Raw genomic sequence first — 144,179 nt, 5'->3', positions numbered from 1 at the left:
GTTCTTTCATGATTGTACTTGTGTTTCAGGTTCAACTATCAAGATATGATCTTCTTCCTTGATTTATTTGGTTTTCAGCAAATGCTAAGCTTTGATCAATATATTCGTATGTTTGTGTTTCTCTGATGAATTTATGTGCTCACTTCATCGGGATATGGAGTTTGTACTCAAGGTATTTATTAAGTCTTAATTAACTTCAGTTGTGATAAGCAATTTTCATTTTTTCTCTTAATAAAATCACACAATGCAAGATCCTTTGAATCTTCATACTTACAAACTTGGAAGGGCTTTGAAATATGTAACTTCTGTTCTTAAATCAGTCACCCATCTACTTAACAAGTGAAAAATGGGTAGGGAAGTAAGAAAGGAAAAAAAGAGAATAAAGGGAAAAGAAAATGAATAGGTCAAGAAAAAAGTTAGGAAATGAATCATGTAATTTGATGCAATGAACTTGAGAAAATGGACGATTCACTTTTGCTTTCTTACTTAACCTTTCATTTTGTGTTGTAGTAATTATTTTATCTTGTATATACATAAAAGTAAAACATTTTTATCTAGCTATAGTGCCACCAAGATACTCATTTATTTGTACAAATTCATGAACAAAAGAAATAACTAAAAAAATCTCCGTCCAATTCCATTTAAGTAGCGGGCTAAGTTGGCTTGGGGGTTCGGGTCATTTGCACTTTTGCTCCTACTTTGTGTTGGTCTTTAATTTTTGTCCTTCATAACAAATAAATTTTTCGTGGGACATAAGTTTATATTTTCACATTATAACATTCCACAAGTTATGTCCTATGCTCTTAAAAATTTATACCCCACTGAACATAAGTTTGATTTTGAAGGGCAAAAGTTTAAGACTAGCCCATTTGAAGGGAAAACCGCGCAATTTCTTCCATAGGATCTCTATATTTAACTTGAACTTTGACGGGCAATTTGCACGATTGCCCATTCATATACACTGGTCTTTGATTTTTTCCCCTCAATTCGCTGGTCTTTAATTTTTTTTTCCCTTCGCTTAAGAAGGTGGTCGAAAATATCCCGAGGTTTTGGGTTTTACAACATTCCAACTGAGTAAAAACAAATTGCCTTAATGCAAACCTCTACCTTAAGATAGAGTTTTGTTTTATGCCTGAAGGCAAAACTCTGCCTTAAGGGAGAGTTTGGCTTACACCTAAAGGCAAAACTCTGTCTTAAGTAGAGTTTGGAGTCAAACTTTACCTAATCAGGCAAAGTTTGTTGCCTTAAGGGAGAGTTTGGCTGCAGAGTTTGCTGCCTTAAGGGAGAATTTGGCTTACGCCTAAAGGCAAAACTCTGTCTTAAGTAGAGTTTGGAGTCAAACTTTACCTAATCAGGCAGAGTTTGCAGTCAAACTCTGCTTGATCAGGTAGCAAAACCCTGCCTGAAGCAAATCGAAACTCTACCTTGCAAAATTTTTTTAAATTTTTAACTGAGCGAGGTTTCGAACCCGAAACCAAAAAGTTTTAGCGAAGGGCAAAAATTAAAGACCACTCATTTGAGGGGAATAAATAAAAGACCACCCCCAATAAGGACAATCGTGCAAAACAATTTCATAAGCCCAAACATTTGGGGTTATATGAGCACAGGGCCGTGAGATAAGCCCAATTGATGACTCAGTATGTAATCTCAAAATTCTCATAAAATCTCCTATAAAGGAAAACAACAAGACGGAATAAGATTATGTTCTTATTAAGTCAACTAAAGCTTAATTACGTTTTCAATGTAAAAAACTATCTATAAATATCAAAAACTCACTGCACAATTCTCACAACCTACAAATGGCTCTCAAAATACACATCTTATTCCTTCTACTTGTATCATTTTTATATGCAATTATTTCAATCAACGCCTTCACTGGTGAAAACTATGAAAATTCGATAATTTTCCGACCATTATCGCCTATAGATCCTAAGGCGATAAAATTTGCAAAATTAGCCGTAGATGAATATAACAAGAGGACCAAAGCCCATGTCACATTTGAAAAAGTAATTAAGGCTGCAATAACAAATGGGACTAAGATAAATGTTGCTCTTGTTATTGAAGGAGATAGCAAGATTAAATTGTATGCTTATATTTTGCAAAAGGGAAGTAATATAGAAGTACTTGCTGTTAGAGAGGTCCCTAGCTATTAGTGTGATCTTGTTCATTTTGTAACATTATAATCATGAGACCTTCTCTCTCTTAATTTTCAAAAAATGAAAACTTCTCTTATTGTTGTATCTACTGTCTTAGATTTTTTCTTTTTGTATAATGGTGGTTGTTTGGGCTTACTTATGTGCGCCTCAATTGATTATACGGGTTACTTGCTAGCTATTGTGGGTGTGTTTGCTATGACGAAAAACGTTTTCCAAGAAAATATTATCTCAGAAAATAAGTGATTTTCCTAGTCCTTTTCTTGTGTTTGGTACGCAAGTTAGAAAATGTAATTTTAAGAGTATTTGCATATGTTCAAATCAAAACACTATGAGATTTTTGAATTCGGACTATAACTTTTGGTAGTGGGGTTAGGCGGGGGTTTGGGTGGGGTGGGGGATAAAGGGGGTTAGGGGGAGGTGGTAGGTGGATGGTGGAGGGGGTGGGTGGTGGTGGGGGTAGGGCTGTGGGAAGTGGGGGTGGGTGGTTAGGGTGGGGATGAGGTTGGGATGGGGTTGAGGTGTGAGGTGGGGAGGGTGGTTAGTGTGGAAATGCGTTGAGGATGCTATGACATGTTTTTATTGATCCGAAAAATGTTATTCCTCAAATTTTTAAGGAAAATATTTTGTTCTATTTTAAGAAAAACATATTTCAAGAAATTTAGTGCAACCAAATAAGGGAAAGCGCAATTCCGACTAGCACATATATTGAGTAACTTTATCCATCAATGCCTAGACAAATGAAAAGAATGAACTAATGTTTTGCCACTGCTTGGTTTTGAACCTAAAATCTCATTATTCCCAATGCACTTTATTAATCACTCAGCCAAGTCATTGGATGAATCTTGAGTCACTTATATTATAGCTTCCGTAACAATGAACTCATGGGAAATGCTAAATATTAATGTATTTTTCCTGTCGAAAGAAAAATATTAGTGAATTTTAGTGGTATTAATGTATTTAATGTATTTTCTTCCGATGAGGATCCCCCAAAAGTGAATGGTATTGCAAAACAATGAAAAATACAATCAGTTTTGCAGCATTGTTACAATCTTATTAAATATCTGATAAGGATTATGGACATCAAGTTACAGAAAGCATTCACTACTGTTAAGGAAAACTATGTTATCTTTGTTTCTTTAAAGGCGAAATACATAAATGAGCCCTTTAAGTTGTTCACAACAATCAGTTAGACACCTCATATTTTAAGTGCCTAAAATAAACACCTGCCCATCTCAGTCTTATTGAGGGTTACAAAATCGCCGATGAACAAATAAACTGCTGACACGTGTAACCTTTTTTTTATATGACCTGCAATTTAAAACGTAAAATATTCACTCCTCTTCTTCGTGAACAATTTTTTTTTTTTATCTAGGTATTGTACTGACATTTTATTCTTCTGTGGAGTTCATATTTGTTACCTTAAAGTATGTTGGAATTAAGCCCCCTCCCTCGAAATTGTAAGGTAAATCATGAGCAGATATTAATGTTAGCAGTGGCGTACAAACCACTTGAAAAGTGCTAAGAATATATATTTTCGGTTCTTAAAGAAAATCTTTTCTAATTTTCCACTTAATCTTTCAAACTATATATATATTTTGGTTGAGTTTTTAGTTTGTTTTTTCAAGTTTGATCCTTTTTATTTGGATTTTTTTCTCATTATTATTGTTTGGATTCATTAACCTAAAAAAAAATGTGAGTGGGGGACGTGGTATTTTCCTGGCTATTATAGAAGAATCTTTTATTTTTTTCTTAAATTATAGAAGAATCTGATTTTTGCGTCCACACTCCTTTACCCCGATTTAGTTTTTTTGGTTTTGCTCAAAACTACAAACAAAATTCGTGATGCTAATTTCCAACCTAAATTGGCAAACTTTGTAATTTGGAAAACTTGTTAGCTGCATTAGTATAGTTGGAGTGTCTTAACTGATTGTTGTAGACAACTTAAAGGGACTACCTATGTATTTTGCCGTTTTTCAATAAATGTTTTTACTTTGAGGGTGTGAAAGAGGACACAAGCATTATAGTCCACTCCTTTGAGGGCCTTTACTATATTATTTTTGGGCATTTTACATAAATAGCAAACATTTGGGGTTTAATCAAGATGCATAGTTAATGTTTCACTATTTACGTTCTGTAGCAAATCAGCTCAGTTCCCACATGTGTATTCAATTTTTTTTTTAGTTGTATTCATGAATACAACAATTTTTTCCGGCCCGCTATATTTTTGAAATAACTATCTGTATTCATAAATTAGTTTGTTGTATTCATGAATACAACGAGTAAAAATTGAATACATATACACCAATAATTACACAAATACATCATATTTCCGGTATTTATACAACAGATACAGGCGAAAAATACAATTTAAAACATTCATACACCAAAAAAATAACAAATATGTCGTATTTTCCGGTATGTATACAACAAATACAGGCGAAAAATATTGTATACAACATAGATACACTAAAAAATTAACAAATACGCCATATTTTCTAATATGTATACAACAAATACAAGCGAAAAACATTGTATACACGGTAAATATACAACAAATACAACGAAAATCTGGACTTTTTCCAGATCTGACCGGAAAAAAATTCCGGCGAATACAACGACGACATTTTTTTTCCGACGTAGATATGAGGTTTTTTCTTCTTCTCCGGCATAGATCTGAGTTTTTTTTTCTTTTCCGGCGTGCCCTCGTCGGCATTTTGAATTCTTCGTGGTGGCGACGGCGGAGATTGGAGGGACTTCGTTGGAGCTTCGCCGACCAGCTGAACCAGCTATAAAAAATTTGTTTGGTTCGTCGGAGCTTCGTCGGAGAAGAAAGGGAAAACGGGAAAGGGCTGGCAGTGACAGTGGTGAAGGGGCACGGCATTTCGCCGGAGTTCCGGCGGTCAGTGGTGGCCGGCGGCGGAGCAGTGGGGAGAAGAGGGGGGAGAGAGATGGGAGGGTTGGGTTGGAAGTGAATAGTGTGATGGGTATTCTATTTGGTGTGTGTATATATATAGTTACTAAATGTCATTAATACACAAATGTTTGCTATGAGAAGTAATTAAGTTAAACTATAGCTACTAAATGTCAATACCCACTATATGTTTGTTATGTCATGTAGTTATCCCATTATTTTTTGCTAATGAAATGCGATTTTAAAATTAAAACGAGAAATTAAGGAGTTTCATTGCAGCAGGGAACTAATCTCAATGATTAAGTCTCATAAAAGTTTTTGTGGAATTTAAATTAAACACGTAAAGGGGAATACCTTAAAAAACAGTCTCTAGTTCAATTAGGTTATGTAAAATTCAAGATTTCGAAAGTTAGATGGTAAATCTGCCACCATGAATGTTTGTCTCCCTGGAAATGTGTTGCAAGGGAGGATAGTCCATTGCTTCAAGAAGGAATCTACTATTATTCAGCAAATGTGAATAAAGTGCATTTTGTACGGATGTTAAAATTAACATGACTATGCAACTCTAACATCATTGATGAAATTGATAATGAATTGATATGAAGATATTGGATTACTTTCAAATATCTTTTGAGATGCGACTTAAAAGAAATGTTAAGATCATCACAATATCATTTTTTTAAATCTTTTTGTTTAGAATTTTTTTGATATTTTTTAACAATAGGTAGACATAAACTCAAGGTAAGAAGAATTTATTTTTCTCCATGTAGTCCTAGTGGCTTTTTATAGTTAGAAAATATGATAATGTTAACTTGGTTTATGCAATAATGTCAATTCAAATGAAATAGAAGAATAATTATTAGCATTGCAACAAATCTTCCTTAACTGGTAAAAATATAATTATTTCCACATCATATGTTATACAGTCAGACCTCTCTATAACAACATCCGCATATAACACCACCTCTTTATAACAACTAAAAATTTTCAGAATCGGTTTCTTATGTTATATTTTACTTCTCTACAACATCATTTTACCTATAACAACAGCTGTCAACTCTATAATAGTATGCTCTTTGTAAAATACCCTCATATAACAACTATTTTTTTTTCTTTTTCTGGTAATATAATAGTTAACCATCTTTATAAAAATTGAATATCTATGAATATCAATAAAATTACCCTCCATATATGAATACCTATTGTAATCTAAAAATATCATTGTCTTCTATTTTTATTTATAAATAATTTTCAAAATGGAAAACAAGTGCTATATCACTACTAAGAGATTGGAATCTACAAAACAAGTTACAGTTATAAATTTCTCCCATCAATCTTGAAAGAATTTAATTTTCAATTAGATTTAAAATGTGTGTCTTAGATCTTAAAACTCTAGACATTCAGTTGTGAATTTATTAAAATTGAATTAACTTTCTTTAATGTGTAGTTAGTGACATATGTTGTATGCATATCTTTGAGATTTAAACTTTAAAAAAAATTGTTATTTTTTATAATATTAAAAAATGAAAAAATTGATTTTATGTATTTTTTTTTTGGTTGCCTATAACAGCCAACTATTATTTCAATGTCAAATGTTGTTTTAGCTGTATAACAGCAATTCTCTACAACAACCAAAAAATTTGGACCCAACGATGTTGTTATAGAGAGGTTTGACTGTAGTTATACTTAAAACAATTCTTTTTTTTTTTGTTTCCTAAACCACTTATAGCAGCTAATTTTTTTCGGAACCGGTTTCTTATGTTATATTTTACTTCTCTACAACAGTGTTTTACCTATAACAGCATCTGCCAACTTTATAATAGTACGCTCTTTGTAAAATACCCCTCATATAATAGCTATCTTTTTTTTTCCCGATAATATAATAGTTAATCATCTTTATAAAAATAGAATATCTATGAATACCAATAAAATTACCCCCCCCCCCCCCAATATATGAATACATATGTTGTAATCTAAAAATATCATTGTCTTCTATTTTTATTTATAAATAATTTTCAAAATGGAAAACAAGTGTTATATCACTACTAAGAGATTGGAATCTACAAAACAAGTTACAGTTATAAATTTCTCCCATCAATATTGAAAGAATTTAATTTTCAATTACATTTAAAATGTGTGCCTTAGATCTTAAAACTCTAGACATTCAGTTGTGAATTTATTAAAATTGAATTAACTTTCTTTAATGTGTAGTTAGTGACGTATGTTGTATGCATATCTTTGAGATTTAAACTTTAAATAATTTTGTTATTTTTTATAATATTAAAAAATGAAAAAATTGATTTTATGCATCTCTTTTTGCCTATAACAACCAACTATTATTTCAATAACTCCGAATGAGAATGCTAGCACACTGGATGCCAGGGCGGGGCAGTGCACCTACGGTATTTCAACACCCACCGGAAACCTCGCCAATGGCCCCAACCACCGAAGAAATTAACATGGCGGCAGTAGCAGCTCGAAAACTTACATACTCTGCAGGGTCGAATAAAGCAATTATAGAAGAGGAAAATGTGCAAATTGAAGAGGAAAACGCAGCGCCTACTGAAACCCTAGCGGAAATTGTAAGAGGGAATCGGATTAGACAAAAAGGTATACAACTAAGCTTCTATCCACCAGAAATCAAGGATGGAGTGAAGGTTGTGAAATTGAACCACGAAGAACTCGAGAAACAGTGTGACAAATGGAAGACGGCACTAATTGGATATGTGATGGGGGGAAACCCGAGTTTCAAGGATATGCTGAAATTTGTCTATGGTGTATGGAATTCAGTGGCTACACCGAGAGTTTATTATCATGACGATGATTACTTTGTCTTCAAATTCGCATCTGAGGGAGATAAGGAAGAAATGCTTGAAAATGGGCCATATACATTTCAAAACAGACCGCTGATAATTCGAGAGTGGACTTCTGATTTTGAAGTTAGCAAGGAACCACAGAGGATTGTACCAATTTGGGTAAATTTGCCAAGGTTACCAGTTCAGTGCTGGGCTGAGGAAAACCTTGGGAGAATTCAGATCGACTAACTGCAGAATGTGAACGACTCTCTTATGCAAGGGTACTAATAGAGATGGATATTACTCAACCGATGCCTAACGAGATGGTAATTGAGAAGCCTGATGGATCTACTTGGGAACAGGCTATAGAGTATGAGTGGCAACCAAAATTTTGTGTTGATTGCAACTCCTTTGGGCACCTAGCAGGGGAATGCAAAGTAGAAAAGGTGGCTCCAAAGAAATAAAATAGGCGGAGGAAAAGAGAATATCCAACATGGCAAGCTAAAGATGTACCCCCAAATAAATCCACCACACCAGGACCTAGTACTGTAATGCAAAACACATCTGGGGAGCCGGTGGCAGAGGTAAATCTACAAGTGAATGCAAGGGGAAAACAGGCTGTAGTGACTCATAAAGCACCACATATAGATCCTGATGTTATGGCCCAGAAGAACAACAATGCTGCTCTGCAGATAGGGGCAAAACCTCTTGATATTCAACAACAAGATGGTATGCAACAGGACCACTCGCAAAGGCTGTCCAAAGGGGGTGTTCCTACTACTATTCCTCCTATATGATACTGTGCTCATGGAACATTAGAGGACTGAATAAGTTCTTTAAAAAGAAAGAGTTTAGGAGTTTTCTCTATAAGAATAAGCTGGACCTAGTTGCCTGTTTGGAAACTAGAGTTAAGCAGAATAATAGTAGTAAAATACAAAAGTTTATGGGACCTGAATGGAGCTTTATATCAAACTATACTCATGCACCCAATGGAAGGATGTGGCTAGGGTGGAAGGCAACCACTGTTGAAGTGATTGCTCTATTTACTTCAGCTCAAATAATACACTGTCGAGTGAAAGACAAAATGTCTGATTTCAGTAGTTATGTCACCTTTGTTTATGGAATGCACACTGTGGCTGATCGAAGACCATTATGGCAAGATTTAAGACTACTGACTACTAGTGTTAGTGAAGCATGGCTCATAATGGGAGATTTCAACACTCCATTACATGCTGATGATAGACTGAATGGAGCCCCTGTGCATTATAGTGAAACAAAAGATTTCCAGGAATGTCTAGATGATATAGGGGTGGGCCAACTCACTAGAAGGGGAAATCAATACTCATGGACTAATAAAAGGGATGCAGAGTCAAGAATATATAGCCATATAGACTGGGCTTTTGGGAACACTGACTGGTTCACTAAATACACTCACATAGAGGCAATATATATGTTACCTGGCTGTTCAGATCATTCTCCAGTAATGATCAATACAACTGCCTCCAGAGGGCCACCAGTCAAACAACCATATAGACTGCTTAATGTGCTACTACCTCAAGAAAGATATAAGGAAGCAGTCCAAGCAGCATGGAGTCAAGAAGTACAGGGATATCCAATGTATGTTATCTGTAGGAAACTGGCAAAACTGAAACAACTGACCCAGGGTATGCAAAAAGAGATGTTTGCAACTGATGTCAAACTACAACATATGAAAGATGAGTTGTGCAGAGTACAGACTAGGCTAAATGATGACCACCTTACCCCAGAGTTGATCCAAGAAGAAAGAGGACTACATGGGCTAATAGAGAAATGGAGTAATATTCAGGAGCAGATACTGAGGCAGAAATCCAGAGCTACCTGGATTATACATGGAGACCAGAACACTAAATATTTCCATGCCCAGCTAAAAGCCAGACAGGCCAGAAATAAGATTACATCCATCTACACTGAACAAGGTATACACCTTACTGATCCTAAACTAATACAGAAAGAATTCATTGAGTTCTTTCAAAAGTTACTAGGAGAATCAGCACCTGTCATGCCTAGTATAGACATCAACATAGTGAGAGATGGACCTTGTTTAACAATAGCCCAGCAACAACAATTGTTAAAACCAGTCACTGAAGAGGAGGTAACTAATGCGGTGAAAACTTTACCATCTGATAAGGCTCCTGGCATTGATGGGTATCCTGCTGAGTTTTTTAAACATTACTGGTCAATAGTTGGTGCTGATGTCCAGAAAGCTGTTATGCAATTCTTTGATAATGGTAAAATGCTGAGAGAAATAAACTGTGCCACAATGACTTTAATCCCAAAAGTTACTAATCCAACATATGTCAAGGAATTTAGACCTATATCATGTTGTACGACTCTCTACAAGATTATAGCTAAGATCCTTACCAACAGACTAAAGACTGTTGTAGATTTCTTAGTCGGCCCTGCACAATTTCAGGCAAAAAAAAAAAAAAGACTCAGACAAGGTGATCCTATGTCACCTTACCTGTTTGTGTTAGTAATGGAATATATGAGCAGGTCTCTGAAACAGTTAAGTCTAAATCCAGACTTTAACTTCCACCCCAGATGCTCTAGGCTACTTATTACACATATTTGTTTTGTGGATGACCTTTTACTTTGCTGCAGAGCAGATGAGAGTTCACTACAACTAATGATGCAAGCCTTTAGCCATTTCTCAGAAGTATCGGGACTTAAGGCCAATATGGAGAAAAGCTGCATTTATATGGCAAGAGTGACTAATGAATTTAGAGATCAGATACTACATTAGTTGAGCTTTACTGCTGGTTCATTGCCTTTCAAGTATTTGGGTGTACCTCTATCCTCAAGGAAACTGAGTGTTAATCAGTGTATGCCACTCATAGATAAGATAGTTGCCAAAATCAAGTGCTGGACAACCAGATTTCTGTCATACTCTGGAAGGTTGCAACTTATCAAGAGTGTACTGTTTGAAGTCCAAACTTACTGGGCCCAGGTGTTCTTAATTCCCAAGAAAGTCCATCAACAGATCACAACAATATGCAGAACTTTTCTTTGGAAGGGAACAACTAAAAGTAGCAAAAAAGCCCCTGTGGCTTGGGAAACACTATGCAAACCTAAATCATCAGGAGGCTTGGACATCATAGACTCTATCATATGGAATAAAGCAGCTCTCCTTAAGCTCCTATGGGCACTGGCAAAAAAAAAAAAAGATAGACTCTGGGTAGTTTGGGTACACAGTGTGTATATCAAGAGACAAAACCTGTAGGAAATGGAGACTCCCAAACAAGCAAGTTGGATTATGAGAAAAATATTTGAGGCCAGGAAGATGTTGATCACGGGACTTGAAGACTTAAACTCACATGAGGTCCAGGAGAAATTTAAAATAAGCAAAGCTTACAGAGCCCTTCAGCCATCCTGGCCAAAGGTACATTGGAAGAAATTGGTACTGTTGAAGGGATTGGTACCAAAACACCAATTCATTCTATGGTTAGCCATACAAAGAAAGATGGAAACAGTCGATAGACTTAAAAAATGGGGCATACAAGTGGAAAAGAACTGTGTTTTATGTGAAATAGATCTGGAGGAGAACTTGGATCATTTATTCTTCCAATGCTCATACTCTCAATTCATATGGAAAACTCTTATGACATGGATTGGGATCAACAGGCAGATTGGCACTTGGGAATCAGAGATTACTTGGCTAGCACAACGGACTACAGGTAGAAATTCAACATGCATAGTCCTTGGAATTGTATTTGCAGCAGTAGTCTACCACATCTGGCAGGAAAGAAACAACAGAAGATTCCAACGACAACGAAAAGAGAAGACAGCAAGGGTCAGAGAAATAGTATTACTACTACATATAATTGGCCAAAACTGTAAATGGAAAGGAGTCCTAAATACTCTAAATAGTTATCCATGCTAGACATATGATGTACACACTGAGGGAAATTGTCCAGGAACAATTCTTGTGCCTGAGATAATGGACAGTGGGTAGAGTATATTAGAGATTATGTTTATGGACAAACCTGACTCAATAGTCCAAAGAGTAGGTCGTGTAACTATTTCCAATTGGTTGAAATAAAAATTCCTTTTCGACCAAAAAAAATGTCAAATGTTGTTATAGCTGTGTATAATAGCAATTCTCTACAACAGCCAAAAAATTTTAAACCTAACGATGCTGTTATAGAGAGGTTTGACTGTAGTTATACTTAATACAATTCCTTTTTTTTGTTTCCTAAACCACTTATAACAGCTAATTTTTTTTGGAACAGGTTTCTTATGTTATATTTTACTTCTCTACAACAGCATTTTACCTATAACAACAGCTGCCAACTTTATAATAGTACGCTCTTTGTAAAATACCCCTCGTATAACAGCTATCTTTTTTTTTTTTGGTAATATAATAGTGAACCATCTTTATAAAAATAGAATATCTATAAATACCAATAAAATTACCCACCATATATGAATACATATTGTAATTTAAAAATATCATTGTCTTCTATTTTTATTTATAAATAATTTTCAAAATGGAAAACAAAAACAAAGTGTTATATCACTACTAAGAGATTGGAATCTACAAAATAAGTTACAGTTATAAATTTCTTCCATCAATCTTGAAAGAATTTAATTTTCAATTAGATTTAAAATGTGTGTCTTAGATCTTAAAACTCTATAGTCTATACATTCAGTTATGAATTTATTAAAATTGAATTAACTTTATTTAATGTGTAGTTAGTGACGTATGTTGTATGCATATCTTTGAGATTTAAATTTTAAATAATTTTATTATTTTTATAATATTAAAAAATAAAAAAAATTGATTTTATGCATCTTTTTTTTTTTGCCTATAACAGCCAACTATTATTTCAATATCAAATGTTGTTATAGCTGTATAACAGCAATTCTGTGTAACAACCAAAAAATTTTGAACCCAACGATGTTGTTATGGAGAGGTTTGATTGTAGTAATACTTAAAACAATTCCTTTTTTTTGTTTCCTAAACCACTTAGGTAGCTAATTTTGTTGGCGACCATATTAAGACAGCATAATCTAACTACCTCTAAAGTAAGTAACTTATTATCTTACCTAATTTGCCTATGCTTCTAATCAAATTAGCTTTCAAATTTTCCTATATATAATCCCCTCACTAATTAGTGCTAAGCAGTACTACACAAACAAATTCTTCTTGAAAGAAAAATGACATTCAATTTCAATTCTTTACTTCTTGTGACTCTTTCAACTGTAGTAGTTGCTTCAATCTTGGGCCATGTCTTTGCAACAAATGATGATCGAAAGTTACTGGATTCGTTCGAACATGTATTGAATAGTTTAGCTCCTTCCCCGTCACGTGGTGGTTGGCAGCCCATTGATGATACAGAAGATCCTAAAGTGGTGGATGTTGCAGAATTTACAGTTAGTGCTGAAAACAGCATAGTAAAACACCGAGAAATTGAATTTCTAAGAGTGGAGGATGGAAAATCTCGAGTTGATAATAATGGCATCACTTATCAATTAGATATTCTCGCTACAAAATTTTCTGAATTAAATGAATATTCAGTGGTTGTTTTCGAAAATTCTAAGGACCATGTTAGAAAACTCATTTCTTGGGATTAATCTTTTGCTTAAAACTTGAGTGTATGAGCATTTAGAAGTGCCTATTATTTGCCTGATATATTTTTGCATAAAAAAATTAAATTTTGATAAGTTATGCCATTTTGTGTTCTGATCATTTGACAAACACTCGAGGGACCAGGTACTCGATCAGGTCCCCTGAGTGTCGTGCAATCAACGCACCACAGCTGTAAAGCTGTGGTACTGTCACTGTGCCGACTGGCAGAACCGCAGCAGCACAGCTGCAGTCTGTTAGAGACCAAACCTATAGCTAAAGGCCAATATCAAAAAATGAAATGTCCTTATCCATGGTCACATGCTCTCTAATATATATACAACATGTTACAAGGTTTAACCTATCACTTAAAAAATCATAAATTTATATTCTCTCAAGTGTAGCCGCCACTGCTGTCTAGGTGCTCTCAAGAACAAAGCTTCAACAAATCCAAGGACCACGTCCTGACAACTGAAGATGTCTTAAGTTTTAGGTTTGTTAAGTCTTTGTCATTTTATTCTTCACTTGTAATCCTACTCTACTTTCGAGAAGTGTTATTGTAGGAAGGTTTCAACCTTTGTTTATTTTGGTTTCTTAGCAAGAGTTAGTCAAAGTGTGTTTGGGAGCTTGGCTAGAGTTAGTCAAGGTTAGTTTGGATGCTTGGCTAGAGTTAGTCAAGGGTTGTAGCTTACAATAGACTTATTGTAAGGGGTGAGGGATTAACAATTTAATTCCTAGGTTGCAAAAAGTTGTAATATGAAAGTTGTTCAGTTTAGTGAAGTTGAAATCCTACTCCGATGGGTCGTGGTTTTTAATACCTTGAATAAGGATTTTTTCCAGTAAATATCTTGTCTTATTTACTTTTTGTTTTTACTTGAGGGAACAGATCATAGAGAACCTGGTTCTCTATGCCGTTTGGTGGACTCTTAGTTTCTATCAAATTTAGCATTTCATTTTATGTTACTTACTTTTTGTCTATATTAATTATGCGTAAATGAACTTTCTTTGTTCATGATATTCATAAATCATCTTAACATATGTATGTATTGACATTTTATATTGTTCAACTTCAGAATTAGAGGAAAGATGTCTCAATTACAGTATTTTGAAAGCCTTTACTATATTTATTTATTTTTCCTAGTGAAATGTGATTTTAATTCAAAACAAAATATTAAAGTGATTCATGATAGAAGGGAACTAATCCTAACAATTCAGTCTTACAAAAGTCTTTGAGGAATTTAAATAAAGCATGTAAAGGGGAATAGCTCCAAGAAATAGTCTTTGATTTAGCTAAGCTATGTGAAGTCCAAAATTTTCAAAGTTTGCTGGCGAATCTGCCACCATGTAGGCCTCCATGTAAATATGTTGCAAGGGAGGATAGTCCATTATATTGTTTCAATGCGACTTTGAAAAATCAAGAAAATCATCACAATATCATTCTTTTATCTTTATTATTTGGATTTTTAAAATTTTTATCTTTAACAATAGGTAGAGTTGTTGTTAGAAAGGTCTCAATGTAAGTTGTCTTCGTGCGACTTATATGTCATGGGTTCTAGCCGTGGAAGCAGCCTTTAATGCTTGCATTAAGGTAGGCTATTTACATTACATCCCTTGAGGTGCGGCTCTTCCTTGAATCCTGCTAACACAGGATGTTTTGTGTACCGGACTGTCTTTTAATGGGTAGACATAAACTAGTAATTAAGAGGATTTTTTTTATTTTTTTTGCTCCGTGTAGTCCGAGACTCCCGGTGACTTTTTATGATTAGAAACTATGATAACGTTAATTTGAATAATATGCGATACTTTCAATTCATAATTTCAATTCAAATAAAATAGAAAACTATATTGGATGCTTGTATTTGGCAAAAGGAAACTCTATAAAAGTACTTGCTCAGAAAGGTCCGGGGCTTTTAGTGTCTTGTTCATTTTGTAACATTATAATAATGAGATTTTCTCTCTTAAATTTCAAAATTATAAGTTTATCTTAATAGTTGAATCTAAAGTCTCTTTTTATTTAGCTTCCCACAGTGTTAGGAATCCACATCGGAGTCCTAATTAATCCAGACCCATTTAGGGGGAAGCTCTCTCCAATAGAATTTTTTCATACTCAGGAGCGTGCACTTGAATCCGAGACCTTAAAGGCGGAGAGATTTTATCTATCGCAACGCAACCTTTGCTGGTAATCTAAAGTCTCTGGCTTCGAACAATAATTATCTTATGAAAAAAAAAAATGTCAATGTATTTTTCCTGTCTATTGGAAAATAGGAGTGAATTTCGAAAATTTCAGGTGGAGTAGTAATGTATTTTCTTCGCTTGATGACCCAGTGGAGGTAAGACACGACTTAAGTGAAAATCGAGAAAGTTACCATAATAGGATTCTTTACATCTTTTTATTTTGTTTTTTCTATTTAATTATAGGTAGACATAAATTCAAGGCAAGATAAAAAAAAAAATCTCCATCTAGGACGTACTACCCCAGTGATGTTAGATTTAAACGTGAGGCCCATGACAGAAGAGGGGACGATGAAGCTGGTTAAAGAGAAGGATTGACATATATCTCGACTAACAAGTTTTGAAAAAGGAGTGCATATTATACTTTAGACAAATCTCACATCAAATTGAGAGAAGAAAGTGAAGAGGTTTATTATAAGACATAACGCAATGTCACATGATACGTGTGTTTTTGGGCTCGAAGATGGTGTAGCTCGAAGGACAAATCGATGAGGTCTATTAGACCAAAACAGACAACACGTGTCATGAGCTTGGATCGTGACATTATTTAGTCAGCCTCATCACTTTTACATTTCTTGGTTTTCGTGTTTAAAAGAAATCTAGCCACCTTTGTGGGTTTTAATAAGTTAACAAAAAATATGACAATGTTAACTAGAATTTTTGCAATAATGTCAATTCAAATGAAAATATAATTTTTTTATTAGCAGCGTCGCGTATCTTCCAGGCCTTAATTAGTAAACTTGTAAATTTTTCCAAATCACGTGTATTTCTTAAAAACAATCCGTCTTTTCCCTGACTATTAGGGATTCCCTGACTGTTAGATGATTTATTGCCAATCATAAAGATAACATAATTTCAATTACCTCTATAAGTAATAACTTATCATCTTTCCTAATTTTGCTTATTACTAATCTGGCTTTCAAGTTTTCCAATAAATAACCCTTTCGCCAATTAGTGTTAAGCACTCCATTATCAAATTCTTCTTAAAAGAAAAATGGCTTTTAAATCTAATTTCCTCCTGTTTGTGATTCTTTCAATGGTAGTAGTTGCTTCCACCTTCTGCCATGTTTTTGCAGTAAATGATGATCAAAAGTTACTAGATTCGTTCGAACATGTACATGATTCTCTAGCTCCGTCCCCCTCACATGGTGATTGGCACCCCATAGAAGATACAAGTGATCCTAAAGTGGTGGACGTTGCAAAATTTGCAGTAAGTACAGAAAACAGCAGAGCAGAAGGTAGAGAATTGATATTCGAGAGTGTGTCCAATGGAAAATTTCAAGTCGATAATAAGGGCATCACTTATCGGCTGGCAATTGTCACCACAGAATTTGATGTCACAGATGAATATTTAGCGGTTGTTTTCGAAAATTCTAAGGACAATGTCAGAAAACTCATTTCGTTCACTTAATATTTTGCTTTAAACTTAAGTGTATGAGCATTTAGAAGTACCAATTATTTAATGAATATATTTTTTAAAAACAACTCAATTTTTAGCATTTCATTTATGCATGGACATTATAAATTGTTCAACTTCAAAATGCGAAAAACGTCTCAATTGCAGTATTTTGAGAGTCTGAATTTCACATCTTCTATACAAGCTGCCATTAAAGTTGCATAAATAAGAGCTTCAACATTATTTGTAAACAATTGAAGGAGTATGTAAAGTATTCGGTCTTATATATTAAGGTACTAAAGGAACTAAAGAATTACTAATTCATCAGTTACAATATTCGGGAAGAGTAAAAAACTACTGATTAAAGTTTTATGAAATATTTTAAGATGTAAATGAGTATTGTACATGATCCAAAAACTAATTCTCCGATAAATAGTTCCCTCAGCAATTAGTGTTAAGCTCTGCACTAAACAAAGTCTTCTTAAAAGAAAAATGGCTTTTAAATTCAATTCTCTCATTTTTGTGACTTTCAATTGTAGTGGTTGCTTCAACGTTGGGCCATGTTTTTGCAATAAATGATGGGCCACAATCAAGCCCACTTGGCGGTTGGCAGCCCATGAAGGACCCAAAGAACCCAAAAGTGGTGAAAATTGGAGAATTTGCAGTAAATTCATTGAATTTTGAGTGAGTTGGGGGGTAAATTTCAAGTTGTTAGTGGCATCATTTATCAAATTAGTTATCTCCCCCAAGCAAAGTGATTACCACGGTTAATGATTTAATGGATAATGTCAGAACACTCATTTCCTTCAAAAGTTTGTAATCCATTATTTATTCAAAGTATATATATGAATAAAAATCTCATATTTACCTTCCGTTTTATGTTACTTAGTCTTTTGGCTATATTAGTTATGTTAAATCTCAAATTTAGGTTCTGTATTATATTAGTCTAAAGTTATTTTAAAATTTTAATATAAGCTACAGTAAAATTACAACACTCTTTTATTATATATAATGAAAAAGAAAAAAAAGGGAAAGAGAAGCAAAGTATCGGGAGACAAAAACAAGCAAGGAGTGTGATGAGACAGACATAATCCTCCGCTCTTAATAAAAGGTTTCAAGTTTGAATCACGCATAAATAATCTGATATGTATGGACATTATAACTTGTTCAGCTTTAAAATGACACGGAAAATGTTCCAAATCAAATATTTTAAAAGTCCGAATTTCACATCTATATTTTCTATATGCAAGAGGACTGTGATGTTGATTGTCAGGAAGGAAAAAAAAAACAACTATACAAAGTTGCTTCCTAAACAATCTAGTATCCAACTTTTCTCCATTTCCTCACAATGTACGTATTTGGATGAAGGACACTTGTCCATTTTAAAAATTTTGATCGTTGATTAAATGAACTTATTAACATATTAACTACAATTAAGGAAATAGTTAATGGACACTTCAAAGATTCACTATAAGTTATGAAAATGATTATATCTTTGATTCTTTAAATAATACTCCATCTGTTTCAATTTGTTTGTCTTACTTCTTTTTAGTCAGTTTAAAAAAGAATACATCTTTAATTTTTTGTCAACTCTTTAATTTTAACTTCCCATATAACATGTTTAAGACCACAAGATTAAAGCATATTTTGGTACATTTTGCATATCTTTAATTTATGACCACAAGATTCAAAAATTTCTTTTTACTTTCTGAAACTTCGTGTCAAGTCAAAACCAGACAAACAAATTGACACAGAGAGAATATGATTTTATTTTGAGGGTGTGACTGAGGAACCTGAAGTACAATCTAGCATCATAGTCCCACTTCGTTGAGGGCCTTTACTATATTTATCTTATTTTATTCCCTAATGAAATGCGATTTTAAATCAAAACATGAAATTAAGGAGGTTCATTATAGAAGGGAACTGAGTTTACCAACTCAATCTCATGAAGGTCTTTGCGAAATTTAAATAAAGCATGTAAAGAGGGATAGCTCCAAAATAACAGTCTTCAATTTAGCTATAGATTTAACAAATGTAAATAAAGTAAAGGTGTTAAAATTAACATGACTATGCAACCTAAAAACGATTGATGAAATCCGTAATTAACTAATTATGAAGATATTGAATTATGTTCCAGTATCATTTAAGATGCGACTTAAAAAAAAGTCAAGAAAATTATCACAATTGACAATACCATTCTTTTTATTTTATTTTAATGTTTTTCTTAACAATAGGTAGACATAAACTCAAGGTAAGAGGATTTTCTTTTTATCCATGTAGTCCTAGTGGCTTTTTATGATTGGAAAGTATGATAATGTTAACTTGAATTTATGCAATAATGTCAATTCAAATGAAATAGAAAAATATTTACTAGCATAGCAGCAAATCTTCCTTAATTGGAAAAATTATAATTATTTCCATATCATATGTCATACTTATATTTAAAACATTTCCTTTTTTGTTTCCTAAACAACTTAGGTAACTAACTTATTGCCAACCATATTAAGAAAACATAATTTAATTAACCTCTAAAGTAATAAACTTATTATCCTACCTAATTTGCCTATGCTTCTAACCAAATTAACTTATTTTCCTATAAATAATCCCCTCACCAATTAGCGTTAAGCACTACACAAACAAATTCCTCTTAAAAGAAAAATGGCTTTCAATTTCAATTCTTTCATTTTTGTGACTCTTTCAATTGTAGTAGTTGCTTCACCATTTGCCCATGTTTGTGCAACAAATGATGGCCCAAAACCAAGCCCAGTTGGTGGTTGGCAGCCCATTAAGGACCCAAAGGACCCCAAATTGGTGAAAATTGGAGAATTTGCAGTAGATTCATACAACAACATATCAAAACACTCTCCATTGAAGTTTGACAGAGTATTGGGGGGTAAAATTCAAGTTGTCAGTGGCATCAATTATAAATTAGTTATCGCCGCCAGGCAAAAATTTATCACCGGTAATTATTTAGCAGTTGTTCACGAGCGTTCTGGAGGTAAAGTTAGAACACTCATTTCCTTCAAAAGGTTGTAATCGATTTAATTAAAACATATATATGAATAAAAATTTCAAATTTAGCGTTTCGTTTTATGTTACTTATTCTTTTGGCTATTTTAATTTTTGTAAACTTTCGTTTGGATGAACATCATAAGCCATCTTAAATAAAATTTATATGAACACTTCATCTTGTTCAACGTTGAAATGAGATGACGTATATGTTCCCATTGCTATAAATTGAGACTGATGAATTTCAAATCTATTACATTAGATATATATTGTTAAGTTGCAAATATAAGAGCTTGCATGTTTTGAGAATGCTGAAGTTAAATCTTTTATATACACAATAGTTAAGTTGCAAAAATAAGAGCTTAATTATAGACTCGTTTGACATATACAAAAAGAATTAAAATTAAAATAAGAGGAATGAGAAGTCAAGTGTAGAAGAAGAAAAAACGCCAAGGGATTTGGTATAATGGAGGGGAGGTAAAACTTTACTTGTATCGGTGTATACACCAAACTAATGAATACATGACATATGTTTTATGTGAACTTTTATGATTAAACTACAGTCAATTAATATGTATCTTACTTTAGTTATGATTTAACCATGGTGAATTTGTATGATTTGGTGTAACCACCACCAGGTAAATTTTTACCTGGATGGAATCACTTTACGCTCGATGAGAGATTTCGAATTCAAGCTCCATGAATGAAAACCCTCGTGTGGGGAACCATATTTACACGTTCCGAGCCTAATTAATCAGACTGGTATGTTTCGAGAATCATATGATAATATATATATAAAAAAAAAAAACACTTCAATGACAATAATTTAGAACTTTCGTGAAAGTGAAATTCCAATACTCCCTTCGTTTACTTTTACTGGTCACGTTTAGCTTCTCGAGAGTTAATTTTACTAATTTTTGGAGCTAAATTAAAATAGATTAATTTAACATTATAACTTGTTCAACTTCGAATTGCAGTATTTTGAGAGTCTGAAGTTCACATCTTCAATACAACCTACCGTTAAAGTTGCATAAATAAGAGCCTCAACATTATTTGTAAACAGTTGAAGGAGTATGTAAAGTATTCAATCTTATATATTAAAGTACTGAAAGAACTAAAGAATTACGAATTCATCAGCTACAATATTTGCAAAGAGTAAAAACTAAGTGATTAAAGTTTTAAGATTTTAATGAGTATTGTACATGATCCAAAAACTAATTCTCCTACAAATAATTCCCTCAGCAATTAGTGTTAAGCTCTGCAATAAACAAATTATTCGTAAAAGAAAAATGGCTTTTAAATTCAATTCTCTCATTTTTGTGAGACTTTCAATTGTGGTAGTTGCTTCAACGTTGGGCCATGTTTTTTGCAACACATGATGGGCCAAAACCAACTCCACTTGGTGGTTGGCAGCCCATTAAGGACCCAAAGAACCCAAAAGTGGTGAAAATTGGAGAATTTGCAGTAAATTCATTGAATTTCGAGAGTGTGTTGGGGGGTAAATTTCAAGTTGCTAGTGGCATCACTTATCAATTATTTATCTCCGCCAAGTAAAATGATTACCGCAGTTAATTATTTAATGGATAATGTTAGTAACACTCATTTCCTTCCGAAGTTCGTAATCCATTATTCATTTGAAGTATATATATTATATGAATAAATATCTCAAATTTACCTTCTGTTATATGTTACTTACTCTTTATCTCAAATTTACGTTCCGCTTTTATATTAGTCTTAAATTATTTTAAATTTATATAAGCTACAATAAGTTACAACACTCGTTAATATGTTTTTTTTTAACCTCCATGAAAACCCACAGCCGTCAGTGGCGGAGCCAGAATTTTCATTAAGGGGTGTCAAAATATAAAGAAGTAAATTCACGAAGAAGCCAAGGAGTGTCAAGGAGATGTAGCTCTCCAACTCACTAATCAATTCAGGCCAATTAGAAGACAATCTTTTCATCTTAGGAAACATGTACATATGTAATGTATATACATAAAAATAAAATTTTTACCTAGCTACACAGTGTAATTTTTCGACGAAGGGATGTCACTACATGTGGCTCCGCCACTGACAGACGCTTCCCTTTAGATGTGCATTGGGTAACCTGATCACTGTGCAATAGCTCGCAAACCACACACGAGATGTAAATCGCACCAGGCTTAACTGAGAAGGCTTATATATATATATATATATATATATATAATGTAAAAAATAAAAGGAAAGAGAAGCCATGTGACCTTGAAAAAGGGAAGAAGTGCGATGGGATAGAGGTAATCCTTCACTCTCAATAAAAGGTTTCAAGTTTGAATTCTAGAATTATAAAACTCCAGGCAGGGGAAGATATACTTTGCTTTAAGCGTTTTCCAGTAACACCGATTTTGTCAATTTTTTTACTAGATAAAAACTAAATTAAAATACTGAGTATAAACATAAGAGATAATATCGCTCATTATTATAATGACTTATTAAGTTGTTCACTTCTTTGAATTTTAACCCCAATCATGAAAAAGTCGCGTATGCCACCGACCTATGAGCAGGAAGTACTTCATCTTAAATGAGTCATACATTTCGGGTGCACCTAATCTAGGTAAATGGTTTTTAATTCTCTGTCTTTTCATTTTTACTTATCATGTATTGATTTGAAATACCTATTAAATAGTCAAAAATAAAATAATAATTTTACTATATTATCTCTAATTATTTTTAGGTAACCTAATGGTTGAAATCAATACAATATACTTTAAAAGTTGTCCAGTCATTAAGGAATTCTTAAACTTTTCAACCCAATTAATTAATAATAAGGGTAAAATAGGTATGAAATGATAAATGATCTCTTAGTTTTCTAAACTAAACAAGTAAAAACGGATAACTATTTTTAATATACAGGATAAGTAAAAATGACGGAGGAGTATTAAAAAAAAAAGTCATACGTGTACCAAATCTAAATTAATCGGGACAACATGTTCCATATAGAACTTTCGTGAAACTGCAACTACAAGTCTACAACTAGGGGTGTACATGGACCGGGTTGGTTCGGATTTTTAAAATACTAAATCAAACCAATTGCGTCGGGTTTTTAAATTTATACACCAAACCAAACCAATAAAATTCGGGTTTTTCAACCTCGGGTTATTCGGTTTTCTCTGATTTTTCGGGGTTTTTCCCGGAAAAGTCTTCATACAAAACATATAACTTTTACTTCAAATATTTCTGTAATCCTAGTAAGATACAACTATATAATTAAGGTGTTTCTTAAGAAAATAACACAAAATGTGAGATGAGTGATAACATTGTATTAAAATATTCAACAAAAAAGATAATAAAATTGGTTAAAATAAATATTGCTAATTAATAAGCCATAAAGAAAATGACTATAATCTAAAAATACTAAGTCATGCTAAAATAAGTACGGCTAATAAGTTTTAATTACAAGACAAAGAAAAAAATTAAGTTATGTATTTTCATTTTTTAAACCAATTATGCAACACTAAATAATAGATATCCAACATTATTGTCATTCCTAGTCGTAAAATTGAATTTCTTTTGTTAGTTTTGATTTGGACTTTCTATGAGTTACTAACATCCATGGGATATAAAACTTATTAACATTCAAAATTCTAAGTTCAAGCTTGAAATAATATGATAACAGATAAAAAAATACGAAAAAATTTTAAGAAATGTATAAATTACATTAAAAATAAATATTTGTATGTATAAAATATTTTAAAAATTGAATAATTGAATAAATGTAATGTCGGGTTGATTTGGTTCGGTTTGACTTTTTTTAGCTAAAATAAACCAAACCAATTATGATCGGTTTTTTTTCAACACCAAACCAAGTCAAACCAAACCACTAGTCAGATTTTTTTCTCGATTTGATTCGATTTATCGATTTACTTTGTACACCCCTATCTACAACGGTCGGTTCTCTCACACCTAACATTTCCTTTAAATAAGTCCACCCACTGAAACTCTTTATAAGTTAAAAAAAAAAAAAAAAAAAAACCCACACACATTGACAAGAAAAAAAAATGACCTCTATTTTCTCCATGACTCTCTCAATCTTCTTAATTTCTTCAATTTTCTTCCATTTCTCCACAGCGTTGGGTGGTGGAGTTGGTGGTTGGACACGTTAAATAACGTTAATGCCCCTGATGTGGTTATGATTGGTAAGTTTGCTGTGAATGAACATAACAAAGAAGCAGGGACAAAGTTGGAATTTCAAAGTATAGCCAAAGGAGAAACTCAAGTTGTTGCTGGCACAAATTATCGACTAGTAATTAACGCTAAGGATGGTGGTTTTGTTCGTAACTATTTGGTAGTTGTCTGGGATAAGCCATGGGAGAAATTTAAGAAACTTACTTCTTTTAAAGAAATGTAAGTGTTGGTTGGTTATAATTTAATGCGAATTCAGGATTTCGAGTCTCGAGTCAGTGAATTCAGAATAAACGTGATCAATATGATGTTATGATGTAGACGTTTTTACATTTGACCTGAAAAGAATACACAATTGAAGTAAACATTCATTAATTATATCTAAAAAAGAAATATAAGTATATAATTTTAACTCCGTTTTTTGGATATACCTTTTTATTTGGCTAAACATAATAACGCTTTAACCTTATTTAGTGATTTGGCCGATTGAAATAAATAGTCATTGCATCTAAAGAAAAAATAACAAAAAATATACATTTGGTACTCCATTATTCTAGCTAATCTTTTTATTTAGCAAAAATGGAGTTCCAAGCAAGTCTAATTTTAATACAAGTTTGGCCCAAAAAACAAATATACACAATTGAAACAAATAGCCATAGTATCAATGAAAGAAATTTGAAAAATAGAAAGTTCGGATAAAATATGCACCGTATATTAAGATGAAATAGAAAAAATGCACAATCAAAATAATATATTATTGTATATGCCTGTGGCAATTAATGGTTGAAAAATACCTCACCTGAAAGTTGATTTTATCTTCAACTTTTATAAAAGAAGTTTTGAAAAACTAAGTAGGAATTTGGCTATAGATTTTAAATATTTTTCACTTTATTTGAAATTTATGGAGTTGGAGTTGAAGATGGAGTTGTATTCGGTTATATTTTTTGCAAAGATTATTTAGAATAATAAATACAACTTCAAAAGTGAAAAATGACCTATTTTATAACTTGTTTTTTAAATTTTGAATACAATTTCAAGTTGAATTTGAAATTTTCGTATAAAAACCCAATTGTCAAATAAAGTGAAAAATTATACCAAAAAAAAGTGAATACTTTTTTAGGGAAAAGGACACTACCAAAAAGTCTGATTTTCTTTCGTATAATACGTATATAATTATTATGTATACATTGATTGAGCCTCCAAGAAATATCCTAAAACATGTATAATATGTGTATAATTAGTAAGTATACGCTGATTATACATTTATTAAACAGAAATTATATAACAACGATACATTTTCAAAACACATACTGTAGGGATACATATTCTATACGACAATGATACAGTTTCCATACATATGATAAGTTTTCTATACAATAATTTCTATACAACACTGAGAAAATTTCTATACATATGCTGAAATTAGTTGAAAAGGGGCTAAAATGAAATTATTTTTAAAAGACTAAAAATGTCTTATAATCTTCTTGGGTCATCCGGTTGTCAATAGTTTGGGTCGGATGACCATTTGTGTCCTTTTCCCAAAATTAAAGAAAGGACACAAATGGTCATCCGATCCAAACTATTGACAATCGGATGATCCAAAAAGCTTAAAAGACACTTTTTAGCCTTTTTAAAATAATTTCATTTGTTAGCCTTTTCAATTAATTTCAGCATATGTATAGAAATTGTATCCATTATTGTATAGAAAAAATCTATCATATGTATAGAAATTGTATCATTATTGTATAAAATATGTATACTAAATTAAAGCAAAAACACGTATATCTCTTAACTGTGCTTAAGTAAGAGGTGTGTCAGAAATGCATTTCACTTACTGTTATACTAATATTGATATAAATATAAATACTGTGTGTAACAGAGGAAAAATCAAACTTACCTGTTGGTCTGGTAGCCCAATTAATAGTAGGCATTTAACTTAATACGACATGTGTCATGTGTGTACACGCATCCTTAATCAATATGAGAGAAGATAGACAATATGGATGCGATAGCATTGAAGGAATCAATTAAAATTGCGAGCTCACAAATGTTGTTACTAAAACGAACCACACAAAAATCATAAAATAATGAGAAATAAATTTTTTGTTGAAAGTTCAGTTAGTAAATCTTCTATATATATTGGTCCATCAGTACATGTGTGCATGAATCCATATCAATAACAAGTAGCACTTTCATTTTTATATTTTTATTTGCCTGAATTTAGAAAGAAACTTACCTGCCCGTTGCTCTGCTCAATGGAATCACGTACAATACAGCAATTCCTCCAAGGCAAGACTCTTCTCATTACGGGTGCCACCGGTTTCCTCGCAAAGCGTACTCACACACACTCTCTCTTCTGCATTTTCATATATACTCTTCCTAATTGTCACGTTTCGCTTCCCGGAAGTGAATTTGATTATTTTTTATAATTCTAGTGTTCGGATCAGTTTGCATGTCAATTTGATTAGTCTTCGAAGCTAAATTGTAGATTAATTTTTAAATTAATATATGTTCAAAACTATTCGAAATGTTTTGTAAATTGTACTTCTTCTCATATCAATAAAGTGGAAAAATACATTTTAAAATAATGATCAAAGTTTATATAGTTTAGCTATCAGGAAAACGGGTCATGACAAGTATTTTGGAACGGAGGAGTACCAAATTATATTAGATCCTAATCCCGGTAGCTCTAGTTCCTTGGTAAACAATTTGACAAATTTGCATTTGTTTTTATAATGTATGTAGTTCTTGTAGAGAAGATACTTCGTGTTCAACCAAATGTGAAAAAGCTCTACCTTCTCATAAGATCTTCGGACAACAACTCCGCTAGAGAACGCTTCACTGATGAGGTAAGGACCAGATTCCTTAATTTAAATGTGTTTTGGAAGTCAATGTCATTAAATTTGAAAAGAATTCTAACTGAGCTTAAGGTTGTGTTGCCATTAGAGTTTGAGCAAACTAAAAACGGATTACTCCCATATATTGTGATGGAATGGACAAAATTCCTTCATTCTTAATCATAGAGTCTCGGGTTCAACCCTGTGAATATATTATGTAAATAATTTTTAAATAGAGAAAAGTGCCAACTTTTTTAGTTGGGTATTTTATATATAACCTAAAAAGAGAAAAAAGCTTTATTAGCTTGGTTTACTAAGGAAACAAAATACTACTATAAGATTACTAATTAACCAAGATTAAAACTGGGTTTGGGACGGATTGGGTTATGACCTATTATTTAGCTCATTTTGATCCAATTCATCATCTCAACTCACGTAACCCACATATTTATTAACTCATTTTGATCCGCCATATATATTCAACCCAACTAGCTCATTTGACTCTCCTAATTCACATAGGTCATACTCATTTGACACTCCTAATTCACACAGGTCATGATGTCTGAATTATTCAAAGTTATAAGGGAAAAGATGAGTGTAAACCTTTGCTCTCTCGTGGAGGAGAAGGTGTTTGCAATTTCAGGTGACATTTCACACGAAAATATGGGAATTAGAAACTCCGAGTTAAGAGAGGAAATGTGCAAAGAAATAGATATAATAATAAACTCAGCTGCCACGACCAACTTTTATGAGAGGTACTGATATGAAATTGGATATATATTCTTGGAATTTCTCTTTTTTTCCCTCTAATTACACAGTTACATTCTCTTTGAATAGATATGATGTTGCAATGAATGTAAACGCGGTTGGTGCCATGAATGTCCTCAAGTTTGCCAAGAGTTGTACAAAATTGACAATGCTTCTTCATGTATCTACCGGTGAGTTGATAGTTATCAATTTGCTTATTATTTTTAATATGCTAATCACGGCGGCTTAACAAAATAGGTGTTTAAAAGTAAAAAAAATAAAAATAAAATGAGTTTAAATATATTTAATAGAATCATTATATATTTTATTTAAAGTTTATTTGTGTTATTATAACTTCTTAATATGTATTATTAATCACATTTTTATAATCAATTTATTATTCAATTACTTGGTCACAAAGAAATAAAAGAAATAACAAAATAGAAAAAATATTTACAATGAAATACCATATTCCTTTTAAAAAAAATCACTTATACATACTAGTTTGGTTGAGATCAAACTCCTCCTCGGGAGAAAAATGGGCCGATTCGGGTGTGATACAACGTAGATCCAACATTTGATGAGGTTGTTTCAAAGGTGGATTGTGTTTTCCCTTTTTAGATTTGAGGTATTTATATGTCACTATAAAGATTTTTTGTCTAATAGTGTACTTTGTAGGTTAATTACTAATTTTAGTTAAGTTAATAATCGATACTTATTATCATTATTTGCATATAATTATTTTATAAGTGATTTGGTTATTTACATATTTCTTATATTGTCGGTGTATAAAACTTAAACTCTTCTTTCTATAGCTTATGTTTGCGGCAAAGCAACAGGAGTTTTATCAGAAAAATCGTTCCTTATGGGTGAGACACTCAACAAAATCTCTTATTTGGATATGGATGTGGAAAGAGATGTGATAGCAAACAAATTTAAGGAACTTGAAGCTCTAAATGCGACATCAAAGGAAGTAACAACAGCCATGAAAGAACTTGGCATTCAAAGGTTATTACAAGATGCTCATGATGTCATATAGATAGCATATGAGATAAATTTACTTCCTATCCCTTGGTGAAACAAATTCTAAAGTTTATTATTCTCGTCAATTCACAACGTCGGTATAAAATTTAATTGAAATATTTGGTCCTTAACTAGGGCAAGATTACATGGGTGGCAAAACACATATACCTTCACAAAAGCAATGGGAGAGATGCTTTTGGGACATTTGAAGGAAAATCTACAGGTTGTTATCATACGTCCAACAATTATAACTAGTACCTACAAAGAGCCGTTTCCTGGATGGATTGAAAGAGTGAGGTAACTGAATACCGGTAGACATAGTATTAATGTTTGTTTTAGCTTATTGATTACATAATTACGCAAATTAATTTGTGCTCTTATCATCTTAAGTTTTCAAATGAGAATATGAGATAGTCACACACTTTAACATAGTAAAAGAGCAAATATAGGTCCTAGATTCGAGACATGTCGCCATCGTTTATCAAGAAAGTCTCATGAAAAACAAATAAGTTCGGGCATGAGGGTTAGAGTCATCAAAACGTGTTGGTTCAGCGCAACCCAATTCAATAGCTAGCTCGGCTCGGCTCGGCTCAGCCAACCAACTGACCAAGCCCGTCGAAAGGGTTTCCAAAAAGCTAAGTCCTTCACTTGTCAAGAAACCATCTTTAGTTTTCCTTCATATTTTTTTATTTATATACTTTTCGTTTGAAATTAATTAATTAATTATTACTATAATTTTTGCCCTAAAGAGCCAACCCAATCCAGAACTCAAAAGGAGTGACTGGGGTTGAATTTAACTAATAGCCTCAGGTCTAAAATGGGTTAAAAATTCTTGGTCCAACTCACCCATCTAGCGGACTAGGTTGGTGAGCATAGATCATGTTGAAAGCATATTTATGAAACTTAAAGTACGTTCTCTTTAACAGTTTTGTCTTTCATATATATGATATTACCGGTCACTGACTAAGTCTATAGGTCAATATTTTTTTGTTACACAAATTTGACTTTCATATTTAAGCCTCAAAATTCTCTATTACTTACTAGACGGCCTATGCCCGTGCTGCGCACGGGCCTAACCCTTTAGATTATAGTGCATCTATGTGTATGTAGTTGTCTTTGAATAGTGATTATATATATATATATAGAGAGAGAGAGAGAGAGTATATTATGTTTAAAACATGATTAATATAACATTGTAGTTTGTGTTTCGTATCTAGAATTTTATTATATTAATGTTTGCTACGAATACAAAATCGGCAAATTTATTAATATTTTTTAAAAGAGAAGACTTGTTTAAAAAGAAACTATTTTCCTCTCTTTGAGATAAAACAATAGAAATATTTAAGCATACTTTCAATTTTAATTCGATTAATTTAAAGGTGTAAAATACTTATTATTTTTTATCAAATTTTGATTTGGATAATTCTAATTCAAATTATTAAATTAATTTTACATGTTTAAAACGAAACAAAGTATAAATTGATTTTCTATTTAAACGAAGAAATACTATTTTTTAATTTTTGGTAAATATTCTCGGTTTAGCTCATTTTACTTGTCATGTTGTCTTTTGCATTAAATTCTATCTTATTTTAAAATATAAATATTTTAAGTATATTTATTTTGGTGAACATAACAACTTGATTTTGTCAATATGAAATTCTATGTTCAAAACACTATTAATATAACATTGTAGTTTGTGTTCCGTATTTAAAACTTTATTAAATTAGTGTTTGCTACGAATACACATGGTGTTTAATATGGGGCCCATATTTTTTTTTAACATTGTTTGTTTTTTAAATATGGGATTCACTTTTTTTTTCAATATTGCTTGATTTTGTTAATATGGGGTCCACTTTTTTTTCCCGTGAGTTTAGATGTGGTGGGTTCCAATTTTTTTTTTAAATAGTGGATGGTGTTTAATATTGGGCCCACAATTTGGGATTCATTTTTTTTATATATATATTGCTTGATTTTGTCAATATGGGATACTATGTTCAAAACACGATTAATATAACATTGTAGTTTGTGCTCCGTATTTAAAACTTTATTATATTAGTGTTTTCTACGAATATGCACGGTGTTTAATATGGGGCCCACAATTTTTTTTTTTTAATATTGCTTGATTTTGTTAATATGGGGTTTACTTTTTTTTCCCATGAGTTTGGATGTGGTGGGTTCCACTTTTTTTTTTTTAATACTGGATGGTGTTTAGTATGGGGCCCACATTTTTTTTAAATATTAGTTGTTGTTTAATATATATGGGGTCCACAATATTTTTTTTACAATTTTTTTTAATGGGCCTGTTTAATATGCCCGGGCCTAATTGTTTTTTTTAATATATATACTATGTTTAAAACACGATTGATATAACATTGTAATTTGTGCTCCGTATCTAAAACTTTATTATATTAGTGTTTGCTAAGAATACAAAGTCTACACTTTTTTTTTTGACATTGTTTATTTTTTTAATATGGGATTCATTTTTTTTATATATATTGCTTGATTTTGTCAATATGAGATACTATGTTCAAAACACGATTAATATAACATTGTAGTTTGTGCTCCGTATTTAAAACTTTATTATATTAGTGTTTGCTACGAATACGCATGGTGTTTAATATGGGGCCCACATTTTTTTTTTAACATTGTTTGTTTTTTAAATGTGGGATTCACTTTTGTTTTTTCAATATTGCTTGATTTTGTTAATATGGGGTCCACTTTTTTTTCCCGTGAGTTTAGATGTGGTGGGTTCAGTTTTTTTTTTTTTTTAATATTGGATGGTGTTTAATATGGAGCCCACAATTTGGGATTCATTTTTTTTTTTTTATATATATATTGTTTGATTTTGTCAATATGGGATACTATGTTCAAAACACGATTAATATAACATTGTAGTTTGTGCTCCGTATTTAAAACTTTATTATATTAGTGTTTGCTACGAATATGCACGGTGTTTAATATGGGGCCCACAATTTTTTTTTAACATTGTTTGTTTTTTTAATATGGGATTCACTTTTTTTTTCAAATATTACTTGATTTTGTTAATGTAGGGTTCACTTTTTTTTTTCCCGTGAGTTTAGATGTGGTGGGTTCCACCTTTTTTTTTAATACTGAATGGTGTTTAATATGGGGCCCACATTTTTTTTAATATTAGTTGTTGTTTAATATATATGGGGCCCACAATTGTTTTTTACATAATTTTGTTTTTTTTATGGGCCTGTTTAATATGGGGCCCAATTTTATTTTATTTTTATATATACTATGTTCAAAATACGATGGATATAACATAGTAATTTGTGCTCCGTATCTAAAACTTTATTATATTAGTGTTTGCTAAGAATTCAAAGTCTGCACTTTTTTATTTTTTTTTATTTTTTATATATTGCTTGATTTTGTCAATATGAGATACTATGTTCAAAACACGATTAATATAACATTGTAGTTTGTGCTCCGTATTTAAAACTTTGTTATATTAGTGTTTGCTACGAATACGCATGGTGTTTAATATGGGGCCCACATTTTTTTTTAACATTGTTTGTTTTTTAAATATAGGATTCACTTTTTTTTTTCAATATTGCTTGATTTTATTAATATGAGGTCCACTTTTTTTTTCCGTGAGTTTGGATGTGGTGGTTTCACTTTTTTTTTTAATACTGGATGGTGTTTAATATGGGGCCCACAATTCCCAGACCTCACGTTGTGGGATCCAACTGGGTTTGTTGTTGTTGTTGTTTAATATATATGGGGCCCACATTTTTTTTTTTACAATTTTTTTTATGGGCCTGTTTAATATGGGGCCCAATTTGTTTTTTTCAAAACACGATTGATATAACATTGTAATTGTTGCTCCGTCTCTAAAACTTTATTATATTAGTGTTTGCTAAGAATACAAAGTCTGCACTTTTTTTTTTATATATATATTGCTTTATTTTGTCAATATGGGATATTATGTTCAAAACACGATTAATATAACATTGTAGTTTGTACTCCGTATTTAAAACTTTATTATATTAGTGTTTGCTACGAATACGTATAGTGTTTAAAATGGGGCCCACATTTTTTTTAACATTGTTTGTTTTTTAAATATGGAATTCACTTTTTTTTTTCAACATTGCTTGATTTTGTTAATATGGGGTCCACTTTTTTTTTCCATGAGTTTGGATGTGGTGGGTCCACTTTTTTTTTTAATTAATACTGAATGGTGTTTAATATGGGCCCACAATTTTTTTTAATATTAGTTGTTGTTTAATATATATGGGGCCCACAATTTTTTTTATGGGCCTATTTGATATGGAGCCCAAATGTTTTTTTATTGGGGCGTGGAGGGGGGGTCCACAACGGACGACGAAAAAGAAGCACCAACCGGTGCACCGGTGCTTCTAATATAGTAGTAAAGTAAAATGTATATAAAAAGTATTATTACAAACACAAAAATTATGTAACATTTTGAATTTTCTGTTACGATTTTCGTTATCGTGGAAATGTAAGTTCGTTCACTTCAGGGGATTAAAGTTTCCTTTCTTGGCTAATAAACACTAACCAATGACTGTCGTAATAAATTGCCATTATATAATTGTTAGGTAATGTATCATTGTATCTTCGTCTCTTACTCATATTATTTTCTAATAACAGAACGGTGGATTCATTTATTTTGGCTTATGGAAAAGGTATACTGAATTTCTTCTATGGTGATCCTGACTCAAAACTTGATCTGGTAAGTGATTTTCCTGATTCTATAATTTAAACTTTACTAGCACGATGCTATTATTCTCAACTTGATGACTAGATACTTGAAATTTGTCATATCTATTCCCACAGCATTATCACAAAATTATACAATTAAAAAAGGTGAAATATATAAATAGCTCCTAAAAAATTCCTCGTGATCTTCTCAACACACTGTAACCCCCCCCCCCCCCCCTCTTCATGCCTTATTTCTTACACATCAAGTGTTCAATAGACAAAATTTAAACATTGGTTAAGTGTCTTATAAATAACAAAACTCAGTTGAAGTATCCAAATAAAAAACTGTACTGACAACTTTAGAGGATTGTCTATGTCTTTAATCAGCAACAAATTATTTTATAGATAGACAACATTTGAGGTACAATGTGCATGAGATGAATGTGGGGTTACTCTAATAGTAACCAAAGAAGAGGGAAGAGGAGAGGCCAGGGAGGAGCCAGTGAAGATCGGGTACACCTGATTGAATTCAAAACTGCGTTTACTATATAAGTTTGTACTTTGTCATATATAACATCAAAATTTCCTCCCCATTTACGGTGTGGAATATAATTTTTATAATGTGTCATACCGCTCTTTTGCAGAAACTTGCTAGCATAGAAGCCTGTCATTCCATCTCCTCGACCAACATTCCCCCATGAGCATCAAATACACCCCTTAGGGACTAAACGTCCTCATTAATTGAGGGTTGCCCAACCATCGCACCGCGAGGATTTGGCTTTGATTATTTTCTTCCTTCATTTTCTTATTTTACAGATTCCAGGTGATATGGTGGTGAACTCAATTCTTGCAGCAACTTTAACACATGAAAATCAACATTCTAAAGAAGTAGTTGTTTATCATATCAGCTCTTCTTCAAGAGATCCTCTAAGAAATTCAGATATAACGTTTTTCATGTTTCACTACTTCACGCAAAATCCATGGATTAACAAAGATGGAAAAACTATCAACGTGAGGGCTCCTCTGCGTTCATTTAGCAGCATGGCTAGCTTTAGAAAACACATTTCAACTCATTATTTGCCACTTTTAAAGGTACCTTTTTCATATTCCATTTTTCGCCTTGATACATTCTTTTTTAGTAGTACCTTAATTATATATGCAATTTTTTGTGTAATGCATGAATGATGCATACATGATAATCTCTAACTAGAACGTGAACGAAATTAACCCTTTTAGAGTAATCAACATTAGATTAGATTTTTTCAAGCTACAATTGCAACAATAATGCTAACCCATGTTTTAAATGCTTCAGATGCTAAAGTTTGTGAACCTAGTGTCATGCCATTGCTTTGACAAAACCTATTGGTATATGGAAAGAAAGATGCATACGGCTATACGTTTATCTGAATTGTTCGAACCCTACTTGTTTTTCTATGGAAGGTATGCATACGTTATAACTTTTCTACATTTTCTCTCTTTTCAAGTGTATTTTCTTCAACTATGGTTATATATAACTAATGCTCCAATAATATTAATGTTAAGTATATATTTTACAGCTTCGATGATGTTAATACTGAAAGATTAAGATTGGCAATGAAGGAAATCAACATGGATGACGTGCTTAATTTTGACCCGCGTTGCATCAAATGGGAAGATTACTTAATGAATACTCACATTCCTGGAGTTGTGAAGTACCTATTCTAGGGATCATATAAGTTCATATTAAATTTTAAGGGGTCGTTTGGTTTGAACACAAGTTATGATGGGATTAATTATATTGGAATAAGTTATACTGGGATTATTTATGTATGAATTAGTTATCCTGATATTATTTCTTATTGATTATTTGGTTTGATGTATTAAAAGTAACATGCGTAGCATAACTTTTAAGAAAAAGTTATTTATTTACAAAAATACCCTCCACCTGATGTAGTAGAAAAAGGGTTTTGAGAACCTTAGGGCTATTTTAGTCAATTTCACAGTTTTATCCTGGGGTAAGTTATCCCATAATTACTATTCCACCCTCTGATGGGTATAAGTTATCCCAACACTATTTTTAATCCTGGGATAACTTATCCCACGATTAGTAACCAAACAAATGATAAGGTGGTATTAAATTTTTATCCCATCACTATTTTCGCTTATCCATCGTACCAAACCATCCTTGACGGAATAGCTGTAAAGGTGAAAAAAGATCACCCAAAAATGATGTCAATTGCCATGAGTACTTTTCCAGATTTATTATAGTTTTTGAATTATTTAGGTAACTAAGCCATATGCTAAGGTCATTGGGCCTCTGAGCCCAATTCAGTGTGCAAACCTCTAAATGGTCCGAGTGGGGTGGATTGGACGAGAAATAAACGGGTCATCGGCACTTATGTCCCTATTTTGTGCTAGTTTTTTATTTGTAAAATTTTCACAAATAGCTACCTTTTAGCTGCTTCTAACAAGCTATAACTGCAAGTTCATTATTTACAATTCGTAGCTGGTTTTTCCTATATTTAGGTCCTGGATGCGTCGCACAAATATAGCCAAAATATAGACTAAATACACAGAACTGTTTAGCAAATAATGCTTCTATTTAAGGGGGGAAAATCTTTTTCAAACTAAACAGAAATCTGTTTTTAATGTTCCATAAATCACGCAAATCTCATTCTCTTCCATATCTAATCACATATCTCATTCAACATCTAATCATTCACATAAAATTTGAATTCAAAAACTCTCCTCATATTTTTTCCCAAAATATAACTAAAAAAATCTCTTTTTAATGTTCCGTAAATCATGCAAAGCTTGATTTGTTCATCAACTGAATTGCATAGTGACAAGTTGAGATTGTCTCCTGATGCTATGACCATCGGTTTTGTGTTCGTTATTAAAAATATTCAATGAAATTACATTATTAAAAATCAAAAATATTAGTTATTGAGTGCAATAAGCTGATATTGAATATTATTTAGTAACTTTAATAAGATGGGAAAACTTGACTCCATAAAAAAACTTTAATCCCTAAGGGTGGCTTTTGATTCACTGTATTTTATTTGTATTATGATTATATTTTTGAGTGTATTCTAATTGATCCGTAAGATTTGAATTGTAATGAATATATTTACAATATATTTCACTTGTATTTTGTATGTATTTTAGAAGTATTAAAATTGTTCTTTAATTTTTGAAGTATATTGTATAGAAAAATGGATTTTATGGTTCAATAATGAATTCAAGTGTACCATGAATATATAGAGAAAATGCATAGAACTCTTCCTGGTTCATCAATAAAATATAGTGAAAACATGTAGGAAATACAAACTTGATATTGAAATGCACTTTATAATTTTTTAGCAGTAACTATACAAGAAAAATATAAATGTAATAAAAACAGAATTCAAATCTACGATTAGGCTATACAACAAGCGGGATCATTACCAAAATACATAAAACTTCTTCTAAAATCTTCATAAATATAATGTCGCAACAGTGATGTTATACATCAAAAAAAAGTTGGAGAAAAAAAAACAACTTAAAACATAAACTGTTTTGTCTACAAATCTACTCCTGAACATCTACTAAAATCACTGTATCATAATCAACGGTAGCCTTGACAGGTATTGGTGGTTGCTCGTTGTCAATAAATGCATTCAGGGTTGCCTTGTCGATTTGCGTCGTATCTCATACGGAGAAACTTTGCATCAATTTCAGCTGGAATGCGTCAAGACATACTGAAACTTTACATTAACAAAACATGAAAAAATAACAAAATAACAAATTAACCACAATAAATAACAACACATTCAAGATATACTGAAAATATACTATAAATATAATGCAAATATATCAATGTCAAATGCACTGTGGTTGTCACTACAACAGTGTGTGACTGTGCTGTAAAAATACACTTGAAATACATTGAATATATACTACAAAATATATCTTGATAAAAAGTAAACACAAATTCAAAATCACATAAATTTACAAGTAAAAAATTAGGTAGAAAAAATATATCACACACAATTAAAAACACAAACTAATTGAAATAATAAAAAATACAACAAAAATATACTTAAAATGTACGCAAAATACAGATCTGGTGAATTGAAAAAACAGAAATTAACTGAAGTTCAAAACACAAACTAATTGAAATAATAAAAAATACGACAAAAATATACTTAAAATGTATGCAAAATATAGATCTGGTGAATTGAAAAAACGGGAATTAACTGAAGTTCATCGAAAAATACGATAAAAATATACTTAAAATGCAAGTAAAATACATATCTGGTGAAGTGAATCATTAATAAGAAAAAATACCTCTTGGAGAACATGAATATTTTTACTCTTGTCCAATAACAAAAACTTCAGATCTGTATTCAAAAATTCCGGTTGCCGGCGGCAGAGGGCATCTAGGAACAGTCATGGCGGTTAAATGATTTGGTCTTTAATATTTTCTGTTCAAATAGGCTGATCTTTTTAATTGCTACAGATCTGACCGTGTCAAATATGCTGGGCTTTGTAATTGCTACAGATCTGACCATGAAATTGCTACAGATCTGACCGGAAAAGAGAAGACGACTGACGCCGGTCAGATCACGCCGGAGAAGACGGTGGTCTAAAACGACATGAGGATGAATGATACATGGATCCCTCAAAACAAAACAAAAAACTTTAAACTTCCACTGAATACAGGGAAAGATGAAAATTTGTGGCTTAGTAAAGCCCAAAAAGAAACAAAGATGATGAGGGAGAACACAAAAATAACAGAGAATCTTACATATTTTAGGAAATAGAGTTGAATTTTGGGGGTAAAAGGTTGAAATTAATGAACAATTAATACATAGTAAAAAAGGAAGTGAATGAAATCAGAAACTGATTTGAAAAACACGAAATTAGGGGAGATGGGGAGTAGAAACGTGTATATTTAGGAAAAAGGGGGGGGGGGGGGGGGGAGAAAGTGTGCAACTAAAAAATAGGGGTGTGGGGAGTGGTAAGTTAATTGGTAGAAAAGTGGGTAACTATAAGTTGTAAAAATATAATATTATAACTACTAAACTTAATTATTAAAAAGTATAGTTATGTTCCATAAATATGTAACATAGTAAGCTATGCCAAGTAAAATTTACTTTTTATTTTTGTCCCATATAACAAACAACTTTTTGGCATACTATAAGTTTATATTTTGATATAATGGTTAAAAATACACTTAGGATAATATTTTTTTGCGAGTTTCCTACCTGAACTATCAGGTGTTTGCATTTTCTACCTGGACTGTCACCAACTTTTTATCAAAATATACCTCGAAATGTGTTTTTGACCATTATCTATTAATCGCATCGTAATATCCCACAAGTGATGACCCTTCCCTTAAAGAACTTATGCGCCACTAGACATAAGTTCGATAGTTAAGGGAAAAAATTAACTTGGACCAAAATATGTTTAACTTTTGAGCCCATAATATAATTATGACAATTACATTATTGTATTGTTACTTACTACCAATATAACATAGTTATTGCTACTTTTACCTACAAATTCAAATCATTGCCTTTTGAGAAATAAACCAAAGAGAATAGAAAATACTTCTTTCCTTCTACTGATCTTGTTCTCTTATTATTCTTAGTTTAATAGAAAACTTGTTGAATTCTGAGGATACGTCTACTCTCATAAAATATCTTTGAACAGCGCTTCAAGCTTAGAGAATTATTATGATATTTTCAATAAAAATACCATTCAGTCCCAATCAAAATGGGCCTTTCCCTTTATTTATATATTATACAATTATGAATAAAGAGACTAGATTTTATATATATTTTTTTTAAAATGTGATCAAGGTTATTGAGATAAATAATTCACATTTTATACTCTTTCCGTCTTAATATAAGTGACATTCTTTTTTTTTTCTAGTCAGTTCTAAGAATAATGACATCTTTATATATTTAATAAAAATAATTTTGAACTTCTCATTTTATCCTTAATGAGATAATTTATAGCCACAAAAATTTCTATGGCTTATTTTAGATCACAAGTTTCAAAAGTTTTTCGTTTTCTCTATTAATCTCGTGCCTTAGTCAAACACCTTCACAGAAATTAGAGAGTAATAAACTTTATGCAATATATTAAAAAAACTGACACAAATTGATGATGACTTTGTTAATTTCAACAAAAATGAAGTCTTTTGTAAAGTTGATAATTTCTTATAAATAGTGAATTTTTAACTTCAAAATAGACTTGAATTATAAATGTATGAATTATTTTGACATCCACTTAGTTGTACAAAATTGAGATAATTAGACTATGAAAATTTACTAAAAATATTATCTTAATCATCAATATATGTTTCTTATACAAAATTTATTTAAATTTTAGTGAATAGAGTTACTAGATATCTCCAATGGTAGAAAGCTAGAAGCTAGCATGTAACTGGGTGAATAATCTAGAAACGTACATGATGGTCCATATACCATCGTTACCAAAAAAGAAAGAAAGAATTAGAATAAAAACATATAAAATTTTATTAGATAAATTTAAGGCCTCTTATAAAATTATGGCTTTAGGCCATCAACTTCATTGAGCCGCCCCTGTTCGAATGCGTACATGATTCTCTAGCTCCGTCCCCCTCGCATGGTGATTGGCAGCCCATAGAAGATACAAATGATCCTAAAGTGGTGGATGTTGCAAAATTTGCGGTAAGTACGGAAAACACTAGAACAGAAGGTAGAGAATTGAAATTTGAGAGTGTGTCCAATGAAAAATTTCAAGTGGATAATAATGGCATCACTTATCGACTGGCTATTGTCGCCACAGAATTTGATGTCACAAATGAATATTTAGCGGTTGTTTTCGAAAATCGTAAGGACAATGTCAGAAAATTCATTTCTTTCACTAAATATTTTGCTTTAAACTTAAGTGTATGAGCATTTAGAAGTACCTATTATTTAACGAATATATTTTTTACAAACAATTCAATTTTTAGCATTTCATTTATGTTACTCTTTTGTCTATTATACTGCGTGGTTATTTTTTCCATGATATCCATAAATCTTAAAAGTATGCACGTATGTATGGACATTATAACTTGTTCAACTTTGAAATGCAAAAAATGTCTCAATTGCAGTATTTTGAGAGTCTCAAACTCTGAATTTCACATCTTCTGTACGAGCTGCCATTAAAGTTGCACAAATAAGAGCTTCAACATTATTTGTAAACAATTGAAGGAGTATGTAAAGTATTCGATCTTATATATTAAGGTACTAAAGGAACTAAAGAATTACTAATTCATCAGCTACAATATTCGCGAAGAGTAAAAAACTTTGTGATTAAAGTTTTATGAAATATTTTAAGATGTAAATGAGTATTGTACGTGATCCAAAAACTATTCTCCTATAAATAATTCCCTTAGCAATTATTGTTAAGATCCGCACTAAACAAATTCTTCTTAAAAGAAAAATGGCTTTTAAATTCAATTTTCTCATTTTTGTGACTCTTTCAATTGTAGTGGTTGCTTCAACGTTGGGCCATGTTTTTGCAACAAATGATGAACCAAAACCAAGCCCACTTGGTGGTTGGCAGCCCCTTAAGGACCCAAAGAACCCAAAAGTGGTGAAAATTGGAGAATTTGCAGTAAATTTCAAGTTGTTAGTGGCATCGCTTGTCAATTAGCTATCTCCGCCAAGCAAAATGATTACCGTAGTTAATTATTTAATTGATAATGTTAGAACACTCATTTCCTTCACAAGTTTGTAATCCACTATACATTTGAAGTATATATTCTAACTATTTAGAAGAGCCGGCTGGGCTCCTTTTTCGTCGTCCAACCGGCTCCTTTTTGGTCGTCATATTCTCACTATTTAGAAAAGCCGGTTGGGCTCCTTTTTCGTCGTCCAACCGACTCCTTTTTGGTCGTCATATACATTAAAAAACGTGGAGCCCAACCGGCTCCTTTTTGGTCGTCATATATATTAAAAAACGTGGGCTCCATATATATTAAAAAACAACAACTAATATTAAAAAATCAATGGGCTCCATATTAAACACCAACCAGTATTAAAAAAGAAAAAAAAAGGAACCCACCACATCCAAACTCACGGGAAAAAAAAAGTGGACCCCATATTAACAAAAAGTGGAACCCACCACATCCAAACTCACGGGGAAAAAAAGTAGACCCTATATTAACAAAATCAAGCAAAGAAAATCAAACAATTAAATCAATAATGATGGGATTCATTGCCACATGCGTATCAACCCATTAGTGGGAGCATTTGAAATTATTATACAGCAACATACTTAAAATACTTATATATTAAAATAAGATATAATTTAATTACTTTTTCATTTTTTCCTTACTCTAATAAATGTGAAAAGAGATTAATGTCATAAAAGAAAAAATACTATTAAATGGAGATCAAATAATTAATAAGGTAAATTAGTGAAATTATAATTCTAATTGACGTTTCCTTAAAAAATCGTGTAAAAAACAACATGACAAGTAAAATGAGTTAAACAAAAAATATTTATTAAAAATTAAAAAATAGAAGTTCTTCATGGACCCATATTAAACACCAATCAGTATTAAAAAAAAACACTATTAAAAAAAAGTAAAAAAAGTGGAACCCACCATCTCCAAACTCACGGGAAAAAAAAAGTGGACCCCATATTAACAAAATCAAGCAATATAAAAAAAAAGTGAATCCCATATTAAAAAAACAAACAATGTCAAAAAAAAAGTGCAGACTTTGTATTCATAGCAAACACTAATATAATAAATTTTTAAATACGGAGCACAAACTACAATGTTATATTAATCGTGTTTTGAACATAGTATCCCATATTGACAAAATCAAGCAATATATATATAAAAAAAAAAAGTGAATCCCATATTAAAAAAAAAAGTGCAGACTTTGTATTCGTAGCAAACACTAATATAATAAAGTTTTAGATACGGAGCACAAACTACAATGTTATATTAATCATGTTTTGAACATAGTGTGTATATATATATATATATATATATATATATATATATATATATATATATATATATATGCATAAAAATAGTGCAAACTAATAATGTCCAAAAGGATGGGCCTCATACTAAACAACACCAAACAATATAAAAAAAAAAAAAAAAAAAAAAAAAAACTATATAAAGCATGGGTTTAGACCCATGCTTCGTCCCCGTTGTCCCTTAAAAAAAAGGGGGGGGGGGGGGGGAGGGGGTGAGCCCCATACTAAATAACACCGAGCAATAAAAAAAAAGGAAGAAAAAAAGTGGAACTCACCATCTCCAAACTCATGGGAAAAAAAAAGTGGACCCCATATTATCAAAATCAAGCAATATCAAAAAAAAAAGTGAACCCCATATTAAAAAAAATATAATGTTAAAAAAAAAGAGTGCAGACTTTGTATTGGTAGCAAACACTAATATAATAAAGTTTTAGATACGGAACACAAACTACAATGTTATATTAATCGTGTTTTGAACATAGTATATGTATCAATCCATTAGTGGGAGCAAATAAAATTATTTTTCTTCAAAAGGTTAAGTAGTCAAACCATACAATTTTTTTATTTTTTTTATATTAGCCTGAGATCTAATCTAGATATTAAACTGTTATATTTGCTATTCCGCCATGTCATTTATTTGTTATGTTTACTAAAATAAATATATTTAAAATATTTATATTTTAAAATAAGATAGAATTTAATTACTTTTTTATTTTTATTCTTACTTTAATAAATGTGAAAAGAGATTAATGTCGTAAAAAATATATATATCAAATGGAGATCAAATAATGAATAAGGTAAATTAGTCAAATTATAATTCTAATCGACGTTTTCTTAAAAAAACATGCAAAAGACAACATGACAAGTAAAATAAGCTAAACCGAGAATATTTACCAAAAATTAAAAAATAGTATTTCTTCGTTTAAATAGAAAATCAATTTCTACTTTATTTCGTTTTAAACATGTAAAATTAATTTAATAATTTGAATTAGAATTATCCAAATCAAAATTTGATAAAAAATAATAAGTATTTTACACCTTTAAATTAATCGAATTAAAATTGAAAGTATCAACTGATGCTTAAATATTGTTATTGTTTTATCTCAAAGAGAGGAAAATAGTTTCCTTTTAAACAAGTCTTCTCTTTTAAAAAATATTAATAAATTTGCCGATTTTGTATTCGTAGTAAACATTAATATAATAAAGTTTTAGATACGGAGCACAAACTACAATGTTATATTAATCGTGCTTTGAACATAATATATATATAATCACTATTCAAAAACAACTACATACACATAGATGCACTATAATCTAAAGTGTTGGGCCCGTGCGCAGCACGGGCATAGGCCATCTAGTATTACTAATATATATAAGTGTTAATAGGAGTTTTTGTACTCCTCACATTTTCAAAGCACCCTATAGGAATCTTACACGTGGGTGAGTGAATTATCCTTACATATTTTCATTTTTTTATTTTTGTCTCATTCATTACTAAAAGTCACTTCCTATATGGGCTTTTATAATTGGTGTGTTGTATAACTTTTTTAAAAATCTCTTCTTGGTGTTTATTAGATTATTCTTCTAATTCATATTATATGGTAGTTGATAACGTCCAAAATACACTCCTCAAAGAGAAAGTGTACACGGTCGTATGCAATATATTTACCCAACTATGAGTCGGGGTCGATCACACAGGGAACAATATGCTAGGCGATTAAGAAAGTAAGGAATTTTCACCAACTAAGCTAAAGCCAAACGATAAATGGTATTTTGGTTTTTGTTTGAGAAAATTATAACTAATGCAAAAATGTGAACTAACCTAGAAAACAAGTAAAATGATCAATGGCCACAAGCATGGATAATAGGAGATTACACTCAAGTAACGATCCAATGTATTTCACGATTTTACAACTAAGAACGGGTTTATGTCAATAGATAATGATTTCTAAAATCTCATTGAAAGTCTTCCAACCAAATCAATGAATTTCACTCTAAGCTTTTCCAAGACTTAGAGTGTGATGTTAAGTACAATCAATTTAACCTCAAGTAACTATCCTCTTTCGAGCTCAAGTTATTAGATGAGTTTAATGACCTAAATTCTTGTTAATTAATCTTTCCCAACCTAGATTTCCTCTTTCAAGCTCAATCTAAGTAAATGAGTGAGTCCTAGGGTTAGCTAATCCCTTTGGAAACATTCAAGAACGAGATTAATTAAATCAACAAAGACCCACTTCAATAGTAATAAGAATCATTCAATACATAAGCAAAACAAGAGTTTCAATCCAAACTTTAATCCTAGAATACTTCCATAAACAAGGTTCAAGTATAGAAATGAAAACTACACACTTAGATATACAATACAAAGCAAGAGATTGAAGAAATGAATTAAAGGTTTAAGAAATGCTCAACCAAATCTTCAAATCTTCAACCCCAAAGTGTGGTGTAGATGAACCCTAGCCTCCAAGCTTGCAAAATGGCAAAAGATCGTAATGTTTTGCCCTAAGCCTCTCTTTTATAGCTCCTCTAATTCTTCCAAGTTCAAAAGAATGTCAAAATCTGCCCCCATATTTCTGTTTTTGCAATTCTGCCCGTTTTTGCAAAACTGTCCACTTTTGACAGTTTTGCAAATCTGTCCCGTTTTTGCAAAACTGTCCAGTTTTGACAGTTTTGCAAAAATGTCCAGTTTGACCTCTTTTTGACTTTCTTTTCACTTGGTTTCTTTCGATCACTCATTTCAGCTACTTGGCTTGTTTTGCTCTATTTTGTTCCATTTTGGTCAATTTTGATCCATTTTGCTCTTTTATGCTCTCCAGGCATCTTTTCCTACAAAACAACATAAAAACACAAAAAGTAACAACAAAAGTGCTTAAAGAGTCGCAAAAACTTAAGGAATTAGCATCGAATATCGCGTAATTTCACGACTCATCAGTAGTTTTAATTTTTATATTTATATTTATTTTATATATAGTTTAAAATTTATATAACTAAGCATATATTATTATTTTTAAAAAAAAATTTACCCTTATTTCCGATAAGTGAATTGTTACATAAGTAAGAGATATTAAATTGATAGCATTTAATTAAAGATATTTTAGTCTAGGAGTGAGTGATTTTTTAAAGGGTGTGGCCAAACTAAAAACATCATATAATATGAACTAGGGAAGTACCTTTTAAATTATTTGTTCTTAAACTGGTATAATTTAGGTAAATTTGGCGCCAAATGTTCTTTATCAGCTGAAGCATTTATTAGGTCTTACTTTATATTTAAACATATCTCACATAATATATTCTTCACCAACATTTTCTCTCTATTATTTTAAACTTTCAAAATTTTACTTCATTAGTGAGATCACATATGCTTACAAATACAAAAAGTTAATTTTATTGAATGGTGTTGTATCATATTGAAGATAAAGGTAACATTATCAGTCAAAATTGAATTAGCTTTATAATCATGTTTGATTATCTAGGAAAGAATCCTTTTAAGCATAAAGTATATATGAAGAATTAAATTAATTCTTAAGAAGTAATCCTTTTAAGCATAAAATAAATTCCGTACGTCCCTTTGATATTTGCTCATTTTCATACCAAACTTGTTTTCTCATAAATAATTTTTGTGTTAAATATTATCCAATTATATGACAAAGAAACTTTAATAATTTAGAAAATTTATGGAGAACATATGTTTAACCTGCAACATTAAATTAATTATGTAGTAAACATATGTGACACAAATTATACTTATTCGATAAAAATTACGTACTATTTTTATATTTTGAGTTTGGGCCCAGGCTTAGCACGGGCCTATTACAACTAGTTATATGAATAAATATCTCAAATTTACCTTCGGTGATATGTTACTTAGTCTTTTGGCTATATTAATTAATTTAATCTCAAATTTACGTTCCGTTTTTATATTATAAATTTATATAAGCTAGCAATAAGTTACAACACTTGTTAATATTTTTTTTTTGAACCCCCATGAAAACCTGTAACCGCTACTCTTCGGGTGTGCATTGGGTAACTTTTTCACTGTGCAATAACTCATAAACCACACATGAGATATAAATCGCACTAGGCAATTCCGGTGCAATGAGTTCTAACTGAAAAGGCTTATAAATATATTTTTCTACTATATAAAAACACGGGTTTGGTAGGCAGGATCGTCGACATGCCTCAAAGGTATTTTGGTCCTTTCATGTTTTGTTTATTCAATGTGGCTCTAATCCTATAGCCAGCGCATACATAATCATAAATTCAGCCACCGCATCAGCTGCTATCTAGAATTTTCTCTCAGCCATTGTCTTGTACTTCTCTCTTTTGTTGTTCTTCCCTTTCAATCTTAGTTTGGTTGTGTTCTTCCACTCAATTTTTCTGTTTCATTTTATTGTTTTAGTCTAATTTGGTTTCTATCTGTCAACTTGTATTTTTTTTTAGAGATATGGTAATAACAATATGCCGATGCCGAAAGCAAGGGCGGTGGAGTCATGGATGATGGTGAAAGGATATACTCAATAAGTTGCCGCCAACAGGTAATGTTTTGTACTCCATACGTAGAACTGTGTAGCAGGCTACTTCGATTCTGTTTAATCTACGGTGTTTGATTATTTTTGGGTTCTGGTGAGTATTTGCCCCTTCCTTATTTTGTTCTTGATAAGGAATTTAATGGATGTGTTAGCAAGAGTTGTTCAATCTGATAGGTGCAATGAACTCATTCGTGATATGTTTGTTAGATTGCGTATGATGGTATTTTCATCTTCGAGAATGCTTGCTCATCTTTTTGACAGCTCATTGGTAGAGGAAATAACAGAGAACTGCTAAAATATATTCTAATAATTCATATCTTTAATAGAGGAAATGTGTAATTTTCTGGACAATTATTGTATATAGTAAAGTGATAACTATATTCATGCCACCTCTCCATCATATAGTTGTTTGTTATAAACTTCCAAAGCAGAGTTGTACCATTGTATGAAAGAGGTGAAACCAGAAATTAACATGTCAACAAATTGCCATTTATGCTTAGAAGAAGGAGGCATATCTTATAACATCAGTAAAGCATTTTCTTTTTGTAGTTATGGTGAAGAATACTTTGGCAATATTATTACAAGGTTAAGCTTGAGTTTGTCTAAAGAGTTTTGTATAGTATGCCCTCAGTTGCTTTTCGCTAATGCAGGTTGGAGGTTGCTCATTTAGTCATATTATTCGATGTACAGACTTTTTCTTTTCAGCTCACAACTTTTCTATATAGAGTATTTGTTGATGTCACTCATGAGATGAATAACGAAGATGGAATAATACAACCTTTCATCTCTCTGTTCTGAGGGATAGATGTGTGGTAATCCATTTGACAACTTATCAGTTTTCTCAAAGTTATTATAATGCTGGTAAATGTAATAGCTCTAAGAGAAGTTCTTCCACCTAACTGTGTTGTATTAGGATCACTGGGATCTGACACAACCAAATCAAAGTCAAAACTTTAGAGTCTCGCACTGATTTGATACTCTTCAGGTTAATTATTCTTCATCCTTTTAGCAACATCTTCTGAAACATGCTTTCCTTTTTCTCCCCGTTAAATCATTTTAAATTTAGGATTTCATGGTTTCTGAGTTTGAAATTAGTCCTCAAAGGGGTTTCTGGGAGAAAATCCTCAAACTGCAAACTGTGAGCGTTCTTGGAGTTTCAGACGGCGGAATCGGAATATACTGAGGTATAACCCCTTCTACTTCTCTCTTTTGTATAAAGGATTTCGGTATTTTTGGTTCCACCATTTTAATTTATTGTTAAGTCGAAGGCTGATTATCTTGTAATTTAGAAATATAACCTCCTTGAAATTTTTATTTTGTTTCTGAGGTCGGTATGACACGTGGAAATTTTACAATGCTAATCAAAATTTTTTGAGGTATAACTCCTTTGAAATTTGCCTACGTGTACTCTTTTTTCCTCTTATTCTCTGACTTTGTTCTTTTTCTTCTTTTAGGGGTTGTATGGTAGCTGGTTAGAGTTATGCAGGTATTAGTAATATCGAAATTAGTTAAGAGGGAATCTATACAGATCATAGTAGGAAACGAAACGACTGTATCTGGGATCAGTTTTAATTTTAGTAAAAAACGTAAAAAAACTAGAAAAGGCCTATTTTGTTCAGGAAAACTAGCGACTCACCGTATCCTTCTTGATGCTCATCTATGATACAATTTTTTGCACTTACATTTATTATCCGATTTTGCATTACTTGCTTTAGCAGTTTGATACTCAAAAAAAAAAAAAAAGGGAGAGAATGTTAAGCTGCTCAATCAGCTATCTGTTCAGATATCAACCTTTTGAGTTTTTGCGTAAACTGAATTTCATGGCTGTTGAAGGAAATTTCAATTGGTGTTAAAACTTACAAGTTCAGGTATACTCCTCTTAAATTTTTGCCTGAATCTTCTGTTTCTTTTTCCCTATCATCTTCTGTTCTTTTTTTTTTTTTTTTTTTTGCTTTTCAATTTCTGTTCAGGTTTTTCATTTTTGTGGCTGAATATCATGGCTTTTGAAGGAAAGACTAAACTTTTAGGTGAAACTGATTATTGTTGTAATCCTATCTGACATATGAAGAAACAAGGGGTTATCAAGATGTTTTAGAGAGTATTTTCAGATATAATTCTGAGTTTTTGTTGTGGATCAGTATTTAAAATCTCCTTATGATTTGTGATTCAGTTTAGCTCATAATTATTGTGTGTGTTTTTTCTTTCATTTCCTCCGTAGCTCTTCATCTCTGGAGAAGCTGGAATTAAGCAATACATAACTTTGCGGGAGGAAAGTACTTGACTATGTTGAAGTTTCAACTTTGTGCAAGGTAAAACAATTATGCGTTCTTCTAAAACATTCTTCTTCTCTTAACTTCTCTTAGCTGATCTTAATCGTTTTGTTATTTTAGTTTTTTGGGATGTTTGATCAAAGAATTGTCAATTTTAGTGTATTATATTGCTGTTCAAGGATCTTTTTTTCCCTATTGTTTTCGTTTTTTAGTGCATGATGCATCTGAATTGTAGAGTCGAACGAAACTACTAACGTAGCATATGTATTTCACCGTACACTTGATTTGGTACATTATATTCTATCAATAAACAGCCTCTCTACCCGCAAAAGTAGAGGTAAGATCTGCGTACATCCTACCCTCGCCAGACCCCACTTGTGGAATTAAACTGGGTATGTTCTGTTGTTGTATATTCTATAAATAATGCATCTTTGTTTATATGTGGGAACTCTGGGGATACTCATAGATAATATGGTACTTTCCTCTAAAAGAAAATTGAAATTTCATACAATCTGCAGTTCATGTAATAAGCTTTTTTATTGATTTCCTTGTTTAGGTTGATTAGTGGTGAGTATTCTTGATATAAAATGTTGTTATTTGAACCTTGTGGTCTTAGTTAGACTTCATTTCTTGCTTTTCTATAACATCAAGTGGTTGCTCCGAAGACCCCATTTAGAATAGTCTGTCCTAAATATTTTAGGTTTCTAACAATTGGCCTATAGTTCTACAAGACTCTATGCCCTTCAGTAATCAACATCATCTTTGTTTTTTAACATGACATTGATATGGTACAACTTCAAGCTTATATTCCTTACTAAAAGCAAGCTTAGATAATCCATGGATTGATTCCTATCTTTCTTTACATGGTTGTTGTAGTCCTAAAATAGAAGAAAAGAGCAATATTGAGAAGGTACCATCAAGAGAAGCTCTTCTGTTACTTGCCACTTATAGACAGTTGATAAATGAAAAAAGAGAAACTTTTGGAGGGAGATGATATTGATCTAATAGCAGAGTTAAATTTTTCCGGTATGATGAATAATTCAATGCGAGCTCGCATTAGTCCCAGTTGTTGTACAGAGAGCTTATAAGTATATCATAATTCAATTAATCAAACGGGCGCTTAATTTGATAAATTCTGTTTAAATCTTTTTCATGTCCTTTTGTATTATAACATCTTTGTGTCGTTGGATTTAACAACAAAACTCCTATCCAGTGACTTGTGCTTGAATAACCAAATAGCTACATTTGTGCTTTTGGTTCATTGGTTCTGCATTTTTCTGTAATGACATGACATCTATAGATAGCGTGTTCACACAATTAAAATATATTAAGAGAATACTTCTATATTGCTAATCAACAAAACTCAAACTAATTTATAGCTGTATCTTGAAAGTATGCGGCTTGCTTAGAAGTATGTGGTTTGCTTCAGTTTATATATATGAACTTTTGCTTAAGCCTGAATTATAAGGAAATAATAAACATACAGCAGCACATTCAATGTTGCTGATTTTATTATAATGTAGCCAATGAATCTTAAGGAAATATAACAAATAAAATTACACATAGCAATCAATCTGGTCAGCCTGGGATCCGTTGCCATTTGAGACCATTTATATATATTGTTTTGGGTATCTTTCTTCTTTTACAGTGTCAAGCTGGAGTAGAGATATCAACACGGACGCAGAGTGAGGCTAGCAACGAATACCAACTCTTTGGAGCTTGTCTTAAGTGCTGGATTGGAGATTGATGCATTTAGTAATTGTATTGCTTAGTCATCTTTGAAGACCAAAACAATTCAATGACTCGCCATGATTTTAATGAATTATTTGGTTACGTAGAATCAATATATTTAATGATTCATTATGTTGGCCCATGCGCAGCACGGGCAACACCTATCTAGTCTACTACATAGAAGCACGGGTTTGGATGCAAGATCGTCGACCAAGGGCATAAACGTAATTTCACTCGCATCTAAAAGTGCTCTGCCTCACGTGCTCAATGGCTGCCACGCATATGTATCAACACACATTGGGAGAAGTAGAAGAAATCAATTGTAAATTTAAATGTGGACCACATTTTGTTACTTATCTTCCAAAGATATCTTTTTCTTCTTCTTTTTTTCTTTTTCTGTTTAGTTGAAGAATCGGATCAGTAAACTATAAGTGGCAAAAGTTGCATACCATACAATTTCTTTTCTTTTCTAAAATTAGCTTGAGAAATAATTAATATTGTTGTATCATTTTATTTATCATGTTTATTAAAAATGATTGATTTAAATAAAATATTTGTCATTTAAAAATAACGATATAATTAATCAATTTTTACATTTACACTCTCTAATAAATGTGAAAAGATATTAATGTGACGAAATGAAAAGTAATGGAGTAGTAAACTGAATCAAAAAATAAATAAGACTAATTTAATCAAATTGATCCTTTTTCTACTACATAGAAGCACAGGTTTGGAGGCAGGGTCGTCGAACAAGGGCATAAACGTAATTTCACTCGCATATAAAAGTGCTCTGCCTCACGTGCTCAATGGCTGCCACGCATATGCATCAACACACATTGGAAGAAGTAGAAGAAATCAATTGTAAATTTAAATGTGGACCCCATTTTGTTACTTATCCCCCATTTATTTTGTTACTTATCCCCCATTTTGTTACTTATCTTCCAAAGATATCTTCTTCTTCTTTTTTTCTTTCCTGTTTGGTTGAAGATTATTGGATCAGCAAACTATAAGTGGCAAAAGTTGCATACCATACAATTTTTTTTTTTTAAATTAGCTTGAGAAATAATTAATATTGTTGTATCATTTTATTTACCATGTTTATTAAAAATGATTGATTTAAATAAAATATTTGTCATTTAAAAATAATGATATAATTAATCAATTTTCACATTTACACTTACTATAATAGATGTGAAAAGATATTAACGTGACGAAATGAAAAGTAATGGAGTAGTAAAATGTGAAAAATAAATAAGACTAATTTAACCAAATTATTCTTTTAATTAATATTTAAGAAAAGAGTGTTAAAAAAAACAAACATAACAACTAATTAAGCGGATAAAGTACTTGAAATTAAAATAAACTAGGAGTGTTCACTAAAATTTTAAAATATGGCTCTTTATTTAATCAGAAAATCAAATTTATGTTTTGTTTCATTTTAAACATTTGAAATTTAATTTAGATATTTGAACTAATGTATGTTTTTTTAATTTTATAATTAATCAAATCATATTTTGATTTAAAAAAGGTATTATTTGAGTCTAATATATGTACATTGACAAGGCAATATTTTTGCACTTTTAAATTAACGAAATTAAAATCTATTGATTATAGCATATTACTTCAATTAGTGTTTAATATTGCTATTCTTTTGTCTCAAATAAGAAGGGGAAAATAGTTTCCTTTTAAGCAAGTTATCTCTTTTTAAAAAATATTAATGAAATTATTATATTGAGGTATTTGAGTTCCCGTAAACTCTATACTCTAATCAAAAGTTAATAAAATAAAGTTTTGGATACGGAATATGAATTATTATATTGATTGTGCTTTGTATATACAACTTATTGGCAATTAGACATGTAAAAGAATTTAAGCGAACTTGTGTTAGTGGGCGAGGCGCACAAGGTAAGAATTTTCAATAACTTTTGTCAAATGGTACTCCCTCCGGTTTAAAATAAGTGTCCAGTTACTCTTTTTCACACTCTTTAAGAAAACACTGCTAACTCCTAGGAAAAAAATTAGTATTTTGATTAAACTATTCTTAATTAATAAGATTCTTACTTATTTATTGTCTTGAGTAAATAAGAATAAATATGAAAAATAATTAATTCCTTCTTAATTTTATAAGTAGACAATTGTTTTGAATCCAAAAAAAGAAAAAGACTAGATAAACAATCATTTTGAACTGAAGGGAGTATATATATAAACAACATTGTAGAAACCGTGTCACTTACCAATGATGCATCAATGCCCATCTCTCCTTTGCAATTTCATATCGAAACAAATTCAATTTCGAATAGTTATTTCAAGCTTTACCATATTGGGCACGTGCTATGCACGGACGTAACTATTTAGTATATAAAAATAAAAATAAAATGAAAGAGAAGCCATGTGTCCTGGAAAAAAAAAAAAAAATGTGATGTGATAGAGGTAATCTTTCACTCTTAATAGAAGGTTTTAAGTTTGAATCCTAGAATTATAAAACTCAGGGAAAGATATACTTTGCTTCAAGCCTTTTGCAGTGACGCTGATTTTGTCATTTTTTTTTTTATTAGACAAAAACTAAATTAAAATACTGAGTATAAATATAAGATATAGTATCGTTCATTATTATAATGACTTATTAATTTGTTCACTTCTTTGAATTTTAACCCCAATCATGAAAAAGTCGCGTATGCCACCGACCCATGAGTTGGAAGTACTTCATCGTAAATGAGCCATACATTTGGGGTGCACGTAATCTTGGTAAATGATTTTTAATACTCCCTCGGTTCATTCTTACTTGTCATATATTAATTTAAAATATCTATTAAATAGTTAATAATAAAATAATAATTTTATTATATCATCTCTAATTATTACTATATAACCTAATGGTTAAAATTAATATAACATATTTTAAAAGTTATCCAACCATTAAGGATTTCTTAAACCTTTCAACCCAATTAATTAATAATAAGGATAAAATATGTATGAAATGATAAATTATCTTTTGATTTTTTAAACTAAATAAATAAAAATGGTTAACTATTTTTAATATGCAGAATAAGTAAAAATAGTGGAGTATTAAAAAAAAAAGAAGTCATTCGTGTACCAAATCTAAATTAATCGGGACAACATGTTCCAAAAATATAGAACTTTCGTGAAACTGCAACTACAGGTATACAACTGTCGGTTCTCGCACACCTAACATTTCCTTTAAGTAAGTCCACCCATTATAACTCTTTATAAGGTTTTTTTTTTAAAAAAACACACATTTGACAAGAGAAAAAAATGACCATCAAAATGACCTCTATTTTCTCCATGACTCTCTCAATCTTCTTAATATCTTCCATTTTCTTCCATTTCTCCACAGCGTTGGGTGGTGGAGTTGGTGTTTGGACACCGTTAAATAACGTTAATGCCCCTGATGTGGTGATGATTGGTAAGTTTGCTGTGGATGAACATAACAAAGAAGCAGGGACAAAATTGGCATTTCAAAGTATAGCCAAAGGAGAAACTCAAGTTGTTGCTGGCACAAATTATCGACTAGTAATTAACGCTAAGGATGGTGGTTATGTTCGTAAGTATTTGGCAGTTGTTTGGGATAAGCCATGGGAGAAATTTAAGAAACTTACTTCTTTTAAAGAAATGTAAGTGTTGGTTGGTTATAATTTAATGCGAATTCAGGATCTCGAGTCAGTGAATTCAGAATAAACATGATCAATATGATCTTATGATATGTATGACGTTTTAATGTTTTTTTGTATGTGTATATATTGTTCAAGATCTGTGTGGTGAGGATTCATCATGAAATTAGCTAGTTTTACGGCAAAAGCAATAATTTCAGTTGAAATCGCAGAACCTAGTCTAAATTCGTTGAGAATAAACGTGATCCACGGGATCTTATGGTATGCATATGTTTTAATGTTTTTGTATATGTATATATTGTTCGAGATCTGTATTGGAGAGGTTGGTGACATTAGTTAGTTTTACGTTGATTATCAGCCTACCACAACTTTCTCTTCTTTTATCTGGATAAAAGCATCTACTTGAGTTGAAATAGCAAAACCTACCCTAAATTCACTGACAAAAAACGTGATCTTATAATATGTATACTCTAGATTTGTGTCGTGAGGATTCAAGGTGAAATTAGTTTGTTTTATGTTGGCTTTTAGCTTACTGCAGCCTTCATCCTCTTTTATCCGATAAAAGCAATTATTCCAGTTGAAATCGTAGAACTTACTCTAAATTCGCGGAGAATAAATGTGATCCACATGATCTTATGATATATATAATTTTAATGATTTTGTGTGTGTATATATATATGTGTGTGTGTGTTATTCAAGATATACATTTTAACATTTTTGTATATGTATTTGTTGTTCAAGATATATATTGTAACATAGTTAATATTATGTTGAACTTGTTGGTAAGGATGTGTAACATTTGAAGACTTGTAATGTGATATGGTGTTTTTTCATTTGGCGTGATTGGTGTATATTTATTTTTCTTTTATAATGTCGGAAGGATTTTCTTCTTGGTCCCATTTGCGTTTAAATTTGTTGATCTCTTTCGTTTTGGACAAGATATCCAATTTGGAGTCTAGTTGACTAAATTGACAATGAGTGATTGAGTCATTTGAACGTTATTCTTGTCTTTGCAATGACTCAATATTATGCTTAGATGTATAATGAATAATTATTTTAACTCTGTCTGTTTTGAGTTTGCTCAGATTGTCGGTCTTAAAATCAAGTAAAAGATAGATAGTTTCGGTAGGGTTAACGATCATCATAAAACTAATATAACTTATATTGAATCCTCATAATACTAGACGATGTCTAGTGGTGTATATCGTGTGTAGATAATATTGTGCTAATTCTATAAACTACATATGCCAACCAACAGTTAACTATGGAGCGCTGTTTAGCTAATAGCTACCATAAAAAGAACAAAAATTTGAGTGAGATTAGACGGAATTAGGATGTCTAAATGCAAAAAAATATATTATATATTGGCTTAATATTAGAATAATGGTATGATAGTAAAGATGTTTCACACATAATCAAAACGAGATGAGGTTGAAGTGAATAAATGTGACGACATTACAACTATATTTGTTGAATATGAAACTAAATAAATTTTGACATAAAACGCACATTCACCACTCACAAGCTTTATGATAGATTCAAATTGATCCCTTAAATACATTTCTTAGCAATTTTGATTCTCTAAATTTGCCAAAAGTTAGCATTTTTTTTGTCTTTGCCAATTATTTAACAAAAAATGGTTGTTACATTTTTGTGGGAACTATGAGTCTTTCTTAACCAAAAACAACAAGAAAATCTTGTTTAATTAAAATCTTGTTTAATCTCATATTGCAATATCAAAAATTGAATCATACATAAAAAAAATAGATAAAAGTAACAGAAATTGTATCTTAGAAAGTTGCAACATACGTTCCAAAAATAACTGAAACTGCACTTAATCATCTAAAAGTTATCTCTAATTTAAATTCTTTAATCTCTCCTAAATCAAATAGGACGCCAATTTAAATTAGCCCACATGAAGGACCCAATTTAACTCACAAGGAAGATAAAAGCATTAGAAACCCAAATCTAAAATCAATATTCCATAGAATATCCTCACTAGAAAAGTTAGTAGCCAGATGACAAATGCAATAAATCTGACTTTTTCTAGCTAATTCAGTTGAAAAGGACCTCTTTCATTTTAATTTCTAATTCAAACTCTATAATGAATGGAAGAAAAAAAAAAGGATCGATTAAATAGATGTGTTAGGAGATAGGTAAGGCAAAAAATGAGTGGCCAAGCTACAGTGTGTTCATGTGACCTTCAAGGTGGAACGGTATATTGTTTAATTGGTTGTATCCAATGTTGCAAGTGGGGCAACAACTCCATATGCCTCCGCTCTTTTTCTGGTTTAATCACTCGATATTGAGAATTTATTGTTCCGATTAATTTGAATTTGAATATGTCATGGAAACTTCGTTATGATGGGTTTTAGAGCTTTCAGCCACCGCCAACGGGTGTGGTGGATAGGTCTAATATTCGAGTTTCGGGTATGAAAAAATTTTTGATAGAAAATGCTTCTTTCTTTAATAGACCTTATGCAATGCAAATTTAGATTAGTCGAATCTCTAATACAGTTATGGGACACGGGGCAAAGAAAGCACTTCCAACTAAATAAGATTTTAGTCCTTGAATTCAAACGCGGAATATCTGATTTAGAGTGAAAAATTATGCCATTACATTACACCTCCTGGTGATATATATTATTTAAACTCACCATAGGAAGAAAGCTAAAATGTACACGAAATTGATGTAAAGCAATGGTGGGAAACTGGGAATAGACACAACTGTTCTTCATTAAAAGGACATTTTATATTGGATATCCCCACACTTCCATTTTCTTCTTCTAAAATTTAATAGAGTAGAATTGGAAGTTCTAAGTGCGATATCGGAAAATATCATTATCACACAATCATTTTAAAGATTTTGTGTCCGCTGAAATCTTGAAAAGAAATCACATCTGAAAACAATAAAATAAAATGTTCCTAGTTGACTTGTGAACAAAATAATAAGTGTTAGTGATCCTAGTATTTATAGATTATTATAGCTTTATCACATTATTCTTCCGTTTGATTTTTCTTTATGATACTTTTCTAATAAGAATCAAAACCGAATATTAGGTTGATACTTTTCTTAATCATCCGATATTTGGAATATAATATACTGACTCGATTCATTCAGATTCGTCACATGTAGAGTCCACTACAAGAGAAACACTTCCTATTAAAAGTTTTTCATTCCTAGAGCCAGGGGCGGAGCTAGCCCTTCGGGCGTGGGTTCGACTGAACCCAGTAACTTTAGTCCGAACCATATATTTGTATTAAATTTTTTTATCAAATATGTACAAATTATTAATTTAGAACTCACTAACTTTAAAGAATTAGAATCCCGAACCCACCAGCTTCAAATCTTGGTTCCACTTCTGCATAGAGCTCGAACTCAAGACCTCAAATCAATGACATGGTGTTCTCTTTTCTTCCGACATGTACTCGGGTGGTCCCAAGTTAATAATTGTCGACCGAGCAACTCCTTGAAGGAGAAATATACTAAATCAAACAATAAAAATCAAATTTAAACGAATACACTTAACTAAGTTCAGTGTGTATACAAAATATACCTAACTACATTTATTTATTTGGTGTAAACATTGAGAATGAGTATGTCACGCCCCGAACCATGGCCTGGGCGTAACACGGCACTCAGGCCTTGCTTGCATGTGTCTGAGCGAACCTCATGGCTTGCTTGTCAACATGGGCATCAAAACAATATAATCTATATGATGCAATTTAAATGAATCATAGAAATGTAATTTGCGGAATAAAGTCTTGAAATTATCTCGTAGCATGAAATATCATGAAAACATAACAGTCTGCAAACATGAAAGCATAACTGACTCTGTGGACGAACATCTGTCTATGAAACTTCTAAAACATGTCTGAACTCCGAGAGGAGTGGGGCTCACCAATAAGCTGATAACTGAAGTGATCCTACTACGCAGGTGTATGCTCCTGAAAATCGGTATCTGCACCGTGAAGTGCAGGCCCCGGGAAAAAGGGACGTTAGTACATGGTGAATAGTACTAGTATGTAAAACCTGCTGAAATGAAGAACATGACACAACATGGGTAATAGGACATGAACTGAAACTGAATGTAACTTGAACATGAGCATGAAACGTGAGTAAAGTCTGAAAACAGGAAATCAATGGAAATACTTGTATGTAAAACTGCTTGTAACGTGGGGAACGCTATAGTATAACCGACAACATGATCTGGTACTTGCGTCCTACCAGCAGAACACTCACACCTTGCCAGGGATATGAGATTTAAGTAATAATAAGCATGTAAGGATCCAAACTGCATAATGAAGGTGTTGCCTCCTTGCTGACAACCCTTATCCTACGGTGGCAACGTAGTTTCAGGCTATCTGAGCCTTCTCGGTTAACTAAGCAATTCCCAAAAAAAATGAACATGATATAGTTGGCTAAGAAGCCCATAATTTTCGTGAAATAACTTGTAATCATGATTTCACGAAATAACTTGTAACATGGTTTCATGAAATATCTTGTAATATGGTTTCTTGAGATAAGTTGTCAAAGTCTTGCAAACATGTTCTTGATTCATGAGTAATAACAATGGTTCATAATTATATATATAATTGACTTGAAAACATGCTTGTAACTTGCTAGATAAAATCATAAAGTTTCATATAAACATAATGAGAACACATGAGGAAGAATTCATGATTCATGAATTAAGCTAGGGTTCCTAATAACCGTAATGGAAGATTAGGAATACAATAACGAATATAGATATAAAATTCATGTATATAAATACATAAATACGGGCTACCAATATGTTGGGTTTAATGCCCTAGGATTTGAACTTCATGAATATCAAGAAACGGAGCATGGGGAAGAACGTAGAGATTCCCACATGTGGATGGAAGTTCTATATACCTTAATTGCTCCAAAACTTGAATTAAAGAATTGAGTTTTGGAGAAGATTTCCTATATCTTAATTCTTGAACCTTGAGATGGGTTTTCTTGAAAACCCTAGATTAGAAACAATAATTTCTTGCTTAGATTATTAGAATATATGTTAGAATTGAGTTGGAAGGGTTTGGATTGACCTACCTTGATGTTTTGGATTGTTGCTAGGGCTTGGAATTGTGAATAATGTAATAAAAGAACTCAAGGCTTGAATTTATACAAAAGTGAGGCGGAAGTTATATGGACGTATTATACGGTCCGTATAAAGTTATATGGTCCGTATAATATGACCATATTTCATCATGGCTGAACAGAACGTCGATTTGGAGCGCCATGAAGTACGGATGACTTATACGGTCCGTATAAAATTATATGGGCCGTATAAGTAGTTTGTATAACATGACCAGTGAACAGACTGCTCTGTACTCCTTCAGTAAAATGGCCATAACTTTTTGTACAGATGTCCCCTTGACCCTCATAATATACCGTTGGAAAGGTATTTCAAAGGGCTACAACTTTCATTCAAGAAGTTTTCCAAAATTCCAAATTTATAAAGGGGTTATGGTCGTAGGAAGTAAGACCTTCTACAAACTCACTTGCAAACATGTCTCGTAGAGTGGCTTCCAACTTTACTTTGCTCAAAGACATTTCTTATGACTTGATTAGTTTTCAAAACATTTCCTATAACCCTCATATTTGTTCCATTATATTATCATCTTATGAGTCAAACCTTCGCCCGAAGCTACGAGGTGTTACACTAAGTTTTTATTTTAATTGAAGTTAAAAAAAAAAAAATTGAAGTTGGAGGCTTATTCTAAAGTCATTTTTTTGATAGAGGCATTATATTTGCGTTTAGTATTTCTAGGTTTGCCAGTCTTAAAAAGTTGAAAAATTCCCTTCTATAGGCAATTATTTATTCAAATATATATGCTTCTAATGAAGTGTTTCATAAGTGCTATGTGCCATCGTTAGGGTAATCACTTGAGAAAAAGTTGCTTTATTGAAAATGACTTACTTAAATTTTATGATCATTCCTTCTACGGAAAAGATCCAAAAATACCCCTAACGTACGAAAAATGACTCACAAATACCCTCCATCCATCTATTGGTCCAAAAATACCCCTCCATCCACCTATTTAGTCCAAAAATACCCTCAACCTATTTTTTTGGCTCAAGAATACCCCTCAAACGAAAAAAAAAATTATTTTCCTATTTCGTTTTTATATAAATGAAATACAAAATATATATATATATTTATCCCATTTCATTGGTATATATATATATATATATATATATATAATATGTATTCCTATTTCGTTTTTATATAAACGAAATGAAAATAAAATTATTTCCTATTTTTTTTATATAAACGAAATACAAAAATACAAAAAAAATTATTTTCATATTTAGTTTTTTAATAAACGAAATACAAAAAAAAATTACTATTTCGTAGATATACCAACGAAATGCAAAAAAAAAATAAATAATAATAATAAAAAAATAATAATAATAATAAAAAAAAATATATATATATATATATATATATATATATATATATATATATATATATTCCAATTTCGTTTTTATATGAACGAAATTAATTTTTTTTTATCCTATTTCGTTTTTTAATACACGAAATGCAAAAAAAAAAAAATATCAGTTTCGTTCATATTTGTTGATTAATTTACGAAATACAAAAAAAAATATATTTGTTGTATTTCATTGATTAACTGACGAAATGCAAAAAAAATAAAAAAATATTTGTTGCATTTCGCTTCAACTTGTTACAAAATGAGTTAGATTAAATGGGTGGGGTTTAATTTTTAAATTAAATAATATATGTGTCCAATCAAAACAAGCCACGTGGCATTTTAAAATTGAAAAAATACCATCAAAATTAGGGTGTTAGTTTGAGGGGTATTCTTGAGCCAAAAAAATAGGTTGGGGGTATTTTTGAACCAAATAGGTGGATGAAGGGTATTTTTAGACCAATAGATGGATGAAGGATATTTGTGAGCCATTTCCATACGTTAGGGGTATTTTTGGACCTTTTCGGTTCCTTCTAATGAAGTGTTTCATAAGTGCTGCAACGTGCCATCGTTAGGGTAATCACTTGAGAAAAAGTTGCTTTATTGAAAATGACTTACTTAAATTTTATGATCATTGATACGGTCCAATTGCTAAAAAATAAATAAAGGCTTGACAAACAATTCTTAATGAAATCAACTTTTTTTTCCTTTTACTTCTCTTTATGTTGCTCCTTGTATTAAACTACTAATAGTCAGTTATAGTTGGTTACTGCTTAAAAATTCCTGACAAACTTAGAATTTATGAGACAATTAAATTTTGAAAATTATGATCCAATTAAATATCAAGTAGCAGTAGTAGTAAATTTTGTTGCTATAATATTTTGGAATTAAAAAGTTCTTTAGTAGGAAGACTGAAAGTAAATTGGTATTTTTCAACTATTTACCTTAATCACCACTATATATATTATTTTTTCATGTAACAATTTTTTTTCTGGGTTTACATATACTCATAATTGTTGTAATAATTAAAATTGAGAAAGGATCTTTGATTGAAAGTTCATAATGATTAGTTATATATTAGGTCGTATTTTCTTATGTCATTATGAAAAAAACCATGGAGATTCAAATTCAAGATTCAATACCCCCTTATCGTGAAACATTGAGTGGTCGTTTGGTTTAAGGTATAACATGGGTTATGCCGGTACTAATTTTTATACCACGTTTGGTATAAGGTATAGATTTATCCCGGGATTATTTTATACCTTGTACCAAACGTGGTATAAAAATTAGTGCTGGAATAACTCAACTTATATCTTCTTAACCCACTTATACTGGGATTATTTTATACCATCTTTCAGATAGTATAAAATAATACCAACAAATGGTATAAATTAGTCCCGGGATTGTAATCCCGGGACTATTTTGACCTCAAACCAAACGACCACTGATTGTTTATTGAACTATGTGAATTGTTGAAAGTAGAATACTCCAAATTCGGGAGGTCAACAGTTCTAGAAAACATTCTTGGTGAAAAAAAAATTATGAGTGAAGAATTCCACTGAATTGAATTGAGTGGGATAATGTACAATGCTCTAACACCCCCTCTAAATATGGATCAAACAGTATAACGATATTCTAAACCCAGCTCTAACATATTCATTTATGCTATACTCTTCCAATTTTATTCACGGATCAAAACATTTTTGTCAACTATATAATTATTTTGATTTTTCACTCAGTGTGTTACTTATTTTAAAGCTCGACTACTCTCAACTCGCATCAGAAAGTCAACATTAAAGATGGCTTCATATTCATGGCTCTCGGACCCCATAACTCTATTTGAGTATATTTTGAGAAATAAAGTGCTCCCGTAGGAAAAAAAAAAAAACAACAACAACTTCATCATAAGATTCGAATTCGATAGATCTGATTAACGATGAATACAATACTTACTATTTCACCGTAATCTTTTTGTTGTGACGTGTGAGCGTTCAGTATATAGATAAAAGAAAACATAATGGGAGTTATAATGGGTAAAAAAAAAAAAAAAAAAAAAAAAAAAAAAAAAAAGGTCAAATACAGTTACAGTACAGGTAACATTTTGGGAAGTAAAGCGGATGCGCAGATTTTACTATAGTAGAAAACTGCAAATACTCGTCGACAATTTTAAACTTACTCCACTATAGATCAAATCAAGATCAACTCTTTAAAAAAATTCACACCAAATCTTGAAAAAGCCATTCAAGAACAACTATAACAAGAACAATTCAATTCAACTAGTACTACCATCAAGAAACATAGGAAATACTTACCCACCATAGATCAAATCAAGATTATCTTCTCCAAATCCACAAACCGCACACCATGAAGTAGAACTGTGAGTTAAAGAAGAATAATTCAAGTGGTATCAGTAAAAGAAAACCAAAAAAAATTGTGTAGTTGAAAGAAAGGAAAAATAGGAAGCTGTATATCAAAACCAAAAGGGGAGAGAGCCTTAGAACCACAACAATCAAATGTGGTTCAAAGGCTCTCGTCCCCTATTATTCCAACAACAACAACAACAGGGACATCATTTAGAGAGAATAGTTTTGGTGCAAGTGATGCTACTAAGATGAAAGGTTTATTTAAGACTAAACCAAAGACACCTGTTGACTTTGTGAGGCAAACTCGTGAGCTTCTTGTTTATCTTGAACGTGTTCAAGATACTCGTGATGCTAAACGTGATGAAAAGGTTGGAGTTTTTTTACTTACATTTCTCTAATTTTACTTTGCTTTTTTTGTGTTCAGTTGTTGGGATGTGTTCTTTGAAATTGGCTTTGTTTGAGTTAATTCTTTTGAATTAGTTTGTTTTGTGATCTTTTTATGTATGTTGAGGGTGTTCTTGATACTCGCGAGACTAAACGTGATGAAAAGGCTGGAGTTTTAGTTACATTTCTCTAATTTTACTTGCTTATTGTTTGTTGGATTGCTTAGTTTGTGAATTAGTAAGCTGAATTTGCTCTGAGACTGAAGTTGATTGATTTGGTTCAATTTTGTTTGAGTTAATTCTTTCGAATTAGCTTGTTTTGTGGTCTTTTTATGTATGTTGAGGGTGTTCCTGATACTCGTTAGACTAAACGAGATGAAAAGGTTCGATTTTTAGCTAAATTTGTTTAGTTTGACTTGCTTTTTTTTTTTTGGTTCAGTTGTTGGGATGTGTTCTTTGAAATTGGCTTTGTTTGAGTTAATTATTTTGAATTAGCTTGTTTTGTGGTCTTTTTATGTATGTTGAGGGTGTTCTTGATACTCGCGAGACTAAACGTGATGAAATGGCTGGAGTTTCACTTACAGTTCTCTAATTTTACTTGCTTATTGTTTGTTGGATTGCTTAGTTTGTGAATTAGTAAGCTGAATTTGCTCTGAGACTGAAGTTGATTGATTTGGTTCAATTTTGTTTGAGTTAATTCTTTCGAATTAGCTTGTTTTGTGGTCTTTTTATGTATGTTGAGGGTGTTCCTGATACTCGTTAGACTAAACGAGATGAAAAGGTTCGATTTTTAGTTACATTTGTTTAGTTTGACTTGCTTTTTTTTTTTTTTTTTTTTTGGTTCAGTTGTTGGGATGTGTTCTTTGAAATTGGCTTTGTTTGAGTTAATTCTTTTGAATTAGCTTGTTTTGGGATCTTTCTATGTATGTTGAGGGTGTTCTTGATACTCGCGAGACTAAACGTGATGAAAAGGCTGGATTTTCAGGTACAATGTCTAATTTGACTTGCTTTTTTTGTTTGTTGGGTTGCTGAGTTTGTGAATTAGTAAGCTGAATTTGGTTTGAGACTGAAGTTGATTGATTTGGTTCAATTTTTTTTTTTTTTAAATCATTGATCTTGAATTAGCTTGCTTTTGTGATCTTTTTATGTATGTTGAGGGTGTTCAAGATACTCGCGAGACTAAACGTGATTAAAAGGTTTGGTTTTTAGTTACATTTGTTTAGTTTGACTTGCTTTTTTTTAGTTCAATTGTTGGGACGTGTTCCTTGAAATTGGCTTAGTTTGAGTCAGTTCTTTTGAATTAGCTTTTGTGATCTTTTTATGTATGTTGAGGGTGTTCAAGATACTCGTGAGACTAAACGTGATGAAAAGGTTGGAGTTTTAGTTACATTTCTCTAATTTTACTTGTTTTTTTTTTGTTTTGGTTCAATTGTTGGGTTCAACTAATTTTGTGTGAGAGTGAAGTTGATTGATTTGGTTCTATTGGGTTGATTTCATGAGATGGTCAGTCAAATAATAGTTATTTATCTCAGAAAGTCAGCTTTCTATATTGAAGGAAATTTTCGATTTTTTGTTCAATTGTTGGGATGTGTTCTTTGAAATTGGCTTAGTTTGTGAATTAGTATAGAGGATTCATATAGTCGACCTCGACTAATTTGGTTTGAGACTAAAGTTGATTGATTTGGTTCAATTTGTTTGAGTTAATTCTTTTGAATTAGCTTGTTTTGGGATCTTTCTATGTATGTTGAGGGTGTTCTTGATACTCGCGAGACTAAACGTGATGAAAAGGTTGGATTTTCAGGTACAATGTCTAATTTGACTTGCTTTTTTTGTTTGTTGGGTTGCTGAGTTTGTGAATTAGTAAGCTGAATTTGGCTCGAGACTGAAGTTGACTGATTTAGTTCAATTTTTTTTTTTTAATTATTGATCTTGAATTAGCTTGCTTTTGTGATCTTCTTATATATGTTGACCATGTTCAATATACTCGTGATACTATACGTGATGAAAAGGTTCCATTTTTAGTTACATTTGTCTAGTTTGACTTGTTTTTTTTGTTTGTTGGGTTACTTAGTTTGTGAATTAGTATAGATGATTCGTATAGTCGACCTCAACTAATTTGGTTTGAGTCAATTCTTTTGAATTAGCTTGTTTTGTGATCTTTTTATGTATATTGAGGGTGTTCTTGATACTCGTGATACAAAACGTGATGAAAAGGTTCGAGTTTTTACTTACATTTCTCTAATTTTACTTTGCTTCTTTTAGTTCAACTGTTGGGATGTATTCTTTGGAATTGGCTTAGTTTGTGGATTAGTGAACTGAATTGAGTTTAATGGATATAGAGGATTCATATAGCTGAACTCAACTAATTTGATTTGAGATATTTGGTTCAATTTGTTTGAGTCAAATTCTTTTGAATTAGCTTGTTTTGTGATCTTTTTATGTATCTTGAGGGTGTTCTTGATATCCGCGAGACCAAACAAGAAGAAAAGGTTTGATCTTTTTATTTTTGCAAAATTGTTACATTGGCTTATCTAAATGGGACCCGAATAGAGCGAAATATATAGGGAATTATATCTTCGATCCTAACTAGATTGGATTTGAGTCATAGTTGATGATAGATTGATTGATTGTTGGGGTAAGTCTTTTTGGATTGGCTGAATTTGTGAATTAGTGAGCTGAATAGAGCTAATGGATACAGAGGATTCATATAACCGACCTCAAGTAATTTGGTTTGAGAACTGAGCAATATATATAAGGAATTTCCCATTTCTTGCTTGGAAGAAAAGGTTTAATTTGTCTTGCTTTTTTGTTTGTTGGGTTCAATTTGCTAAGTTTGTGAATTAGTAAGTTGAATTGGAGGGGAATGGATATAGGGGATCATATAGCTGAACTCAACTAATTTGGAAGTTGATTGATTTGGTTCGATTTATCTGAGTCAATGCTTTTGAATTAGCTTGTTTTATGAAAATTCACAGAAATGGATAGCTTTAGTTGGTCCCCTTGGATCTGGTTCATTTGCTTGTTATCAAAATTTAAACTTTTAGAGTGTATTCGGGACGATGGAAAATGTTTTCCAAGAAAATAAGTGGGTTTCTTACTTTTTTTTTTGTTTGTGTTCGGTACGTAAGCAAAAAATATTATCCTAAAAGCATTTGTACATAATCTAGATAAATACTATGGGAGGAGTGTGTGGAGGCGCGCGGGGGTTGGGGGGGGGGGTTCTACGGGGGTGGACCCCTTCAGACCTTGTTTGTCAGACCCGTGATCTTCTTATGTATGTTGAGTGAGTTCCTGATACTCGCGAGACCAAACGAGAAGAAAAGGTTTTAAATTTTCAATTATTTTTAGTTGATGACTGATTGATTGAATGATTGTGACATTCTAATTTGTCTTGCTTTGTTGTTGGGGTGAGTTCTTTGAAATTGGCTTAGTTTGTGAATTAGTGACCTGAATTGAGTTTAGTGGATATAGAGGATTCAACTAATTTTATTTGAAACCCAAATAAATTGGTTTGAGTCAATGCTTTTGAATTAGCTTGGTTCGTGAGATTTTTTCAGAATGGGGTGCTTTAGTTGGTTCAATTTGGATCAGGACCGAAGGGGGCAGAGCCTCATTAGAACCACAACAATCAAATGTGGTTTAGAGGCTCTCGTCCCCTATTCCAACAACAACTGCTGTTGCAGCGGCGACATCGTTTAGAGAGAATAGTTTTGGTGCAGGTGATGCTGCTGAGATGAAAGGTTTATTTAAGTCTAAACCTAAGACTCCTGTTGACTTTGTTTGTCAAACTTGTGATCTTCTTATCTATCTTGAACGTGTTCAAGATACTCGTGATACTAAACGTGATGAAAAGGTTGGGTTTTTAGTTACATTTCTCTAATTTTACTCTGCTTTTTTAGTTCAATTGTTGGGATGAGTTCTCTGAAATTGGCTTAGTTTGTGAATTAGTATAGAGGATTCATATAGTCGACCTCAACGAATTTGGTTTGAGACAAAAGTTCATTGATTTGGTTCACTTTATTTGAATTAGCTTGCGTAGTGAAAATTTTCAGAAATGGGATAGCTTTAGTTGGTCTCATTTGGATCTGGTTCGTTCGCTTGTGATCAAAATTTAATTTTTAATTATGTAGATTGCTAAACGAGAAAAAAAGGTTTGAAATTTTCAATTTTTAGTTGACGATTGATTGAATGATGGTTACATTGTCACATTTGACTTGCTTTTTTGTTTGTTGGGTTTAATTTTGTTGGGGTGAGGCTTTTGAGATTGGCTTAGTTTGTGAATTAGTGAACTGAATTGAGTTTATAATGGATGTAGAGGATTCATATAGCTGACCTCAAGTAACTTGATTTCAGACTGAAGTTGATTGATTTGGTTCAACTTGTTTGAATCAAAAGGTTTGATTTTTATTTTTTGAAAGGTTGTTACATTTGTCTTCGTTACCAATTTTTGTTTTTTTATCATTGATCTTGAATTAGCTTGTTCTGTGATCTTGTTGTGTATGTCGAGGGTGTTCCTGATACTCGGGAGACTAAATGTGAAGAACAGGTTTGGATTTTCAGTTACATTTGTCTAATTTTACTTGCTTTTTTGTTCAGTTGTTGGGATGTGTTCTTTGAAATTGGCTTAGTTTGTGAATTAGTGACCTGAATTTGGTTTGAGACTGAAGTTGATTGATTTGTTTCAATTTTATTTGAGTCAATTCTTCGAATTAGCTTGTTTTGTGATAACACTACCAAAAAAAAAAAAAAATAGCTTGTTTTGTGATCTCTTTATGTATGTTGAGGGTGTTCTTGATACTCGCGAGACTAAACGCGAAGAAAAGGTTGGATTTTCAGTTACATTTCTCTAATTTTACTTGTTTTTTTTTCTTTGTTGGGTTGCTTAGTTTGTAAATTAGCAAGCTGAAATTGGAGGGTAATAGATATAGAGGTTCATATAGCCGACCTTGGTCACTCAACTAATAGTTATTATCTCAGAAAGTCACTTTCTTTGTTGAAGGAAACCGGAATCAAGAAGAAGGGTGACTTTTATTTGAGCAAATGCTTTTGATTTAGCTTGTTTTGTGAGAATTTTCAGGAACGCGATAACATTAGTTGGTTCCATTTGGATCTGGTTCGCTTGCTTGTGATCAAAATTTAATTATTAATTCTGTAGAATGCTAAACGAGAAGAAAAGGTTTGATTTTTAGTTACATTTGTCTAATTTGACTTGCCTTTTTTGTTAGTAAGCTGAATTGAAAGGGAATGGATATAGTGGATTCATATAGCTGAACTCAAGTAATTTGGTTTGAGACTGAAGTTGATTGATTTGGTTTTATTGGGTTGAAGTTTTCAACTTTTAGTTGATTATTGATTGATTAACTGAATGTTACATTGTCTAATTTGTCTTACTATTTTGTTGGGGTGAGTTCTTTGATATTGGCTTAGGGTGTTCTTTGAAATTGGCTTAGTTTGTGAATTAGTTACTTGAAATTTAGTGGAATGGATGTAGAGGATTCATATAGTTGACCTCAACTAATCTGGTTTGAGACTAAAGTTGATTGATTTGGTTCAATTTGTTTGAGTTTATGATCTTGAATTAGCTTGCTTTGTGATCTTCTTATGTATATTGAGAGTGTTCCTGATGCTCGCAAGACTAAACGAGATGAAAAGGTTCGATATTAAGTTACATTTGTCTAATTTGACTTGTGTTTTTTTGTTTGTTGAGATGAGACTTTTATTGGCTTAGTTTGTGAATTAGTGACCTGAATATAGTGTAATGGATGTAGAGGATTAATATAGCTGAACTCAACTAATTTGAGTCATTGCTTTTGAATTAGCTTGTTTTGTGAGATTTTACAGAAATGAGATAGCTTTTGTTGGTCCAATTTGGATCTCGTTCATTTTGTGATCAAAATTTAATTTTTAACTCTGTAGATTGCTAAAAAAAAAAAACTATGGAAGTAGTGTGTGAGTGTTTTATTGTGATATGCAGCAGAATTATGTTCAATTTGTTGGGACAAGTCTTTTTAAAATGGCTTAATTTGTGAATTAGTGACTTGAATTTAGTTGAATGGATGTAGAGGATTTATATAGTTGACCTCAAGTAATATAGTTTGAGACTGACATTGATTGATTTGTTTCAACTTGTTTGAATCAAAAGGTTTGATTTTTATTTTTGCAGAATTGTTACCTTGTCTTATTGTATTGGAAGAAAAATGAGACCCAAATGAGCAAAATATATAGTGATTTATATCTTCGATTCTAACCAATCTGTAATTGAGGCGTAATTTGATGATTGATTATTGGGGTGAGTCTTTTGAATTGGCTTAGTTTGTCGATTAGTGAGCTGGATTTAGTGGAATGGATATAGAGGATTCATATACCCGACTTCAACTAATTTGTTTCGACACATAGTTGATTGATTTGGCTCAATTTATTTGTGTCAATGCTTTGTAGATTTTTCAGAAATGGGATAGCTTTAGTTGGTCCAATTGGGATCTGGTTCATTTGCTTGTTATCAAAATTTTAACTTTTAGTTCTGTGGATTTGTTAATAGCACTAATTGACTAGGTGCATGAGTGTTTTATAGTGATATGCAAGAATTTTGTTCAATTTGTTGGGGTGATTCTTTTTGAAAATTGGCTTAGTTTTTGAAATCGTGGCCTGAATTGAGCGGAATGAATATAGAGGATTCGTATAGCCGAACTCAAGTAATTTTCTTTGAAACTGAAGTTGATTGTTTTGGATCAATTTGTTTGAGTCAATGCTTTTGAATTAGCTTGCTTTGTGAAAATTTTCAGAATTCGGATAGCTTTATTTGGTCCAATTTGGATCTGGTTCATTTACTTGTGATCAAGCTTTAATTTTTAATTCTGTAGATTTCTAAACAAGCTATGGAAGTGGTGGATAAGTGTTATATAGTGATATGCAGTACTGTAGAATTGGTAACTGCCATGGATTGGTTTGGTTCAATTTGTTTGAATGAATGCTTTTGAATTAGATTGCTTTGTGATTTCTTGGGAAATGCAATAACTTTAGTTAGCGCAAGTTGGATTTGGGTCATTTTCTTGTTATCAAAATTTAATTTTATTATGTGGAACACTAATTGCTAAACAAAAAATGGAAGTGGTGGATAAGTCCTTTCTCGTGATATGCAGTAGAATTGATTTGTTTTTTACGTTCTGGAATATTGTGATTGAATCATCAGTGACAATGCCACTATTTTTATATATTCTTAATAATTTGGGATAGATATACGACAATGCTGCTATAAGAACTATTCTTTTGATAAATTATGTTTAGTATAGTGTTTGTTATGCACTTCTCTTTTTCTGATGAAGTTATACACTTTTAAACCTTAAATGCTTATCTGCAGATGATAGAGTTAAGCAAGTCAATCCGAGAATTAAAGATTATTCTTTATGGGAATGGTGAATCCGAACCTCTCGCTGAGGCTTGTGCTCAGTTGACTCTAGAATTCTTCAGAGAGAACACGCTTCGGCTGATAATTAATTGTCTTCCCAATTTGAATTTAGAGGTAAGTTAACATCTTCTGTGAGTTCAGAAAGTTTTCTGTGAGTTCAGAAAGTTGCTTACGGTCAGATTATCTCGCTCTTAACATGTCAGCTGGGTCTTATTTATGGTTTTTTTTCTCTCGAGAGTGATCTGGTTTTGTTCTCTAATCTTTAAGATGACTCTACTACATTAATTGATCATTTCGAATTGGGGTTTCACTTCTGTTAAGCCTGTTATCTTGTTTTCGTCCTCTCCTTATTTTCCTATTAAAATGATGTCTCTCTATGCCACAGACCCGCAAAGATGCTACTCAAGTAGTAGCAAATCTGCAGAGACAGCAGGTTCAGTCACGGCTGATTGCTTGTGATTACTTGGAGGCAAACATTGATCTGATGGACATATTAATATTAGGGTAAGTTACAGTAGAGAAGTTGTTCCAAATGTGGTGGCTTGCTAGTATTTTGCTTTGTCCTGCATTGTCAAATAAGTCATATTTATTAGTTTTCCATAATCTTTAAGTTGTTCTTACCTTTACTATCTGACAGACGTTTCTAATCTGTATTCATGTGAAAGCTAGGTCAGATTATTTGGATGAAAGAAATCAATTTTTAGATATGGACTTTTAGACTAGAGTTCTTGTTATCCTTATACTTGATAAAAGAAGTTTTTGTATTCCTTATTTTTCGTTCTTCTTTTTTGGTGTCTAACCCTTGTTTACAGGATTTTCTTTTGTTTGAAAGACTTTCCTTTTTGGCTAGAAATATCAGCTCTACCATGATGAACTTCGAGAATTAAATTGAGATATTAATTTAAGGACAGACCTTATTTTCTTGATTCGTCCAAATGTAAGTATTTACTGGATGTTTATAATGTCATCTGCGTGGCTAGTCAAATTTTATCACATAAATGGGCCGAGGTAGTATTTTTCCGCTGCATTTTTGCAAGCATTTTTTCGGATAGCTTGTAGGAAGTTATTCTCTTGGGGGCAAAAGATGTTTCTGAGGATTCCTGTTGCTAATCTCCTGGCTGTGTGTTTGCTGACTTTCATGATCGTTTTCCCATGTCATCTAGATATGAGAATGCAGATATGGCTTTGCATTATGGTGCAATGTTGAGGGAGTGCATTCGCCACCAGAGTGTCGCAAGGTAAACCACATGAACCTATTTGATGGCTTTTTCCGTCTTTTAGTAAACTGTCTAGAATTTTTTTCTTTGCTCCTTTTAAGTTTATTGGTGTTAGGAGATTTAGTTATTTGACATACTGTTGAAGTAATTAGCTTCTTTCAGTGATCTCTTTATGGCTTGGATAGAAACATAAAAATGTAGCTCCATGCTACTAAATGGGTCTTCTTTTCTGAGAACTTGCATTTTCTTTGGTTTTTAGGTATGTCTTGGAGTCTGAGCATATGAAGAAGTTTTTCGATTATATTCAGCTGCCAAATTTTGACATTGCTGCTGATGCTGCTGCAACTTTCAAGGTTAAACATTGTTGATCATGATTCCAGAATGAAATCGTATAGATAATCCTGCTTCATGCAGAATTATCATTGTCATTACAATGTTGACCACTGAGCATTTCTTAATCATGCAGAATTATCATTATCACTGTCTGCTTCTCCTTTGCCTATCACACCTCATTAAGTTGGGAGAAAAAGCAGAAAGTGAAGCCTTTATGCTACTTTAAAGTAGAAAATATTCAATAAGAAGTAACTTCATTAGTTTCATGGGAATTCATTCACCATTGTTGTCATCCATATTTATACGAGAGAGTTTTTGTGGTATGGGGTGATTTGTTTCTCATAGAAGTAAGCACTTGTTGGACAAAGTGGCTCTGGAAATACATAGCTTTTGCTATTCTGTAAGAACTAGTTTATCATGACTACTGTGACATTATCCTGATTGGCTTGTAATTCTTGATCAGGAACTCTTGACAAGGCACAAATCAACAGTAGCTGAATTTCTTTCGAAGAATTATGACTGGGTAATGAAAGTTAATTATTTGGATAAGTGTTTGTACTGAACGTGTGCAAGCATATTGTTTTAACCACATATTATTTCTTTCGAAGAATTATGCTGCCTGCCCGTGGCTTTATTTTTGTTAATATACATATTTCTCTCAAGCTACTTCTTCAATACTAGTTGTGCTTACACTATTAAGTTCTTTGTTATGATTACATGATTGTGAAGTCTATTTTTTGTTCTTGAGTGTTTCGTGGCAATGTGTTAACCCCATGGGCAGTAGTATTATAATTTTAAATTGGAGACCTTATTTCTGTTTCTCCTAGTGTCTATTGCATCCAGATTTATTGAGTTGAGGGAAGGGGTGAAATTGGAAAGGATCAATTGTAATTATCTAACGGATACTGAAAATTGTTTTGCATCTTGAGGGTTAACAAGATTTTTGGATCAACTGCTTCAACTTCATTTGTTTTATTCCCCCCCCCCCCAAAAAAAAAAAAAAAACAAACTGTTGTTTATTTGCATTAGTGGGAGTTAGTGAAGTGATACACAGATGTTTTCAGAAGTTGCCGGGATACTTATATTTCCTTTGTAATAGCTGTCTCTAGTCATCTTATTGGCTTACTTATGAATGACTTGTTAGTTGTTCTGGAAAATAGATTTTTGTTGACTCATACACCCTCTTCTGGTTCTGGTTTCAGTTTTTCACAGAGTATAACTCGAAGCTGCTTGAGTCTAGTAACTACATCACCAGAAGACAAGCTGTCAAGGTAAGGGATTTGCTTCCTCTTGATGTGGGAATATTCAGTTTAATAGTATAGTTCTGGTAATTCTGGCATGAGTTTTGTTTCTTTGGAATCTCTCGCATTTCGGAAAGAATCTCAATGTAAGCTTGGGACATTGCATTATGAATAATTAATGTACAAAGTGCATTTCTTTCGTTAATCCTCCAGATCTTACACAAATGAGATGTTTTCCTGACTTGAATGTTGATCTGCATTTTGTGGAAGATTTTTTTTCTTTTCCTTTTGCACCTCTTTTCCTCTCAGGGATGTTCATTTGCACTTTTGATAACTCTTTAGAAAATACATAAGTAAATGTACATTTTAGGTTGATTATTATTGGGAGGGAATCCATTCATATTAAGAAGAAAATAGGAGGAAGTAGTTAATCTGTACAAGGCGCACACCAGACACTCCGAGGTGGAAACACCGAAGGGATGGAATGTTACTGTTGAGGATTTAAGTCTGCCTATAAGGTGGTATCATCATCCTTTGCAGTAAACTAAGGGCTTTTGAAGATTATATATAAAGGTGGCTGGCTACCTATGAAGCTCGTTTGACATAAAAAAAATTACAAAGAAGGGGATTGTTTTAATTTTGTTAATTGTGTTGAGAGGCATGCTGAATATATTACTTAGTTGTTGCTGCACTGTTTGGTGGCAATGCTGTGAAGTTTATTTCTAATTCCATGTGTATTGAACTGGGGTTATTTGTAAAGAACACTAGCTATGCTGGTCAGACAGGAGGGTGAAAAAGATATTAGAAGCATATGGAATGTCATTCCTGCACGTATATTTTGGGTTTTTATTAATGAAAGCTGTGTCAGATTCTTTGAAGGAAAAAGTTGAACCATTACATTTTCTTAAATATAAATGCAGATCTTTTGGCTTTTTGGTGTCATAGCAAATATGTATGGAACTTAGTGACTTTTAGCTTCAAAGATGCCACGTTTAAAAGTTTCTTCTTTATAAATCTTTATAAATATCTGCTTTACTGTCGCAGCTCTTGGCAGATATGCTGTTGGACCGCTCAAATTCTGCTGTAATGACACGTTATGTTAGCTCAAGAGAAAACTTGAGGATTCTCATGAATCTGCTCAGGGTATTGATCACCTTCCATCCTTCCCTCTTGCTCACTGTCACTGATTGTTTTTTCTTTCCTCGTGTCTCTTTCAATGTCCATTATTCTTTTGGTGCAGTTATTTCCATTTGCTTTCTATTCGGGCTTTACTATGCTTCTCAATATACCCTTTCTGTGGTTTGCTAGTTTAGGGTCAGACATGCATAAATGGGTGGAAAATGTGGTATCGGGTTAAATTTGGACGTTTCGACATGAGTTACTACAAGAATTGGTCAAAGCCAAATCTATACATGCATATTAACAGATTATGAGTCTTGATTTTTGGGTGACTATGGGTTGATTTTGGAGTATAATCTAACCTGTTAATATGGGAAAGTAGGAGGCTCTTTTTCCCATCACTCAGCTGACATGAATAGCCTAACATCAGCGAGTCGTTAACAAATGTTCTTAAATAGTATGGCTTTGATTCAATTTCAAAAAATAAATAAATATAATATTGCTTTTATCCGGTTTTGATTGCTGAGTTCCTCCTTGGCAGGAGTCGAGCAAGAGTATCCAGCTAGAAGCGTTTCATGTCTTCAAGGTACCCTATTTGTTTTGACATCCTTTTATATATCCACTCATTAACTCCATTTGTCAAAAGCTTTTTCTCTGACCTTTGAAAGATTTGCAGCTATTTGCTGCAAACCACAACAAGCCTCCGGATATTGTGAGCATCCTTGTTGCTAACAGAAGCAAACTTCTTCGCCTCTTTGCCGATTTTAAGACTGACAAAGGTACGAAACACAATAGAAAGGAACACACCATGTCGTGTGAAAGCACGCTTCATCGTTGTTGTCCTTACTCGTCTTTTCTTGTATGCAGAGGATGAGCAGTTTGAGGCCGACAAAGCGCAAGTTGTCAAAGAAATTGCAGCCCTTGAACCTAAGGACAACAAATAAATCGCAGCCCTCGGACCCGAGAAACGCTGTTGGAACTCTAGTTATTTTCTGAGTTGTTGAGCTGTGTTGTATCTTTAATACAAAAATGGTGTTTCTCTACTGAGCAATATTTTTATTGAATCTTCACCTGGCTTTTGTCAGTGCCATTTCTTCTCATTCATTTCTGGTCTTTCACATTACTGAATATAAAGTGTGTCATTTGAACAATGCTCTCATAGATTTGAGCTGTTTTAAAGAACTTTCTCCATTTTGCTAGTGTAGATTTGCCGAGGGTCTACCGAAAATAGCCTCTCTACCTTCTCAAAGGTCTGCATACACTCTACCCTTCTCAGACCACACTTGTGGGATTACATTGGGTTTGTTGTCGTTGTACTTTGTATATTACAATTAAGTTAAAAGGTGTAATTGAATGGAAGTAGAGATGCATGCATTATGTCAAAAGTTATAATTTTCCTTTTTTTTTTTTTTAACTGTTCTCCCTTTTGACAGTAAATGGACGCAAGATATACATATACTATCTATGTTATTATTAGCTTCTACGACACGTTGATAATGACACGTAGATGTTCAGAAAATTATTCATACTAAGGAGCAAGAAATTTTATATTTCAAATTTGGGTCCTAAAAACAAACAACTGCCATGTCATCAAATTGGTACTGGTGTTGTATTTTCGGCTCAAATGACCATGAAAGCTACTTATACAAAGTTAGATGATACTGCAACAAGCTCTAATCATCCAAATATAAGCCTGCATAATCTGTGGCCTTGTGCCCAAGTATAAGCATGCAAAATCTGTGACTTTGTGCTCAAGTATACGTATATATATAAGTTGTGGCCTCGGGCCCAAATACAGGTGTTCGACATTCAACACTTCGTATTAAGGGACTGAAAATCATACTGTAATACATGATACTGGAATACTGAATTCTACTGAAATACATAATATCGGAATACTGTATAGGACTAGACTGAGACATGTATTGATAAACTGATTATGAAGTTTGAAGCAGTAACTGTTCATAGTAAACTAAATTGTCATAACTGAGACTCATGGATATCGAACATGCGTCTATACTGATTACGCAATGAGTTCACAATATTCAAAAGTGATAATTATGAACAACTACGAAGTCATTCTTAAAAGAAAGAAGTTCTAGACTTTTCATGAACTAGGGCATAATCTCTATATCTGGAGAAATTCGTAGGAAATTCGTAGTAATCTTGACTAACAAGGCGTGGGGATGATTAATAAGGTTCCCACACGTAGAGAGTTAGCCTCACATATCTATAAACTCTCCAATCCAATGAATTATCTTGCTTCTCTGACGAAGAACACTCAAACCCTAGCTTTGAATCGTTGGAGAAGGATCACTTGTTATCCCTATGTTTTCCTTTAAGAATCATGTATTTAGTGCTAGGATTGATTAAGAATCGTAAAGATATTCTTACCTTGATGTGGGAGGTTGAGAGGAGAGAAAAATCGTCCTTAAAGGGTTTTTCACGAAGTTGGAATGTCTGAATGAAATTTCGAGTTAAGTGTTGAATTTATAGCGCGAGCACTTTGGACCACTTGGCTAGCCAAGCGAGTGCCAAAGCGCGAGGTGGACACGCTATGGGACTCGCTCAGCGAGCTCTATAGCGAGTCATACCTCCCTTTGAACTTCGCTCAGCGAGGTCACCCGTCCTATCTATACTTAACAACTTTGTTTGAAAATTTTCATTTTTGGACCCCCTAACGCGCTGAGCGCGTGCTATGGCGAGCTCTAGTCTTGCCTTGGAACAAGCTCAGCGAGCTACCCTGCTCATTTCATACTTAGCCAAAATTTTACGTCTTTTTCGACTTTGACGACCACGTTCAATAAAACGGGCATAACTCCTAACACATAACTCTATTTGACCTCCACAGTATATGGATGGAAAGGTATTTCAAAGGGCTACAACTTTCATGTGTTAAGTTTTCTCAAATTCCCAATGGATTTTTGTTAAATCAGGCTGGAAGACAGACCTATCGAAAATATTTCCGTCCAAACTCATCCCGATAGTACTTCACATGTCTAATGTCACATTAACACTCATTTAACATATTCACACCTAGCTCGGATTTACAGTGTTACAATTGTGCGTACGAGATGCTACATTATAAATAGATATTTAATCCAACAAACATCTAGCATAAGCAAAGCATAGAAAATATACTATGATTAAACAATTGATGCTTGGTAATGATTTGTTGGCTGTGTTTGGTCTCTCTCACTGGGACAGATGTGCTCTAAGGTTCCAGGGAATTTCGATGAGTGGAGCAGAGAGCAGTGTCAGGAAACAAACTTGGATAATTATAAAAGGCTCTAACCTGTTAAATCAGATTATTAAACAGCTGAAGATTAAGCAGTTCATTAGTTGGTCAATTACTATGTACCGTTGGACAAGCAACAATAGGTAAAAAAGAGAGTTTCGATCACTTCTTAGCAAAGAATGGCTCCCGTCACTTCTCAGGGAAGATGAAGAAAGTAAGCTCACAGCTTGGATAAATACATTCGGAACCAAAATTTAGCAGCAATAGATAAATTTATCATAATAAATAAAAGGTTACACGGTCTTCGAGAAATGTAAAAAGAAAAAAAAGTGTCACGATCATACATAAGCAAATACTAAGTAAGTAATTTAGGAGAGATCAAACTCTCTGTATAAGCAATTCCTTGCTTAAAGGTAACACATTCTGGCCATAGTCCTCTAGATGTGCTTAATACAGAACCAAAACATTCGTAACATTTGCAGCCTTGTTGCACTTCACCATCCGCAAACAAATATTTCGGTCTGCCAGAACTAAAAAGATCAGTATCTTCTATTGTAAGCAATTGAGTCCAAGTTTCCTTGACACCATAGTCTTTCATTACCCACAAATTAAAAGTGGCTGCCATTTCATAATAAAAACAAAGCATTCCTCTCGATACTGAAACGCCATAGTCGCCGAAAGATCTGCTGGGTCTATTGCACATCCGCTCCAGCAACGGTCTCTCTCCATACACCTCATTCGCTATACTAAATGAAACCACAAAATAATTATATGAAACATCCATACCAAGCCAATGAAGTGCTCCGTGTACAAATGCCAAAGAATCTATATCACAATCAATATGACCCCGTACACGGCCAGTGCCAAAAGGATATTTATCATTTATTCTCCGGGGTGGGTCAACAAAGGAGAATGGGTAATTTTTTTGAAATCGGGTAATGAAGAGAATTTGAGATTTCTATCCAAATAGGGGTCGGCAAGGATATTTTTATTCACAATCGCTAACGGAGAATAAAATTAGCTAATAAAATAGAGGAGTATATTTTACCTTTTTTTTTGTTTTTTTTCCACCAATATCTCTCATACTCACATTAAAATCCGACTAACCGTTTGTTTTATCTTCACAGACAACAATACACGGACAAGGAAAAATGAATTATCTACTTATGGCAGTAGGTTCTTTCCCATGGTGTTCAAAAGTCAAAAACACTTTTTTTTGGCCCAAACACCTCAAATATATATATTAAAAAAAATGGGTTTAGCTTCTTATGAGTTTGATCATATTGATTACATTAGTTTTAATAGTGTTAAAGGTACTTTTTGTTAGTTGAACCACATGCACTAAAGTTTTGCAAACTTAGGGAACTATTTATGCTCCAAGTTATAAATAGGGGGTCATCTAAAGCCTACTCACAAAAGTAAGGGCCTATGTTGGACTTCTCCTTTTTATTTTCTCCGTAAAATACATATCGGAAAATTAATACAACAATAGGCTTTTGCAGTGAATTGAAACTTGCATTAAAAATCATTGAAGAATTCAGCTCCAGTGTCTTACAACTAGGTACTCTCTCTAGCTTATTCATCTTTATTTTTGTAACTTTCTTTTCTTTCTTGAGAATGATTTGAATTACTCCTTCATTCAAAATTGGCAATGTATTGAAAATTTTACCTTATTGGCCAAGAAATCCTCAAAAATATCACCCCCTCCGTCCAATTTAATGTCTTAGTTTGACTAGGTACGGAGTTTTAAGAAAGTAAAGACTAACTTTTGAATCTTGTAGTCTTAAATTAAAGATGCATTGAATCTACCAAAATGCTATTTAAATCTTGTGATTATAAATTTGTCATGTAGAATGTTTGAATTGTCTAACTTACTGAATATAGAAAGTGACACCCTTTTGGGAACAAACCAAAAAAGAAAGCAAGACACTTAAATTGGGACGGAAAGAGTACTACGTAAGAAGGCCTGTAAATGGGAAAAAGATCCATTCTTGATGGATATTTAGATGTAATTCTGCAAAATTAGGGAATATCCTACGTAACAGCAGTTAAGATAACAAATTGACTCATATGCTTTAAAGGGCATTACTATCAAGGTTTATTGGTTTTATATCTAAGTGGTAACTAGCAAATGGACTAACAAATGTAAGCTTCTTTGTTGGATGTTGATATTGAGAGACTATGTTCTCTAAGGTCAATGAAGAAAAAAAAACAGATCTTGATTTGTCAGTTCCTTAATTTTTGAGCCTAGAGGGTTGTATTTTATAAAAAGGATGCTCTTTTCTATATGTTTTGTAACTTTCTTTTCTTTCTTGAAACTGAATTGAGTGTTTTGCTTTTTCTAATCTGAAAAATGCATTGAATTACTCCTCTCTCATTCAGAATTACAATATATTGATTTTTTTCCCCTTATTGGTCAAATATAACTCCATCAGATGATGTGTATATTATCCTAAAAGCATTTGTATATGATCTATACAAATACTATGGGAGGTCGGGGTGGGGGTGAAGATGAGGTGTGTTGAAGGGTGGGGAGGACACAATTAATGTGGAATGCCACTTGTGGAACTTGTTTTCCCTACTTCCACTAGGGAAGTCATTTTCCGCATTTTTAAGGAGCTTGTTTTCCTAGAGAAAATGTTTTCCAAAAATTTTGGCCAACCGCGCATGGGAAAATTGGAAAACTACAAACCGGAAACACACTTTGTCTTTACTTTAAGAAAACGTAGAGTATAACATTTGGGATAAATTTGTGACCTGAGAAACTGCTCCGGCTACTAAAATAGAAGCGCAGCTCTGATATTGTGCTTCTTATGCTTGTCATTTACTCACTTTGTTGTCTAACAGTCTTGAGCTTTAGCACGTCTATAGTGATATGCTTTACCATTGTCATATAAGTTAGAATCATACTTCTGCTCCACAACAAACATGGACTTCCTAATGTTGCGGGTTCTTTTTTTTTTTCTTTTCACTTTGCACGAATGATTGATTGTTGCGTAATTTTCAGGCAAATGAGGCGTAGTCTTGAAATTTGGAAAATGGGCACTGTCAATTACCTGGAGGCGCTGAAGCTGCAAGAGAAGCTGGCATCTGATAGAAAAGCTCTTAAAATTACTGATACCCTATTATCTTTACAACATCCACTGACATATACAGTTGGCAAAAGGGAAACAGTTCATAATCTACTCATTCCTGATTCAGAGCTCAAAGCCATTGGGGCAGAACTTCACTATACACAAAGAGGAGGTGACATTACTTTTCACGGTCCTCACCAAGCGATCTTGTATCCCATTGTTTCGTTGCGCCATATCGGTTTGGGGGCTCGAAAATATGTCGAGAAGCTTGAGCTAACCATGATTGAATTGGCATCTATGTATGGTGTGAAAGCACAGGTTGGAAATAAATGCGAAACTGGGGTTTGGGTTGAGGACAGAAAAATTGGCGCAATTGGAGTTAGAATTTCATCTGGGATTACATCTCATGGATTAGCATTCAATATGGATCCTGATTTAAACTACTTTAAACATATTGTGCCTTGTGGGATTGTGGATAAAGATGTTACATCTTTGAGGAAAGAGGCAGATGTAGAGCTTCCTGCTGAAGAAGTGATACAAGAGCAGTTGATCGCTTGTTTTGTAAGAATATTTGGGTACAACAATGTCATTTTGAAAGATAAGTCAGTTTTATGATTTGTTAAGCAATATTGTTGACACTCACTGATACATTATGTGACCTATTTTTGTATAAGTAGACATTGTTCATTTATTGATCAGATTAACATTCTGTATGAATAAGCGATGATTACATCTTCTGAATCACGAAGGAACTTCTCTACATACTTTGCTGAAAGGTTAAAAATGAAATGGCACGAAACAGGGTTCTCTATGAAGTATTTCCCATGTCATTTCTGATGGAACAAGCAGGAGGCCAAGCATTTACAGGAAGGGAGCGGGTAAGATTTCTGAATATTTAGTTACCCTTGTAATATAATACAAACTGCAAGTTTGTTTTGGTTCAACTTATACCGATAATCTCATTCCATTTCTATTATACCTTTCTTCTTGGGACTTGAGTTTAGTGCTCGAGTTATCAATTTATGTTTACTTTTATGAATGAAGATTAAGATTACCTTAATCTAGTAATATATAGACGGGGGAGTTGGGGGTACGAACAGGGGCATTTTTGGAATTACGTTTGTTTGCCATGGGTATTTTAGTATTTCTGTCTCCAATTCCAGACTTGTCGTGTTCCTCAGATCATCCTCTTAAATTTTTCTGCTTTGGTTCGAGTTGGTCTTCGGTGGTGCTGTATTTGTGAGTTACGGTAAGTTGTTTTTCTTCTTTCTCTTGGTAGCTGTTTTCATTCTTCGGTGGTGCTGATGCATATGGGCTATTTCTTTGCAACACTGTGCTCAATTTGTTGACACGCGAAGTGATGTAATGGCATATATAAATTGAGAAACTAAAAGTTTGCTGAACTGATGTTCTTAACTGGATTGTTGTTATTCATACTAGCAAATTGCTAATTAACAAAAGCAACAAACCAGAAATAGGGTAAATTTCACATCTATCCTCTCCTTCAAATTCGAATCTGATATTTCGTTTATAAATTTAGCGATGGCACTGTTCAGTTCAAGGTTAGGTTTTGAGTTTACCTGCAATTCCTCATCTTTGAGATTACTTAAAACAAAATATTTTGATGCATAAATATATGTAGAAGGTATCTCTTTGCATTTTTCTTATCTACTTTTGCACGACATCAGTATCGTATAAATCACTTCAGTAGTTCTGCACTTTACATATTTATGATCCTTGATCATATACGTCAAAACCAGTAACAAATTATCGTGCTTTGGTTCGAGTTTCCCTTTGGTGTTGTATTTCGGAGCTACAATAAGTTGATTTCATTCTTTCTTCAATTTTTAGGATTGCATATCAGTAGTTGTATCTGAATCAAAATCTGACTTTTCCCGATAAGTAAATCTAATGAGCACTTTTATTTAATTTTCACTGATGTTGTGTTCTTTCTCTCTATGTTAGCCGGTAAGTAATAGTTCGTTTCCCAGACATAGTAGGGGAACTAATAACACCTGTAATGTGCATGCATTAGTGGTCATGGAACAATACTTTTTTTTAGCTTTCTCAGTTCCTCTACAAAATCTGTTTGATCACTGATAGAGATGGAATGCTTGAAGAATGTTGTCTATACAAACTAATATTTCCCACATAAGTGTGCCAAATCTTCCAATATCCGGAAAATGAAAGTGTAAAACATGAAAAAGGATGGAGGCAATACTTAAATCATGATGCATAAGAGAAACCATTTCAGTATGTATCAGTCAATCTTTTTTAATGAATACACAACGTATAATCTTGAAGTCTTGAAATGAATTAACTAAGGTTAGAACTATACTCTACTTCTTTTTGTTTCCAGAGAACCAATTGCAACAGATTTGTCATTTTCCCTTTGCAGGGTTTTCACTTTTCAGGATGGGATTCTTATTGTTGCTGAATATTGCTATGAAAGAAATCCAGTTCTAACTTCTATGAGTATTCCCACCCCTTAAAGTATGCCAGTTGATCTTAATTTCTATGTTGTTGTATAATTTTTGTATATTGTCTGATCTTTCATTGTGCTAGGGCAAAGTTCAGCTGCATACTTATCTTTTAATTTTTGTGATCGCCAATACGTTCAAAATGCTTGATATTATGTGCTTTTGGTTTTACTACCGTATTCCTACACAAATATGTAAATATTGTACAAATCATTCCTTCTTTTCCCTTTGGCTACTGATTTTCCTGCTTTGCTTTGGTATGTAATTTCTGTTATTACCGTTATTAGAAAGCTGAGATCCAAATTGCTTCTATTTCACCTTATAATCCGAAGGGCACTACTTATACTTATCAGGCAACTATACTTCTTTCTTTGTATCTCTTAAATTTTCACTCTTTTATCTATATTTACCTGTTTCAAAAAAAAAAAAAAAAAAACCTGCCTTACCGACAACAACTACGCCTCAGTCCCAAACAAGTTGGGATCAAATATGTGAATCCTCATTTCTTCATTTAAGCTCATATAATATCATCAGCATACTAAATAAAATAAATGTAAAAAATACATCAAAAATCTGCCTTACCAAAGTAACACTTTACCTTTGTATGCAAGGATGATTACTTTTCCACCTGTGGTGGCAATAAAGGAAAATTTGAAGTTTGATTTACCAGCTCAGTAAGAAAATAGTGGAAATTGTTCCTGATTTGTAGATTCCCTGCAAGTATATATCCTTTTTTATACAACTCACATGGACTTCTTTTTTCGAACCAAAAGTAAATGGGAGTTGCAGCGGGGAGAGTTGGTGTTCCAACAAAAGCAGAAACTATTAAAAAGGATTCTAAGGATTCTGTCAAAGCAAAAGCTGAAATAATTAGCGTTATACACCTAATGAAGTCATTAAAACGATTGAAGGTATCCCCTTGAATAGAAGAAAAGTACACATAAAAGGTTTGAGCTAAGGGCCGAAAGCCTCTACCTCCCAGTTTAACTAACATATTGGACTGTTTCCTGTTAGAGAAAACTATCCTATCCTTAAAAGAGATTTAGCCTCCAGGGGTTTAATGTGATGTATTCTGAAAATGTGTTTATCTGTTCAGTTGAAATTTGTCATAATCTCTTTTCTGGTATGTATGTATCTGCAGGTGAATGACTGAGAATGCTTATGTGAGGGACCAGATACTAATGGAGAAAGCAATTTTGGAAAAACTAAGTAGTATTTAACTGTTCCATCTGAGTCAATTCCTTTCTATGGGTTTAGGCCATAACTTTGCTGCTTTATCATGTTTTGTTTTACTTTTGTTAAACAGTACTAATGTACCAGAGAAGAAGCAACCAACATCCACGTCAAAAAGAAAACGACATGGAAAGGTAGAAGCAACCAACATCCACGTCAAAAGTGGCATCAAAAGGTGAAAACGACATAACTGCTCACAATTGTAAGATCAATAGAAACTTTTTGGGATCTATCGTCAATATTCTTGGCAGTTTTAGTAATGTAACTCTCAACTAAAAGTTGTGTAAAGTTACAAGTTTCGTCCAAAGCTCAGTGATGGTAGGCGCGTTTCTCTTGGTTATTGCTCAACCATTAATGATACTTTCTCATGTAGTGATTTTTTTTGGAATAAATGTGCTATCAGTTGTTGAGACATTTACGAACATACCAATACTGAATTGTATCTTTTTTAAGGTACTAATACATTTTGAACTTGATGCTAATACGACCTGTAATGACGGAAAAAATTACCGCTCCTTGATCCTTCTTTTGATAATAAATATTGCATATTTTAATACATTTATAAATCAAATGGTTGGGCCCCGTGCATCGCACGGGCATAGGTTGCTAGTAAAAGAAGAAAAGACACTCACTTTTTTTTTTTTCTTCTCTTCTGCGACACCGATAAAAATAAAAAGGAAAGGGACTTAATCATAGCGTACACGCGATGTGTGCACTCAGATAAAACTAATATCATCCTAAATACTTTTTTCCAAAGAGAGATAATTATATTTTACATAAAATACTTATACAAACAATTTTTTACGGCGTCTATACATAGAAATTTACTATTACTCTTTGCTTTTACGTTTCATCGCTTGCCTTCCTTAAAGGGGTCCAAATTGTTTAATTTGCTTAAAGGAAATGGGGATAAAATTGGAAGAATATTGACACTAGGAATTAACGAACATGGCATATACTCATGGGCATAGGCATATTCCCATGAACCTTTGTTAATTTCTTTTACCAAACTATCCTTCACTTGCATTTTTTCAAATTCTTTATTTAATTGTTAAGTCGGGCCAAATGAATAATAAAGTTAGAGTACAAAAATAAAACAATTTAATTTTTCTTGTAATCTAGGACGCTAGTCAATGATTTGTAAAAAAAAAATAAAAAATCAATTCATATAGTTTCAATAATATATATATATATATATATGTATGTATGTATGTATATATATGTACGAACTTATGAATACTCCAAATTATTACATACAATATGTCGATATATAATGAAACAAACTATAATGGACGAATATTTCTTGTAACAGACTATTATAGATAAAATGGATTTGAATAGAGTGGAATGATAGTATGTAAAATATAGTTGATTTTCAACTAATTTGATATTAAGAAGTGATTAATTCATTTATTAGTTATTTTTTTGCGGACTAATAAATGTAAATCCGAGTAAAGCTAGGGGTATTTCTGGTCCAACAATTTTATAATGCATGATTGTTGTATACTAGTATAATATTATTTCATGTGCTATGTGAAATCTCTCTCTGTATGTATATATATTCCACATATTTTCCCTTTCTCTTGCAATCACTCAATTAAAATATCATAAGATGGCCCAAAATGGTCGAGCCTTTAAATCTCTACTTATAATTTTTTTTCATATCATTGTTTATCGTATTATTAATGTATATAAGAATTATTTATTAAATGTCATTGTTTGAATTTCAGGTTCACTTGAAGAGTTTCTTGATGTTGCAGTTGAAGCAGCCAAGAAAGCTGGAGAGGTAAATCTAATTTGACACAATTGATTCTTTTTTTTTTGGGGGGGGTCTTTTCTTTGAATAATTTTAGCTACTTACATTTTAAAGATTCAATTTTTAGCTACTTATATTGTAAAGATCCAATTTTTAGCTTGAAGAATAAAAAAATAAAAAATAAAAAACAAGTTTTAGATTTGATTTTGTCTTGATTTCTTTGTTTTTGCAATTCTGGGTTTTGCAGGTAATTCATCAGGGATTCTACAAGACTAAGAATGTGGAACACAAAGGACTGGTTAGTGCCTGTTTAGCTTTTGACTTAGGCCCATGTTGCTCGGACTCTTCAAAAATGCTGACAGACTGAGTATGGGTCCTAAAAAAAAATAGTGTCTTTTTGGAGGATCCGACACGGGTGTAACATCATTTTTAGAGATTCCGAGACTCCCAAAATGTAGTAGAACCTGTGTCGCATCCTCCAAAAATACACTGCTTGTGGAGGATCGACACGCACTAGCAAACATTTTTGTGGAGCCCAAGCAACATATGTTTTGATTTTCCCTTGTAAATAAATGTTTTCTGTCAATCTGTGATCTTTTTGAAAAGCTAGTATTGTTTAATTTGCTAGTCAGTTCCTGCTTATATGAAGGCTAAATTTTTATACTGAGTAGTAACTCAGTAGGAATTACTAGTAGTTAAGAATGAACTTTTATTGCATAAAGTAAATCATCTTTTTGTTTTTAGCCAGAAGATGTGAATTTTGGTTGATATTTTTTTTTTTTCGATTGGCCCTTAGGACCAACCACAGCCTCCGAAAATCGGGGATGGTGGGCCCGCCCCTCTACCCACTTAACCAGGCTTAGTTCGCATTAAGCAGCTATCTTGATTTTGTTTTTGTCCCTTGTTTTAATTTATGTGTCTTTTTTGGTCTCTTGTTTGATTTTATGCGTCTTTTGTACACTAATATCTATGTTATTCATCCAATGTAGGTAGATTTAGTCACAGAAACCGATAAGGCATGTGAAGATCTCATTTTTAATCATCTCAAGCAGCATTTCCCAAGCCATAAGGTTAGCTTTCAACTAACTTTCAACTTTTGTATTCTTAGTTCCATCACTTTGTTAGTTGTATTAGCGGAAACATTTTATTTATCCCTTTCACTTAGTTCATTGGTGAAGAAACGACTGCTGCTTGTGGAAATTTTGAGCTAACTGATGAACCAACTTGGATAGTTGATCCACTCGACGGAACGACTAACTTTGTGCATGGGTAATCTTAAATTTTCTCCATATTTTGATATAAATGTTTTATATGATTCATGCAGCTGCTTACAAGCTAATTGTTGTGAAACTTGATTAAACTTCAGGTTTCCTTTTGTCTGTGTATCTATCGGTCTCACAATTGAGAAAAAACCAACAGTTGGTGTTGTTTACAACCCAATTATCGATGAGGTAAGATATCTAAATCAATTATGCCTCAATTCCAAATTAGTTTAGTTCGGCTGCATGAGTCCCCTATTTTTTTAGAACAAATACGAGATTCTCTATAAACTAAAAGGCTTTCTAAGTTTCACGTTTGCCCCTACACATGAATAAGTTCTCAATTCATAATAGTGAATTAGTGATCAACTTGTTGTGGCTGTCGTGACTTGTGGTCAACATTGGGTGCTGTTATTCATTTTATTTGTATCATTTGTGGGTGAATTGATGGTTCAAGTCAGTAAGAAGATTATTTCGTTCGACATGCAGCTTTTCACTGCAATCGACGGGAAAGGTGCTTTTCTCAATGGGAAACCAATCAAAGGTATAGTTACATATTGGTTATGTAGTTTTTAGAACCCCCTTCGGAACTTGGGGATAATGGGTCCGCCCTCTACCCTTTCCCACTTAAATACTCTACTTAGTTTGCTTGGCGCAGGCTCGAACTTGTGACCTAAACACAAGTCTATCAATCTTTGCCAATTGAGCTAACTCTTACAACCTATTGATCTCTGACAAGTTTTCTACATTTTTTTAATACTCGCAGTATCTTCACAGCCTGAACTTGTGAAGGCTCTTCTTGCTACAGAGGTACTTGACCTTCCTTTTTCTGCTTTATAATAGCATCTCCTATTATTGATTACAATAGCAACCCCGCTGAGATCTGTTAATGAGTAACACATAAAGAACAACATCTGTTTATCTGTTTTGCTGTAATTGAACTTCCATCTTGGTTTTGTGTAAACTCGGGAGTAGCATATAATTGGTGAAGTATGCATCCTGTTTCTGATTGTTGTGTGATTGTTCTTTTAGAATACCTTCATCCATTTTACTTCAAGTAAGATCGCCTATCCTGAGTTCAACAAAAATGCGAACGGGATAAACCGGTCAATTAAGTGTATCTGGAAACCTGGCTTTGTTGCTTGTCCAGTTCTGGAAACTCGCTTATTCTTAGCCAATACTCCTCTATTCCAATTTATGTGAAGGCGTTTGACTAGAACGGAGTTTAAGACAAACATTTAAGACTTTTGAAACGTGTGATCTAAAATAAGCCATAGAAATTTAAATGTAGCTTTAAATCATTTCATTAAGTGTAAAACGGAAGTTTGAAGTTAAATAATTACTAAATATGGAAAGATGCCATTCTTTTTGGGACAGACTAAAAATGAAAGAGTGTAACATAAATTGGGACGGAGGAGCATATAATTTTCTTTTCATGCATATGGTTATTTTGTTTTGATGAAATAAGGTATAGCACTATGGTTATGTTATGATGACGTATACAAGATTTCTTTTCCCCTGTAATTTTGTTTGGAAAATCTATTATAGACTTAGGTGGATTTATGTGTGCTGGTTCACTTTTTCCACTTACCTATTTGGTATACTAGGAAAAGTTACTGACATTTTATTGTACTGGAGCAGGCTGGAACGAAGCGTGATAAGTTAACGTTAGATGCTACTACAGGGAGAATCAATAGCTTGCTTTTCAAGGTTACACAACACTTGCCCAGACATCCAAGTTTACAGTAAAAAAATATGTTCAGACAATAAAAAAAAAGTTGGTTTTATCTTTGTGTTACAGGTCAGGTCCCTTCGGATGTGTGGTTCTTGTGCATTAAATCTCTGTGGTGTGGCATGTGGAAGGCTTGATCTCTTCTATGAACTTGAATTTGGAGGCCCTTGGTAAGGCTTGTAATTTATTTATTTTCTATCGTGTAACATGTGATATATTGGTGACGATTTGCTTCGCGACATACAGGGATGTAGCAGGTGGTGCTGTGATAGTGAAAGAAGCTGGAGGGCTCGTGTTTGATCCGTGAGTAACACTCTTTATTCCTCATGAAATTTTCTGTATAATGAAATAGTATGAGGTGAAGCTTCCGTGTCCATTTAGAGTGGGGAAAAAAGGCATATCTTTTCATCTTGATGGAAATGAAGGTTTTAAAGTTGAATGAATGTGTTCTTGATAAGTTACCATGTCCTGCGATTTTGGAAATTGTTCAAGCTCGATTCAACATTGAGAAAGAAGTGAAGTTTTTTATCCTGAAAGAAATATTGATCCAGTTATTCAATCACATTTAGATATACACTTAAATGGAGGGGAATAGATGTATTAGCCTGTTTGGCCAAGCTTCTCCAAGACCAAAAGTGCTTTTTTCCCCTTCAAAATTGAGGTTTTTGGCCAACCTTGTCCAATAAGAAAAAATACTTTTAAATAGAGGCAGCAGCTTTTTGAGAAGCTGAAAAATAGCTTCTCCCCAAAAGTACTTTTGAGAAAATACACCTAGTTAAACGCGTAGACAAATAGTAATTGTTGCTCAAGAGTGCTTTTCAAATTGATTAGCCAAACACAAACTATTTCTAACCAAAAATACCTTTTTTAACATCATTTTTCAAAATAAGTTGATTTTAGAAGTTTGGTCAAACAGGCTAGTAGTGTATTCATATAGCCGACCCCATCAATTAATGGATTCATTAATATAGAAATAGCCGACAGTTTGATGTTTCTGATTGTGTCATAGTTTTTCTTCATCAGATCTGGTTCAGAATTTGACCTCACAGCTCGACGGGTAGCTGCTACAAATGCTCATCTCAAGGACGTATTTATCAAGGCCTTGAACGAATGAGAATCATGGAAAATGGAAAGAAGCTGTCTCTGAAACCTGTTTTATTTCATTATTAAACGGTGTAAAACTACTCAAGTCCTGACTCCATCTTCAGGATTCAAGCATTATTTAGCCAAGAAACGATTTTTAATTAGCAAGTCGATTGTGCTAGCCTTTTTCAATATTCAAAGACCAGATAATGGTATAGATTTGATTCTTTAGTGTAAGAAGCTTCCTGGAAGGCCATTTTCTGTCAAAGACATCAGTTTGTTTGATGGAAAGGTACTTCAATAATATAGACAATAGGACAGATTTGGTTCTATATTATAAGAAGCTTCCTGTAAGGCCTATTTCTGCCCAAGACATCAGTTTGTTTGATAGAAAGGGGCATCAATAATATAACTTCTCCTTTGTCTTTTGCCCCACTCTTACTTTAGCTTTCATGATTTAGATTGAGCATATGCTTTTGCATAGTAGGCCCTGCAAATTTTGAAATGTTTATGCTTTAGAATGTAAATTTCCAAGTTATGATCAATGCAAATTCAGGTCACCAGACTCGATTACTGGCTACGTTGATATTGAAAGTGCTTTTGCCCATTTTACTAGTGATCTGTCACTAAAAGCTGGATGAGCCTGGAGGTAATCTTGAACCATTGATGAGTTAACGTGCCATTTGAGAATCTGAGATGAAATTGATAATTAATTAACACTTGCTGACATATTTAGAAGAAGAAGACTGTTAATAAAAGCCAGTCAGAACCTTGTAATTGTCTAGGCATTATTGCAGTTTTTTCTCTCTGGAATATCTTTATACTGATAGAATATGATGATTGGTAATGCCCGTAATTGTTAAATTTGGGGTGTGATTTCGCCACTGCTATGTGTATTTCAGTCTGTTATAATGTTAACATTTTTTTTACCCAGCTAATTCTTTATTTCTCCTTCCTTTATATGTCCACTTTGGAGCAAATGGAGTCTTAATTCGGGACTCTCTCAAAACGGAGTTTCAAATTGAGACTCGGCACTATTACTATACCCGTGCATGGAGTCGACACATTCCTTATTCTTTAGCCTCATCCCACAGCAAGAAAACAAACGAAACTCGCTTGAGATCCTCATCCATTTTATTAGCTTATTTCTCTCACTCTCTCGAAATACATCGAACAAGATTTGAGAAGAGGGACGAGAGATATGGAAGATACTCCTCTCTATTCCTTTTCAGTTGTTATTTTGTTATGTTTGCTTCTTTTCTGTGATTTTGAATTTTTATTAAGTGAATACTTATTTGTCCTTTGGTTAACGGGGTAGTTATTTTGGTCTTCTAGAAATTTCCACTTCGTAAACAATTTTAAACAGGTAACTATACTAAAATGACCACATAGGCCTATTAAGCTTTTGATAAGAATTTGCTAAATCCTTTCACTAAAATCTTTTGTTATATAGTCCCAGAAGCTTTAATTTTATGAATTTGCTAAATGTTTTCAAATGAGATTTTTTCTTTTAGGTGATTATTGGATAATACCAATTTTCTTTTAGCAAAGAAGCCCAACTGTTGATGTGTGGCTACAATTGCAAGCTTGGGAAGTTAAAGGCCAGAAGGTGGCTATTTATGCAAAGAGGTTATTCCTTAAAGACAAGCCATCATCCTTTGAGAAGACAACCAAACAAGGCCTTTACTTCATTAAGGATGTTTTTGTAATAAGCTAGTTAGTCTTCTTTAGCCTAGTAATATAAATACTACACTTAGTTATTTCATTAGGAAGTTTTTTAATGATGTTGAGATGAATACTCTTAAAAGAGTGATAATTTGTTTGGTGGTTTAGTGTAGTGCTAATCTAGTGATTAGTGAGAGTGATAGTTAATTATGGTGGATTCCATTGTTGGCTATTGAACCCATTTTCCATTGATTTCATATGAGAGTTGTTCATTTGATTGACTCTTGATTGAGTTCAAATACTATAGGTTCCTTGATTGAATCCAATTGGGAGGGTTTAGGTTTAGTACACTTATGTTTGCCCATAGATTCACTATCAAGTGGGTCTTGCTCCTATTCTTTCTCCTCATCTCAAATTCTTCACTTCTCATCCCTTAATTTCTTTATTATCTTTGTTTCCGCTTTTTTGTTGTTTGAATCTGTGTCTTCCACAAGCCGGATCGTATCAGTAAGAGAATCAACTAGCTCGACAATAAGAACTGAATAATGAGGTCCTTTCGAGCCACTTTGTCACGGACAAAAGTGAATTTATTTTCACATGCTTAGTACGAGCATGGAACACGTTGTTTGTAGACAAGTTGTCCCAACATTGTCGCACCATAGTATAGGAGGAGACTTGACAGGAACGTGGAGCTTAAATAGCAATGACCGAAGTCATGTAAGCTCAGCAATTGCATCAATGAGGGCTTTGTACTCGGATTCAGTGGACGATCGCCCAACAGTTTGCTACAATTCTTAGAAGATCAGGATACTAGTGCATGACAGCCCAATCAGAGTCTGTAAATGCTTGTTGATTGAGAGAGGGCTTTGGAATGAGAAACCGAGAGTTGGCTCAATTTCGACAAGAAGATGAAGATAAAGAAGCCAAAAACAAAATGGAATGATATTATTGTACAAATTTTATTTACTTATTGAAAAGTGATTCACTTTTTAATCCTTACTAAAGGGTGACTTAGTTTCAAACAACCACCACAAAAATGTACAGGTACACTTTACCCCTGAGAAGTGAGTTTAAACAAAGAATTGAACGACAATTGCTGAGACAACAAATTTATTTCATTAATTTTAAAAAATCATGAACAGATTCATACCGCTTACAATAACAATTTTACCCGGACTCATTAATCACAATTCTTTCAACGCCGAACAAAAGATAAGCAGGCGGAGAAGTACTAAGATACAACATGAGGTTTTAAATGAAACAAGAACCTAGATTGCCTAATCCATGGCACAAAACTTAATACATTGCTGTAACTTAAGAACATTGCCTATCCGTGAGAGATAAAGAGGCAAACAGGAGATATCTATATTCTCTAAACAGTAAGGGTTGATAAAACAGAAGGCCACAAGAAGTACACTCTTCAGAAGGAAAAAAAAAAAATTAAGGATAGGTTTAGCAAGAAGTTGTTTCAAGGTACAAAGCTGCACTGCTCCGTTCAGAGGGTAACCTCAGCTGACTCAGGTGTCGATGACTTCAAGGGTTCCTGTAGTTCAGGATTAATTGGGAACATCATACACTGTGCATACTGAGCCATTAACTGATCGACAAGCACCAGGGCTACCATTGCTTCAACCATTGGAACAGCTGTAGCATCACAAACATATTATCATTTTCAGGGGAAAAAGGAAAACAGAACAGAAAGAAGAGCAGGCTTGGAAGTTGCACAGCATAGCAGATGTCTTTTTTCTGGTTATGTTATCATTAAGTAATAAAGCTAACACATTTCAGCTTGTCCTAATAAAGGATAGGGATAAGTTGTCCAGATTCACAGGAAAGTCTAGATGTCTTCTATGTCTAGACAAGATAATAGTAGAGACTTCAAAAAACTACCAAAACAAAGAATAACAGGCAGGTATTAATTCAGAGACAAACCTCGGGGAACCACACAAGGATCATGGCGACCTCTAGCGATGAGTTCTGTGTCATGTTTGTCTCTCGTCACAGTTTGTTGCTTCCTCTGCATGAGAATTAAAATGAGATACTTTCTTTGAAAATGGTTATAAAATGAGATACTTCACCTACTTAAATATAGTCCTGAATTTAAATAATTGACCTAGTCAAATAAATCAGATATCAACTTATGAAATGACTAGAATTTCTTGCAAGAAAATGGTAAACAAGAAGCTCAGTTTGACGAAAACATACACTCCCTCCGTTTCAATTTATGTGAACCTATTTCCTTATTAGTCCGTGTCAAAAAGAATGACCTCTTTCTATATTTGAAAACAATTTACCTTTATGCAATGATTTATAGCCACACAAAATATATGACTCATTTTACACCACAAATTTAAAAGTCTTCTCTTCTTTCTTAAACTCCGTGCCCAGTCAAATAGGTTCACATAAATAAACCACGGAGTAAGGTGCTAGAGAAGTACAAATACATCATCCTGCACCGCGAAGGACTAAAAAGAAATGAACGGATGGAAGACAGAGGGAGAGAGTTCTCACAGAAATAGTTGAAGTTGGCTTGAAAGCTATTCTCATATTGATAACTTCCCCATTTGATATACCGCCCTGCAAATTAAAAGTAAGACAATTAAAAATTTTGCTCCTCTCCATAGATATACCTACAGAATACTGGACAAAGTGTACCTGGATACCACCAGATCTGTTGGATCTTGTCCTGATTCGGCCCTGCTCGTCCATATAGAATTCGTCATTATGCTCACTACCAGTCATGAATGTGCCTTTATTTTCACCAAAAGAAAATATTTACTTTAGATTTCTATCAGAGGACGTAGCAACAATTAAGGGCATTTATGAGTTATTGAATAGGCCAGAAGTACTTTAACAGCTTGTTTGGATGGTTGTTAACAATTGTATTGTATTATATAATACAATGTTTGTTTTTTAGTTACTTAAATTTTATTGTATCGTATCGTTAAATTCATTGTTACGTAACAACGAAAGTCCCATTTTGTGTAACGAACGATTTGGTGACATCACGTCGTTACCTATTTTTCCCCTCATTTTGCCTTTGCTTATTATCTAATAATCCTATTTTATCCTTTACCCTACCTTTTTATAATAGCTTTAACCCGTATCCTACTTTTATTTGGGTTTATCCTTTAGATCGCTGATGTGAACAACGGAAAACGATACAATCTATCCAAATGTTGTATTAATCAAAACAATACAGTACAATACAATACAATACATTATGAAACGATATGTAACAACCATCCAAACAAGTTGTTATGGGTCATTTGGTTGTTGGTTAGGAAGGGAGTTATTCATGTATTAAAACTAGCATAGCTAATACCACATTTGGTAGCATTTTAGTTGCATTGTATTAAATTCAACACACCAAGTATGGTGTTTGGTTATCATTTTACAATCTTACATAAATAAATAAAACAAGTATAAGTTATCAGCCAATGTATACATCATCTTATGCGGGGTAAAAGATGGAATAACTAATACAGGGATCATCGATAAAACAACTCAGATGACAAATTTACCCTCTATCACTCAACAGTTAAATATATGGCTTTTATTGCAGTGCTTTCACGTGCCAACTATCTACCTTGCCTCGCCTCATTTTTAAACATCAAACATTTTACCATGATGCATTGTAAACAAACATTTTATTTTTAAAATATATAATGTATATTAATTTCTAATACAACAAACCAAATATCCAAAGAAATAGTTCATGCAATGTAATCTGTGTATAAATATTACCTGCATTACTTATTCCTGAATAACTAACCCTGCATAACTCTAACCAGCAACCAAACGACCCCTTAAAATCTACGGTTCAGAACTGATACGCCAACCGCTAATGCTATCCCCACCAACCAAAAAGTCAATTGACAGTGAATAAAGTAGGAAATGTCAGTAATACCTTTATCTGCACCCCCTTCTCCCCCGTATGGCCAGATCAGCAACCAACACACTCTGGGCAGTCTAGACCTAACCTGAGTCCAGCATGCTTTAAGGATCCAAAACACTGTTTTTAAAAGTCCCAATTACCTACTTCAAGCCTAAAAGCATTACCCTTCCTGTTCTGTTGACAATCATAAAAGCTATTTCACCATCACCTAGCCATCATTCAGAGGAACAAGTCTTTAAGATTCTTGTCTGCATCTTTTGTCAAATAACATCTTAAGCTTGAGGGTACAGCAGCTTACTGAATTTCTACAGAAGTCAGTGACCCATATGATAAACTTAGAGCAGATGCCACTTAGAGAACTTTTAGTGTCATCCATTATTGGACATTTTGACAGCAGCTGCTAAATGATTACTTCTGTGCTACTAGTTCTATAATATAATTCTTGAAGGAGTTCAAGTCAGTTGAAAAAATCACCCATTTAAGAACATCTTGATGAATATTTATCAGGTTAGGACCTTGCTAACATACCAAGGCCTTCAGTGATAAAGTTAAGCTACACCCTGTAGAAACAGTGAAGTAAAGATGATGTACCTGCGAAGCCACTTCCGAACTCAAAACCCTTTGTTGCAGGTAATGACATGCAAGCTTTAGCTAGCTCAGCTTCAAGTTTATCGAAGACTGGTGTACCAAGACCCTAGTAAAAATTATCAAATTCTCACGCACGTATTTCTCAATTTGAGATGAAATTTTATGTTAGTTACCAAAAGGTGCAGATATAAATATCTGCAACAAACACAGAAATAGCTTACCCGTGGGAGATTTCTAACAATGCAAGTTACAACACCACCAACAGAGTCCCCTCTCACTCGTACAGCATCAATGGCAGCAATCATCTTCTCTGCATATTCTGGATCGGGGCATCGGGCAATATTGCTTTCTATCTGGTATTATAGACAATTACCAAAAACAATTACAAGTTTCATGAGCACGAAAAACATCAAACAATCAAGTAGATCAGACATGCTGGAGAAAAATCTCAGATAACTAGGAAGTTCATAAAAAGACTATTATTGATGAATTAGGATAGCCACAAAATAGAAGCATAAAAGGTCTTTTAAATTTTTTGCCTACTAAGCCAGAAACATTGTGCCCTTACATATGCTAAAAGCAGTCTGTATCAGCTAAAAAGGTTAGTGTCCATCACCACAGGCACAAACCTATACTATTATCGCAATGGCAGCTGCTACAATCTCACTCAGCTTTTAACTGGATGAGGAATAATTTATAATCTTGTGTTAACTTTAATGTAGCCTTGATCAACCAAAAACAACAACAACAACCCAGTGAAATCCCACAACGTGGGGTCTGGGGAGGGTAGAGTGTACACAGGCCTTACTCCTACCAAAGTAGGACGGCTGTTTCCGGAAGACCTTCGGCTCAATAGAAAGCATAAAAAGAGGTCAGATAAGGCCAAGAAATTCAAAGCGATATGGAAATGAAAATAACGAAAGCGACTAAGCCATGATGAAGCAGTTTGCAAAGCGACAATAGCTACCACAGATAAAATAAGATAATCAAAGTACAGGAAATAACATATAGTAGCAGAAATCAAGGCACAAGAAACTATAGCGCGATAATGCGACTACTAATATGAAAGGATAAACGAGACTATCTACTAGCCTTCTACCCTAATCAAGGCACAAAAGGAGGTTAGAAAATAAACTTTGACATGTCCCAGCCTAGACAAACCATCTTGAGTCTATACAAACTCACAAGATTAAATGAAAATTTGTCAAATTCGTTGAACCAAATGCCCTTTCACCGGATAAGTAGTAGAGTCTCCTCTTTCTTACCCCAAGGATTGGTCAAACAGAGGTAAACAAGACCAGATCCTATGAGAAGAAAACTTTCCTACTTCCCCAAAGAAAAGCTTTGATGAAATGTAGATGCTTAGGAGTTAATTTTACGTCGGAGTTCGATATAGTGAGAAACTATCGTGGCAAGGAGACACGAGTGTCGCACTCTAAAGGGAATAATAAATAAAACACAGAACATTATTGATCAGAGTTACCCATGTTGTCTTATTGTAAATGCATCCAACTTAAATCAAGAGATTGTCCACTCAACTTTTCAGTTCAAAGTTTAATAAAGTGAAATTATTTTCATTTGTCAAATAAAATGATATCCAACAGGCAAGTTCATCCTTCCCTCAGAACCAATAAAGGATGAACTTTATGATAAAATGAAACATAGTCACTAAAAGATGCAACTGTGGATAAGAGAGATTGATAAATAATATATCAAATTCATTTCTTCAAGAACCTAAGAAGATTCGCAACTGAAACCAACTGTCACACGATGGTGTCGAAACTATTCTATAACCTGCCGCAACATGAATTCATTCCTCATCTTTCTTATTTTCAGTAAGAATATTAAATTGAAATACATTTCTGATGTGACATATACCTGCTCTAGAGTCAAAGTCTGATGATCAATTGAATCCTCAGGAAGTACAACTTGGTGAACTTGAGAAACATAAGCAAGAACCTGCAGTATGGAATATATGAGTTAAAAAGCTCTGTTCTCCCCTGTAAAGAAAGGAGACTGGCCAAATATTTAATGGGTTATTAATCCCAAAAGTTAGCTGAAACTAAAGGTTCTGAATCTTTAGTTTGAGAAGAGAAGGGCGTGGGCGAGGTTTGAATGGATTGAAATGCCTCTAATATCACCGTTGCGGAGCTTTGTTATTCCAAAATGAGCGCCAGAGAAGTTTTTACACATTGATTTGATATAATAGTAAATACAGCTAAATTTTAGATATAAGCTCTTAAACCAACAGAGTGATACCTCAGTTCCAGAATAAAGTTTGAGAATTTTCTTAGCAACTGCTCCAGCGGCAACTCTCCCAATGGTCTCTCTGGCTGATGATCTGCCACCCCCCTACATGAAGACGCCAGTAATAAGAACTTAAGAAATAATAAGAGCTGGGAGTAATGAAAACTAAACATATTAGGATATCTAAAGATATTTATAATTAGATTTATCTGGAAATTACCTGTACAGATCTAACTCCGTACTTGAAGTCATAAGTGGCATCTGCATGAGATGGCCTGTAAGCAAGCGACATTTCACTATAGTCCTGGTAATCCAACAGAAAATTTGGCGTCAATTGGCAAAAGCTCAAATACAATTAACATACTAAATGTACTCAGAGCAGGCTGAAAATTTGCTTTTTCCCTCCAAATTATTCTTGGATTTAACGGGACATTGTGCGAAATTCATGTACTTTAGATTTTAACTTGAAAATTTTATGATTAAAGCACAAGTAAGTTCACATAGCATTTGCATATCCTTTTGACTCTCATTCACAAATTCCACCACTGAATGAAGGCAACAGACGCTTGACTCATCACCATGATGTCTCTACATTGTGCCCACATAAAAATTAATTTGACGAGTCAAGAATAGTTATGACTCATCTCCGAACATAGTCAGCTATATGAAATTGCCAAGCAAGATAAACCTAAGCTTAACATAGATACTTGTGTTCATCCCGATGAAGTAATGCATACAAAAGCAACAAACTGACAATGAGAGTTGAATAGAGTAGTGGAATCTACAATCATTTTAAGAACTAAATTCTCTGGTTCACTTTCCTTTTGTTAGTTGACACACAGAAAGTCTCAAGAAGGTAAAAACCATACTTACATTTCCTCTCTGATCAGTGTTAGGTACTTCAACTTTGATTGGGGATCCAGTAGTCAGCCCTGCAATTAATGAGTGCCCGATACTGAGTTCAAAAGAATTATAAACACCAATGGCTTAGTCCATGAGAGCCAAATGATAGAATACAAAAAGAATAAAAAGGTTACAACAAACTAGATCAGAAAACTAACCATCTGCAGTGCCTGATGATATTTTGCAAGTGTCAGTCTCTTTCCTTGGTGTGGTAATCCGGCTTTGACCTGGCCTCCTGGATGACAAAGTTTTGTAAGCAATTTAAAGTGAGACAAAAATAATGAAACCTTAATAATCCCAAAGACTGCTAGTTCAATTAGCTTTTTTCTAGATTAGACTGCAAAAATGTCAAAAGATTCTCCTGGTATGATGTTGCTATCAAGCTGATACTGGTGACGTTAAACCCATAGAAAAATAGCTGGAGTAAGGAAGGAAATACCTTCGGTCAAGGTCCACCTGCATATCAGATTCAGAAAGTGGGAGACGGGGGGGACATCCATCAATAATACAACCAACTCCACCACCATGAGATTCTCCAAAAGTTGTAACACGGAAGTAATTTCCATATGTACTACCAGCAGCCTGTATCTCTGCGGGTACACAAGCAGAAAGAATTAAGTTTCTAACCAGCTTTAACTCTACTTAGAAGCAAGTAAGTCAAGGAAGGCAAAGGATATTTTAAGTTTGTCTTTCCACGTGGCAAAGGACAACAATTGCCAAAGAATATCGGTATTATCTGTGTTCCCAACTGCACCTTATCAACTTCCTTTAACAAGAATAATATTCTCTAGAGAACATGGACAAATATTAGCAAATAACCAAGTAGTGCTTTAATCAGATAATAGACATACTTATAGGCCTCTTTAAGGTCATTCAAGCGCAAGTCCTTAACAAGAATGCACATAATTTCCAATTCATTAGCTCCCAGGACTAGAAAAGTTCAGCTGAAAAGCAATATAAACAGAGAGAACTTTTCTCCTGAACCCGATAATTTTTCACTTTATCTTCTCTTTATGTTTCTTGTTTCTGGCACGACGAAACTTAATAAATGAATGCAAGAAAATGAGGTGTAAAATAAGGCAGAGCGCAGGTATTAGTCAGACTAGGACCATAAAATGAGAGTAGAAGTGCCCATACAATTATAAGTGACATACTACATTTCGCGAGAGCATGAACCCAAAGCTTTTAAGTTGGCATCCTAACCTTACCACTTCACATAGTCCATAGGCAAATAAAGGCTACATACGTGTGAGTACTAAATCGGTACTATAACACTAGCCCGACTCAGGAATTCGTTTCTATTGAATCCACCAAGTAAAGGTCAAACAACTAAAAAGTAGGGTCTACCATATCCAAGCAGAGACATTTATTAGAATCAAAATCCTTTTGCTTCAGTTTTTATTTTGTGTCTGCCTGACGTAAGAAAAATACTCCCTCAGTTCCAATTTGAGTGGCTTACTTTCCTTTTTGGTTTGTCCCAACAAGAGTGCCTCTTTCTTTATTTAGTAAGTTGACAATTCAAACATCCTAGATGACAAGTTTATAACCACAAGATTCAAAGGACATTTTAGTACATTATACACATCTTTAATTTAGGACCACAAGATTCAAAAGTTTCTCTGTATTTCTTAACTCCGTGCCTAGTCAAACTAAATTGGGACGGACGGAGTAAATATATATACATTTAAACAAGTTTCTGTTTTCATGAAATTATTGTCATTATTATTATTCTCATTTACTCTATCAACAAGGACAATGAGATTAATCAAGTCAACATAGTCAACCTCATAACTAAAAATATAAAAAGTCAAATGTAAGAGTGTTTGGACGGGCTTATATAAGCCAAAAGCCATAAGCTAGAAATCCTACCTTATGGCTTTTGACTTATTTTTGTTAATTTGGCTTAGAAACAAGTGCTTAAAAGCACTTTTTTATCATACCAAAAACTACAAAAGTGCGTAAAAGCACCTTAAATAAGTCAATCCAAACAGGCTCTAAATCGTAAAATAATTTTCAACACCATCTTTGAAACAAGGAAAAGGTTCTTATTTCCAGTTAAACTACACCACATTAAAGATAATAATACAGAAACCAATGCAGAAATACGATTATAACTAAACCGAAGCAGAACTACAACGTAACTAATCTTGTATACATAAATCAAGCTTACTGCTTTCGATGATAAATAGAAACAAAGAGATACTCCCTCCGTTTCAATTTGTTTGCCTTACTTTACTTTTTAGTCCGTTTCAAAAAGGATGCATCTTTCCCTTTTCTGCAACTCTTTAATTCCAACTTTCCATATGACATGTTTAAAAACCACATTATTAAAGTAACAAAGACAAGATTCAAAAGTCTTCTACATGTTCTTAAATTCCGTGCTAAGTCAACACTAGACAAAAAAAATTAAAACGGATGGAGTAAATGAATCAAAATTAAACATATGTATAAGCCCAATTAAAGAATAATAAACCTATAATTATCAAGATGAATTAGCAAATTCGTGAATTCACATAAACAAGAAGAAAAAATGGATACATTTGCAAAATACCTAAGCGTTTGGGGTGTGAAGGACGAGATATGATATGAATGTTGGAAGAAGAGAGGTTAGAAGGTAACTGAACAGATCCAATACGAGAGGATCCGATATCCGATGGAGCTCCTAGAAATTGTTTGGTAGGTACAAATGACGCCATTTTGACCTCTCTCTCCTTTGCAAAATTTGGTGGGTGGAAATGGGTTGTTATGTATGTAAGAAATTGAAGGTGTTGTATATATGTGGAAAATGGCTGCTACGCGATATTGGGTAGGTGAGAGAGAGAACAATGGTGTTGGGTGAAGATGGGGTCCTCCCAGTCGTTACTACCTACTCATCCAACGTCACCCCTCTGCAAATTGTGGTGTGGTGCTTCTACGAAGAGTGCGGAACCAAAATGCCCCAAAAAAAATATTTTGAACCAAAATACCCCAACAAAAAAAAAAATTACTAAAGTACACATAGCCCAGTATTTTACTGCGTTATAGAAAAAAAAAATTGGTACTTCTATAACGCAGTAAAATACTGCGCTATGGGTACTTTAGTAACTTTTTTTTTTATTGGGGTATTTTGGGTCAAAATATTTTTTTTGGGGGCATTTTGGTTCCGGACTCCTTCTACGAACTACCAACTCCTCTTTCTTTCTTTTTTTTTTCTTTTTTTTCGGTCAATCTCTTTTTCTTTTTCCTTTTTTTAATAACTCTAGAAAATATTCAACATTTTTTTTTTGGTCTCCCAACTGGTGTAGGTATCCGCATTACAGGCGATCACGTAGAGCCCATTCGGAAGAAGGGATCCCTACTAAGTATTTTTTTCATACTTAGGCTTCGAACCTTTAACCTCTGAGTAAGTAAGGAGCAGTCTCATCCACTGTATCAGATCCCTTAGTGTAAAATTCAACTTTTAATAGTCTTACGTTTGAAACTTGCAACCTAAAAGTGTATAACATGCTTGACTTCTGTATTGGGCAAAAATTTATGTGATACAACTAGACCAATGCCATAAAGACACATGGCATAAGAGATAATTCACAAGTGAGTCAGCATGGTTACCACCGGTTGTAATCTCACTGTACCGAAGGTAGATCCAGGCCCGGTAGGTCTTTAGAGTAGCTTCGGAGGAGAGCCCAACGGTCTACCGTTACAGACTGAATCAGGCGTTACCCGTATAGTGTAAATAGGCTTAATGACCCTCTTTATTGCTACGTATTTAAGGCTCATTATGGGTAGGGGCACGATTCATGGAACGTGTACCCTCCCCTCTATGTAAAAATAGGGACTGACATTCCCATTGTAAAGGACACCAGGATAAGACAGTATGCACAGCTCTTACACTTATTTCTTGCTTGATTTCAATACTATTGTCATCTTCATATTAGTTCCGGATCACCGGTCTAACTGGAACGACAAAGTCTAAGTTAGTGAATTGGCATCCAAAACCCAGGCTACTGTCACGACCCAACCCCGTGGACCATGACTAGTGTCCGAGCTGGACACCCGTACACACCTGCTTACTAAATCAACATAGTCATATCTTATTTATGCCCAACATTGATACTTTATACGAATATTATTCTGAGGCAGTCGCAAATGTCGTACCTATCATATCGAAGCATATACATAAACATATATACATACCAGCCGTTAAGGCCGTTTACGCAAATCGCAGACATAACCAAACAATAGTGACCCACGACCCACATATATGTCTACAGGCCTCTAACAGACGTAACAAAATCATATGACGGGACAGGGCCCCGTCGTACCCCTGAATATACACATACATATACATATCAGAAAAGTATATACCAAAAGATGGGCTCCAGAACGAGGGAGCACTCCAAAGCAGCAGATCAGATAATCTAGGTTGTCGGGTCTCTCACACGATCGCCTGTACCTGCGGGCATGAAACGCAGCCCCCGAAGAAAGGGGGTCAGTACGGAATATGTACTGAGTATGTAAGGCATAAAATACAACTGAAAGATCATAACAGGAACAAAGTTTTCAGAAATCAAGAAACCATTGTACCTGTAACATACGGAGCAGAATCAAACATTTTCATATCATATACCGTACTCGGCCCACCCTGGGACTCGGTGAGTGAAAATCATGTCATTATGTCATCATGGTAGTATATATATACATACATCGTACCCGGCCGTTATGGGGCTCGGTGAATGGAATTATGCGTGCGGACATCACATATCATATGCATACCGTACCCGGCCCTTTGAGGGACTCGGTGATCAAAACATGTCATCGTATGTTCGTATCATCATGCATGCATATACATATACATATACATACCGTACCCGACCCTCTAGTGGGGGACTCGGTGAATGTAGTCATATCGTACCCGGCCCATTGAGGGACTCGGTAAATGTAAGCATATCGTACCCGGCCCATTAAGGGACTCGGTAATCAAATCATGTGCACATATATCGTACCCGACCCATTAAGGGACTCGGTGCCATAATCATATCATCGTATACATATACCGTACCCGGCCCGTGAAGGGACTCGGTGAACAATGCAAAGAGGTGCGTACGATAACATATCCTGGCCCGGGCTCAGTGAATAGACATATCAAACTTGCACGAATAGAGTAGTGCGAAACCATATGCACACAAATCAGAACTCGATAGATACATATACTTACTGTCATCAGAAGGCTCAGAAACAAATTTCGGATCAGTCTGACGTAGTATGAGAAAGTTACGAACGTTTGAAGTACAGAACGTTCTATAAGTGTCTCAGAAGCCATTCTTGGGAAATCGGAACAATAGTCATATCAAATATTTCTCAGACATCGTATAAATCAAATCAAATCAAATATGGCTTTCGGAATTATACCTACATGTCAAAATATATCAAGGACTCGATGGAATAGTCGGACGTGCCCTCAGAATATTTATCTCAATTACTCATACCAGAATACTGATGTCAGAATACTTATATCAAAATACGTATGTCCGAATACGTTTATCCGAATACTTATATCAGAATTCTTACATCCGAATATTTGTATCAGAATATTGGCGTCATTACTCAATCATAGAACGATTGCAAAGACTCAGTGGAATAATCAGACATGCTATTACTTGAAAAATCAAGACATCGAAGTGTACAAAGGAAAAATCAAGACATCGAAGTGTACAGAATAGTTATACCAGAATATTTATATCGGAACACTTATGTCGGAATTCTTGTATCAGAATACTCATAACGGATTATTTATATCGGGTTACATACCCGTAGCGGAATACTCATATTAGAGCACTTATATCAAGATACTTATATCAAAATATTCATATCGAAATACTCGTATCAAAATGTTCATATCAGAATACTTATATCAGAGTTGGAGCACTCATATCAAATCACTTGTAACGGACTATTTATATCAGAATAGTCAAATCGGAATATTCGTATCGGAGTTTCTAGATGCTTATCTCAGAGGACACATACGAAACACAGCAAACTCGGAGCAGTAGCCAAAAGTTTTCCTTAATCATTGTACGGAAATAAGTCAACTAGGACAACACAAATAGGTCTCGGGAATTATGGGCCCACCTCAGGTCAAGTCGAGGTGGCGTACACAAATTACATACATTAAGCCTTATGGAGTCACTTACAAAAGTCTTAGTGTCATTCGGTTCCATTTGGCAAATTATAGATGCTTCATCACTTATTCCAACAAGGCATGAAGAATTTGATTCAATTCTAATGAATGAAAAAGGGGCAATTTCAAACTCGGATTTCTAGGAATAGAATCGTCCCCGAGACTCGTATCCAAGCCTAATATGTCTAAGACATGCCAAAAGAAGGAAAGGTGAAGCCTTACATACCTTATTCGCTCTTTACGCTTCTCCAAACTCAAATCCCAAACTCTCCAAAATCTACAAATGGTCACATTTACCAAACATTAATTAGAAGCCTTTAGAAGTTGAATCTTAAAGTAACACTTATCTACAGAAATTTCGGCAGCATTTCCCCTGTAAATGCGCCATCCCCGAGAATTCAACTCAGCCAAAATACAACAACAACAAATCCGAGAATTTAACTCGGCCACAATATCAACAACAATACCAACAACATCAAAAACGACTACAAAACACATTCTAACATAAATGGCCTTCCTTTCTACATAATGTCACAACTTTTATTCAAACTTCACACTTTCAAACCCATATCAACGTTTTCATATTCACTTACTAATTTAAGACCATTCACATACAATTCGAGAGCGTTTCATATTATTCCACAAAATATACAATTGTTCCACCAAAACCATAATTCACCTAAAACTTCCAATCTTCAATATAAACATTCACAACACATTTTTATCTTCCAATTTCATCTATAACAACAACAATTTGCATCTTACAACTTCATTCTCATAATTACATAAATTATGATAAAATCACATACCTTCCGGCAACAACTTAACAACAATTTTCTCATTCCAACTAGAACCATTAACCTTCCATCTACATCACAAGGCTACAACAACACAATTAACATACTAAATAAATTAAATTCTTGTTCCTCCACCAATCATACCACACGGCCATACCCACACACACTCACAACACACAAATTTCATACTTTTCATTTATCTCTACACACTAAAACACATATATAAGTCTTTCATAATATGAACAAGGTAAAATTCTTACCTTTGCTAAAATCTTCCACTTGCCACAAAGTGTATTTTCTTGGCTCAAAAATTATACCACGTTGGAGAGAGTCTTGAGCTTAGTAAGAATACAAGAAAATTACAATTTTTGGACCCAAGATTGATGGCATAAATTTTTTTTTCTCTCTTCTTTCTCTCTATGGCCGAGTGGCCTTTCTTTTTTTTTTGCTCTCAATTTTTTGTTCTCTTGAATCTTCTAATTGAAGATAACTAATGGCCCTTTTTATTTATTGTCACATGATTTTAATTACATGGGCTTGGGCCATTTTTTAATGGTCATGGCCGGCCACCTCATGAATTTTGGGCCTCATTTTTTTTTTTTTGAGTCCAATTACTTGTGGCTAATTTTTGTAATTCCCGAAGCTAGTTTCCATAATTTCCAATTTTGCCCTTGGCCTTCCTCCACATTTCCATTTCAATACTTTTCATAAACAACATATATATTTCCTAAAATCAAAATATTGCTTTACCTCTTATAAGTCACAATTATTTCAAAATTCCCGAAGGTGCGAAATTACGGGATATAACAGCTACTTCTTGATATTTGCTTTATTTACGTATCTTTACATGAGCTTAATACAAGTTCCATAATTTTATTGGTCAAGTTGATCCGCATGTCCTTGACCACGTCTATAAATTCAACTGAACGGTTTTATAGGTAAACAGTTTGGCCCCCACCGTGGGGCCAGGACAGTTGCGGCTGTCACTGTGGCCATTGTTTGTCTTACTAATCTTTCTTAAGTTATGTTCTTGCCTAAGTATCCATTCCAGTTATGACAGGAGCAAACGACAACACGAACGTTGCAAGCCACTCAGGCCATGTCCCACTGGGACCGGACTCTCAGCCCCTCCAAGTACCTATAACCGGTTTGCAATGCAGGAAATGAAACGACAAAGGGGGAAATAACCTCAACACCAATGCAGACGGCGTCCCCACCGATGAACCTACTGCGGAGTCGGTGCAGATCCTGAGAGAGCAAAATCACTCAATGATAGCGGAATTGGAGCAGTTGAAGCAGATCGTTGAGGCCTTCACGGGTGTTCCGCCGGACAGGGCTGCGGCTCCCAGAGTTACGTCTACGACCTCTACTAATAGGAACGCCGTCGTCGGAATCGGGCAAACCATAGGAAGGAATGGAGACGCTTCCGGAAGCGAGTCTGCCCCCGATAATCCATTCCAAGCTGAAGTCAAGCGGTTCATGAGAGAAATCACTGGAACGATGGACCAAACATTCAAGGAGGCCGAGAAGAATGCAAAGGAGTTCCAAAGGCACCTGAGTCAAATTCCCAGGCGCACCCGGTTATAGAAGGGCCCGACTCGAAGAAATATAGTCAGCGGGCATACACACCAGAATCCGCTCCGGAACTGATTCCGAAGAGGTTCAAAATACTTGATATTCCCAAGTACGACGGAACCACAGCTCCGCATGAGCACATTATGACTTATACCATGGCGGTAAAGGGCAACGATTTGCAGAAGAAGGAAATCGAGTCGATACTGACCAAGAAATTTGGCGAGACTCTCGCCCGGGGGTCTCTGACCTGGTATTCCCAGCTATCGGAACACTCAATCACATCATTCGCCATGCTGGAAAATACGTTCATCAAAGCTCATACCGGTCCAAGGAAGGTAAAAACCAGAAAGGCAGATATCTTTCGCATCGCTCAGGGAGAGTCGGGGCGTCTCAGGGATTTTGTCACTCGGTTCCAGAAGGAACATATTCCATTACTTTTCGTACCAGACGAGTGGGAAGCGGAGGCTTTCATTAAGGATCTGAACACTTTGAGTTCGAATGCTTCCCGAAGGCTCAAGGAGAGCCTTCTCGAGTTTTAAGCTATGACTTGGGAGGACATGCATAATCGGTATGAATCCAAGATCCGGGTGGAGGATGATTTGCTGGGGGCTCCGTCCACAGACCCCCCTGCAAAGATGGATAGAGGTTTCGGACCAGACCGAAGCTTTTTGAAGAGTCGTTTTCAACCCTATCCACCACCGAAACGTCTAGTGGCAGATCCGGCTACCGATCGCTGAAAAACCAGGTAGAAACAAGAAAGATAATTCTGGGAAGAACAGATGGGGGCTACAACCAGAGAACAGTTCTTCCGGGGTCCTTCCGAAGGGACGGAGTACCCTAAACTCGCATATTATAGCTTCACCATCGGTGAGTCTCAAATGGTGGACGTGCTCAAGGCCGATCCGTCGCCGCGCCCTCCTAGGCCATTGCGGTCAGACCCTAGTACATGAGATCAGACGGTTTGGTGCGAGTTCTATGGAACCCCCGAGCATAAAACCACGGGCTGCAGACACTTCTAGGAGGAGGTAGCTAACATGTTTGCCAGAGGGCATCTTCGGGAGTATCTGAGTGAAAGAGGAAGAAATAATTATGGTAGAGCCAACCCCGCCGAAGAGAAAGATGCACCCAATGTTCCTCCGCACGTCATCAATATGATTTTCGATCAATCCACGATCACCGTAACCAGATTTACCGCATCGAGAAAGATGAAGATTTCGATGACATGAGAAAAGAGGACTCGGGAACTCCCAGATGAGGATGTGGTTACATTCACCGATGAGGATGCGGCAAGCATCATTTTACCGCACAATGACGCTCTGGTCATCACTGTACTTATCGGTAGCTGCCAAGTCAAACGTGTCATAATAGAACCAGGGAGTTCTGTCAATATCCTCCTCTGGAAGGTGGTGGAAGAAATGGGACTTCTTGAGCAGGCTGCAAGGACGCTATCAGTTTTCAATATGTCCAGCGAAATCACCAAGGGTGAGATTGACTTGCTTGTGGAAGCCGATGTAGTCGTCAAAATGACAAAGTTCTATGTGATTAGCGGCGACATGCAGTATAACGCTATTTTCGGGAGACCTTGGATCCATGATATGAAAGCTGTCCCCTCAAGACTTCATTTGCTGCTCAAATTTCCTACTCCAGATGGGATCAGGAAGATTCAAGGAGAGCAACCGGCTTTGAGAGAAATGTTTGTAATCGAGGAACCCGTAGCAGTAGAAAGCTCAATTGGACCTGTCCCATAGCAATTACAGGATTCTGGCCCCGCATCGGACGTAGCTCACTAGGTTTCGACGGAGGGCAAGAACGATGTGAGGCCGAAGGAAGCTGAAGATGACTACGGGGTCCCAAGATATTTCTAGCCACCTGACGATTCAGATGCTACCAAATCCACGGTTGAAGAGCTTGAGCAGATTGTAGTGCATCCGAATCTTCCTGAATGAAAGGTATACCTGGGCACGGGGTTAACCCCGGAGCTCAGGAAAATAATACTTAATTATTTAAGGGATAACAATGAATGCTTTGCTTGGTCCCATAAGGATATGATAAGTATTCCCTTGGATGTGGCAACCCACAAGCTCGGGCTAGACCTCAGCTTCCCACCGATACGCTAGAAGAAGTAGCCCATAGCTGAAGTCCGAAATAGGTTTATCAAGTAAGAGGTAACTTGTTTGTTCAATAGCGGATCCATACGAGAAGTCAAATATCCGGACTAGCTCGCAAACGTAGCTGTAGTGCCAAAAAAGGGCAATAAATTTAGGATGAGCATAGATTTTACATATCTGAATAAAGCATGTCCGCAAGATTCATTTCCGCTTTCGAACATCGATCATCCACGACCGGTCATGAGGTAATGAGTTTTCTCGATGCTAACTTCGGGTATAACCAGATAAGGATGCACCCAGAGGATCAAGAAACAAATTTCTTCATAACTAATTTTGGTAAGTACTACTATAACGTAATGCCTTTCGGTTTAAAGAATGTTGAAGCCACTTATTCGAGACTCGTAAATAAAATGTTTGAACAGCAAATAGGCAAAACCATGGAAGTCTATCAGTTCATTTCTTACCGGTCAGAACTACATATGTAGCAGAAGATTATGCAAAGCTTTATGTTAAAGAAATAGTACGACTTCACGGTGTTCCAGTATCTATTATCTCCGATAGAGGGGCTCAATTTACAGCCGATTTCTGGAAAACTTTCCAAGAAGGTTTAGGGACCCAGGTGAGTCTTAGCACTGCCTTTCACCCACAGACGGATAGGCAAGCTGAACGTACCATTCAAACCCTTGAGGATATGCTACGGGCATGTATATTGGATTTTGGAGTTAGTTGGGATGATCACTTACCACTTATTGAATTTGCGTATAATAACAATTATCATTCTAGCATTCAAATAGCTCCGTATGAGGCTTTATATGGGCGAAAGTGTAGATCTCCAATTGGGTGGTTCAAAGTAGGAGAGACTAATTTCATAGGACCAGACTTGGTCCAACAAGCTATAGAGAAAGTTAAGCTTATACAGGGTCAATTATTAACAACTCAAAGCCGTAAAAAATCCTATGCAGATAATCGTCGAAGGGATTTAGAGTTTCAAATGAAAGATTTGGTATTTTTGAAGGTGTCGCCAATGAAGGGCGTCATGATATTTGGCTAGAAGGGCAAGCTTAGCCCTCGGGACATCGGACCTTATGAGATTTTACGCAAGGTAGGCCATGTGGCTTACGAATTAGATCTACCTCCGGACGTGGAGTTAGTTCACCCAATTTTCCATATATCGATGCTTCGTAAGTACATTGGAGATCCTACCAGAATTGTACCAATAGATGATGTCCAGATTACCAAACAATTGTCTCATTAAGAAGTCCCCATTGCCATTCTAGATAGGAAAGTACGCAAGCTCAGAACCAAAGAGGTAGCTTTAGTTAAAGTTTTATGGAGAAATAATAATAGAGAGAAAATGACTTGGGAAGCAGAAGAAGACATGAAGTTTAGATACCCTCATTTATTTTCACCCCCAGAAGAGACTCCGGCAGAGACGTCATTATCCTCAGGTATGTAGTGCTTTCCTTGATGCTTTCCTGGTCGTGTGTGGCCATGGTTATTGATCTTGTTGTTGTAGACCTATGAGGCGATGTATTTTGGATTGTTGTTACAGGATGGTAGTGCCATATTATAGGAAAAACTCTGGCGAAATATTTATAGAATCCCCAAGGACCTAACATTCGAGGACGAATGTTCCTAAAGGGGGAAGAATGTTACACCTCGAAAATTCTCGATTTGTTGCCTAGAATAGGCTAATGTGAGCTCAAGGTGATTATGGAATCCTTGTGAGATTAATGGAAGTATTAGATAGCTTAGAGGGTGCACCATAAGATCTCAAAGTTTTATGAATATGTGAAGTTTAGTTTGTTGAAGGAAGTGAAATATAAGTCGTGTTTGGAAAGCTTTTCACTATAATCGAGCTAATATTATTTTGGTAATGTCTTGAGGGGCTGCTATAGGGCCTATTTTATGTCTATGAAGTATTATGCAAGTGCCAAGAAGGTTCCACGAGTATTGGAAGTCAAACGAATCAACGAGAGAAAGTTTCGTATAACAGTGAGTTATACGACCACTTATACGGTCCGTATAAGGAGGGTCCGTATAACATGGTCTTTACAGAAAGGCGTATTTCCATGGTGGTGTTATACAGTTCACTTATACGGACCGTATAATATTACACGGACCGTATAAGTGGTCCGTATAAGTCCATCGGGCAGTTTTTTTTTTTTTTTGTATAAACAGATGGCCCTTGTTCTTTTATTTCATTTTCATAATTTCACAAGTCTTGAGAGCTCCAAACCCTTATCCAAGCATATTCCACTCCAACCCAAGAGAAAACAAAGATCAAGAGGCAAGATTCAAAGTGTTCATGTGTTAGAAGGCTTTCTAGAGTTAGTAGACTACAAGGGATTCTTGGGTATTGAAGCTAGGGTTTTCACCTAAGTTGATAGCTGCTCCAAAGCTCATTCCCATGAGATAAAAGGTTAGTTTTCATGTTTATTTGATGATATCATGATTGCTTGGTTATTGAACAACTTGGGTAGAGGAAGAAAGTAGAAAATAAGGGCTAAATGTAACTTTTGTGATGTTTTTGACTAGTAAGCTAACTTGAGTCATGATTCTTAGTATGATATGGGTATGATATTGTTATGGAAAGTAGTAATAGTGATAAGGAATCATTGTATGAAAATGTGCTAAGGTGGGTGTGAAGTTGTTAGTATAAGTTGAACATAAGGATGAATTTGGAAGACTCAATGGAATGTGATTACTTGATTATGATATTGTGGATGTTATTGTGGTTGTTGGGAGTTGTTTTGTAATACGGTGGGAGTTGACAAAATAGGGGAAATGCTACCCAATTTTCATTAGATCATGAATTGTTCTAGTTTGAATTTAAGAGTATCATTAAGGCTTAACCATGGTATGAATCCTTCTAAATGTAGATTGTTCAAGCTTCGACGGTGAACGTTAAGTAGTTAAAAAGACAAAGAGGAATGTAAGGCTAACCCTTCTTTCATTAAGGCATGATTCCTTTGCTATATGCCCTCTCATGAGTTCCATAATGTCTTCCAAATGTCTCTCTCTCTAAAGTTACTAAAGTTCATGATCCTTGATACTTTCACGATTCTATTAGCTCCCTAATATGATAGTTGATCCTCTAAGGATAGATGTAACGAAACGATGATGGTAATGATGTTGAGGATACTTATGGACTCTTATGTATACGTGTCTAAATATGTATGACTATTATGTAACACCGAGCTTATATGGCCGGGTATGATTCTTATCACGTGCGCACCTCTGCAGTTGGGTACGGATAACACTGAGCCTTGGTAGGGCCAGGTATGTATAACACCGAGCCTTGTCATGGCCGGGTATATGAAACACTGAACCTCCATGGTTGGGTACGATATATATATATATATATATATATATATATATATATATATATATATATATACACACACACACATGAGTAAGCATTAGAAATGTAAGGTCCCTATGAGAGACAAGTAAGAAAATATGATGATGGCCACTAGAGGTACAAATGGCTCCATTACCTCCTGATTCTTCTATATTATGCAATCTCTTATGCTATTTCTTATGCTATTCCTTATGCTCCTACTATGATGTTGATCATGCTTTACATACTCAGTACATTATTCGTACTGACGTCCTTTTATTTGTGGACGCTACGTCATGCCCACAAGTGGATAGGGACACAGGCTTGATCCATAGATTTCTTGTTCAGGGGCTGCATAGAGGAGCTCTATTTCATCCGGAGCTACAGTTGTTGGTATTATTCTTTTGTGTACATACATATGGGCATGGCGGGGTCCTATCCCGTCTATATGAGGTTACTTTTCTTAGAGGCTCGTAGATAGTTGTGTATGGTTAGATGTCTTGCAGCCTCATCGGCTCATATTTTGTATATTATTTTGTTAGCCTCGTCGGCTTGTGTATATGGACATGGGCATAGTTGTTAATGATGATATAAATGTGTCGTTGCCCAATAATATAAGTATTATTATTGATGTATAGAAATTATGAATAAGCAATGTGGCTCACCTAGATGTAGATGTGAATGAGAAAGTACGATAAGAGGTGCCCGGGTGGGTTAGCACCGGGTGCTCGTTATCGCCCTCCGGTTGGGTCGTAACAAACGGTCTAGAATCAATATTCTGGAACCCATCAATAAGAGTGGAATAATTGCACGAGGTATTGATATCAAGACACATGATGTGACGCTTATTCCACTTATGAAACCCATAACACGGACTGATATACTTCTCATAACTCAAGACTACGTAAGATGTATGAGGGAACATACAACAAAATCTGCAAGCTATCAATATCATCCCACCAAAGGGGAAACTCTACTTCCATATGATAATTCGAAACTTGACTTCTAAGAGTAATACGCTTGAGTGACAACTGATTTTGGACGTAGAACATTTCTTAAGAAACTCATAAGACTTATAACATGGAATAAGTACACTATAAGCTCTAGACTTCATGGTTCGTAGAAGTAACAATTAACAAACATTGTGCCGTAGTGACGAGTCAAGGAACAGCCTCACGTAACTTTATTTTCGATCCATCAACAATCGGAATAGAACCAGCTCCCTTTGCACTTAAACTACAGCAAAGAAGACAAGAGAATCAACAATAGGAACACACCAATTAGCTTATAAGCGACAAGCTTATTCTACAAATATTTTTGCGGTGTTTATCCAGGCCTATCTCCTTTCTAATCCTTGAAACACTCTTACTAACATATATTTATAAGTCAACAACACTTTCAACACCTACATATAACAAGAATAGTCCCAACAAGATATACAACACAAATATTAACTCAACTACATCAACCCAACTTCAACTTACCAACTAGTTGTTACACCCCATACTTTTATACGTAAAGATTCGTCGTGAGTTAGTTGACGAAGACTTAAAAGGCGACGTTGTCGTCAAGGTCATAAGGAATTGTACATGCTCATTATTTATACATGAGAGCTGAGTATCATGCTTAGTAAGTATTGGGAAGGTTGGATGTTAAGCAAATCGAAGAAATTAAGTTTGTTGAAACTTTGGGAAAATTTGGACGAATTCTGTACAAAAATTTTGGGTCAATTTTAGATAAGTATATCTCCTAGAATATGAGGAGCAGCGGAACCCATAACCTATGCATTCATAAGTTCAGCGAGTCTACTTTCCAATGCAATTGGCAGAACTGAATTTTCACATCGATGGTGGGAATAATAAACTGTCGAAGCTCGACGGTCCGTCGATGCACATCGATAGTCCATCAACAGTGAGTCGGTGGAGAATTTTGTGGAATGTTATTTATTGATCCATTTCGTTCTATCCTTCATTATTTCACACACTAACAGACCATAAAATGTCCTAATACTCCCCTCGACCCTTTTTCGAATTCCCTCCATCATCCAAGTAAGATTTAAGGCCGTAAAACTCGAGACGAGTTAGCACATCATAGTAGCTTGTATTTCTATCATGTTGGTGGTCTTGTGGCCTTAAATAAAAGTGTTGTGGTTGAGGTCTTGGACTATATAAGGTATGTTTTCCATATAAGCTTTGGTATCAAATGGTTCTTGAAGGATTTTAATAGTTTTAGGTTAAGGAAATTGTGATATAAATATTACATATTTGCATGTCGGTGTTGTTGACTTGGGGTCTGATTTGAAGGAGGCTTTGGGATGGATTTACTTATGCTTTTACTTGTAGTTCTTGATTCTGTTGTTATTGTTATTTGTATTGATGTTTGGGCTTGATTTGGAGTTGGTTTTGAATGGAAATTATAGGGGAAATGCTGCCCGAATTCCGTTAACTTAAGAACTAGTTTAAACTTGGATTATGAGTTTGCCATTAACCTAATTATGTGGTAAACGGTCTTGAATGTGGATTAGTGAACTCAGAAAGATAGGCGTTGAGTAATAAGGAGACAACGAGGTACGTTAAGGCTGTCCCTTTCTTTCCAAAAGCATGATTCTGTTTTTGTGAAATTATACATGATATCCACAATACCCTTACTCCTGAAAATGCCAGCAATTCATGATACTCAAGGTTTTTATGATATGAAAGATAAATGTTTTCTATGATGAGAATGATCCCATTTCTAGAGATTCCAAATCTTATGGTTTTGATGTCATTATGAGATTATTGATCTTGTTTCATGATTATTGATTTTATTCATTGTTGTTGATCTCACCTTCTGATAGTTGTTCCTTTAAGGTGAGATATAGTGATGATGATGATTCCATAATGATACATCAGAGGTTACCGACCTTATGTCACTCCGATAGAGTTGTAGCTTTTATTTGGGATCTTGTGCATGCTTTATATATATGTATATATTTTATCACACCATGCCGTGCTATGGTCGGTCGGGCAGGCGCGTAGATGCGCACATCACTGCAGTAGGTAGGTTATGATATCGTCCCGGACGCAGGATGATGATGTGATAATGATAACACCATGCCTATATGGCTGGGCAGTATACATGATGAGATGATGCTAACACCGCGCCTATATGGCCAGAAAGTATACTATATATATGTATGTATAAGATGTTTTTAAAATTTAAGCATGCATGACGTCCGCCTTAAGAGACATTCAGATGTACAGAGTTATACAGATATTTTCAGCTATACAGTCATACTGATATAGACAGATATACAGATTGACTCTCATGTCATAGATTCCTTTCATGATTCTTGTGCATATGCTATTTTCATGCCTTACATACTAGGTACATTATTCGTACTGACATCTTTTTTCTTTTGGACGTTGCGTTCATGCCCACAGGTAGTCAAAGAGACGGTTCAGATCCATAGGTTGCCATCTCAGCGTTAGTACAACAGCACTCTACTTGTTCCGGAGTAGCAGCCCAGTTGGTATGGTTTTATGTACAGATGGGTATGGCGGGGTCCTATCCCGTCCTTATTATATTATGATTCCGGTAGAGGCTCGTAGACAGATATGTACGGTTAGATGTCTGGTGACCTTCTAGGTCCCTCTTATGTTGTATCATTGTTTAGTAGCCTTGTTGGCTCGAGTACTTGAGACCAGCTTGCTGATGTATATATGTATATATATTTTGGGCTTGCGTCCCTTACAGTTATGTCATGTAATAGTTAGTATTATGGCCCACTCAGGTATGGATATGAGATGCATGTACGTATTGTGGTGCTCGATAGGTTAGCTTCGAGTGCCCGTCATGGGCCTTTGGTTGGGTCGTGACAGAAGTGGTATCAGAGTAGTTCGTCCTACGGTTTGTCTACCAGTCGTGTCCAATAGAGTCTTGTTTATGGGTGTGAAGTGTGCCACACTTATAAACAGGAAGCTGCAGGGCATTTAGGATAGTTTTCTTTCTTTCTCATTCTAGATCGTGCTGTAGAGCCAAGTCGTAGGATATGAATTTCCTAACTCTAACTCTAATTGTTTTTCGGATGAGAGATGATTTCTACAGGAAAAGAGATGAGTGGTTCGGGGGCTCCAGAGATAAGTTCTTCTTATGAGACCGACCCATCTAAGGATATATCTTCTATGGAGACTGATATGTCAGAAATTCAAGAAGAATCAGTAGAACAGGTGAGGAACCAACAGATAATGGGAGCCAATCTTCAGGTCTCATGTTATGATAGGTTATTTAATGAAGCAGGTCCTTTTGTGAGGCTGAAGAGGTTACAGACGGGAGAACTAAGTAGCCAAGGTTTAATGGTATTCGCAAAACAGGGATCTAATAATAACGATGGTCAAGCTAACAGGATTAGTATAAATGGTACGTTTATGAAGAATTTAAGCGTTGTTGAGCAACCTATGGATGGGAAACAGAAGGGAGAACCTCCTCATTTATCGTTAGATCGATTTATGCTAGATCAAAGCTCCAGACTAGGATCAAGGTAAGGGTTCCCTATAACATTGTGTTAATAGTGATAACGAAATGCATAATTGATTGATTAACTAAGAAAAGGAGTAAAGGAACGTATGCAGAAAGAACGTTTTATAAGTATATGCAATTTTTGCTTAAGAGGATTGATTAACGAAGGGTTTAGAAAGTAAATTTGATGTTTTGCAAAAAGGATGCCCAATTATGGCATATGAAGCGAGCGTTAGTCTTATATCCTTTTCATACCAATAGCCCTGTGTTGCTGAGTTGTGTATCATATGTATTTTTATGGGTAGCCCTGTGAGACATTGGATGTATTTTATGGGTTGTGTGCAGGTTTGGGATAGTAAGAATTAAAAATGAAACTCTGCCAAACTTTCTCCAAAATTTAAGTTATTTGAGTATATGTGTGTGCTGCAAAGGTAAGATGTTGTGATAGACCAAAGAAGTTTAGTAATGAGTGATTCGAAGAAAAGTTAGCAATGACCCTATGTGAGAAGGGATAAACAGTAAGATAGCACTATATGTTAGTGAGGAAGCAGATATGGAAGTACTAGAAATAATTGACATGTTCCCTAAGAGTAGAAATTAAAGGAGGACCCAAATATTTAAGAAAGGTCAAAGAAGGCAAGTTGTTTCAAAGGCAGTTTTCTGATCTATATATATATAAGTCGCATTGGTCTCGAGTACTAAGATTTATCTCCGAGATTTCAAGGTGTTGAGTATGTTATTTCATGTGTACCAAGGTATGAGCTCATGATTATTAAGTTACAAAAGGGTTAGAGGTTAAATGAATCGGAATGATCTGAGGTTGCAGGGGTGTGCAACTCGATGGGTAGAAGGACGGACCGTCGAGCAGAACGACGTCCCATCGAATCACCACCGTCGAGCTAACTTGGCCTCTGACCAAGGCTGCACAACGACAGTGCAACAGGACGATACCGTTGAATAACGACGGTCCATCGATGTACACCGTCAAAGTGAGGCAGTGGTTGAGCTTTTGAGATGTTATAGATTGACCTCTATATTTTGTTAAGATACAAGGCGAAATTGGTATGCATATATACATATAGTATGAGTACAGGTTAGCAGATCAGAGATAGATTCATTGTGGTCGACTAAAGTTTATATGTTTGATAGACCAAATCCTATGGGCTCATAATAACGACATAACGTAATGAATAAGGAAAAATGTTATAGGGATTGAGGATAAGCTAAGGGAATGATTATATGAAGAGGAGGTCGTTGTAATTAACACAGGGGGAATGATGAGTAAGGAAAGAATAGGATAATGAGTCGATAAAGAGGATGATGCGATAACTAAGAGCAAGATGATAAGGATAGCAAGTTGAAGGATGAGTGGAGAGTGAGCAGTGACATTATGAAGTATTCGTGATTAAAACAAATTAAAGGAAAGGTTTAGGAAGGAGGCAGATAATTAAATGCCTACCTGCTATAATGGCTACGATAAGTATAGTATAAGAAAGATACGCTCCCCGCAGGTACTTCTGTACTAGGAGGGAAATTAGCACTTTAAGGCAATTGAGAGTAAGACAAGACGCCAAAGATATGTGTTACGTGATTATTTTAATTGAAAAATGAGGCGTTATAATTAGTAAATGCTTCAGTTCTCCAAATATCGGTTAAGAATGGATTTCTCGCCCCTCCTAATTACACTTAGTAATCTCACCAGGTTTCCAATGATCCCTCAAAATAATAAAGGATCACCCGTTATGGCATCGCAGACTAATTTAAGGAATTCCAAAAGGACGCAGTTCAATTAAAATTAAAGTTGTTGCCAAAGGTGAAGTTTATGACGTTCTCGGTAATGCCCAAGATTATCCTAGTATGAGTTTTGCCATCTAAAGAGAAAGAAGACGAGACAACAATAACAACAACATACCCAGTTGAATCCCACAGTGTGGGGGTCTGGGGAGGGTTAAGTGTACGTAGACCTTACCCTCACCTTGGAAGGTAGGGAGGCTGTTTCTGAAAGACCCTCGACTCAAGGGAAAACAAGGGAAAAGAGTCAGATACAGACAAGCAAATCAAAGCAATGTGAAATGAGAAATAACAAGAGCAAAGAAGTCATGATAAAACAACATTGAAAGACAAGACCCAACACATAAAAGAAGGAATCAAATGGCAATAAACAGTAGAGCAAAATTACGACTCCTAGTGCGAAAGAAAATCGAGACTACCTACTAGCCTTCTATCCTAATCTGAGTCCTCCACAACCTCCTATCTAAGTTCATGTCCCCGGTAATCAAAAACTGCGCCACATCCTGTCTAATTACCTCTCCTCAATATTTCTTTTGCCTACCTCTACCTCTCCTAAAACCGTCCACAGCTAACCTCTCACATCTCTGCGCTAGGGCATCTATGTCTCTCCTCTTCATATGCCCAAACCATCTCAGTCTCGCTTCCCGCATCTTGTCTTCCACTGATGCCATTCCCACCTTATCCCGGATGTCCTCATTCCTGATCCTATCTCTCTTAGTGTGCCCAGACATTTACTGCAGCATTCTCATTTTCGCAACTTTCATCTTCTGCACGCACTACTAAAAAACTGCTAAAAATCGACGGATCAAAAACCGACGCACTGGGTCGTTTAAAAAAACCGACGAAAAACCGACTCACAGAGTCGGTTTTTTGTATTTTTAATTATTTTAAATTATTTTAATCAGAAAACCGACGGACAACATCGATTTTTTTGGCAGAATTTTGAAAATATAATTCCGCCAAAATAAACCGACGTCCCACGTCGGTTTAATTAAAAAAAAAATTAATATAAAACCGACGTCGTACGTCGGTTTTATTTTAAAAAATATTATAAATAATATACAATTCATTTTGTTTTTTAAAAAAATAATAAACATTTTTTTTGAAGAAACCGACGGACAGTGTCGGTTTCGTTTTTTTTTTTTAATTTTTGGGGTCAAAATCCGGTCAAATGTGCGGAAAAAACCGACGGACAGAGTCGGTTTTGTCCGTCGGTTTTTCCTATATATTGGCAGTAACGGGATTCTTTCCCATTTCAGCTATCCCTCTTCAAAATTAAACCCACCCTCCCCAAACCCTAGCCGCCGCCCCCCTCCCCTCCGCCCGACGCCGCCTCCCATTTCGCCGCCGCCCAACGCCGCTGCCTGCGCAACTCCTTCCCCCCTACCCCAAACCCATTTTGAAGGTTAGTTTCTCTTAAATTAGGGCATTTAAAATTCTTTTAATCTTAGTTTTATTTGTAGATTTTAGGCCTAATGCTCATCTATTTAGCTTTGTTAAACATCATTTGCAATGTTATTAATGTTGAATTTGTGGAAAAAAAAAAAGTAAACTTTATTTGCCTAGTTTAATTTACTTGTCATTTTTTTTTTGGGTTGAGATTGTGCTATATTTCATATTCTTTGTCAATGTATTTGTGTTAGCTTAGTTATCATTCTCTGTAATATTGTTGATGTTGAATATGTGCAAAAATATATACTTTAATTATTTGACTAGTTTTTTTTTTTTTTGTTGTTGGATTGTGCTTTTTGTTAGAAACCCATAAGTTATTAGAATTGTTATTGATCATTCTAAATTAGAATGGATTGAGATTGTGCTTTTCAAAGTTAGAATTGTTAAGTTATAGTATTTCTATAACCTCAATACTAAAATGTAGATTTTATTTCTCTAGATTTACTTTTCAATTTTTAGAATTGGTTGGAATTGTGCTTTTCAAATTAAGTTAGAATTATTAAGTTATGTTAGAATTAATAAGTTATAATATTTCTATAACCTCAAAACTAAAATGTAGATTTTATTTGACTAGATTTACTTTTCAATTTTTAGAATTAAAGTTAGAATCCATAAGTTATTAAAGTTAGAATTGTTATTGAGAATTCAAAGTTAGAATTAGTTGGAATTGTGCTTTTCAAAATTATATTAAAGTTAGAATTTATAAATTATTAAAGTTAGAATTGTTATTGAGAATCCAAAGTTAGAAATGATTGAGATTGTGTTTTCTTAAGTTATATTTTAAGTCAGAATTCTTAAGTTATAATATATTTCTATAACCTCAATAATTTGTGGGTATATTTTTGTAGATGGATCGTATGTGGATGTATAATATGAATAATAGTAATCGTGTGGGTGTACATGATGAATTTGTTGAAGGTGTTGATGGGTTTATCAAACATGCAATGACACTTTACCCTTTTCAAAATGAAGGGATAATTAGGTGTCCTTGTTCTCATTGCCGGTGTATGAAGTATTTGAAACCGGAAGCGGTTAGGGTTCATTTATATAGTCGTGGGTTTAAGCAGAAATATTATGTTTGGACTGATCATGGAGAGACTGATGGGGTCAATGGTATATTTTACAATATGGTTGTCGGTGAAAGTAGTGTGTCGCAGGAATATAGTCACGTCCAATATGATAGAGTTAATGATATGGTTAATGATGCTTTTGGCGTACAGTCTGGGTTTGAACCTGAGCAAAATTTTGAGGAACCTCCTAATGAAGAAGCAATGCGCTTCTATCAAGAATTAGAAGAGGCTAGTCATCCACTTTGGGTAGGGAGTCAGCATTCTAAGTTGTCTATTGCAGTTAGAATGATTAACATCAAATCAGATTGGACTGTTGCTGAAGCTGCTATGGATTCAATGATTAAGCTTGTAGGGGAACTAGTTAGTCTGGAATTCGACATACCTAAGAGTTACTATGAAGCAAAGAGATTGGTTTCCAAATTAGGATTGTCGTATGATAGAATTCATTGTTGTCCAAACGGTTGTATGTTGTTCTATAAGCAAGATGTTGATTTAAATGAATGTAAAATATGTGGACATGCGTGTTATAAGCGGACACCAAGTGGGAAGACGGTTCCAATTAAGGCGATGCATTATTTACCTATTATACCTAGGTTAAAGAGGTTGTTTGCATCGCCGAGTTCTGCTCCTCACATGAGATGGCAGTGCGAAAATAGAAGGCCACCTGGTGTTATGTGTCATCCATCGGATGGAGAAGCGTGGAAACATTTTGATAGAACTTATCCTGATTTTGCTAGTGAATCAAGAAACATTCGTTTGGGTTTGTGTGCGGATGGTTTCACACCATACTCTGTTTCGGCTGCACCCTATTCTTGTTGGCCTGTATTTCTTACTCCATATAATCTACCGCCTGAGATGTGTATGACAAGTCCCTATATATTCCTAAATTGTGTTATCCCTGGTCGTCGTAATCCAAAAGTTTTGATTGATGTCTATCTACAGCCTTTGATTGATGAGCTAAAACAATTGTGGTGTGAAGGTGTAGTGACATATGATATATCAACTAAGAGCAATTTCAATATGCGTGCTTCTTTGATGTGGACTGTTAACGATTTTCCTGCGTATGGGATGTTGTCTGGTTGGATGACTGCTGGAAAGCTTGCTTGTCCTCATTGCATGGAAAATAGTAAAGCTTTCACTTTAAAACATGGCCACAAAAATTCATGGTTTGATTGTCATCGTCAATTCTTGCCTATGGATCACCAATTCAGGAAAATGAAACAAGCATTTAGAAAGAATAAAATTGAAAATGATCCCCCACCTCGAACATTGTCAGGAGAAGAAATTTGGGGGAGGGTTTGTCACTTGCCTAAGGTCACAGAAGTTGCCCCTTATAGACTACCTGGTTATGGTGTTGAACATAATTGGACTAAACAGAGCATATTTTGGGAGTTACCGTATTGGAAGGATAATCTTCTACGGCATAATCTTGATGTGATGCATATTGAAAAAAATTACTTTGATAATTTGTTCAACACTGTCATGGATGTTAAAGGCAAGACAAAAGATAACCCAAAAGCTAGATTGGACCTAAAGGAATATTGTAGGCGCCCTGAATTGAACTTGCAAGAGTTAGCGAATAATAAAGTGTTCAAACCCAAGGCTAGTTTTTCATTCACTTTGGAGGAGAAACGACAGATTTGTCAATGGATTAAGAATTTGCGGATGCCAGAGGGGTATGCGTCTAATTTTGACAAGCGTGCTGATATGAATGAAGGAAAATTAATTGGTATGAAAAGTCATGATTGCCATGTTTTCATGGAAACTTTGATTCCTATTGCATTTAGCCGCCTACCGGAAATAATATGGAAACCAATCACAGAGATAAGTTTGTTCTTCAAGGATTTATGTTCTAACACTTTGACGGTAGAAAACCTTCAAAGAATGGAACAGAATATTCCAGTCATTACAACTAAGCTCGAGAAGATCTTTCCATGTGGATTTTTTGATGTGATGGAACATCTTCCCATTCATCTTGTACAAGAGGCGCGCCTTGGAGGCCCGGTTCAAACTAGGTGGATGTATCCTTTCGAGAGGTAAGTAACCAAACTTACTAGCTCTTTCTTTAACAGTATTTTGTTAACTAATTACTGTTCCTATTGATATTAAAAATGTGTGCAGGACCATTGGCAAATGCAAAAAATTGGCTAAGCAGAGATCTAAGATTGAAGGATCTATTTGTGAAGCATATCTTGCAAAGGAAACAGCGCATTTCTGTTCATATTATTTCGGAGAGCAAGTGTCGTGTATGAGAAATAGGCCCAATCGTAATGATGAGGGTGGGGTTGAACATAACTACCCACCAATGTCCATCTTTAATCAACCAGGACGAGGTTCTAAAAAGCCTCCAAAACGAACCCTGAGTAGTATGGAGAGGCAATCAGTTGTGACACATGTTTTGCTCAATTGCCCTGAAATTCAAGTATATATTCGGTGAGTGTCGAATTATGTTACTGAATTAAATGGGTAACCGATAAGGGTGAAACTAATGAAAATCTTGCATATGTCGAGCAGTTACTTCGTAGAACTTGAGGGCGATGAAGCCATATATTCTAAGTTTTCCCATTGGCTGTACGATTTTGTAAGTGTGGAAATTCATTGCATAATTTTAATTAAATGTAGGCTACATAGAAGTTATTGAATTTTAATTTTCCTCCTTATTATATAGGTTTATCATACAGGAGAACATTCCCAATTTGTGAAAGATATAGCTCTTGGACCAGGCAATGAAGTTAGGACAATGAAAAAGTACATTGTTAATGGCTACAAGTTTCAAACCGAAGAAGTTTCTCAATATAAGAAGACGAATAATAGTGGAGTGTGCATTAAAGGCGATGCTGATGGTAGCGGTGTAACTGTTGATTATTACGGTGTGCTGCAGGAGATCATACAACTTAAGTATCCAGGTTACCCTAAGAAGAAGATAACATTATTTCGGTGCAAGTGGTTTGATCCAAGCCAAAGAGGTACAAGGGTGAATCGTCAACATAACATAATTGAAGTCAAACACACAAGACAATACAATCGCTATGACCCCTTTATAATTGCACAAAATGCTAAGCAGGTCTATTATGCTCCATATCCTTTGCGTAGGGATAAGGCTGATTGGTGGGTGGTTATAAAGACTAAGCCTGTGGGGAGGATTGAGGTCGATAATGCATTAGATGTGGCGTATCAAAATGATGTAACAGTTGTTCATCAAACGGTTGACACAGAGTTAGAAAATAGTTTGGAACATCCTCAACACATATTGGAAGAAGTTGATGAAGATGATGTAACTATCATAGAAAATGTTGAGGAAGAATCGACTGATGGACCTGAAACAAGCGATGAGGAAGAATCATCTGATGAAAATGAAACAAGCGAGAATGAGTGGGAGGATAACTAGTTGCATGTTAGTTTATTCTATACTTGATAATAACACAATTCTATACTTGTTAAATTTTTACCTATGATCAATATATCATTATTGAGTTATTAATTTTATGTATGCAGATGTCATCAGGTGGTAGTGATCAAGGTAGAGGTAGAGGTAGAGATAGAGGTAGAGCTGGAGGTACTAGTAAGAGAAAAGATAAAAGACCTATAGATCCTACAGCTACTAGTAGTCAGTTCATTCCGTCCGCTCCACATATGCAGTCTACTCCGCCTTCTTTTTTTATGCCTGGCTCTTCTATGCAGGGCCAGTCTGGTCAGTGGGTCTTTCAGCCGGCACCACCTCAGCCGGCATCATTTACCTATCCTACTTCTATACCTACACCTATGTATTGCCCACCACGTGGCAGATCTCCTAGCACATCGGCCACTTTGTCTTCTTCTCCTTCTCTTTATCCTTCTCCAAATGGTACACCTCCAAGTGTATCTAATTTGTGCCTTAGAGATAGCAGCTCTGAGCCTGAGTCACTGCCATCCAACCAGTCTCAGACCCATCGTCGTCCTCCTGCACCTGCTCCTGCACCTGCACCTGCACCGGCTCCTATACAGGGACCGATACATCATGGTTTACAGCCGGGAGATAGAGATGCGATAGGTCGGATTTTCATCGTGCCTGAGGGAGTTGGGTAAGATTGTCTTTTATTAAGTTTTCCTAACGTTTTTTTTCATCTTAATCTAATATGCATTATTTTTTTTAACTGCAGGTTCTATCCAGATCACGACACTACAAAAGTCATACTGGATGTTGTTCGGAGGCTTTATGGCAATCATTTTTATACTTCATGGACTGAAATCCCATATGATACTCGACAGGCTATGTTTAGAGAGTTTAACGTATGCATCTTATTATACATATTTTATAACTTGAATTTACTTTTATATAAATCATCTAACATTAGCTATTTGATTTGCAGATGTATTGTACATGGGATCCAATGGACAATGATAGGATTGCTGCAAACTTTGAGAAGAAGGGGAGTGCAAGGTTGTCTGATTGGTTTTCGAGGGCTAGAAGGTATATGACGATGCCCCAATGGCTAAACGTTGAACAGTGGGAGAAACTTAAGGCATATTGGCAAACTCCTGAGTTTATCGCCAAGTCTGAGCAGGTAAAGGCTGCCCGTGCATCCCAGAAAGGTGGCTCTTTGCACACTGCGTGTTACACCCCGTAAGAGTCTGTGCTATTTTAATTAAGACAAGAAAGAATGAGTTAAGAAAGTTCAAGGAAAGTTAATCGAGTTAGTAAGAATATCGTTATATATATGGTTGCCTTAAGTATCCCGAGGTGACATCGTAACCTAAAGGATTTGAAATCGCGTTATGAGCGTATATGAGTTAATGTGAGTGCCCTTTTAAAGTATTTGAGATTATTAGTAATGATATAGAAGATGGATAAAAGATATGAATATATTTTTGCGATTGGAGTTTCGTCGAAGCTTCGTAAGTTCTCCAGTTACGTTTAAGGTTATGGTGATTCTCCGGACCCTTCGAGACGTGTATGGATTGTTATGTATGTATATGGGTATGTATATGTATGTATAAGAGGTTACATGAGAGTTGGAAGAGGATTAGAAGATAAACGAATCTAAACAAAATGAATCAGAACAACTTCAGTAAAATCTCGGACCAGATTTTTAGCCCATATTGTTGGGGGCATATCTCCTAGTATATGAGGAGTTTTAAGGTGTTTCAAAAGCCTAAAATGAATTTCATCGAGTCTAGTATCCAACGCAACAAACCGCTCGTCAAAATGATATTTGGATAAGGAAATATGGACGATGCAATTTGGGCTGGCAGGGCAGCAAGTTTGGACCCGACCCAAACACTAATGTTTCGGCCCATGAGGCCCATTAAAGTTAATATATATGGCAAATTCACTTGAGGGCTGATCATTTTCAGCTAATATCCTCCAAAAACATTAGAGAGAGAGAGAGAGAGAGAGATCCTAGGCTAAGGAAGCCATTTTGATCAAAATCCGAGCTCCGAATCCCGAAGCTCATGAAGAGAAAAACGTTGTACGTTACGTTGCCTTCAATTTGAGATAAATATTGGTCTTGGGGGATGAAATTTTCGTGGTGGAGCTTCTGATAAGGTATTTATAAAATTCCTTTTATGTTATTAAAGTGTTTATTTAGAGTTTTAACGAATTAAAACGGAGAAAACAACATTATAAACTCGTTTGTTGTTTTGTTGAAATTTATGGGTGAGGGGCTGTTTTAATTGAAATTGATGGACTGATTTGAATTAATATTTTGGTTGTTGTAATCATGGATATGTGAGGAGAGTGAAGGAATTTAATGGTTAGAGTTGGAGTTAAATTGTTGTGGGTTGTTGTAAGGATTATAGAGATAATAATGTGGTTTTATTGCACATGAGTAGATGATGTGGTGTCGAGTGGCTGCTGTTGTATTTCCCTAAAATTTTCTGAAAATATTGCATGAAATAAGGTATAAGAAGTGCATATGGGCTGCTTGGTGTATTGCAAGTGTTCGTTAGAATTTCGGGCATCGTTATGTTACAGTTGGGGGCTGTTTTGATATGTTGTTGTTCTTGTTGAAATAAAAGAATTGAAGATATGGTTGTGTCCATATGTTATTGTTGGTATTTCTGTGTCAACAGGAGAGCAATTGGAAATTCGGATAGACAAGTTTATAGGGGAAATGCTGCCCAAATTTTTGTAGACAAGTGATGAGTTAAAGATTGAATACCAAAAGCCTTATAGTTAACAATTGGTAAAAATGACCATTTGTAGGTTTTGGGCGAAACGGAGATTGAGTTTGGACAAGTGTGAGTAGCGCGAAAGGTATGTAAAGCTTATCATTTCCTTCTTTGGCATGCCCTAGGTCTACTAGGTTGAGATTTCGGCCTCGGGGACCATCCTGCTCATCGTAACCCGAGATTAGTTTTCATTACTATTCATTCAATAGAATTGAATTATAAAAGGTGCATTTTACTAGAAAAGTGGTTGGACTTCCAAAACGTTTACAAATGTAACCCGATCGTTCTAAAACTTTCTTGGATGACTCCGTAGAGTCTAATGGGCGTGATTCTCGTCCGCCGCCTCGACTTGGCCCGAGGTGGGCCCGCTATCCCCGATGCCTCTCTTATTGTTCTGTTTGTCTTATTCCCGTACGGTAAGTCAAGGGAACTCATGGTTATTGTTCCGACTACTAAACGGGAGATATTTTATCTATCCCGAGACGGATTTTAATGATTATTGACCCAATTGTGGGGACCGAAACCCTGACATGTGATGTACGGCTTTAGCCAATGTACTCTTGTCCGGAGTTCGCAGGTAACTCCTGGTTATTATGCTGTTCACTATATGATAGGTGTTATGACCACCTTCATGAGCATTATAAAATGTTTTTGACATCTAAAGCGTTTTTAAAAATCTTACCCTGAGATTCTGGACAAACTACTTATTTTCTTTATTTTCCGATATACGATTTTGGTATACCTGAGTCCTGTGTGATGCATGATCCTGGCATGTGTGATTATGTTTGGAAAGTGATAATTTGGCATTTTGTCTGGTTATCTTCTGTGTTACCGAGTCCCGGGCCGGTTATGTGAATATGCGCATATGTGATATTGGCCGCTGGACCCTCGACCGCGGCGTGCCCGACATTGACTGCTGGACCCTTGACCGCGTCATGCCGGACGTGTGGCATTGACTGCTGGACCCTTGACCGCGTCTGCCGCACTTGTGATTATGCCGACATAGACCGCTGGACCCTTGACCGCGGTATGTCGAACTTGTGATAGAAAACCGCTGGATACTTGACCGCGGTATGTGTGATTGTGACCGCCGGACTTATGGCCGCGGAAATTGTGCGTTGATTCTTCTATGTGTGTGAAACAAAGATGTTTTCCAAAAGAAAGCAAACATTTTGTCATCCCGATTGCCGTGTTGATTTCTCCGAAACTTCTTTTGCCTGTTGTACGCCGGATACGACTCCTTAGTATGCTGGCTATTGTGCTCGCTTTCTATATATCGTATTTCAGTTGTGACTTTGCTTTCTGTGTTGTATGCTTTACATACTCAGTACATATTTCGTACTGACCCCCTCTTTTCGGGGGGCTGCGTTTCATGCCACGCAGGTACTCCCAGGTGAGTTGAAGACAGTATAGAAGATGTTCCAGTGCAGATGGCAAGCTCCATTTGTTCCCGGAGTGCTGCCGAGTCAGAGTTGGTATGTTATGCTTTCTGGATTACGTTAGAGACTTTGCAGACAACGTCGTGGGTATTGGTTGTCAGTCTGTAAGCGGCTCCGTCAGCCAAAATGCCGATCTGTGTTATGTACTGAATTTTGTATGATTATTGATTCGTTATGCTTGGAAGCTACGTGAAAGAATATTTCTGGAAAAAAAAATTACGATGTATTTCATCTCATTTGATTTGAAAAGTTTGACATGATTTTATGTGCAGCAAGAGTCTGAGGGTTCGCTCGGCCCTAGGTAAGGGTCGGGTGCCCATCACACCCTAGCGGAATTGGAGTGTGACACTGCGGGTGCAAGAAGTCAGGGCACGTGGCTAGGACAATGGTAAGTAATTTTATACTTTTAAAGTTACCTACGATCAATATATCATTATTGAGCTATTAATTTTATGTTTAACTTTTTTTTTTTTTTGCAGAAAAAAGCTATGGGACAGATGCCAACTCAGGATCAGCTATTCCTAAAGACCCATACAAAAAAGAAGAAGCACGAGTCGGATCCGACCTTATGGGTTGAGGACAGGGCTCGTGATTCCTATGTAAGTGATAATTTTATTATTTAAGTAATTATATATAAGTTTAATTATGATAATATTCGTTATATACTAAGTTTCATTTTTTAATATACAAAGGCAATATATGGATCATGTGGACCAGTACAGCCAAACTCAGCCTGAGCATCCGAGCCGTCCTCCACCGGAATTAGAGATAGATTTTTGGTGTAGAGCAGTTGGGGGAGTACAAAAGGGTAGAGCGTACGGTCTAGGCCCAAGGAACAACTTAAGTCGCCTTCGGTCAGGATTGCGAGGTGAAGGGTCTTCTCGACAAGCCGAGGGAGTTGATGATGTTCAGGTCGCAGCTATGGCGCAGCAAATTGCTGAACTTAATAGGAATTTAGCTGAAACTGAGGCAAGAAGAGTTTAGGAAAGTAACACCATGAAAGCGAATATTGAATTGCTAATGGCACAAGTCAAAAGCCACATCGCATGTGGACGTTTTGGTGTGCCCCCTTCTCCCCCTCCCTCTGACCCAGAAGATGATGATGACGGTGATTTCGTAGCCCGAACACCGGATGATCAGTTGTAGTAGTTTGAATTTAATAATGGACTTATGTTAAAACTAGTTAATGGTACTTTTGGTTGGTCATTTAAATATTTCAGAACTTTGAAGGTTTATTTAGATCGTATTTGATGTGTTTTATTATTACTTAGGATAATTTTATGTGTTGTAGCTCTTTTAGAATTGATTTGGAGCATTTTAATGCTAGTTTTGAGCAGCTTTTGTTATTGGTTTCTGAGCAGAGTTTGGTACTGGTTTTTGTGCAGGTGTGGTTGCAGAAAATGCATGATTTGCATGCTGAAAATTTTCCAGAAAACCGACGGAAAATCGACTCTGTCCGTCGATTTTCTGGAAATTAATTTTGCAGATTTTCCAGAAAACCGACTCTGTCCGTCGGTTTTCTGGAATTAATGCTTATATTTTACAAAAAAAACCGACTCGCTGTGTCAGTTTTATAATTAAAAATAAAAAAATTATATAAAAAAACTGACGCAGTGCGTCGTTTTTTCATAAAATATATATTATTTATATATAAGATAAAAAATCCGAATTTAATAAAACCGACCCTGTCCGTCGGTTTTTTAATTTTTTTTAATTTTTAAAAATATTTGAATAAAACCCGACGGACAACGTAACCGATGCTGTCCGTCGGTAAAAACCGACATTGTCCGTCGTTTTTCTGAAAGCGAGGCTATTAAAACCGACGGACGTTAAAATGTCGGTTTCCCGTCGGTTTGGTTAAAAAACCCGACGCTAGACGTCGGTTTTTGTCAACGGTTTTTTCCGTTTTTTTAGTAGTGACGTGAGAGTTCTTGACTGACCAACACTTTGCCCCGTATAACAGAGTCAGTCTAACCACCACTTTGTAGAACTTGCCCTTAAGTTTTGGTGGCACTTTCTTGTCACACAGCACTCTGGAAGCGAGCCTCCATTTCAACCATCCTGCATCAATACGATGTGTGACATCATCGTCAATATCCCCATTCCCTTGTAAAATAGACCCAAGATACTTGAAACTCCCTTTTTTTTTGGATGACTTGGGTACCAAGCTTCACTTCCACGTCATCCTCCTGAGGTACACCACTGAACCTGCACTCCAAGTACTCTATCTTGGTCCTACTCAAGAGAGTTTGAAACGATTTATGCTCCTCTACTCCCATTAATGGTTGCACATTGTTATCTGATCTTTTGCCTCAATAATACAGACTTGTAGTGCTAGTGTTAAAGACTACTAGTATTCCCTTTTTTCTTTACCTTTGCAGTCAATATTGTGAACGAGACAGAGTTGTCGTAAGAGCGTAATTCATGATGTGTGGTCCAGACATATGTCACAGGTTCGAACTCTTTCATAGACAAAATCCTAGTATTTAAGTGGGGAACCGTAGAGCAAAAATCCCATTAATCATCGAGTTTTTGAATCATGCATCACTGACCCAAGAAAATAAGATAAAACACTGAGGAACATACAAGAGAAGAAAGAACACCCTGCTATAAAGTGCATAAGGAGGAATGAATTACATATGTAAATATCAACAACAAATTCAAGAAACTAAACCCAAACCGGGAAAGGAAGAAAAAAAAAAAAAAAAGGAAAACCAAAGTTCCCATGATGCTCTAAATCTAAATATTCCTCTGGCATCATGTCCAAGTATGAAGTACATATGTAGACAAACCAGTATCTAAACTCTGTACTGTGTCCCTGTAGTTCCATTTCCATTGCCATTATACCAATTTGCTTCATGAAGACCTTGTGGATTCTTCTCAACAGTACTATTTACAGACTTGTTCCTTTTAATAACCACACACCACGTGATAACCTCCAAGAATGCAGCAATGATTCCTAGACCAACTAGTGTTGCAATATAAGATGTTTCCCATTTCTTCTCAGGTTTCAATATGTTCAAACCTTTGAATATATTGATAATTCCCAGAACAACAATTGAGTAACCAACTGATCTGTGGTAAATGTTCCAGTAGATCCTGTGCTTGTGATCCCTTTTTGGCCTTAGAAGTATAGCAGTGGCCTGTAACCAAAGGCATATTCAAAATTATTTTCTTAGAGAATGTTTCCAATGTTTGATTGGTGCGTGGAAAAAAAAATTCAAAAAAAGTATAGGATAAATAATACTAGTAAATCAGAGGAGAGTGCTTCGGTGAATTTCTCGAGTACTAAAGACTAATAATAATGTCAATAAGTCTAAGTTGGAACAAGTAACATGGAGTTACAATAGAAGTTAAGATAAGTTGTAAGGATGTAAGGAAAATCAGTTATACGGTCTATGTTGTTCGGACTCTCAAAAATGTCGCGGTACCCGTGTCGGATCCTCCGAAAACACATTACTTTAGGAGGATACGACACGCACCTATCAATATTTTTTAACATTGCGAGAAACATAGCTAATGTCTAATGTCTGCCCGCAAGTGAGGAAGTCATTTTCCCCTACCAACCGAACACTAGAAAATGACTTCCTCCGAAAAAAATGTTCTTAAAAAGTAACTTCCTTCATGCCAAACAGTCAAAAAGTGTTGTAAGTAATAGTGAAATAAAGAATGATTAGAGTACCTGGAGAGTGGCCAAGGAAAACAGGACAATGCCAATGGTTCTATGAGCAGTATATTGAATACCATGGGACTCACTCCCAAGTTGGAGACCAATAGCCCAGCCAGCAACACCAATAACATAAGCTGTGATTTGCCAAATAGAGTGAAGGTAAAACCATGCAGGGTCTGAAAACACCTTTAAGTATCTTGCAAACAAGATACCAATAGGCATCATAATCCCCCAACTCACTGCATTTAGCAGTCCGTGAAACTGAAAAAAATCCATTGAAAAAACAAGTTAGAAACATAGTACTTATTTCAAAGAAAAAAATGGGGTTAATTTCGCGTATATCGCTAAACAAGTAAACATTGTCCACTATAACAGTAAAATGCCAAAATGACTTTTAGTTATAATAAAGTAATTGAACTTTACCTACTGTAACAATAAAGTCACTAAGTTTTATCCACTAAAACAATAAATTCAAAAAACTATGTTTTGTTGCATTAAATAAAAAGAGCAGCCTTGGCACGGAGCATCCCGCATGCACACAGGGTCCAAGGAAGGGTTGCACCCCAAAGGGGATGTGATAGCAGAAGCCTACCCTAGCGCAAGTATCAATGGATAATTCTAAGACTTGAACCTGAACTTTTTCTACAATAATCAAAGTCGCTAAACTTTGTCCACTGTAATGACAAAACCTATTCATGATTAAGGAGACTTTACTGTCATAGTAAGTAAAAGTTCAGTTACTTTTTTGCGACAAAAGAGTAGTTTTGTAACTTTACTACTATAGTAGGTAAAGTTCAGTGACTATACCAGAAGTTAAAGCAAATGAATTGGCTCACATTTTTCTTGTTAAGTGATGAGCTTGCTCCTTTTGTAGTAGTCCTAGATTGTCCAGAAAGAAGGCTGAGAAGTCCAGCAGATTGAGCATGAGCAATGGAAGTATCATGCATTGCTGGAGAATCCCCAGAAAGTGGACCTTCTTGCCAAACTTGGTTCACAAATGTAGAGTTAAAATTCTCAAGCTTTAAAGTAGCAAAAATAGTGAATTCATTATTCAAATAAGTAGCTGACAAATTAGAGACATTGAAACTCAAATCCCCTTCTTGTAACTGTGTCTGATAACTAGTAATAGGTGATGTATAAACTCTCATTTTCCCATCTGATTTTTGATATGCAACAAGTGCTTGTGAACCAACCATACCTTGTGAAGTTGGATTTATAGCCCATGCCACCCATCTATTGGAGGCAACTTTAGTGTGTCGATAGGCGATTTTCGCTGTTTTTGAAGAAGGGTTATAATTCCAGTGAAGGAATGAGTTCAAAAATGGAAGATCACTGCATGAAGTGAACAACATTTGGTTGTTGCTTGTGAAGTTGTACTTTGTGCATGATTGAGCATAAGTGGATGACACAAACAGAGTAAACAGAACACATGAAATCAAGAAGCCACTTGACATTTTCAAGAACGTTAAGGATTTTTGAATACTATGTTGTTGTTCTTGTTGTTGTAAGTGTTTGGAGAGAAGTTTATGATGGAATGAAGAGAAGTGGAATTAAGGATTAATATATATATAAAGGGTGTGTGGGGTTAAGGTTAGTTAGATAGTTTGGCTTGTAAGATTTCTTTATTTTTTGTTAAGGCACTTGTCAAAGTGCTGTTTACTAATTGACTTATGTTTCAACAACCATTTCCCTTTTTTTCACACCTGCACATGTCTAACATTCAACTGCAATTCATTTAATTTTGATGATGAAAAGGGAAATAAGTTTTAAACAAATGAAAGAATCTTTCGAGAAGATTAAATTTGTTTAAAAGTACAAAAGTTGCTTGATTCTTGGTACATTTTGAAGTTAAATTTCTCTCATATAATACTTTAGTTCTTTGATGGAGGTTGTATATTTTTAAATTTCCTGAGAGTCCATTACAGATTTCTTATTGTATTTGGTCTTCTTTTTTTCTTTCTGATGAGGAGTTGTTTTCACTATCAAAATAGAAATGATTTTGGATTTGATTCAATAAAAATTCAAGCTTCATTTTGAATGAAGTCAGACGATACAATTTTTTTGAATGGTGCACAGTTCTTCTTTTGATGATAGATTCAATCTCTGATAAAAGAGATATATCTTGATTATATATTTATATTTCATCTCTTGAGTAGTTTAGTACTGGTATAATGGTCGGTTTGATGAGTATTTATAGTTATTATCTTGAAACCGAAAAAATGCTTTATTTTTGTCCTAATTTATCATGATTCAACATTAGAAGTATATATAGGATCATTATCTAATGAGCTTAGATATAGTAAAACTATAATTCTAACAACTTCTTTGCTCTTTAGATACTTTGCTTGAAGAGGTAGGATTTTCAGTTATTAGAGCAAAATTTTGCATGTAACACAAATCTTGACTCCACAACTAAGTTCTAAGTCAAAAAAAATGATATGGCTAATTATTGGAAATATGTACCACGTTGAAACAATCTTAACCACTTTCATTCTTTTAACAACAAGACAAAATCACACAGTAAAAACACTAATAAAGCTCATTGGTTATGAACCTTTAGGCTTAACAACTTCATTATATTAACTACTTATTTTGTACTTTTTAACAAATTGAATATTTAATTTAGTGGGTTTGGGATAGAACATAACTTGTTGGGTTAGGTGCATGATAATAGACAGTGCCACACAGCTAGGTCAAACCAAACCCAACTCACCCACTCACCCCACCCCCTACCCCATTACCCCCACCCCACTCCACAAATCATCCAAAGGAAAGGGTGACCTAAACCTTTAAGACTCCTATGAACTATTTACATTTGTCCTTAAATCCCATCTTCTTGGAATCATTTCTATCTAGGCCTTTGATTTAATGAGCAGCCCAACTTTTACCTGCCCATTTATAACTCAACCCGTATTTGATCTGCATGAAATATGGATGGGTTGAGTTGACACATTTTTTGCTCAAAATGTTTTCGATCTGTTCAAATTTAACCCGACCTGCTCATTTACCATCACTAAATTTAAATTATTTGCGCTGATGGTGTAAAAAATATTTAGAACATTAGATTATTCGTAAGATAAGTTATAGGTAAATCTCTATCATAACATTAACTAAAAACCTGGTATAGTAGGTCAAATTACACTAGAGGTACAAAAACAATATATTATATTGTCAGTCTATATAATTTTAATCCTAATTAATTCCTTATTTTATCATTAGTTTTGTGTTTTTCTTGCACCTACTGGTCCTTTTTGGTAGGATCTAAACACCTTTTTATCACCTTTTTTGTATTTTAAAAAAAATAACTTAAGTTTTAGCTAAAGTCATAAGTCATTTATTGCTACGTACAAACTGCAATTGGGATTGCTGGCTAAAATTTTAAATAAAGCATCTGTAATTGGGCTCGGAGGGTATTGTTCCAGCCCATTGGTGAGAACATTTTGCAGAAATAGCCTCTACTAGCCGCTTTTCACTTTTCAGACATATCTTTGTGATTATTTTAGAGTTTCAAATTAAAGGGGCTAAAAGGTTGTTCTTGGTGAATTTATCCGGGCAATTGGCGCGAATGCCCCTCTTTTGGGCTGGTCTTTAGATTTTGCCCCTCAAAATGGTGGTCTTTAATTATTGCCCTTCCGAGCAAAACTAACATAGTAAAAAGACATTACTACCCCTAACCGTTATATATAAAACACAACAAAAATCGTTATTCTCAAATCCTTCTATCGTTAACCCAGCCCAACTTCGTTCCCAAGCCAGATTTCTCAATTATTCAAATCGTTGTTTCAAGTCAGATTTCTCCATTGATTTTGCTGCTACAGCATCAGTAAAAGGTACAAATCTTAATTCAACTCAATTTAACGATTTTATTGAGTTTAGATTGTTAATATTTGAAAAATATCATCTTCTACGACCTGATTATTAAGAAACAGATGACATACAGCTCAGATTGAACATTACGCATGATAAAATTAATCAGCAAAATAGAATCGATTGGATTTAATGCTTTGTTCTGATTTTAATTACTTTATACCTTAATTAAATTAGTATACAATGCTTATTTACTTGAAATTGTAATTATAGTAAATTCAATTTAAATCAGGCAATGCTTATCGATTTAAACTTGAATTAAGGTAAACTGTGTGCAAATTTAGAACAAGTATGCCGGAGGAGGCAAAAGTTCAATTTACAAAAGAGTAGAGTATGCCGTTAACGGAAATGTTCTGAACCAATTTCATAACAAGTATGCCGGAGAAAGCAAAAGTTCTGGTTTATATAGAAGTATAAATTAGTCCAGTTGCGTCAATCCTCTAATTGGAACAACTGTTGCAGGAATTTGATTTAAATTGGATGAAGGTAGAGGAGGTTTTCATTTTTTTAAACCAAAAAAGTTACTGCATTATCATCAGCAAAACAAAAAGTGTTTATGCCGGAGGAGGCAAAAGTTCAATTTACAAAAGAGTAGAGTATGCCGTTAACGGCAATGTTCTGAACCAATTTCATAACAAGTATGCCGGAGAAGGCAAAAGTTCTGGTTTATGTAGAAGTATAAATTAGTCCAGTTGCGTCAATCCTCTAATTGGAATAATTGTTGCAGGCATTTGATTTAAATTGGATGAAGGTAGAGGAGGTTTTCATTTTTTTTTATTTTTTTTTAACCAAAAACAGTTACTGCATTATCATCAGCAAAACAAAAAGTGCTTATGCCGGTGGAGGCAAAAGTTCAATTTACAAAAGAGTAGAGTATGCCGTTAACGGCAATGTTCTGAACCAATTTCATAACAAGTATGCCGGAGAAGGCAAAAGTACAATTTACAAAGTAGTAGAGTATGCCGTTACAGGCAAAGTTCTGAACAAACTTCTGAACAAGTATGCCGTAGAAGACAATACTTCTGTTTAGAAGCCATTAAAGTAAAATTCTACAAACCTAAAGAAACATACACTTCATTAACATACATTTATATATATATATATATATATATATATATATATATATCCACAAAACATAAAATCCTAACTTCATAAGTACCAAACTACCATCATCAGTTCTAATTTCATGTGTACCCATTCCAAATTGCCCCATCGTCAACTTGGCCAGTGTGCTGGAATAACCTCTGCCTTACAAATCGTAATTCTCTTCGCAGATCATCATTTTCTCTACTTAGAGCACCGTATTAATTCATGAAGTTATGCCGGAACCGGCATAACTTCAGTTTCAAAAAGCAAGAACTCTGCCGGACCCGGCATATGTTGCCTCAGACAAACACATTCTTCACAAAACCCAGATTATTAAACAAAAATAACAACAACAACATAAAACAGCTGTTCACAGGCAAAACTTCAAAGATTCAACAAAGAGAAAACCAAAACGCATATCAAAATCAACTAAAACATATTACGACATTCATAATACGACATTCAAAAAACCAGAATATATACATGGAGAACGAAACTAAAGTTCAAAAAATCATACAGACACTGTAAAAAAACACTATAATTTTAAATAAAAAAGGATCAATTAAATATAAAAAACAACGAAGACAAAGATATCAATTCAACAAACAACAATTTAACATAAAAACAAATATTGAAACGAGCAAAAGATCTAAATTCATACCTAAATTTTAGAACAGATAAGACAGACACAAAACAGAGGAAGAACGAAGAAGCAAAAAAAGAAAAGAAAGGGGCAAATGACGAAATAGAAAGGATTTTAATGGGGTAAGGGTAATTTCGTCAAAAAAACATTCATTAAATAGCCGGCAGAGGCAAAAATTAAAGAAGGCATAAATGAGGGGCAAAATATAAAGACAAGCCCAAAAGAAGGGCACTCCGCTCAAAAAAAAGAATTTATCCGGTCATTTTCATAATTGAAATGCAAAAAGTATTTGCGTATGAAATATTCAAGAACACCACCTGCTACTTTAATGGGCCGCCTAAAGGCCCAAAGAGATTGAGAGGACAAAAATTTCATTTTTTTTGGGCGGATTCTCCATCGAAGGCACTGGTCTTTAATTTTTGTCCCTCAAATTGGTGGTCTTTAATTTTTGGCCTTCACCTAATACCTCAAGGTTCTGGATTCGAACTCCAGCTCAGTAAAAAAAAAAAAAGGAATTTTGCAAGGCAGAGATTTGGATTCGCCATGCAAAACAGGCAATGCAAAACTCTGCCTCTGAATAATTCAAAACACTGCCTGAAGCCTAACTTTGGCTCAAATAGGCCTACTTTGCTACGAAACTCTGCCTTGTGATTTTTTTTTATTGAGCCGGGGTTTGAACCCAAACCTCATGATATTAGGCGAAGGAAAAAAATTAAAGACCACCAAGTTGAGGGACAAAAATTAAAGATCACTGCCTTCGAAGGGTAATCATGCAATGGACCAAACAAGAAGAATCACAAAATAACTACTATTAAGCCCAAGTGCACCAATTAGGAAAGTAATAATAGCGCAGGCCAGTCACTTTTCAGCTTTGTAATTAAAAAATATTACTCCCTCCGTCTCATATTATTTGTTCACTTTTTTCTTTACACGCCCTTTAAGAACTCATAAATAAAAGTATATATTACTACATTACCCTTATCCCTCTCCAATTAATTGCACTGTAATCAATATTGATTACTTTAAAAAACAATTAATATTAAGGGTGAAATAGAAAAAACTTAATTAATTCTATCTTGATTTTGTAAATGAACAAATATTTTGGGACGGATATTTATAGTAATGTAGACAACAAATATGAGACGGAGGGAGTATCACGGAGCTTCAAGTTTCACATATAAAATTCCATTGTAATGTCTTTGAAATTTGAAACTCAATGTCAAATTTCTATTATTTAATTACATGGTTTAAAAATTGACTCTGAGAATTTTGTCTATTAAGAAATACTCCCTCCGGATCAATAAAAGAGTCCACTTAGCTATTTGCACGCCTCTTAAGAAAATACTAAGTCCTAGACAAAAATAGGTAATTTGACTAAACTACCCCTAATTAAATAGGTATTGAGATTTGATCATATAACACTTAATAGGGGCAAATATGAAAAAATAAGGTTAATTCTTTCTTGATTGGCTAAGTGAACTTTTTTTTTTATCCAAGAAAAAAAAGGCTAAGTGAATTCTTTTTTTGATCCGAAGGGAATAATATCCAGCAACCAAACAATCATTTCGTTATTAACAACATATCCAATGTAGCTCCACAGCCATTTCGTTATCAACGAAAATCTTAAAAGAATTAGTCAAGAAAATAAGGGTTAACAAATAGTGAATTCTGGATTTAGAATCTGTAAACTTTTTCTACATATATTTATATATTTCTTTTCACACGCACATACGTATAGAGGTCCAAATCAACGAGTTCAACCGAATTTGTTGTGTTTACTCTAGATTTTCGACTGGAAAAACAAAAACACATAAGTAATTACCAATAGAAAATCTTGATTATACGCTCCTTTTGTTTTTATTTTGATATTTCAGGTATAGAAAGCTGAATAAATAATCCCTTGGTACTAAACTTTTCTTGAAAGATCACCCAAAGACATTTTTCTTTTATAAAAGCCATGAGGAGTAAGAGATAATGAATTACGTCTTTTTCTCACTGACTAAAATGGACCAAATTAATTGAGTGCCCAGCTTAAAATAAGAAGATTATTATTATAGAAAGAAAGTGACTCTTAGTACTTTTTCAAGTATAATCTAAAACTAAATGATGATGATCTAAGCCGAGAGGTCACTTTTTTGCAAGGCTGTCAACAGTTCAAGAAAATTTTGAAAAAGATTATAAGTCCACTTTATTAAGGGCCTGTTTGTCCATAGATACCAAAAAAAATTCACTTTTTTTGGAATTTTGGAGTTGGACTTGGAGTTGTGTTTGGTCATACTTTTTGAAATTGTAGTTTTTGTTGAAATGTAATTGTAAAAAAGTGAAAAATTTGAAATTTTTTGAAAAACATGTTTTTTTTTTGTTTTTGGAATGCCGGAATACAACTTCAAGTTGTATTCGAAATTCATATGGCCAAACACTGAAATGTGAAAAAAGTGATTTTTTTTTTTGAAATAAAGTGAATAATTCTTATGGCCAAACGCCCACTAAGAAAAATGAGCAAGAACCAGCTTTGGCCTAGTTAATGAGTTCGATATGAACTCATATTTCATCCTAGTTCAATACGACCATATAATTAATTTGGAATTTCTGTAAGAATTTTCTTTCTTTGACTTTTGGAGAACGAAAAACAACTAAAATTTTGAATTCGTGCAGTCAATACCGAAAAATAGAACTTGTCTATGATATAGCGAAATGTTTTTAGGGAGGATGGTTATTAAATAAAAATTTGATGTATTATATATTTTCACTGCATATTACGTTTTTCATAGTTGATTTGATTTGTCGCACTTGAGCTGAGGCCCGAGGGTCTTTCAGAAACATTTTCTCTACCTCCACGAGGTATGGATAGGTCTACACACACTCTATCCTCGATAAAAACTTATCCACACAGGTGTTTATACCAAATCAATAGATGCATGTCATGTGTATGAATATACATGCATTATGTAAGTATATACCCTCTACCCTCGCCCAAACTCCAATTGTGAATTACACCGGATATGTTATTATATTATCTTGGTAAATTTTTCTTTAAAATTTCGAGAAAAGAATTCTTGGTCTGAGTAGTTGAACATCAAGGCCATCAATCTTAAGTAAACATCGCTATTGGTCCTCAACATATGGCATATTTGTTCGATTTGTTTTAACTTCTAGGCCTTTAATTTTCAAGTATGTAATCACCATTGGTTATCAACATATGGCACATGTTCCAATTTTGCTTATAACTTGTCTAGCATGTCAACTTTTTTCCCTTGTGAGTTGTGTGTAAGACATAATCCAAAACATTCCATTAGATCAAGAAAAAGAACCAATATCATTAAAGCTAACTAAAGAATCTGAATATATCTAATAAATAAGATTACATGCAAATATGTACAAGCTTTCTCATAGACAATGCATCCGGTATTGTTGAAGCTTTCAAATGTTTTCCTCCACACGCTATTGATGAAATTCATCCAAGAAAGAGCTTGATTTTTTTTTCTTCTTTTCTTGGATTCTGATTCAGCAATTTGGTACACGCTTTGGGGCCCGATTAACCTGTGTTAGCGCAGGAAGTCCCACTTTGAGGGATAAAACGTTCCTTGCCAAAGAAGATGTCTTTTCTAGTGATCAAAATCGACATCTCTGATTAATAATGAATGAGTACTTATCACTTTACCATAATATATACTCAAAATTCTCAACAAGCATTCTCAATCTCTCGATTATGGTCCAAGAACAATAGAGAATCTGTTTGGTCAAGCTTCTAAAACCAGCATATTTCGAAAAATGTTTTTTTTGAAAAGTATTTTTGACGAAAAGCAAATTGTGTTTGGCCAATTAATTTTCGAAGCACTTTTGAGCAGCAATTAGTGTTTGGCCAAACTTTTAAAAAGTGTTTCTAAGTGTATTTTTCTCAAAAGTGTTTTTCAAAAAAATGCTTTTGGGCAAAAGCTGTTTTTTTTTAGCTTCTGAAAAACTGTTTCTGCTACTCCACAAAAGCACTTATTTTCTCTCAAAAGCTTGGCCAAACACCTCACTTTTTTTAGAATAAGCACTTACTGGAAAAAATAAGTATTTTTGAGGAAAAATAAGCTTGGCCAAACAGGCTATTAACATAGAAATGATCCGGTCCTTTTTATATCTTTGGGAACGAGACGTAATT

The 144,179-nt window shown here is 34.2% G+C and overlaps 10 protein-coding genes and 2 long non-coding RNA genes across 29 annotated transcripts; 9 read left to right on the top strand and 3 right to left on the bottom strand.

The window, feature by feature from the left end:
- Positions 1-13,030: 13,030 nt before the first annotated feature.
- On the top strand, positions 13,031-13,532 carry LOC132615568 (cysteine proteinase inhibitor 1-like). The gene has a single exon (XM_060330176.1). It carries the CDS (start codon positions 13,059-13,061, stop codon positions 13,473-13,475), a length of 417 nt encoding a protein of 138 aa, XP_060186159.1. The 5' UTR covers positions 13,031-13,058; the 3' UTR covers positions 13,476-13,532.
- A 3,091-nt stretch (positions 13,533-16,623) lies between these two features.
- Positions 16,624-17,177, top strand: LOC132615627 (cysteine proteinase inhibitor 6-like). Its single transcript, XM_060330236.1, has one exon. It carries the CDS (start codon positions 16,694-16,696, stop codon positions 17,108-17,110), a length of 417 nt encoding a protein of 138 aa, XP_060186219.1. The 5' UTR covers positions 16,624-16,693; the 3' UTR covers positions 17,111-17,177.
- Positions 17,178-26,409: 9,232 nt separating this feature from the next.
- On the top strand, positions 26,410-35,447 carry LOC132614447 (fatty acyl-CoA reductase 3-like). The gene is made up of 10 exons (XM_060328902.1): positions 26,410-26,596; positions 27,008-27,111; positions 27,652-27,854; positions 27,937-28,037; positions 28,662-28,854; positions 29,005-29,166; positions 33,502-33,583; positions 34,369-34,644; positions 34,865-34,992; positions 35,109-35,447. The coding sequence occupies exons 1-10, from the start codon at positions 26,518-26,520 to the stop codon at positions 35,254-35,256; spliced, it is 1,476 nt and encodes a 491-aa protein (XP_060184885.1). The 5' UTR covers positions 26,410-26,517; the 3' UTR covers positions 35,257-35,447.
- Positions 35,448-46,696: 11,249 nt separating this feature from the next.
- Positions 46,697-51,587, top strand: LOC132616043 (uncharacterized). Of its 16 annotated transcripts, none has more exons than XR_009572954.1 (5): positions 46,701-46,734; positions 46,990-47,084; positions 47,729-47,890; positions 47,992-49,387; positions 50,997-51,587. It is a non-coding gene; the product is annotated as an uncharacterized LOC132616043 (long non-coding RNA). The 16 variants fall into 16 exon arrangements; XR_009572951.1 differs by having other exon boundaries at positions 46,730-46,859; XR_009572953.1 differs by having other exon boundaries at positions 46,697-46,734; positions 46,990-47,890.
- Positions 51,588-54,310: 2,723 nt separating this feature from the next.
- Positions 54,311-54,849, top strand: LOC132614834 (cysteine proteinase inhibitor 1-like). The gene has a single exon (XM_060329381.1). It carries the CDS (start codon positions 54,353-54,355, stop codon positions 54,713-54,715), a length of 363 nt encoding a protein of 120 aa, XP_060185364.1. The 5' UTR covers positions 54,311-54,352; the 3' UTR covers positions 54,716-54,849.
- An 8,473-nt stretch (positions 54,850-63,322) lies between these two features.
- Positions 63,323-76,427, top strand: LOC132613941 (putative MO25-like protein At5g47540). The gene is made up of 11 exons (XM_060328247.1): positions 63,323-63,898; positions 71,271-71,432; positions 71,704-71,822; positions 72,482-72,556; positions 72,795-72,888; positions 73,332-73,391; positions 74,071-74,139; positions 75,154-75,252; positions 75,770-75,814; positions 75,905-76,007; positions 76,096-76,427. The coding sequence occupies exons 1-11, from the start codon at positions 63,779-63,781 to the stop codon at positions 76,170-76,172; spliced, it is 1,023 nt and encodes a 340-aa protein (XP_060184230.1). The 5' UTR covers positions 63,323-63,778; the 3' UTR covers positions 76,173-76,427.
- Positions 76,428-79,572: 3,145 nt separating this feature from the next.
- LOC132614644 (octanoyltransferase LIP2, mitochondrial-like) lies at positions 79,573-84,396 on the top strand. Of its 3 annotated transcripts, XR_009572393.1 has the most exons (4): positions 79,743-80,027; positions 81,474-82,418; positions 82,722-82,789; positions 83,939-84,396. XR_009572393.1 is itself a non-coding variant. In XM_060329152.1 (2 exons), the coding sequence occupies exon 2, from the start codon at positions 81,478-81,480 to the stop codon at positions 82,153-82,155; it is 678 nt and encodes a 225-aa protein (XP_060185135.1). In that variant the 5' UTR covers positions 79,573-79,638; positions 81,474-81,477; the 3' UTR covers positions 82,156-82,275. The 3 variants fall into 3 exon arrangements, 1 of the variants encoding a protein (XP_060185135.1); XR_009572392.1 differs by lacking the exon at positions 82,722-82,789; XM_060329152.1 differs by lacking the exons at positions 79,743-80,027; positions 82,722-82,789; positions 83,939-84,396 and adding an exon at positions 79,573-79,638 and having other exon boundaries at positions 81,474-82,275.
- A 2,383-nt stretch (positions 84,397-86,779) lies between these two features.
- On the top strand, positions 86,780-91,511 carry LOC132614884 (inositol monophosphatase 3). The gene is made up of 12 exons (XM_060329439.1): positions 86,780-86,878; positions 86,984-87,039; positions 87,257-87,307; positions 87,999-88,079; positions 88,175-88,278; positions 88,376-88,460; positions 88,758-88,812; positions 89,035-89,078; positions 89,910-89,978; positions 90,070-90,170; positions 90,247-90,303; positions 91,024-91,511. Exons 1-12 carry the CDS (start codon positions 86,866-86,868, stop codon positions 91,112-91,114), a joined length of 807 nt encoding a protein of 268 aa, XP_060185422.1. The 5' UTR covers positions 86,780-86,865; the 3' UTR covers positions 91,115-91,511.
- Positions 91,512-93,841: 2,330 nt separating this feature from the next.
- Positions 93,842-103,308, bottom strand: LOC132613528 (chorismate synthase 1, chloroplastic). The gene is made up of 13 exons (XM_060327573.1): positions 102,936-103,308; positions 100,824-100,974; positions 100,543-100,619; positions 100,355-100,413; positions 99,702-99,785; positions 99,494-99,586; positions 99,113-99,193; positions 97,456-97,587; positions 97,238-97,340; positions 95,404-95,498; positions 95,260-95,325; positions 94,681-94,765; positions 93,842-94,392 (listed from the first exon to the last, which is right to left on the bottom strand). The coding sequence occupies exons 1-13, from the start codon at positions 103,078-103,080 to the stop codon at positions 94,244-94,246; spliced, it is 1,320 nt and encodes a 439-aa protein (XP_060183556.1). The 5' UTR covers positions 103,081-103,308; the 3' UTR covers positions 93,842-94,243.
- LOC132613530 (uncharacterized) lies at positions 96,721-97,231 on the bottom strand. The gene is made up of 3 exons (XR_009571999.1): positions 96,945-97,231; positions 96,811-96,854; positions 96,721-96,731 (listed from the first exon to the last, which is right to left on the bottom strand). It is a non-coding gene; the product is annotated as an uncharacterized LOC132613530 (long non-coding RNA).
- Positions 103,309-109,692: 6,384 nt separating the features above from the next.
- Positions 109,693-110,661, top strand: LOC132615207 (uncharacterized). Its single transcript, XM_060329771.1, has 2 exons — positions 109,693-109,780; positions 110,165-110,661. The coding sequence occupies exons 1-2, from the start codon at positions 109,693-109,695 to the stop codon at positions 110,659-110,661; spliced, it is 585 nt and encodes a 194-aa protein (XP_060185754.1).
- A 22,608-nt stretch (positions 110,662-133,269) lies between these two features.
- LOC132614698 (cytochrome b561 and DOMON domain-containing protein At5g47530-like) lies at positions 133,270-135,953 on the bottom strand. Its single transcript, XM_060329228.1, has 3 exons — positions 135,273-135,953; positions 134,449-134,697; positions 133,270-133,909 (listed from the first exon to the last, which is right to left on the bottom strand). The coding sequence occupies exons 1-3, from the start codon at positions 135,888-135,890 to the stop codon at positions 133,565-133,567; spliced, it is 1,212 nt and encodes a 403-aa protein (XP_060185211.1). The 5' UTR covers positions 135,891-135,953; the 3' UTR covers positions 133,270-133,564.
- Between the last annotated feature and the right edge of the window lie 8,226 nt (positions 135,954-144,179).

The sequence above is a fragment of the Lycium barbarum genome, chromosome 10 (assembly GCF_019175385.1).
Source record: "Lycium barbarum isolate Lr01 chromosome 10, ASM1917538v2, whole genome shotgun sequence".
Taxonomy (NCBI): Eukaryota; Viridiplantae; Streptophyta; class Magnoliopsida; order Solanales; family Solanaceae; genus Lycium; species Lycium barbarum.
Note: the sequence above shows the minus strand (reverse complement) of the source record. Positions and strands in the feature narration are given on the sequence as shown.

Bases quoted from the DNA above. Each gene is read 5' to 3' on its own strand.
- LOC132615568 (XM_060330176.1), top strand. From the start codon at position 13,059: ATGACATTCAATTTCAATTCTTTACTTCTTGTGACTCTTTCAACTGTA.
- LOC132615627 (XM_060330236.1), top strand. From the start codon at position 16,694: ATGGCTTTTAAATCTAATTTCCTCCTGTTTGTGATTCTTTCAATGGTA.
- LOC132614447 (XM_060328902.1), top strand. From the start codon at position 26,518: ATGGAATCACGTACAATACAGCAATTCCTCCAAGGCAAGACTCTTCTC. The intron at 26,597-27,007 runs GTACTCACACAC...TAATGTATGTAG, and splicing joins CACCGGTTTCCTCGCAAAGC to TTCTTGTAGAGAAGATACTT. The intron at 28,038-28,661 runs GTGAGTTGATAG...TTCTTTCTATAG, and splicing joins GCTTCTTCATGTATCTACCG to CTTATGTTTGCGGCAAAGCA.
- LOC132614834 (XM_060329381.1), top strand. From the start codon at position 54,353: ATGACCATCAAAATGACCTCTATTTTCTCCATGACTCTCTCAATCTTC.
- LOC132613941 (XM_060328247.1), top strand. From the start codon at position 63,779: ATGAAAGGTTTATTTAAGACTAAACCAAAGACACCTGTTGACTTTGTG. The intron at 71,433-71,703 runs GTAAGTTAACAT...TCTATGCCACAG, and splicing joins TTCCCAATTTGAATTTAGAG to ACCCGCAAAGATGCTACTCA. The intron at 71,823-72,481 runs GTAAGTTACAGT...CATGTCATCTAG, and splicing joins ATGGACATATTAATATTAGG to ATATGAGAATGCAGATATGG.
- LOC132614644 (XM_060329152.1), top strand. From the start codon at position 81,478: ATGAGGCGTAGTCTTGAAATTTGGAAAATGGGCACTGTCAATTACCTG.
- LOC132614884 (XM_060329439.1), top strand. The intron at 88,813-89,034 runs GTATAGTTACAT...TAATACTCGCAG, and splicing joins CAATGGGAAACCAATCAAAG to TATCTTCACAGCCTGAACTT. The intron at 89,979-90,069 runs GTTACACAACAC...TTTGTGTTACAG, and splicing joins TCAATAGCTTGCTTTTCAAG to GTCAGGTCCCTTCGGATGTG.
- LOC132613528 (XM_060327573.1), bottom strand. From the start codon at position 103,080: ATGGCGTCATTTGTACCTACCAAACAATTTCTAGGAGCTCCATCGGAT. The intron at 100,975-102,935 runs GTATTTTGCAAA...GTGTACCCGCAG, and splicing joins TTCACACCCCAAACGCTTAG to AGATACAGGCTGCTGGTAGT. The intron at 100,414-100,542 runs GTTAGTTTTCTG...CATTAATTGCAG, and splicing joins ATCATCAGGCACTGCAGATG to GGCTGACTACTGGATCCCCA.
- LOC132615207 (XM_060329771.1), top strand. From the start codon at position 109,693: ATGGGGGCTACAACCAGAGAACAGTTCTTCCGGGGTCCTTCCGAAGGG. The intron at 109,781-110,164 runs GTGAGTCTCAAA...GGGAACTCCCAG, and splicing joins ATATTATAGCTTCACCATCG to ATGAGGATGTGGTTACATTC.
- LOC132614698 (XM_060329228.1), bottom strand. From the start codon at position 135,890: ATGTCAAGTGGCTTCTTGATTTCATGTGTTCTGTTTACTCTGTTTGTG. The intron at 134,698-135,272 runs GTGAGCCAATTC...GATTTTTTTCAG, and splicing joins CATCACTTAACAAGAAAAAT to TTTCACGGACTGCTAAATGC. The intron at 133,910-134,448 runs GTACTCTAATCA...CTTTGGTTACAG, and splicing joins TTTCCTTGGCCACTCTCCAG to GCCACTGCTATACTTCTAAG.